Source organism: Diadema setosum, chromosome 2 (assembly GCF_964275005.1).
Source record: "Diadema setosum chromosome 2, eeDiaSeto1, whole genome shotgun sequence".
Lineage (NCBI taxonomy): Eukaryota > Metazoa > Echinodermata > Echinoidea > Diadematoida > Diadematidae > Diadema > Diadema setosum.
The window spans coordinates 14,839,808-14,981,109 of record NC_092686.1 but is presented as its reverse complement, the minus strand read 5'-3'; the positions used below and the strand labels follow the sequence as shown (position 1 = coordinate 14,981,109).

The 141,302-nt window shown below is 38.5% G+C and overlaps 3 protein-coding genes and 1 pseudogene across 3 annotated transcripts; all 4 read right to left on the bottom strand.

Annotated features, from left to right (window-relative positions):
• Window positions 1-2,815: 2,815 nt before the first annotated feature.
• Window positions 2,816-28,367, bottom strand: LOC140240105 (uncharacterized). The gene is made up of 10 exons (XM_072319917.1): window positions 28,251-28,367; window positions 22,962-23,016; window positions 20,556-20,693; window positions 18,792-18,913; window positions 12,688-12,817; window positions 11,999-12,034; window positions 11,372-11,550; window positions 10,032-10,085; window positions 7,896-7,959; window positions 2,816-4,472 (listed from the first exon to the last, which is right to left on the bottom strand). Exons 1-10 carry the CDS (start codon window positions 28,365-28,367, stop codon window positions 4,195-4,197), a joined length of 1,173 nt encoding a protein of 390 aa, XP_072176018.1. The 3' UTR covers window positions 2,816-4,194.
• A 24,277-nt stretch (window positions 28,368-52,644) lies between these two features.
• LOC140242764 (uncharacterized) lies at window positions 52,645-53,630 on the bottom strand (annotated as a pseudogene).
• A 4,215-nt stretch (window positions 53,631-57,845) lies between these two features.
• LOC140242754 (uncharacterized) lies at window positions 57,846-77,919 on the bottom strand. The gene is made up of 11 exons (XM_072322515.1): window positions 77,809-77,919; window positions 75,740-75,794; window positions 73,480-73,617; window positions 72,668-72,789; window positions 68,618-68,747; window positions 66,915-66,950; window positions 65,588-65,769; window positions 64,056-64,109; window positions 60,869-60,932; window positions 60,050-60,352; window positions 57,846-58,198 (listed from the first exon to the last, which is right to left on the bottom strand). Exons 1-11 carry the CDS (start codon window positions 77,917-77,919, stop codon window positions 57,846-57,848), a joined length of 1,548 nt encoding a protein of 515 aa, XP_072178616.1.
• Window positions 77,920-91,344: 13,425 nt separating this feature from the next.
• Window positions 91,345-136,642, bottom strand: LOC140242743 (nuclear protein MDM1-like). Its single transcript, XM_072322504.1, has 15 exons — window positions 136,625-136,642; window positions 124,451-124,562; window positions 122,108-122,345; window positions 121,100-121,319; window positions 120,109-120,243; window positions 119,257-119,439; window positions 117,947-118,089; window positions 116,947-117,124; window positions 113,740-113,921; window positions 111,505-111,651; window positions 105,522-105,682; window positions 103,256-103,390; window positions 99,635-99,768; window positions 98,789-99,002; window positions 91,345-91,936 (listed from the first exon to the last, which is right to left on the bottom strand). Exons 1-15 carry the CDS (start codon window positions 136,640-136,642, stop codon window positions 91,617-91,619), a joined length of 2,520 nt encoding a protein of 839 aa, XP_072178605.1. The 3' UTR covers window positions 91,345-91,616.
• Window positions 136,643-141,302: the final 4,660 nt, after the last annotated feature.

Here is a 141,302-nt window from a genome sequence, read left to right as displayed (position 1 = left end):
TATAGACAAGCTAGTAATCAAACCGGAGGGGGGGGGGGGGTGATTTGCAGTCCATAGAGGCGGTCATAATGTATGTTGAAACAACCACATACACACACACATACCCACTTACCCACTGACATACAGACTGACAGACAGACAGACACACACACACACACGAACAAACACACAGACCATACACTCTGACAAACGCGTATAGTTATCATCCAAACACAAGTACAAACGGGCGCACGTCACGAGTCCGATAACGATTCAACAGCACATACAGCTGAGTCATACAACTCACGAGTCATACAGCCCACGAGTCATACTGCCCACAAGTCCTACAGCCCTGGAGTTATACAGCTCACGAGTCATGTACAGCCCACGAACTAGACGCTACAGTGCTGAACAAGGTCCATTAGTTCGACCTCAAATAAAAATAATAGACCCGCTCACGGTCACACAAGTCCGACACTTAAATATAAGCAATAAAGACCCACGACACCGACATTTTTGTTTCATCATGGACTTAATGTGTCATAAGCGGTGTCGGATACGTGGGTCATTTCCCCCTCACGTGTCGAACTCGTGGGTCTTGTTTACCTATTAGTGTTTTTTTTTTTTTCTTTTTACTTTTGGCGTTTATATTTCTCCAATTCTCAAATTGTCATTCCTTTAATTACATAACCAAGTAAGAAATAATCTCACATACGCATCTGGGAATCTACACCCCACAAGCAATGCTTCTATGTAGATTCCTCATGTTTCACATGTTTTTATTGTCTTATAAGCTGTACTTGACAATTCAGCCAGGCGTTTGTATTGTGATGTTTATGTTTTATGTATTTGTTGAAATGTGAAATATGGAACAATAAAAAACAAACAAAAACAAAAGACTCATGAACCTTATTTTGCGCACTGTCGAGCTCGTGCGGGACTCTTTTTGCGTAGTGAATCGTGGGTTTCAGGCTCGTGGGATGACCCTGAAGAAACATCGGGATCCGTTTTCAGATGTGGGAGGGAGCCGAGCCAGCGGGGGGAGGGGGGGGGGGGAAGGGAGGGGTGTGGGAGGGGGTATTCCCCTCCACACGAGGGACATTTTGCAATTTCACAATGATATTGAGCGATCTTGTGCACACTTTATTGGTGAAATAATTTGAATATCTTTTTCCACCAAAAAAAGCAATAGAACCAAATATTCAGGGGAACGCGAGTATCTGTCACCTCCTCTAAAATGTGCCTCATCACTGTGACTACAGTCTATGGAGGTGGACAGAGTGGGATAGAACGTGGAAGGGGAACTTCCCTACCCGGATGACGGAGTATTGGCATATTTAGCATTAAAATATAACGTTCTGGTGAGCACTTTTCGCGAGATATTTTGAAAATTGCCCCTATAAGTGTCTAGGTCTATAGCAAGGAATTTCGATTTTTAAATTGAGATTTAACGCTCTTGTGCACACTTTCGATGGAATATCCGGAAATTTGTTCATCAAAACAGTGTAGGCCTACTAAGTCTAGTATACGGAGGGGAACCGAGCGGGGGAAGGGTGTGGTAGTGGTCTCCCCCTCCAACACAAGGGAAATTTTGCATTTTTATAACTGAAATTCAACATTCTGGTGTACACGTTTGGTGGAATGTTTGGATAATGATCAGTCCCTATATCAACACACAGGTCTGAGCACTCGAGTAGGGAGAGGTTCAGGTTGTACATATAGGATGAGGTGCGGTGTCTTCTCGAGGAAGCTTTTACAGGAAGTTTTTTGCTTGGAATTAAAATGAAATGATCTTGTTAACATTTTGACGAAATATTTTGGAAACTGTCTTTAAAAAAAAATGCAATTAACCTGTGAAGGGAGACGTAGCTGGGGAGGGTTTGGAAGAGGATATCCGCCCAGAGTTCGATATTAAAATCATTATTCTAAAATATATCCGTTCATTAGATTAATTCAATTTGCCTTGCATGCCATCATAATTTTCGTACATATGGGACTTCATGACACAGCTCTTGAAGAAAGAAGTGAAGGTAGGTGATCCACACAATCGATGAGGATTATCATCCATACAATTATCACCATGTTTAGAAAGTAGGCGGTCTGCACTGAAGCATGATTTTCCTGGCAACGTTTAATAAAATTAATAACCCATTACTTCACGTATGATAGGCCTATAAATACGCATTTCCCTTGCTGTGTGAGCGCGTGTTTGTATGTTTCTTTATACTTTCTTTTACTATACACTATATCTCACTTTTTTAACCTTGGTTGACGCGGATCATAAGTCATAAAGGCATAGCGAGAGCAATGGTGCAACATAATTGATCAACCTCTTATTCTTTAATGACTCTATTGTAGACAGGTTATCTTTTAAGCACTTCTCTTGAGGTTTCATGACATGAGAGACTGACTAGTAACAGGGAATCGGAACAAAAAGTATTTTGCAAAAAAATACCATAGACTCTACATAAAGCCTGTAGTTAGAAAAAGAAAAAGATTATTTGCGATAATGGGTAAATTTGGAATATCATATTAGGTGAGGAAAGTTCAAACTCTGATGAATATAGGATCTTACTGACAAAGAGAATATCTCAGAGTGACACAATCAAAGCAATACGTAAAGCCTCTGAAAATTGAAAACTCAGTCACATTTTATGAAGTGCTGTAGTCCCTGCATATACGTAGATAAACGAGAAGGCACGATATTTCAGACCAGGTATGAAACAATTCATTGACACACACAAATAAATAACAATAAGATGGATACTATTGCTATTACACAGCGGTATTTTATTTTCACAACTTTTTATTAGCAAGACAATACTAATATCGGTAAAACAAGTACATTTCTTTAAAATTAAAAAGGTATGAATTTCCTCTCATGTTGCAGAGAGTGATCAGGGGTGTAAAGTAATAAAGAATTTTTGTGGCCATTCATTTTGACCAGACATGAAAATCCTGTAAACGGATATGTTCCACGAAATATGTTCTTGTCGCATATCGGACGGGATCATTTTCCGAGTGGTACTTGCATCAATATCGGTCAAATTCTTGTTATCCGTATGAAGATTATACACTGGAACAACAACAACAACAACAACAACAACAACAGCAACAACATTACATAGCTTATCTATACATTTTAAAAATGAACAATGTATGTGCTTGTTGATAAAAGTAATGGACCTAAATTATGTAAACGTATTCCAATTTGCCAACAACTTCCATTCCCCACACCCATCACTTCCTAATTTCTCTCTCCACCAAACTTTGGAAAAAAATCCTCAGGTCATAAATAAAACACGGGAGCTGTTGCATAATACAAATAATGAATGCTTATTCTAATACTTGGTTATATACGTTATATATGAAATTCCGAAAATCGTTATTTTTGGCAAATACAAATAAAAGCATGATCCCATACCAAGACATGTCGGAGTTAACATTTTTTCTTTTTTCTTTTGGGAGCTTTTACGACAAGTTCTTTTTTTTTTAATCTATACAGCTGAAATATAAGTTTTTGTGTCATTTCTGTGTATGAAATGAATAAGAAATTGTGAGAGCATGACATGACTTGATGATTTGAACATTCATAAAGACTGGCCGAGAAATATTTCCGAAAAAAATGTGACATTTCAAAATGTCGTATCTTCCTTATTTCTTTTCCGATTTTTGTCATATTTGTAACGTTCTGAGGGAATGTTTTTCTCTTTCTTCTGATGTTCATTTATTTTAGGGTGGATTTCCTCTTTTATAAGACGCAAGAGTTTTACGTACGTAGTGTTCCGAACTCTCGGCATGCGTGCAATGAAGCAAATCGCGTGGATCCAAGATTGCACGGTTAAGGGAGCCACAATTGCACGAATAATGACGTAATATTAAAATGGGACAAATTATCAATATCAAACAATCAATCAAATGACAAGGATCTATTTAGGTATTAAATAACACCCAATATTTGTATAGCGCCTTTTCCATATAGGCTGAAAGCGTTTCGACAATTTTAACCAAAGATAAGAAATTAACAATATTTACTGAACAGAACAAACATATAACTAAAGAAACTTTGAAGTTTGTGTCAAATTGGCAGTCGATGGTAACCATCAGTAGTTTATGTGCCTTTGTAAAACCAAAAATAGTGTGAAGACTGATGAATCAAGAACTGGATGAACCGCTGCAACCATCACCCTGTCTGTAACTAAACGTTGCATCATTTTAAATGTTGTTGCTATCGACGAGGGATCTGGTCGAGAGGTTGATCTCTGGGTCATTTACACTCTTGTCTTTCACAACGCTACAGCATGCAGTCTTAAATTTATTTCTGCAGATCACAACCGAGATCACAAGCACTACTAGTATCAAAATCCCTCCAAGGCATCCGCCAACCACGTTCCGAATGAGACCAGATCTCGACGCCGTAGAATCTCGGCTCCCGCTATCCTCTGTAAGTGTTTGCGAGATGTAAGTTGTGGTAGTTGCAAGTGTTTGCAAGGTGTTACGGTAGGTTGTGGTAGTTGTAAGTGTTTGCAAGGTGTCGGTTGTGGTAGTATTGGGTGGCGGCAAAGAAGTGAGGGTGATTTCAGGAAGAGATGGTTCCGGAGCTGGGGGTAAGGCACAGAAGAATAGGAGACAGTGAGAGGTATTAAACCCACCACATGGTACGGTACATAACTTTTTTTTCCCCGACGTTATTTCATAAAGGATTGTTAGATAATTGCAACTGAAGAAATCTTATAGGAAGTTACAATTATGAAAACATGGCACAATGACAGAGCATTTTCTGATGAAGTGTTCCTTTCTTAGATTTTTACGTGTGTCACAGATAATTTCTTACATTTGTTATGCAAGAAAACTGCTATTGCACTTACGGAGGTTGTTTATTTGTTTGTTTGCTTGTTTCTTTTTGCTGGGAGATTTCTGGACAGGGAAGACGTAACAGGTAGAGATTGCATGAAGACACCTGTACATATATATATATATATATATATATATATATATATATATATATATATATATATATATATATATATATATATAATTATTAGAAGATGGATCCAACACGTGGAAAATTCCAAGATGAATATATATATATATATATATATATATATATATATATATATATATATATATATATATATATATATATGTGTATATTATATATAATCTGATACGAGACCTTTATTGCACATGCAAAATTGCTCCTGTTTCAGAATTTTAAAAAGCTTTCTTAAAGGTAACAGGAACACGTTTTAGGGAGACTAAAGCTGATGGAGATCTCTAAATTGTTACATATTTTGTACCATTTCTTCCCTGATTTTGTGCAGATTTAATAGATTCAACTCGTTCCATCCAATCTTTCTCCACTGTAGGATATGCCACAGAATTTCAGAGTTGCCCACTCAAATACTACCTCAGAACATGATGGGTAAATTGAAGAGTATACTTAGGCAAACTTGAGGGTAGATTCGTTGTGCAGCTGACATGGAATCTGTGTAGTTCTTTCATTCAAGACGAGCTGTTCAACTATTAATCACGAGATGCCCTGATGTACCGTAAACTGTCGACATACATTCATGGCAAGAGCTGTTCTTGAGTATACAAGAAAAGCTTCCACGTGGCTTGACCAATATATTTACAGCTAATACATACAAAAGAGATTCTAAAGTAAACTAAATAGCTCAATCAATCAATCGATCAAAGAAATCAGCTAAAGGCAGAGAATTTGGCAATAAAATCTGAACAGCCACCAGTGGCAAACTTAAGATATATGGTAGAGATTCATGGATCCTTACGAAATATATAACTCGTCGATGATGCAATCTCACTGGAGCATGTATCTTATGAGAACATACTATTTTTTGCTTTTCTTTGCTGAAATGTTTCAGCATCAAAGCAAAATTAGCTGGGTGCACATAACAAGATGGATACCCACGAGTTATACAGCCCATAATTTGGTTGGCATTATGGCCTTGAGGTATAGATGTGGAACACATAATTTTTGTGTTTGTCGGACAAAGCGTTGCCATGGTAAGCATAATTTTATTAAGATTTTGTGGATTGAATAACTCCCATAGTATTTAGGCAATTAGTTTTAAAATTGGTATTTATGATGATTTATAGGTGTAGTTATGCAAGACACTCTTTGTGTTTGTATTTGATAAAGTGTTGAAATGGTAACCGTATGTTGTTGTTGTTTTTTTTAATTTAGTGGAGTGAACAACTTCCACAGTTTTGAAGCAATTGAAATCAAATTTGGTAGGCATTATGGCCTTGAGGCATAGATGTGAAAACAAAATGTGGATTAGAAGTGAAAGATCTGCTGAAAGTTGAATTTTTGACAATAAATATAATGATTATAGAATTTATTTAAATGAATGAATTGAATGAGCTATAAATATATGTAATATGTATTATAAATGTAATGTTTATTATTTTCATTTTTCTGAAACAAGTATTGCAAAACATTAATGTTTCATATTATTCGTAATCTGTGACGTATATGTTGTTCAATGAACAATTGTTATCTGTTTGTATCTCTTGTATGTAACGCTGGTGGAAGGCGCATTTCCACATTCGCATTGTGGACAATAAAACAATCAATTCAATTCAATTCAATTCATAAGTCATGCAGTCTACGAGTCATACAGCTCACAAGTCATACAGCCCACTAGTTATACAGCCCACGAGTTCCACACTAAGTAAATAAATCCCACGAGTTCGCCATCAAGTAAAATAAGCCCACGAGTTATACAGCCCATTAGTTCGACTCTAAGCAGAGAAGGCTCACGAAACCGACACTAAGCAAAATAGGCTCATGAGACGGACACCAGTTAGGCAAAGAAGACAGACTAGACGTACAGGATGAAGAGCGCCATCTATAGACCAATTAATTGTATAGGGTATCCGGATTATAAGGAAGATGAAAGATGGAAGTTGAGAGATGAGAGTTGCTATGGTGTTACCCCGTCAGTTGCCCTCCCTCACCCCCTGAAACGTTCAAGATCTGTGTTTGCGTGGTTGAGTGTTTGTGAAAAAAGGCGAGAAAGAAAAAAGGGAACTTACATCCTTTATATCTTCTAGCTAGAAATCGGGAAAGCCTATTAAAAAACAGCTCGATGGCATTATCAAAGATCTAAAATTGAACCATGCATCGTTCTCGTCCTCTTATTTTTCTTTTTTTTTTTTGGGGGGGGGGGTGTGGGGGCCCATAAAGAGTACAATTATACTTTGAAAAAAAAGTGGTAACAATTTTGCTTCCCGAAGCGTAAAAGAACTGCCCCCTAAAAGGCACACGTGTAGAAATACATACTGGATACATACTCGTTGATATGTAGAATGGCGCTGTTCAATTAGTTACAATCCGTCGCTCGATAGCGTGACGAAATTGAACCCGCCAGCATAATATTTCCCCTTCATACAACACCCTATACAGGTACATACTTGTAATTGACATGTAGATGGCGCTGTTCATCATGTCGGTCTCGTGAGCCTTCTTTGCGTAGTGTCGGTCTCGCTGGCTTTTTTTTGCTTAGTGTAGGTCTCGTGAGCCTTCTTTGCCTAGTGTCGGTCTCGTGGGCTTTCTTTGCCTATTGTTCTCGTGAGCCTTTTTTTTGCGTACTGTCGGCCTCGTGAGCCATTATTGTGTAGTGTCGGTCTCGCGGGCTTTGCTTGTAGTGTCTGGTCTCGTGAGACTTTTCTGCCTATAGTGTCGAAGGTCATGCGGCTGCATGACTCGTGAGCCGTAAAACTCGTGGGCTGTTCCACTCATGAACCTATTTTTGATGTCGGTCTCGTGGATCGTATGACTCGTGGGTGTCGGTCTCGTGGGATGACCCCGAAATCACCTAGCGCCAGCTTTTCACTCACTGAAATCATTCTCATGAATGATTAAGCCTCGGAAAGGAAGTCGTTCTCACCTGGTATCTTGATCGCATTCGACGATTTAAATACTGTGCAGTCGTCGCATTCGCTCACCTTCATCTGTTCATGTGCGTGCGTGTGTGTGTGTGTGTGTGAGTATTGTGAGTGTACGAGTGCGTCAGAAATCGCATGTGAATGTGCGAAAAAGAGGAAAACAAGGAAACACATTGTCAGGAAAGTGGTGTGGGGAATAGCAGCACACACTGTCCCTATGATATTCATCAAAATGCATTAGCATAACTAGAGCACTCGCAATCGAGCACATGTATCACCCGATCGAACCCGTCCCATACCCCATCTGGATTACTTTTCAGGCCAGAATGTTGTATAAGACGGAACAAGTGAGGGCGCCACCACCAAAACAATATAGCCATCTTCATTTCACTATAATGCACCTTTTTGCAAAATTTGAAGAAAATCTGATGAGAAATGTGGCTGATAGAGCACACACAAGAAATGTGCACTGGCATCCAAGTCAAAACACTGAGGGCGCCGTCAACACAAACTGTTGTGTCCTTCATGTAGAATGACCACCCATACATCTCCTTAGCAAGTCTGAATAAAATCCATTGAGTAACAATCAAGTTATTGCATAAATAAGCACTTCTGCAAATTTTGACATGATCAGGGTGACCTTTCACCCTGTAAAAGGTAAAACAGTGAGGGCAGCATTATCAATAGGTATAGGTGTATGGATTAGACTACGATACATTAACATACCAAATTTGAAAAAAAAAAAAAAAAAAATCGGTCGAGAAACAAGGCCAGCATCGAACACACAAGCAGACCCTGTTAAGTTTACCCTTTCATGTATAAAGACGGAACAAGCGAGGGCGCCATCACCAAAAACAATAGGCTTCTTCGTCTTACCATAATACACCTTAATGCCAAATTTGAAGATGATCGAAGAACTGCAGCCAGTAGAGCGCTCACAAGAAAATCTCTGCGGCGGACGCGGCGGACGCGGCGCAACGAGGCCAAATCCATAGTATCCTCCGAACTCTGTTCGGGGGATACAATTATGTTCAGCGCATACCTGCTGAGAATAGACATTGTAAAGTGAAATGGTACTGGCACCGTGATGACTAGCAACTTGACTGAACAGCAAAAGAATGACATTATTGAGGTTTGAATTGTACGTCGTTAGTTAACGTCATGACAATTATAATATCTTATAATGCAGAACTTTTAAGTTATCGTATATTACGAAATCTATGAATTTACTCAACAGAAACTAGTAGGTCGAAACAATATGTGGTTAACATTTATATAAGTTCATTCTTCAACATTGTTGTTGTTTTTTTCCTGTGGTATTTCAGTTTGTCAAGACAATCACATCCGTTATCCTTAATTTTTACGCCCATGAATTTTTGAACCTGTAGTTTAAGAAGCTAGCGTTTATGCAGGCCCCATCATATAATTTGTTACTTCTTTAAGATATCTTTGTAGCATAACCAGACCGTTAACATTTTGTGTTCAGTACGTTCTCTATCTTGTAACGTGCAATCCAAAGACATGGTTATATCCATTAAGTTGTATTCTTATTTGTTGTACGATTGTCATGAGAATTTGCTATTCCTTTGAGAAGCATGGGAATATGAAAATAAATTGAAGTGAGCTAAACTGAACATTGTAACAAATGAGGAGAGAGAAACTGCCCAAACACTTATCAATACATATCATCTTTCTCATGTGGCGTGCCAGGATCTGGTCAGAAAATCTACCATATCATTAGCTCAGTCTCAGAGTCGAGTTCATAAATAATGAGTGTACCCGTATGGACAGACGCGGGAACTGCCTCGTACCTGTATTCATTTCTCCATTAACACACATGTTGAAAATAAAGAAAATCAAGAAATATACAATATCCATGTGTATAAAGTATACGATTTACTGTCTTTTGCATTCTAGGAAGACCAAAGTGTTTTATCCCACTCCTGAAATTTGGGTGTCAGCTTAAACTTGGCTCAAAGACCCTTATAAGAAATATGTGTCACCGCTCAAAAATATCCTCATTTTGAAGATTCAACGGAACAAAGTACATGTACATCAAAGTCCCCCCTGAATCAAAAGAAAGTACATCTATCCTCCCCTATACTTGCATCTCAAATCAAATGAACGATGTGAATTACCAAAGCAAAGTACGTGCCATCAGGAACATCATAGAATTTAGCCTCAGTATGAGTCTGAAATGAAAAAAAAAGACATATTGTGACTAGATGACGCATCATGACATGCACATAATAATATTATCTCATTCATCATCTCCGTTTAAAGGGGTCGAACCCCATATATGAGAACTGAGAGAATGCAGCTATTTTCCATATAGCGCACATCAGTGAAGTTGGAGGGAAATATAGGACAATACATTCAGAAGTTTTAATTTTTAAAGTTTCAGTGCCGTCTTTGCTAGATAAGAGACATGCAACAGTTTAGGATGAATATTAGTGTACGACGATTCCCATCATAACATAAAACGAGAATACCACAAAATGGCATTTTTTTTTTAATTAAAAGTCCACATTCCCTTGACTTGGTACTAACATATGGCAAGAATAATGTTATATTCCCCTGCTGTCTGTCAAAGGTTCAATCAAATGCTTTTCCATTAATGCTATTGGAAAACAGAAAATGTGCTTGAATTCTCTGTGTATTTTCTTCATAGCATTGTTCTGCACTGACGTCACGAACTGTTGTAGTTCTCATGAGGCAACGGCGGCACCGTAACTTTCAAAACTGATATCTTTTGAAAAGATTTTCCTATAAACTTCAGTGATGTATAATTCTACTATTTGCTGCAGTCACTCAATCCACATGTATATTTGGGTTTCATTCTCCTTTGAAAAAATACCGTATAAAATTATTGTACACAGTTAAAGTACAAACTTTAATGATATCAATTATTTTTTGTGCTGAGATAATTCCAGTAAATTGCGCTGGTTTATGATTCAATAGATGTGAGTATATTGGGGGTATCTCACTGAGTGGCGAATGTTTGCGAGCGTAAAGTCGTAAACAATTGCAGTCAAATTCGCAAACATTTGTAAGCATGTTGAAACATTTTTTTCTTGTCGCAAAGAAATGTTGAACATGTTCAACATTTCTTTGCGACAAGAAAAACTGTTTACGACAATTCAAACTGTTTGTGAATTAAATTTTGACTGCAATTGTTTACGAATTTGATTGCAACTGTTAACGAACCCTGAAATTCACTAAAATTCGCTCCGCACCCAAGTGATGATGTACGCTTCGTCGTCGTGCTGTAAAAGTAATAATTTCGCGCGAGTAACTCTCCGCACTCGGTCGGGTGAAATTCCATTGCTAGAATCAGGGCGCTTGGATTAAAACCACTCCCAAACACTTTCATACAGGTGAATTAATAATTATCCATCCCGCGCATGTCATTCTCGCAGAAGTGTTTCTGCATGGGCAGTTGTGACATTTGCAACTTGCAAAGAGGGTCAACACTCACAATGTTGGTGTACTCAGGGCCCATTATCTCATATGTGTGGTTATTCTCGAGGTACACCTTGTACTGCACGTCATGGTAGTTTCTGCCTTCCCTAGGACTCACGGAGACGGCTATGGTCCTTGTTCCTCTTGGGGAGACCAGCGGCCGCGGTTTCGGCACCCAGTGCTCCATGCTGGACACTGCGTATTTTACAGCAAAGGGTATAATGTGTAAACAAATCAAGATGTATTCTTATATGGGACTCTCAAAATAATCCTTTTCTGTGCGTACCAACATTTCAAAATAGAGGGGAAAATCAAACCTACTTTTGCTAGTATGTAGGCTCCTAGCACTTGTTTCTCCTGAGCATAAAAATGTACGTTCTATATGCCGTGTGCGGGACTGGCTATTCAGGATAATCATCGTCATCAACATGCCCACAAGAAGTATACGTATTTGTATACAGGGTGTTGCAATAATGACATAAGGAAAATAACTGATTAGAAGGGGCAGCATTGTCACGCTATCGAACGCGAGATTTACTGAAACTTCTACCATTCTATTTGTTTATTTTTAATCTATCTCGAATACCAAAGACAACTTAAACATGACGGCATTGCATTTTAAATGAGTTCTGCACCAACTCACCACGACACAGTGCAACTGTTCCTTCTTCTCTACAACCTGAAAGCGAGAAGAGAAACGTGATAGGGCATAAAAATGACAACAGTAGTACTGATTATCACCTGACGTCATAATCAAGATTTATCAATCATAAGTGATCATATTAATCGCACTGACAATGACTAATATAAACTACCTCCACAACTGCATGCTATATTCCTCTTACTTCACAATGCCAATGGTATTATAAGAAAAGTTTGCTACAGTGAACTACTTTGAATGCAACATAATTGCAAAATATTGCTCAGTGATTGGATGAAAGTTATCGTATGACCAGTCTCTTGGTTTGCATAAAACCCAAATTTTCTTTGAACTATTATAGACCGACCGCTCAACTTGCACTGCAGGTGTATTACAAATTAAGTTTGTATGTTGTTTTGTGTGGTTCACTTTGCTTGAGCGTGATGGGAGTCTTGCAGAAATGGCTGCTGCAAAATCTAAATCATGTCACCATTAAATTTTACAAAACAAATAATGCACATTACTTCGTCGAGCGTTCGTAAAGTAACAGCCCAAAGATATGGTGGTTAGTACTTACAAGTGCCCTGTGTCACGTGCATCATTTGCATACTTAGGCCTACGTATCATTATTTCTTCTCATTGTAATTACCTATACCTCAAAGTGGTGGCAAGACGTATGCATGCTAACTCACTTGGCAGAGTGATTCTCTCTTCAGCCCTGTTTGAATCTCTGTTGTTGTGAGGTAAACTCCGAACTCTTACCGAATACTCCATGTCAGGCATTGAGAAGTTGCCAAAGAGACAACTCACTGAAAATTTGCTCTGACATCGGGAGACAATGAAAAAAAGAAAGCAACAAACAAAAAACAATTGCATTTTCATACAGATTCATCCGTCATAAACGTGATAAAAGTAAAAATCATACATATAAATACATAATTGTATATAAATTTATATATAATTATATATATATATGTATAATCATATATATATAATCATATATATATAATTATATATCATATATATATATATATATATATATATAATGTATACAGTAAGTTGCTCAAATTTGATATCGCTTTTATCATCAGAATGTATAATTTACACAAATTTAACTGCAAATATAGAAATATTATGACATATTTTGACTATACAATCTGGTTTCATATAATTTGCCAAAGATTTTATCTACGTTACAGGAAGCGGGAACGATATTATACTGGTTCTATTGGTTCATATTATACTTTCCTAATATTCCTAATAATGTTTCGGGAAGTCATGTTATTATACAAAATGTTATTTGTATGTGATAGGTTTTTTCTTTTTTTTTCAATTCTACAATTTCACTGGTCTCTATAATAAATCCAGAGCCATCTATGACATCCTTCACGTATTCATTCTTATTCCTGAAACCCTTCTCCTCCATCAGATTACCAGATAAGGTGGCATACCCAAACATAAATCGGTGGGGGTGAGTAACTGAGACAGGAAAATTAAACGTTAAAGGGGAAATCCAGTCCAAATATAAGTTAGTCTGATAAGAAAGTGTAAAATATTACGATTTTGATTGAAATCGGGTGAAAAATAAGGAAGTTATGACATTCTGAATTTTCCATAATTTTTCAGGAAACAGTTCTTGAACGGTCAATATGAATACGCAAATGGCAAAGTGAGCATGTCATACCCTCACAACTTGCCATATATTTGTACATAAAATTTTGAAATTTCCAGTTTTTCATTCAAACGCAATTATGCCCGAGGCTCAAATCCTGATATATCTAACTGATCACTATTCTGAAGTTATTCAACCAGGAATAACATTGTGTTTTAGCCTTCAATGACAGAAACAATGAATTTTCGTCATTTTTTGTACACGATCAATGGAAAATTGTGAGGTTATGACATGGTCAGCTCACTCATTTGCATATTCATATCCACTGTGCAAGAACTGTTTTGCAGAAATACGCAAAACTTCAAAATTTCATAACTTCCTTATTTTTCATCTGATTCCAGTCAAGTTTTCACCATTGAATTCGAAAGATTTTACTCTTTTTTATCAGACTAACTTATTTTTGGAATGGATTTCCCCCTTTAAGGAGGAGATGCTCATGGAGAAAGAGGGTTAGGGACGATTAAGGAAAGGAGCTGCTGACTGTGACAAAGGGAGATACTTGCATAGTTAGTATCACTCGCATACAACAAACCATACTGCTCCCTATATTATGGTCACTAACCAGTTGGAAAACTTCGTAAACTGGGTATACATGAATATGTATGGTTTGTCAAACCATTGCCGTCATTTAGCGAATACCCCACAATTCCTTTAATTTCACGTCTATTGTGCACAGTTTGGTCTAAGATGGTTCACACGCATCATTTAAAGGGTTACATGAAGCCGCGGTTCCATGACATTTGCTCCGGCGACATATGCTCCGACGACAAATGCTCCGAAAAATGCGACAAATGCTCCGCGACATTTGCTCCGCGACAATTGCTCCGCCGAAATTTGCTCCGCCGACAAATGCTCCGGCGACATTTGCTCCGCCGACAAATGCTCCGGCGATATTTGCTCCAGCGACATTTGCTCCGGCGACGTTTGCTCCTATGACAAATGTTCCGGCGACATTTGCTCCAGCGACGTTTGCTCCGGCGACAGTTTGCTCCGACGTCATATGATGTAAAGGTCTGAAGGTACACACAGGTACAAAATTTGCTCCGGCGACATTTGCTCCGATGACAATTGCTCGAAGGACATTTGATGCAAATAAGGTCTGAAGGTACAGACAGGTACGACATTTGCTCCTCCGACATTTGCTCCGGAGACAAATGCTCCGGCGACAGTTGCTCCAGCGACAAATGAAAGTTAAGAACATCAAACACGACACCGTCAGCGTTGGAATAAAAATTAAATTAAAATTGAAATGCATTAACTTTAAGCGCCCCGTCCAGCAGGGGCGAAAAATTTTGCAATTTTCAGTTATATTATTGACAAGTTTTAGACGAGAAAAGTGCCTTATTGTTTAATTTTGTCTTTCATTGACTGATTTATCAATTATTTCTTAACCTTCCGGGGGCACATTCGTTCCCCCCGAAGAAAAATTCTTGGGGGGGGGGGGGGGAGGGCAAGGGCCCACTCTGTCTCCAGCTCCGGCGCCCATGTGTTCAATTCAATTCAATTCAATTCAATTCAATTCAATTTATTGATCTGATCCAAACAAAAAGGATTACAATACATTTTCGACAAATAGTATAATTTTTATGACTTTCATAATTGAGGAAATAACGAAATAATATGACTTTCACAATTTTCAAAATAACAAACTAATATGACTTTTACAATTGACAAAATAACAAATACATGAATAGCAAAATCAGGAAATACGTATCGATGAAACATTACCATTAACATAATTCAGCGAACTGTTACATTGCTAAATCAATTATAGTGTTATCAAAGTAATAAGTGGGGTATCATGATGATTAACTACCGAAATAAAATCGTAGATTTCTTCTGGCCATGTTTTAACACCTCCCCCCCCCCCCCAAAGAAACCCAATAACAAATCCATTATCCACGTATTCTTTTTCGCACTAGGAAATAATGTAAATTTTAGATCCACATATAGGTTTATAATCAGGGGGCAATCGTTTTTTTTTTTTTAATCCTCGCTTTTTCTCTTCTCCTTTCCCTTTTCTTTTTGTTTCTTTATTTTTTTTCTTTCTCTTTCTTTCTTTTTTTTTTATAGCAAAATCATAGGGGGCGCCTTGGCGCCTCCCTGCACCCATACATAAATAAAAAACAAACCAGTAAACAAACAAAACAAAAAGCCCGTTAGGGATGTTTTGGATTGCGTGTACGCTTTAAACAAATACCCTTGTCGCTGGCCATTTTTTTTTCAATGTACTCCTGCTCTTAGCATGAAAGAGAGATATCACAAAGGGTTGTTGTTTTTTAGGGTTAGCTCAATGAGGTTATTAGGTGATCTCTTTTAGTTGCAGGATCGTTGACCAGAACAATTTCTATCGACATGTTTTGTGTTGTCTCTAATTTAAATCAACTTCGGATCCTGAAAGAAATTTTGAAATGGTCTTGTAACTAACAAACAGTCAAACAACATCCCAATTTGAGGAGAATTTTTGCTTTGCATTCTTTGGACTGTGTTTCTCGCATATATTTTGCTTCTGCTGAACGCATTTTTGTAATTTGTTGACGACACCACGCTTCATTCCGAAAAAGAGTACTTATGGCAAAGAAGCGAAGGAGTAGTAATTGCAATGGAGCCATAGCCAGTCATGGACACCCAGCGTGCGGCAACCCTGATGGACGAGAAAAAAGGACTCTAGCTTTTTTTCTTTCCTCTTTCCTTTTATATTACATTTTCCTTGAAAAAAAATATTTTCCCTTTCTTCTTTCTCATTTCGTCCTTCTGTTTTCCTCTTCTTTCTTTTCCCTTTCCCTTTCCCTTTCTTGCTTCTTTCCTCTCCTTTCATTTTCCCTTGTGAATTTTTGCATTTCCTTTGTGAATTTTTGAAATTCATTAGGGGCAGTCTAGCCCCTGCCCCTTCCCCGCTGTGACGCCACATAGTAACTAGGTATGATCGAAAGCAAAAAGTCTATAGAATAAAACTGCACAAGTTCGGTCGAGATGAAAACAATTCAGGAAACAGAATAACATGATAGGGAACGAAAGTATGAGACGTCTTCAAATAATAATTATTAGATAGTCATTAAAAAACTACAGATTTCTCCTTATTTTGTTTATCAAGAGGGCCCACCGTAAGTCCGAAAAAAAGTTCTTTCTGTAGAAAGTCGCAGAGAAAGTGAGTCTGAATAAAAGAAAAATACCAGAAAGAAAGAAATCAAAGAAAATAAAGAAAAAAAATGAACACAAAGAAAGAAGGAATTAAAGAAAGAAAAAAGAAAAATAGAAAAAAAGAAAAGAAAGAATGAGTAAAAAGAAGAAGGAATTCAGAGAAAAGAAAGAAAGGAAGAAGAAACAAAGAAACAAAGAATGAACGAAAAAAATAAATAAATAAAAAAGAAAGAAAGAAAAAAAGAAAGTAAAAAACGAATGAAGAAAGAAGGGGAGGAGGGAAGGAAAGGAAAGAGAGAGAGAAAGAAAGAAAATGAATGAAGAAAGAAATGAAGAGGAAAGAAAGAGAGAAAAAGAAGATAAGAGAAAGAAAGAGAAAGAGAAAAAAGAAAGATAGAATGAACACTATCTTAACATGTATACAAGTTTGAGTTGGTGTGAATTACGTGTTATGCGTTGCGCTACGTCATCGTGCAGAACAAATTTGTTTTGTGTGTGTGTGGGGGGGGGGGGTGCGGGTGTGTGGGGGTGTGGGTGTGTGTCAAGGAGGGGATTATCTACAATAATTCGATATACGTGCGCTATATATCGTATAGTCTTTTCCAAACCGTTACGAATAATGTCCTGAAACAAAAGCTTGACAAGCACACAGTTTGAATATCCAACGACGAACAATAATGGGGGAAATGTGACAAGATTGAATTATCACGTTACGCAGCTTATAACAATGCAATATACATGATTATGAGTAAGGGAGTATACAAAATACGAAGATTACATTCCTGCAATACCAATTATTAATATCAAGAAAATGCGATCTAACATTTTTCTTGAAACATTGACCTTCAATCTATTGTGTCACTTTCAGGAAAGTTCCAGAGACTTGGATCAGTATGTGAAAGCGTAATTTGAGTTAATGATATTGTGAGAAGAAGAAAATATGGGTTTCCTTGTTTAATTGTGTATTTTTGTTATTTCGTTTCATTCTTTCGTTATCTTTATTAAGGATTCCTCATTTGATCTTTCAAAAGTAATTTAAAAAGAGTCAATATGCAATAACTATGAATAAAACAAACACAGAAACAAAAACATGTATCATTCTTAGGAGAAGTCCAGGAAGATTTTTTTTTTTCCGCCGGAGAAATTGTGAGGAGGGCATTTTTCACCCTTGAAATTGTCTCATCTTCTAAACAAATTTCGTCTGATATAATTTCACCAGATCAATTATCGAACCGTTGGAACGAATTATAGTCGGAGGACCGTCCGAGCAAATGTCTCTGGAGCATTCGTCGCCGGAGTAAATGTCTTACCTTTGTATAGCAAAGGTGGTACAAGAAGTTTTCGTAGGAGCAATATTGTCGTTGGAGTAAATGTCGCCAGAGCAAATGTCGTACCTGTCTTTACCTTCAGACTTTTGCATCATATGACGTCGGAGCAAATGTCGTAGGAGCAATTGTCAGCGGAGCAAATGTCGCACCTGTCTGAAGGTACAGACGTACCTTCAGACTTTTGCATTAGGCCTATATGACGTCGGAGCATTTGCGGTAGGAGCAATTGTCGCCGGAGCAAATGTCCCCGGAGCAATTGTCGTAGGAGCAATTATCGCCGGAGCAAATGTCGCCGGAGCATTTGACGCCAGAGCAATTGTCGCCGGAGCAAATGTCCCCGGAGCAATTGTCGCACATTAGGAGCAATTGTCGCCGGAGCAATTATCGCCGGAGCAAATGTCGCCGGAGCATTTGACGCCAGAGCAATTGTCGTAGGAGCAATTGTCGCCACAGCAAATATCGCCGGAGCATTTGTCGGCGGAGCAAATGTCGCCGGAGCATTTGTCGCCGGAGCAAATATCGCCGGAGTATTTGTCGCGGAGCAAATGTCGCGGAGCATTTGTCGCATTTTTCGGAGTAATTGTCGTCGGAGCATTTGTCGCAGGAGCATAATCCATCATGTCGTGTCACCCATGAAGCCACATACTATACTTACCCCTGCATCTGCCGCTGTCAGGGATCGGGTGAAATACACGTTGAAGCAAAATTGACTTGACACACAGGCCGAACTCGCACATAAGACTTTCACCTCAAAGCCGGTCAAATTATAAATGTTGACTGTTGGACAGAGGGTAAACGACAATAGGTGAGTTTAGCAGAAAAGTCATACCCAATTCTCTGCTTCATTGCACGTAATGACATAGCAAAATCAATCGAAAAGAATTGTAAAAGTTTCACTGAAATCTTACAAGATAACTGTAGAAGTTGTGGAATTACAGTGTTAGTCATAGTTTTGAATTTTTCAAAGGTGTATTTCAAACAGTGATGATATCATCACCGCACAAGTTTTCCACTAACTTACGCCTAAACACAACTCTTTGCTTGTTCATTTAACATGAGAATTGAATAAAAAATGATAAGAAGACATCATTATTACGTTGTGCATCAAACAACTCTGGTATTATGCCTATTGTCTTTACTAAAGATGACTACCCTCATGAGCGAAGGGGGTTATAGTTGCTATTTGAACAATATCGTTTTGCGTATTATACATTGTACAAACCAATGGGATATTGTCAGGCAAAAACAGCATCGTCTCATCTTCGTTGCAAAGGTGACTGTGATTAACATCATTATTTTGCAAACAGACAAAGTTTTCACATTCTATTATACAATTCAAAGCGTAGATCGGTTTTTGTTGAAGCTGCCTACATTACTCTATACGTTATGATGTCCTTTCACCGATCGTTATAGCACTGCAACATGTTGGTCTGTCCAAAAACCATAAAGACACAAAGTCATGTTGCACTCTTCTTCACTGATAATGCTGTAGGGCCTACTATACCGGAATTAAAGGGATGGTAAGGAGATAAGGATTTGGCTTTTAACTTTTTGCGAGATACCAAGAAACCACTTGTGAAATAATACAGAGCATACCATTCTAAGATGATTTCAAAGTTTCTTATATGGAAATCGGTTTGGAATGACTGAGAGATCCAAATACAAAGAAAAACAAAGCGATCCTAATAAAAGGTGAGTCATACCTAATATTAGGATTGCTATGTTTTGGACATCCTCAGCCATTTCAAAACCAATTTTCATCAAATAAACGTTGAATCCCTCTTGGAATTAGATGCTCTTTCATTTTTCATATGAAGTTTCTCATTATTTCACCAAAAAAAGTTAGAAACCTGAAGTTAGGTCTCAATCAAATAGTATTAACAATAAAAGAACAACGTAACTGCACATATACACTTGCTCCATAATTCATTGTTGCACTGATGCATTTTGTACGTACCCCACACCGTTATACAATTCAATATGTATTAAACGATTTTTAATGAAGTATAAGCCATATGCATTTCCAGAGGCCGTCATCGAATTCAAACTTCACCTTAAGATGGCGGTCTCCTGCATTTTGTTTGTAATAATTCAATTAAATAATCAATGTCTTCCAATTGTTGTTGTATGATTGCAAGTCACCTATATGTATAATATTTAGTTACTAGTACATCATTATATGAGTATATTTATATTCATTTTCTGTTGGATGTAATATGATTAGTATTGGAAAATTTTGCTTGTTTCGTTGTATATACTTTGTGAAAAATGCAGAAGTCAAATCAAGTCAAATAAGTTTAAATCAAATCAAATCAAACCAAAACCATACATACCATCCCTTTAAGCTTTGATTTAAACCAGGCATCTGCTACTTACTGGGTTACCAGCAAGGAGTCCGTTTTTCAATTTACCGACCTACCCTCTGAGGCATACCACGTAGCAGCAATGTTGAGGTAGATCAAGTTATCGGGGCCAGCCTCAGCTTCAGACTGCAGAGTAAAATTGACCGGTTTTCCCGGGGCTCTACGAGTGGCCACAGTCCTGCCAAATGCGCAAGCTGGAAAATTGGAAAATTTTTGTATTGAAAAAGATGTGTTGTTCATCAACAATCCATCATCTGTTCATTCATCAACTTTGTATTCAATTCTTATATGAAACTGGAAAGGGAGCTACGTCGAGTAAGTTTGGACAATTAAGGGACAGAGAAAGCATCTATAGTTGAGGATGGGTACAAGAAACCTTGGAACAGCTGGTGATCTGAAAACCATGATGGGATTTCCGATTCCGGGTAAAATGTCAGCGGTAAAAATGTCAAGGGTTAAGTACCAATGGTAAAAAGTCACTCGTACAATTTCGCAGGTAAAAATGTCACGGTGAAAATATCAGGGGTAAAAAGCTCAAGAGTAAAAAATATCAGCGGTATATATAGAAATGTCAAGGGTAGAATGCCAGACGTAAAAATTATTGTTCTTGGAAAAAATGTCAAAGGTAATGTCAGCTAGAAAGTAACGGGTAAAATGTGGAGGGTAAAACGTCAGATAAAACGGAGCTGTGAAATTGTCAGAGGTAATAGTCGACAATGAAATAATGACACCGGATGTTTCAGCAACTCTGAAGCTTCACTTGTGCAGAGTTCCACCCGCCCCGACCCGCCCCTCTTCGCCAAAGAAACTGACATTTTGTCTTCCACCATTAAATCTATATTTTCCAGTTGAAGAACCCCAATTGGGCTTAAGGAAAATGTAGGGATTAGGATAGGAGTTAATGGTCTAGTTCAAATAAGGGCTTATGATTAAGTTATTAGACGAAATGGGCTATGGAAGCAAGTTTAATGAAGTGAAGACCAAACGACAATAACCACTTCAACACAATGTAAGGCTACCGACTAGCTACATGAAAGCAATATTGTGTTTGGTTCGTCTAAACTATCGGCTTTAAGACTAGAATTATCGTTCCCAATGGCTATCGCACATTTTGCTGGACGACAAGAGGTTTCATGTTTTCATCTGCAATTCAGGAAATAACCTCCCCAACCCAGTCATTGACAGGCTATCCGTCTGGCTTTGATTTATATGTGAAGATCATGTTACTTTCTTTGTAATGGCTGATAAATCAAAGCCATTACTTATTATGTATAGTTCTTACAAGTCCCATACAAAGGCTTTGCGCATCCGACAACTATGCAAAAGTGTATTTCTCTTCCTGGTTTGAAGTACCTGTGTGGGTGTAAATGTAAACAGTGAAGCAATTTGTAATCTTGAAGGATTTTACATGATTAAAGGCCAATGTTCGTGTTTATAATGAAAATTATAGTAATCGTAATGATAGTATGAAATCATGACAACGGAAGAATAATGACAATTACAATAGTAATACACTGCATTGTAAAGATGATTAAGAAATATTTGTAATCTTGAGCGATCGGTACAGGCGGAATCGTTGACATTGTCAACCCGATTACCCGAAAACCTGACACATTCTGAGATTCTTTCTCCGGCATCATCGGGCGCAGTGGGCGAAAATGAAATAAGGTTTGTTTATCCCGAATGTTCTTTAATCCGAAAAAAAAAAAACCGGAAAAAGTGTGAACTAACAAACCTTTGAAATTACGAACTGTAACCGAGCATGGTTCAGGTCCGTTCTTTAAGATCAAACAGATTTAGATAACGAATGATTCCACAAATCAGAATGGGAGCCGACAAGAAGGAATTTCGGTATCACGACTAATCGCACCCCGAAAAAAGGGGGAAGAAATAGGGAAAAACCTATAATTGTCTCCATCATATTGTATACAACATGTATAAACGAGATAGCGGGTCGAGAAATGAAAATAAATACAAGGTCTCTACACGAGGCTCATCACCACGAAACAGAATGTTGAAAGCTGCTTAATAATTTTGTTACTGTGCTGTTCTGCAATTAGCATACGTTCAGTGCATCTTATGCATAAAATCATATATTTCCCCTTGACATCTTTGCTTGTGATATTTTTACTCCTAACATTTCAACCTCTGACGTTTTAATCCCTGAAATTTTTACCCCTGACTTAACCATTGACATTTTTACTTTTGACATCTTTAATGCTGACATTTTTAGCGACATTTTTACCACTAACATTTTTCCTCTGACATTTATCATACCCGTGACAATTTTACCGCTCACATTTTAACGCCTGACATTCTACCCTTGCCACTTTTATCCTCGACATATTGAACACTGATATTTCAACGCGTGACTTTTTTACCGCTGATAATTTTTACCGGCACCGACATTTTCATATGGAAGGGGATACCATGTCACAAATACTGACACATTTATAACTTACGTAGAGTAATGATACACGGAACTGTCCCTGAATTGGGTTGGTTGGCTGCTGGGTCCTGAAATGAATTTGATAATAAGAGCAAAATATCATATTGCAAATTCATCAGATATAAAAATATGTATAGCCCTTAAATCTCTTTCCAAGAGCAAAGTTAAGAATTTCCACCTTAAAAATGTAGCGGAGATATATAACCTACGGTACCTTTCAGGGAGACAATATCACTGGTGTTCTTAATTTTCCAAGGATGAGTCCACTTGTCAAATGAATGACAGTATTTGAAAGTAAAATGTAAATCAAATATTTTTCGTGTTTTAGAGTTCAAAAATCTTTAATATTACATTATAAGTCTTGAGATGTTTAATGATACACTACACCATCTGTTACAAACTATGACAACAGAATCATAATTCTTTACTCTACTTTTATCAACAAGCTAATTATCACAACTATTACTACAACTCAAAAGAGAAATTAAGGGGTAATGTTTTGATCAGCCTTGGTCATTTTGGGGGTAAATTTAAAAAAAGCCATGAAAGATTACATATGGTTGATGACAACAGTAAGATGAAACAGCTAGGTCCGTAGCTTACATTAGCAAGAAAATGCCTTTTTGAGTCTAAGCCTAGACGCATTATCTGACTTGAAATAGAGACGCTGGAGTATGTTTTTCGTACCGTGTTGTTGCCAAGGCGATGCCCCGAAGTCTCTTGACCTATGACATGCACACTCATCGTCAATTGAAATAAACAGCTCTGACGCAGGCATGAAGACGCATACCGTAAAACATGGTCTCAACATTTTTAATGACAGTCAGAGGTTTCATTGCCAAAATTCTTACATAACCTTTATATGTTGGCAGGAGAAGGTTTTAATAGCAGATTAATGTGCACTTTACAAGTGGACGAATCAGCAACGATTCCCGTCTGCTGTTGTCTTAGTTAGAAGCCCATGTATATGAACGTGCATGCTCATAAATTGTCACTTCGATCATTTCAAGTTCTTCAAATGTGTACATACATGTATGTCATTCTGCGCAGCAAATTACAGGACATGACAATTGTTTATACATTGTCATTGCTGAATGATTTATATTATGTGAGGAGGAAGGCACCATGGAAGCCGGAGATGAGCATAGAGATTGAAATAACAAACGCGCAGTAAACCAGTTTCCCCACCAGAAACAGCCGTAACTCGATCCGTTTGATTTCTGCGATTTGTTGAAGTCCACTTGTTCTCGTTACATGAGTATATCTGTGTGTATTCAGCAACGGCGTAAATCCATACTGAGGAGTGGGGGGGATGGTCACCATCACCACGATTACAAGCCCATAACCGGACCGGCGCAGCCTTTTTTTTTTTTTTTTTTTTTTTTTCGGGGGGGGGGGGGGGTGGGGGGGGGGGAAGAAGCTTTGTGCCCCCCTCCCCCCCCCCCCCCCCACACACACACACTTTACAGGGATCGGATGCCCCACTCTTTTGCATGAAATATAAAGTGGGAGAAAAGTGGCAGCAACAACATAAAGACTTTTTGTTCTTGTTGCTTTTTTTTTTGCTTGTCAGACGACTTTCGGCGGAAAATCAGACCTTAAAAGTATGAAAACATCTTTTTTTTTTCTTGAAATATCCGTGAGAGGGAGCGGAACGACCGAACGGGGGAAGGGTGTGTAGGGGGGGGGGGGTATCCCTCTCCCACACGAGGAAGATTTTGCATTTTCAGACCTGAAATTCAGCGATCTGGTGCTCACTTGTGGTGAAATTTTTTTTTTCTTTAAAAAAAAAACAAAAAGAAAATGAAATATTCACAATATATTATTGAATGACAAAATCGTGGTATTTCAGCTCTTGCTGTGCGACATCACTGTGAAGGCCTACTAAATAATGGGGCCTATCATCGGCGTAGACAGGATTTGATTTTAGGAGGAGCGGTTATGTGAGGGAACGAATCAAGCGAGGGGGGAGGGTATGGTAGGGGGGTTTCCCCCTCCTACGGTGAAATCTCTTTGCGTTGAAAATTTTGACATTTTTCAGTCCAAAAACTGCCGTTTGTAGCTATATTCTTCGCTTTGGAAATTAAGGGGGGCACACCAGGCGCAACTGCTCTCAATCACTGGCAGCAACATCAGGAGAATGGCATAGCAGTTAAATGCGAGCGAGCGGGGCGTGCGAGCTTGAAAATTTTGACATTTTACAGTCCAAAGACTGCCGTTTGTGGCTGTATTTTTTCGCTTTGGAAATTAAGGGGGGGCCGCATCAGACGCAACTGCTGGCAATTACTGAAAATTTTGATATTTTACAGGCTAAAAACTGCCGTTTGTAGCTATACTTTTTCGCTTTGGAAATTATGGGGGCACACCGGGCGCAACTGCCGGCAATCGGGCAGCAACATTAGAATGGCATAACGATTAAATGCGAGCGAGCGAAGCGAGCGAGCATGAAAATTTTAACATTTTACAGGCTAAAAAACTGCCGTTTGTAGCTATACTTTTTCGCTTTGGAAATTTAGGGGGGGGGGGCCGCATCAGACGCAACTGCTGGCAATTACTGGCAGCAACATCAGGAGAATGGCATAGCAGTTAAATGCGAGCGAGCGGGGCATGCGAGCTTGAAAATTTTGACATTTTACAGTCCAAAGACTGCCGTTTGTGGCTGTATTTTTTCGCTTTGGAAATTATGGGGGCACACCGGGCGCAACTGCCGGCAATCGGGCAGCAACATTAGAATGGCATAACGATTAAATGCGAGCGAGCGAATCGAGTGAGCTTGAAAATTTTGATATTTTACAGTCCCACATGTCCTTTGTGGCTGTACTAGTATTTTTTCGCTTTGGAAATTAAGGGGGGGGGGCGCACCGGGCGAAAACTGCTGGCAATTACTGGCAGCAACATCAGGAGAATGGCATAATGATTAAATGCGAGCGAGCGAAGCGAATGAGCTTGAAAATTTTGACATTTTCCAGTCCCCAACACTGTCGTTTGTGGCTGTATTTTTTCGCTTTGGAAATTAAGGGTGCGCACCGGGCAAAAACTGTTGGCAATTACTGGCAGCAACATCAGGAGAATGGCATAATGATTAAATGCGAGCGAGCGAAGCGAGCGAGCTTCAAAATTTTGACATTTGACAGTCCAAAAACTGCCGTTTGTAGCTATACTTTTTCGCTTTGGAAATTTAGGGGGCACACCGAGTGCAACTGCCGGCAATTACTGGCAGCAACATCAGGAGAATGGCATAGCGGTTAAATGCGAGCGAGCGGAGCGAGCGAGCTTGAAAATTTTGACATTTTACAGTCCAAAGACTGCCGTTTGTGGCTGTATTTTTTCGCTTTGGAAATTAAGGGGGCACACCGGGCGCAACTGCCGGCAATTACTGGCAGCAACATCAGGAGAATGGCATACTGATTAAAATCTAGCGAGCGAAGCGAGTGAGCTTGAAAATTTTGACATTTTCCAGTCCTAAAAACTGTCGTTTGTAGCTATATTTTTGCTTTGGAAATTAAGGGGGGCGCACCGGGTGCACCTGCTGTCAATCACTGGCAGCAACATCAGGAGAATGGCATAGCGGTTAAATGCGAGCGAGCGGAGCGAGCGAGCTTTAAAATTTTAAAATTTTACACTCCAAAAACTGCCGTTTGTAGCTATATTTTTCGCTTTTGTTTGTCCCACTTTTATTTGAGAACCATCCCCCCCCCCATCGACGCCTCTATACATATTAGGTTGCTTTTGTAAAGTGAAAGATCTGCTGCACACTCTTTGATAAATTAGGGAATATACGTCTATGTCAAAAGTGTACAAAGTTTATCCCTTATCCTGTATAGCGGACCTTTTGCATGTTCATGATTGCAATACAACGATCTGGTGCATAGTTCTGGCGATATTTGGACAATTTTCCATTAAGAAAGTTCGAGATTTGTCCTCATCTCGGGAATAGCTTGGGGGATAAATGATTTGTCTCTCTAAACACTTCCTTTGGGGCGGGGCAAATGCCCCTTTGCCCCCATAGATTCGACGTTCCTGATCTTCCCTTGGTATGCCCATAGATGTATCCTGACTGAGTCATCAGTCACTGTCGTTTCTCAGGAATGATTCAGGAAATGGAGGGGATTCAATTATGGCGATAAAGTTGTTGTTATTGTTTGTTTGTATGTTTTCGTACATATTTTGCAGATGGTCCCCAGTTACTCGCGTCATAGCATGTTTATATGTAGACCTATACTATTTGACGTTGTCAACGCCTGAGCCATACCTTACAGTGTATGTCGATGTTACTTTCTTCGCGAGCGAGCGAAGCGAGCGAGCGCTTGAGAAAATTATACATTTTCCTACAAGATAGAATACTGTTCAGCTCTGTTACCTGTCTGAAGGCCGGCGTACAAACGTCATGCAATATGCCAAAATTGATACAATCACATTTCTGCTTCCTCCATTTTTCCCCCTCAAAATTCATGGGGGGATGATTGTACAGGCCATCCCCCCCTCCTCCATTTCAGGGGGGGGGGGGGATATATCCCCCCCATCCCCCCCGGGATTTACGCCCATGGTATTCAGGGAGGTGAGACACTTCTCACCTCCCTGGTGTATTAGACGATGTTCAATGTGTGTAGTACATCTTTCTTGCTGTGCAACGATGAATACGCGGTACACGTATATCATCGGACAAGAGGAGATTCTAATATTAAACGCAATGCATGCTTGACATTACGATCGATCGATGAAACTCAGATTTTTTTTTTCTTTTCGCTCCTCTAAAAGTATAATTATCAAAAAGTCGATATGGCTACTCAAAAAAGGTATATGGGTGAGGATGAGAAGCACAATATTTGATATTCATCCGCAATTTGAAAATTGTAAATAATAATAATAATAATGATAATAATAATAATAATAATAATAATAATAACAATAATAAAAAATTATGATAATAATGATAATAATAATAATAATAATAATAATAATAATAATAATAATAATATAAACCTCTTCTTGCCCTTAACTCAACTCAGACACTCTTGTTCCCTTCATTGCAATGCATATTTCCTTCTTATTTTAAAATAACTCATTAATGACTGACAAACAATTCCTACAGATGAATGCATTCCCAGCAATTGATACTGATGGTGACTTTTGATGTTTTTCATTATACATACAACGTCAACTGTAACAGTAGGCTGAAAGTCATGCTCAATCAACGATCGAGCAGCCAACGCAAATAAGGTTGTAGCTAGATCTAACTTGGCCAATGTCGAACCATGCAAACAATCATAATCTCTCGAACAGCTGTTTTTTGGAAACTTACCTCGCACAAACTGGTACAGATAGGAAAGACGTCGCTGCTGTATACAGCTAAACGCGCCGTAGCCAACAGCAGCAGTGAAAACATCGAACCAGCAGCGTATCTTCTTCTTGCTGGCATCTTTCCTGACAATGACCCGACACACAAAAACAAAACAAAAAAATCTCAAAAAGGGTTTGATGAAAGGCCCAAAACATTTACGGCTACAATCTAGTCCCTGTAGTTTCTCGTGTGGCCATCTTTTGAAGTGGACAATTCCGTAGACGAGATTAGGTGGCTGTTACTTTTCTCCAATGAGGTATAAAGTGAAATCTTGATATCACGTTACTCACGCAATGCCACCGGCCATAAATGAAAGTCCATACAGCCGAGTTGTCACCTGACTTTAACGCTGGCTGTTAAAAAAAAAATCAATCAATCTCTGTTTTTTTTTTTTTTTTTTTTATCCGGATCCGTTGATGACATTTTTCCACACTCTCTTGACTTTTCTATAAACCACACATGATACAATGTTTAGCTGGTCTGTTTTTGGTTTGATCTTTTGATCTTTTAGCGCTTCCACAGCGAATGATTTTTCCTCAGAGAATAGGAAATGCTTCCTTTTGCATGTGCTGGATTTAAAGAGTCAACCAATTTCTAAAATATTTCATGCAAAACCTGCGGAAGCAACCTCGAGGAAATAATCAATGCCCATTGTCGGTTTCTAGACACATGACGTTAAATACGTTCATTGAACTGATAACGCTTCCTCAGACCTCTCGGATCCCTTCCCATGATCCTTTGCTATCTCTTTCTAATTGTTAATCACTCCCCTGAGAATCCAGTTGCCTGTCATGTAAGATGAAGACGTGAAAACTGCTACCGTAATGTGTTGAATAATAATTCCATAAAAAAACATATAATACCTAGTACCACATGTGTAGACCTACATGGGTAATTTGATCTGTATTATTAGACCTATACTGCCCCCCCAAGGAAAAACGCAGTATCTAACATTTTTGGCGATTTTCACTTTTTTGCATAAATATAGTCAGTGGGCAATCCTTCTTCATATGACATATTCAGATTTTTGAAAAAATGTTTGGAAAGCTACTTTTCCGTAACTGCCAAACGCAGTATCTACACTTAACTTGCACTTTCCCCAAGGAAAAACGCAGTATCTACATGATGAATATTTCCCCAAGGAAAAACGCAGTATCTACAAAGCTAGTCTTAATTACCAGACACTGTTATTTATATATGTGAATACTTTGCCGGTTGTTCTGTAATTTGAACGTAAATTACTTTCTTTAGATATACTTGCTCAATAATAAAACATAATGTTAAAAATATCTAACCGAAACAATACTGATTAGTAAATATTTTGATGAAATCGTGTTCCTAATATAAAACACAGTGTGAGATTAAGACTAACCGAGTGCACATTAAACAATACAGCACAACACTGACAGCTGCGCTTGCATATTAGCTGCACTGAGCATGCAGTCAGCACAGGGCCCGGCCGGCTAGTCAGCAATCAGTGTGAGTGTGTACTTGTCTTGGATTAAAACAAAATGTTGTCGCGGGGAAAATTACTCGTGAGCCTAGCCCTCAAGAAAAATTTATCTGCAGATAATGAGTAAGTAATTCAAAACTATTTCAGTATTGAAAGAATAAAGCCGATCGTTTGTCACACGAAGCGAGGTAAACACAAATGCATGTTTGTCACACGAAGCGAGGTAACGTTAGAGTTCTAAACAGAAACGCATGTTTACCTCGCTTCGTGTGATTAACGATCAGCTTTTCTTTCATATTCTACCTCGATGATGAACATCTTCCGTACTATTTCAATATTAACTTGTTGTGAAGTAACTTTGATAGGCCTAGACCCATGTCAAAATTCCTAAGGCTCCAAATCTGAAAGTTTCGTCGAAAGGCAATAGACCTATCTATTTGTGTTGTATCGGATAAACGTCGCGCTATACAAACATGTTATTGTTAGACCTTATAGGGCCTAGACTCTATTTATATCTAAGTCCAAGTCTAAGACTTGTCTACACAGTAACGTTTGAGTCTTGTGTCTCTTTTCTAACGTTAGACCTAACGTTAATCAGAACTTTCAGGGTCCGTATTCCGAAAGTCTAAAGAAAGATGTAGTGTAGGACTAGAATAGGCCTACTCTAGGGCAGGCCTGTTTATAAAACTAAGAAAGAAGTCTAAGACTAAAACTTAACCACTCAGAATCCTGTTCCTATTCTCTAACACCGCTAGTGAAGTGTCAATGTTCAATTATCTACTCCATACCATACTGTATTATAATTACATAGACAGCGATCTAGTTGAAAATAGATTAGGCCTAGGCCTAGGCCTATGTGAAAAATAGGTAGTGGCCTACCCACGGTAAATGGACAAAATAGAGACAGTTAAGAATAAGTTGTATTTTAATTCTTATCGGATCTAGACAGTGTCTAGACCCTAGTGAGACTGGGTTGCGTAAAATGCATGCATGATTCCATGCTGCATTCTACAATTTAGCGTTACAAGTAAAAAAGTTACATTACAAATTTACATGACATAACAAACTTAGGTTCAATCCAGAAGGAATAGGCCTAGAGAGCGGATGTCACTTCCATCTAGACCGGTTCTAGATTTATTTTTTTTTTCTAATTAAAGAGTCCTGTCTCGTGTAGGGCTTAGACTAAACCTTCTGCAGTTCTAACGTTAGGCTATTTTTTTTTTTTTCTGTGAGTATCGTGCATAGCCTGAGGCTGTAGACTCGTGTAGCCTGCTACGTAGCCAGCCTAGAATAAACGATATAAAAACTAGAGCTAGTCTAGATCAATCTAGGTCCAGACATCCGATTTAGATTTATTTTGGTCTAGACAGACTCTGGCCTAGACGGTACAGATCTAGATCTAGTATTCTAGATGCTAGTTAGCGGCTAGGCCATGTACCATCACATTACAGCCCTAGTCATTCCGCTGTAGATACTGCGTTTTTCCTTGGGGAAATTCGTTCCATTGTAGATACTGCGTTTTTCCTTGGGGAAATCAGTCAGTTGCATGGGGTTTCCCCAAAGTATCTACATTTTCATTGATAACTTAAAAACGAAACAAAAACACAAAATGATATTTTCCAGGAAAATTGGTAGCTAGATAGACTAAAATTCCACAATGAAGGAATTTTTCAAAAGAGTATATTTTCCAGGGGCTTTGGCAAAAACATAAAATGGTGAATATCTCGGTTGTTGAGAAATGGAGCTGGATGTAGATACTGCGTTTTTCCTTGGGGGGGCAGTATATGTGTGTATTACGTCATACAATGTCATATATTTGTATGTTATGTATGCATATGAGATATTACAGTATAGGGAGCCTAAGTTACAAAGGGTATCTTTTGTTAGAAAATGGCTCTATAATTCTCATTAATGAGATATCAAATATTTCCACATCAGATGATTTCCAATGCAGTTTTTTTTTTTCTACTCTGTTCCTAAGTCAATGATAGTCATTCCACGAGCTATACGGTCCACGAGTTAGACATTATTGGGGGGGGGGGGGGGGAGGGGGAGTCCAAGAGCTCGTGGGATTTCTTTTTTTTTTTTTTTTTTTGCCTATATAGTGTGGAGAACCAGTGGGCCTTAATTATTTGCTTAGTTTCTAGTTTGTGAATATTAGTAAATGCCTAATGCCTATTTTACATTTTGTCAAATGTATGTAGAGCTCCTTGACCTAATTGTTCACTTATATAGTGTCTATATAGTTATAGTGAACTGTGTGACTCGTGAGCTGTATAACTCGTTGGTTGTATCATTCGTGGACATGATTCGCGTGCTGTATGACTTGTGGGTGTCGAAACCGTGACGAGCGCCCAATAACTTTCTTTAACGTCTTGTTCAGAATACACATGTAAACACTTTCACTGTTCCTATTCATGCATCGTGTTTTATAATGTGGTATCGGGAATAACTTGGAACTGATCTGAAATCTCTTTCTTCCACTGAAGGAGAAGGAACTTCATCGATCGCTATACCATATAGGCCATTCCCAAACAAACGAACACTGACATCAATCATCAGAATTTCAGTTTATGTATCAGATTATAATAACAATACTCCATTGCAGAAGCAGTCGTGCTTGTATCATTAAACAATTTCAGGGTTAACTTTCAAATTATATCTCTACTTGAATCTACATTTTTCTTGAATATCGTAAGAATCATTTTATACTCCATTTAATAAATGTTATTTTACTCGTTATCGCAGTATTTGTACTAAATCCAAATGATTATCCAAGTTACATCATTTTACCAAATAGACAGTTTGATTTATACGAACACGGTGTCAAGAGTACGTGTAAGGTGATCAACAGTGAGCCGAAATCTAGGAAAGACACTGACCCTCCTAAACGCAATTTGAGTATTATGACGATATCCAAATTAACGACCCTTAAAAGATTGCAGAAGAATTTCATAGTCTTCTTGGTGATATTGGACAAATCTGGCAGACAACGATTCTGATTCAGACACTTAATTTTATATTACTCGACAGATTCAAACCCTCAGTTATGATTGTAACAGAATAAGATTTCAAGAATATTATCCTAAATTTGAAATCTGAAAGAGGTAGATGTATGACGGTATCACATTTATAAATAAATGTAGTCAATGAATATTGTATCTCCCTTAACACACATGTTTAGTTTATCCCTATTGCATGGAATTCTTATCGAAAATCAAGAAAAACAATCTTCAATGCATGTCCTCTTTTAAATTAAAGGGTCTGAAAGAGTACTTATAGTATATGGTCCAATTTCTCTTTTGTCATATTTTTCAAAACTTCTTGAAAGATTGGTTTCACACAAGTGCTTGATTTGTTGAGTAAACGTGATTATTTAATCTGATTCTCAATTATCATTCATCTCCAAAAATTCGTTGTATTTTTTTATTCAAATAATGCAATGAACACTGAGTTAACTGAGTTTAAGAATGTGCAAGCTTGGATCAATGCAATTCGAAAGCGAAAAAAAGAAGGTTTGTTCGTCCGAAGGTTCGTTAATCCGAATATGAAAACACGGTACCTGCTGATGAACTTTAGGAATTACGAACCTTATTTCATTTTCGGATTAACGAACCTTTGGAATAACGAATACACTGCGAAACATCTGCGGAAGTATTGTTGAAATATTGACTAATGTTCGTTACGCCAAAGGTCTTTTAATCCATAAATGATATAAGTTTCGTTATTCCGAAACACATGCACTTCCCTACGCCTAGATGTTCGTTAATCCGAAATGAAATTAGGGTAACTTGTTAATCCGTTAAAAAAAAGAAGAAAAAAAAAAAGAATGTGCGTATCTTACTACACCAACGCCTTTGTATTATATAGACCCTAATTCTTTTTCGGAATAATCAACAGTCAAACAAGGAAAAGTAGAAATTACGCGGTGCGTAATATATGTCCCCGCCGGAAGTAGCATTTTGTAGCAAAATGTACAATATAGGTCAAAAATCAAGGTCAAAGGTCAAAGAAGTCAATGGTCAAAATTCTGTGTAGAAGTTTTGAAGCCCTCACCCAGTGCCATCACATAAAGCAAACGGAATCGAAATCGGGTTAGAAATGTCGAAGGAGTAGCATTTTGTAGCAAAATGTACAATACAGGTAAAAAATCAAGGTCAAAGGTCAAAATTCTGTGTAGAAGTTTTAAAGCCCTCACCTAGTGCCATCACATAAAGCAAACGGAATCAAAATCGGGTTAGAAATGGCGAAGGAGTAGCATTTTGTCTCCAATGTACAATATAGGTCAAAAATCAAGGTCAAAGGTCAAAAATAAAGGTCAAAGGTCAAAATTCTGTGTAGAAGTTTTGAAGCCCTCACCCAGTGCCATCACATAAAGCAAACGGAATCGAAATCGGGTTAGAAATGGCGAAGGAGTAGCATTTTGTAGCAAATTGTACAATATAGGTAAAAAACCAAGGTCAAAGGTCAAAGAAGTCAAAGGTCAAAATTCTGTGTAGAAGTTTTGAAGCCCTCACCTAGTGCCATCACATAAAGCAAACGGAATCGAAATCGGGTTAGAAATGGCGAAGGAGTAGCATTTTGAAGCAAAATGTACAATATAGGTCAAAAATCAAGGTCAAAGGTCACAACTGAAATTCTGTGTAGAAGTTTCAAAGCTCCCATGTAGTGCTATCATATAAAGGAAACAGAATCAAAATTGGCTCATAAATGACAGAGAAGTAGCAAATTGAACATTTTGATCACACACGGACGCACACACGGACGCACACACGGACAGACGGACACACACACGTACGGAGCCCGTTTCATAGTCCCCTGCTCGAACTCGTTCGGCGGGGACAAAAAGCGAACCTTCCTGAATTTTCGGATTAACAAACCTTCGAAATAACGAATCTTATTTTATTTTCAGATAGATTAAACTTCAGAATAACAAACCTCATTTCCTTTTCGGATTAACGAATCTTCGGAATAACGAATTGTAAACTTTAAAAGAGGTAGGACCTATGTCACGACAGATTATAGACGTCGACTTATGATCGTAATTTAGGCCCTATGCATCTCTCTTCAGCACTCAGCAGTACATCGAAACATACATGTGCAGACGTGAAATCTAGGGAAGTTATAAACATCAACTATAGAGGTGCACTCCGAGAGAGCAGACCTCCGCCAATCAGTCATGATTAAAACATCACCATTTCGTAGGCGGTATCTTCAACACAGACATAGAGGTGAAGGGACATCTACACAATACATTTAGTGAAAATCAGATCATCCATTGTTGAGTAATTGGGAGATTAAGCTTATTTTATGTCCTTTATGATCCCCTACGACCTTTGATCTTTGACATCATAAATAACCCTTAAATTGTACTGTTTCTTTCTAACTTCATTTTGAACAAGCCCTGTAATTCTGAAGAAAATCTGATCATCCGTTCTTTAAGTTAATGGGAAATTAAGCTTTTAATATGTCTTTTATAAACCCTATACCCTATGGCCCCTGATCAAATTTAAATATTTCCTTCTTATTTCATTATGAACACACTTCCTGCAAGTTTGCTCAAAATCAAATCATCTGTTCTTGAGTTGTTGGGAGATTAAGCTTATTTCTCGTCCTTAATGACACTATGACCTTTGACTTTTGACCTCATGACCCTCACATTGAATTGTTTCTTTCCTGCGTCATTTGGAATACAGTCTGCGAGTTTGTTTAACCGTTCTTGAGATATTGGGAGATTAAAGTTATATTATTTTTATTTTTCTGTTCAGTATCCATGACATTTATATTTGACGAAGGCAGCTGTACATCATCCTTCAAAAGAAAAGACAGATGTTTACAAAAGAAAAGCAGTATTTTTCTACCCTAGGATAAGTGATGATAACTACGAACAAACAAACGAGTGAGAAAGTTAAATCCAGGTTTCTTGAATAATAACCTTCAAATCTAGGCACGAAACGACAAGAAAACAACAACAAACAACAACAACAGTACTTTCATTCTCTATTTCCAAGATGTAGAATAAACAATTATATACAATTTAAAAAAAGGATATGTGCCTGTATATAAAATTGAAACACAAATAAATCAGTTTGCAAGTTGTACTATGTATATATATATATATATATATATATATATATGTGTGTGTGTGTGTGTGTGTGTGTGTGTGTATAAATAATGAATATATACAGACGCTTATTATATATATTGTAACGAGATTCGGTGGAACCGATTCGATTTAAACGTTTCGACTATACTTTGCTATGATCGATTGTGCCTGTAGCATAGGAAAAGGACACTATTGTAACGTTGGGCAAATGCTGTAATGTGGTAGTGCATTATTATGAGTTTTAACATTTATTATCAAATTGTGGTTACTTGTTTGTCATGGGCAAGTTTGGATTATTTTAATACCAACTCCGGTTTAGACCGATGATACATGTCGAATTATAGTAACCATGTACAAGAGATACTGCTAAAATATATAATCGTTGTACGAATTTGATAACCACGCCAACATTGTAAATAATTTGAATTACTTTTGCGGGAATTTCTCACGTCGCTTCTAGCCGCGCGGGACTGCCTCCTCATTCCGCGATAGGAGAAGAATATACAGTGGCCGTTGTGTGACATAGGCTGCGTTTATCAACTCCTTTTCTCGGCAGAAACAGGTTATCCAAACAGCTTTCAAGGAAATTTTACGAGTTGACAAACGCAAAACTGTTTCGAAAGCCCTTTAGGAAAGCCTTTTACGAAAGGGTGCGTTTATCAACTCTCCTTTCTCGGCAGAAACAGGTTATCCAAACAGCTTTCCAGGAATTTTCGCGAGTTGATAAACGCAAAGCAGTTTTGAAAGCCCTTTAGGAAAGCCTTTTCGAAAGCCCCAAATTTGTAACGATCCAAACAGGTTTCCTAAACAGGTTATCAGAAACCTGTTTGTAAAAGCCTTTCGAAGTTGATAAACGCAAAGCTGTTTTGAAAGCCATTTAGGTCGCCCTACTGCGGTTACGCAACCATGCGTTTCCGGTTTCTGAAAAGACGCTCGCCACGTAAAGTGGACACGAGTACGTGTAAACAGGTGTATACAGCTGTGTGTAATGCACGCATACGCTTGGAACAAGGTTTGAGAAATAGAGTAACAATAACAGTCTCATTACCTTTGATCCCATGTCTCATGCCGCCACTCAGAAATATTTGAAGTATGTGCTAAACTGGAGCTGCCTCACAGATAGGCCTAGTCTAGCGGGCGACGTATTTTTAGCCTAAATCAGTGATTGGCAAGTCAATAGAGGGCGCGACGACGTGGAAGTCAAGTTGACTAAAAATACGTCTAGTAAGAAACCTCCGAATAGAGGCGTGGAACCAGGTGTGGCAAGACAGTTGTCAGTCGCCAACTCTCGAAGTTTTATTGGCTGAGCATCGGATGTCAATCAAAACACGTCGCAGAGCCCGAAGAAATGCTAGTCTACTCTCCTAGGTATACTACAGATAATCTTTCAATAAAAATAGAGTTTGCCTGTCTCTTTCAGCTTACTACAGTATTTTTTCACTCTTCTCCATTCTTTTTGAGGTGTATTACATCTTACCTTACTTCAAATAGAAAAGAATGATGGCAATCAGTGCAACTGACTTCAGTTGTAAATCTATGAGGGTTTTGCACGTGGAAACTACGCCCAAATTACTGCCGAATGCAAACGTTCAATTATTGGAGTAAAGTCTATTTGATATTTACTTTAATTGTACGTTTCGGAAATGTATTTGATATCATTACTCCCCTTTATTATTTTAACCATGAGTTACTATATATTTTGTGTTAAACTTTGCATGATATTTGCTTAACATCAATAAAGCTGTCGTCAAGACATCAATCTCTATATCGGAGCACCGTAGACTTTAAACAGGCATTTTCTGTCGTGTTCCGCGTGATCACGCTGTCACGGAAGAACCCGTCCGCAGTAACATGGGCGTCCAAGGGGAAAACAAAGAGGAGCTGCGACACAAAAAGATTCCTGCAAAGCCAAAGGCACCGGTGAAATATGGTGCATTCTTTGCAATCATGAAATTACGAGATGCCATCTATGTGATCCTGGCAACAAGTAATGATAAACCGATTCAATCTGATTCACATTTCTTTACAAATGCAAATGAGGACATCTTTCTCACCATTCCGAATGCATGCCAATGCAGAAAATTAAGCTAACCAATGAGGCTTATGCATACACACACACGCAAAGGAAGAAAAAAAAAAAGCACGACCTACTTACGAAACTGAAGCATAACACGCACAATATGTGACCATGGCCAAAGCGCCGGAAAAGACAAGTGATGATCATTTTTTATCCAATTTCACGGTTGTCAAATCAAACATCCACGAATAATTTGTGTACATGCTTATATAGTTGGTAGCTCATGGTAATTCCTATATCTTATTTTCCTGGTTTCCATATATCAGAAAGTGCTTCGAGGGACGTTATACATTGGTTGAAAAGTTAAAGTTATATTTCCAGGTTAAAATTTGAGTTATGTAGATTTTCAACTAATTTCAAACGTAGGAGTTTACAGTACAGGCAACGGCGTAAATCCGTACTGAGGAGTGGGGGGGATGGTCACCATCACCACGCTTACAAGCCCATAACCGGACCGGCGCAGCCTTGGGGGGGGGGGGGGGGGGGGGGGGGGGGAGAAGCTTCTCTCCCCTCACACGCACACTTTACAGGGATCGGATGTCCCACTCTTTTGCATGAAATATAAAGTGGGAGGAAAGTGGCAGCAAAAATATGAAGACTTTTTGTTCTTGTTGTTGCTTTTTTTTTTGCTTGTCAGATGACTTGCGGCGGAAAATCAGACCTTAAAAGTATGAAGACATTTTTTGTTTTTGAAATATCTGTGAGAGAGAGCGGAGCGACCGGGTTAACGGGGGGAGGGTGTGTATGGGGGGGGGGAGTGTCCCTCTCCCACACGAGGAAGATTTTGCATTTTCAGACCTGAAATTCAGCGATCTGGTGCACACTTTTAGTGAAATTTTTGTTTGTTTTTTCTTTAAAAAAACCAATAGAAAATGAAATATTCACAATATATTATTGAATGACTAAATCGTGGTATTTCAGCTCTTGCTCCGCCTGTGCGACATCACTGCGAAGGCCTACTAAATAGTGGGGCCTATCACCAGCGTAGACAAGATTTGATCTTGGGGGAGCGGTTATGAGATCGTGAGGGAGCGAAGCAAGCGAGGGGGGGGGGGGAGGGTATGGTAGGGGGGTTTCTCCCTCCCACGGTGAAATCTTTTTACATTGAAAATTTTGACATTTTACAGTCCAAAAACTGCCGTTTGTAGCTATATTCTTCGCTTTGGAAATTAAGGGGGGGCACACCGTGCGCAACTGCTGTCAATCACTGCATGGCAGCAGCATCAGGAGAATGGCATAGCGATTAAATGCGAGCGAGCGGAGCGAGCGAGCTTGAAAATTTTGACATAATGCTTTTACATGCTAAAAACTGCCGTTTGTAACTATACTTCTTCGCTTTGGAAATCAAGGGGGCCGCACCGGGCGCAACTGTTGTCAATCACTGCCAGCAACATCAGGAGAATGGTATAGCGATTAAAAGCGAGCGAGCGAAGCGAGCGAGCTTGAAAATTTTGACATTTTACAGTCCAAAAACTGCCGTTTGTGGCTGTATTTTTTTGCTTTGGAAATTAAGGGGGGCGCACCGTGTGCAACTGCTGGCAATTACTGGCAGCAACATCAGGAGAATGGCATATAACAATTAAATGCGAGCGAGTGAAGCGAGCGAGCTTGAAAATTTTGACATTTTACAGTCCCAAAACTGCCGCTTTTGGCTGTATTTTTTCGCTTTGGAAATTAAGGGGGGTGCACCGGGTGCAACTACTGGCAGTTACTGGCAGCAACATCAGGGGAATGGCATAACGATTGAATACGAGCGGGCGAAGCGAGTGAGCTTGAAAATGTTGACTTTTTACAGTCCCAAAACTGTCGTTTGTAGCTATATTTTTCGCTTTGGAAATTAAAGGGGGGGGGGGGGAATGCACCGGGCACAACTGCTGGCAATTACTGGCAGCATGCAACATCGGGAGAATGGCATAACGATTAAATGAAAGCGAGCGAGTTTGAAAATTTTGACATTTTACAGTCCCCAAACTGTCGTTTGTGGCTGTATTTTTTCTCTTTGGAAATCAAGGGGGGGGGGGGGGGGACACACCGGGCGCAACTGCCGGCAATTACTGGCAGTAACATCAGGAGAATGGCATAACGATTAAATGCGAGCGAGCGAAGCGAGTGAGCTTGAAAATTTTGATATTTTACAGTCCCAAAAAAAGCCTTTGTGGCTGTATTTTTTCGCTTTGGAAATTAAGGGGGGCGCACCGGGCGAAAACTACTGGCAATTACTAGCAGCAACATCAGGAGAATGGCATAATGATTAAATGCGAGCGAGCGAAGCGAGCGAGCTTGAAAATTTTGACATTTTACAGTCCCCCAAACTGTCGTTTGTGGCTGGTATTTTTTCGCTTTGGAAATTAAGGAGGCGCACCGGGCGAAAACTATTCGCAATTACTAGCAGCAACATCAGGAGAATGGCATAATGATTAAATGCGAGCGAGCGAAGGGAGCGAGCTTGAAAATTTTGACATTTTACAGTCCCCAAACTGCCGTTTGTAGCTATATTTTTCGCTTTGGAAATTAAGGGGGGCGCATCGGGCGAAAGCTGCTGGCAATTACTAGCTGCAACATCAGGAGAATGGCATAATGATTAAATGCGAGCGAGCGAAGCGAGCGAGCTTCAAAATTTTGACATTTTACAGTCCAAAAACTGCTGTTTGTAGTTCGTAGCTATATTTTTCGCTTTGGAAATTAAGGGGCAGGGGCGCACCGGGCGCAACTGCTGCCATTCACAGGCAGCAGCATCAGGAGAATGGCATAGCGATTAAATGCGAGCGAGCGGAGCGAGCGAGCTTTAAAATTTTGAAATTTTACACTCCAAACACTGCCGTTTGTAGCTATATTTTTCGCTTTTGTTTGTCCCACTTTTACGGGGGAACCATCCCCCCCCCCCCCATCGACGCCTCTGCATAATTATGAGGGTGCTTTTGTTAAGTGAAAGATCTGCTGCACACTCTTTGATAAATTAGGGAAATATACGTCAATCTCAAAAGTGTACATGCAAAGTCTATCGAAAGGGATCCTGTATAGCGGAGCTTTTGCATGTTTATGATTGCAATACAACGATCTGGTGCATAGTTCTGGCAATATTTGGACAATTTTCCATTAAGAGAGTTCGAGATTTGTCCTCATCTCGGGAATTGCTTGGGGGATAAACCATGATTTGTCTGCCTAAACACTCAGGCCGTAGGGGCGGGGCAAATGCCCCTTTGGGTATGCTCATAGATGTATTCTGACTGAGTCACCAGTCACTGTCGTTTCTCAGGAATGATTCAGGAAATGGAGGGGGTTCAATTATGGCGATATAGTTTTTGTTATTGTTTGTTTGTTTGTTTTCCTACATATCTTGCAGATGGTCCCCAGTTACTCGCGTCATAGCATGTTTACATTATAGGCCTATACTATTCGACGTTGTCAACGTCTGAGCCATACCTTGCAGCCTTGGAGAAGCTTCTCTCCCCTCACACGCACACTTTACAGGGATCGGATGTCCCACTCTTTTGCATGAAATATAAAGTGGGAGGAAAGTGGCAGCAAAAATATGAAGACTTTTTGTTCTTGTTGTTGCTTTTTTTTTTGCTTGTCAGATGACTTGCGGCGGAAAATCAGACCTTAAAAGTATGAAGACATTTTTTGTTTTTGAAATATCTGTGAGAGAGAGCGGAGCGACCGGGTTAACGGGGGGAGGGTGTGTATGGGGGGGGGGAGTGTCCCTCTCCCACACGAGGAAGATTTTGCATTTTCAGACCTGAAATTCAGCGATCTGGTGCACACTTTTAGTGAAATTTTTGTTTGTTTTTTCTTTAAAAAAACCAATAGAAAATGAAATATTCACAATATATTATTGAATGACTAAATCGTGGTATTTCAGCTCTTGCTCCGCCTGTGCGACATCACTGCGAAGGCCTACTAAATAGTGGGGCCTATCACCAGCGTAGACAAGATTTGATCTTGGGGGAGCGGTTATGAGATCGTGAGGGAGCGAAGCAAGCGAGGGGGGGGGGGGAGGGTATGGTAGGGGGGTTTCTCCCTCCCACGGTGAAATCTTTTTACATTGAAAATTTTGACATTTTACAGTCCAAAAACTGCCGTTTGTAGCTATATTCTTCGCTTTGGAAATTAAGGGGGGGCACACCGTGCGCAACTGCTGTCAATCACTGCATGGCAGCAGCATCAGGAGAATGGCATAGCGATTAAATGCGAGCGAGCGGAGCGAGCGAGCTTGAAAATTTTGACATAATGCTTTTACATGCTAAAAACTGCCGTTTGTAACTATACTTCTTCGCTTTGGAAATCAAGGGGGCCGCACCGGGCGCAACTGTTGTCAATCACTGCCAGCAACATCAGGAGAATGGTATAGCGATTAAAAGCGAGCGAGCGAAGCGAGCGAGCTTGAAAATTTTGACATTTTACAGTCCAAAAACTGCCGTTTGTGGCTGTATTTTTTTGCTTTGGAAATTAAGGGGGGCGCACCGTGTGCAACTGCTGGCAATTACTGGCAGCAACATCAGGAGAATGGCATATAACAATTAAATGCGAGCGAGTGAAGCGAGCGAGCTTGAAAATTTTGACATTTTACAGTCCCAAAACTGCCGCTTTTGGCTGTATTTTTTCGCTTTGGAAATTAAGGGGGGTGCACCGGGTGCAACTACTGGCAGTTACTGGCAGCAACATCAGGGGAATGGCATAACGATTGAATACGAGCGGGCGAAGCGAGTGAGCTTGAAAATGTTGACTTTTTACAGTCCCAAAACTGTCGTTTGTAGCTATATTTTTCGCTTTGGAAATTAAAGGGGGGGGGGGGGGAATGCACCGGGCACAACTGCTGGCAATTACTGGCAGCATGCAACATCGGGAGAATGGCATAACGATTAAATGAAAGCGAGCGAGTTTGAAAATTTTGACATTTTACAGTCCCCAAACTGTCGTTTGTGGCTGTATTTTTTCTCTTTGGAAATCAAGGGGGGGGGGGGGGGGACACACCGGGCGCAACTGCCGGCAATTACTGGCAGTAACATCAGGAGAATGGCATAACGATTAAATGCGAGCGAGCGAAGCGAGTGAGCTTGAAAATTTTGATATTTTACAGTCCCAAAAAAAGCCTTTGTGGCTGTATTTTTTCGCTTTGGAAATTAAGGGGGGCGCACCGGGCGAAAACTACTGGCAATTACTAGCAGCAACATCAGGAGAATGGCATAATGATTAAATGCGAGCGAGCGAAGCGAGCGAGCTTGAAAATTTTGACATTTTACAGTCCCCCAAACTGTCGTTTGTGGCTGGTATTTTTTCGCTTTGGAAATTAAGGAGGCGCACCGGGCGAAAACTATTCGCAATTACTAGCAGCAACATCAGGAGAATGGCATAATGATTAAATGCGAGCGAGCGAAGGGAGCGAGCTTGAAAATTTTGACATTTTACAGTCCCCAAACTGCCGTTTGTAGCTATATTTTTCGCTTTGGAAATTAAGGGGGGCGCATCGGGCGAAAGCTGCTGGCAATTACTAGCTGCAACATCAGGAGAATGGCATAATGATTAAATGCGAGCGAGCGAAGCGAGCGAGCTTCAAAATTTTGACATTTTACAGTCCAAAAACTGCTGTTTGTAGTTCGTAGCTATATTTTTCGCTTTGGAAATTAAGGGGCAGGGGCGCACCGGGCGCAACTGCTGCCATTCACAGGCAGCAGCATCAGGAGAATGGCATAGCGATTAAATGCGAGCGAGCGGAGCGAGCGAGCTTTAAAATTTTGAAATTTTACACTCCAAACACTGCCGTTTGTAGCTATATTTTTCGCTTTTGTTTGTCCCACTTTTACGGGGGAACCATCCCCCCCCCCCCCATCGACGCCTCTGCATAATTATGAGGGTGCTTTTGTTAAGTGAAAGATCTGCTGCACACTCTTTGATAAATTAGGGAAATATACGTCAATCTCAAAAGTGTACATGCAAAGTCTATCGAAAGGGATCCTGTATAGCGGAGCTTTTGCATGTTTATGATTGCAATACAACGATCTGGTGCATAGTTCTGGCAATATTTGGACAATTTTCCATTAAGAGAGTTCGAGATTTGTCCTCATCTCGGGAATTGCTTGGGGGATAAACCATGATTTGTCTGCCTAAACACTCAGGCCGTAGGGGCGGGGCAAATGCCCCTTTGGGTATGCTCATAGATGTATTCTGACTGAGTCACCAGTCACTGTCGTTTCTCAGGAATGATTCAGGAAATGGAGGGGGTTCAATTATGGCGATATAGTTTTTGTTATTGTTTGTTTGTTTGTTTTCCTACATATCTTGCAGATGGTCCCCAGTTACTCGCGTCATAGCATGTTTACATTATAGGCCTATACTATTCGACGTTGTCAACGTCTGAGCCATACCTTACAGTGTATGTCGATGTTACTTTCTTCGCGAGCGAGCGAAGCGAGCGAGCGCTTGAGAAAATTATGTATACATTTTCCTACAAGATAGAATACTGTTCAGCTCTGTTACCTGTCTGAAGGCCGGCGTACAAACGTCATGCAATATGCCAAAATTGATACAATCACATTTCTACTTCCTCCATTTTTTTCCCAAAATTCAGGGGGGGATGATTGTACAGGCCATCCCCCCCCCCTCCTCCATTTCAGGGGGGGATATATCCCCCCCATCCCCCCCGGGATTTTAAAGTGTGGAATGATCTCCCAGATAATATCAAGATTATGAGTTTCAATAATTTCAGGTCTTATTTGAAACAGCAGCAGTTCTAGTTTGATATCCACTGCGTTATATATCATATTACATCATATCAATTATCATAACGTTTCCTATTATGTTACGCGATGAGTACTATTGGCATTTGTTTTATATCAATCTCTTGTCAATGTCTGTATTTTTTTTTATTCATATGCTGTTATATGTAGATATACTTTTCCTTTTCTTCGTGATTTTTTTTCCTCTTTTTTCTTATTTCAATCATTGCTATATATTACGCTGTTACTGAATCTATGTTTCGTTCTGTTATAATGTATACATGCACGGACTTGCAGAATAACAGCCGATGGCTGAGCAAGTTTCCTTTTTATTACCGTGTTGAAATAAAATGAAAATGAATGGAATGAAAATGAGGTGTACAGCAGGTCAACGTGGCATCACAAAGTATAGACATTAGGTAAATGTTTGGAAATGCGCGAGCGCCAGCAGTATTTCTTTTTTTTTATATTTTTGTTGAAAGTGTGAAATATGACTAGGAAGTATAGGCGTAAATGGGTAAAACATACTCTTTAAATATGGATGCACCTCAAGTGAGCATGAGGACATCTGAATTGAAATTTTCAAAATTGTTGCTCTGAATGCAGTGACGAACGATTTGACATAGAAGCTTCGCTTGCATGTGGAGATTCACCATTCTCACTCCATAGAAGATGTTAAACACGATACCGCTTTTACGCTTCGCGAAAGACCCTGTTCTCTTTTATCAGCACACTGTAATACTTTTCTTATCAAGCTTTATCCATCATGATTTTCTGCATCTATTCAACCAAATATCTGTATAAATAACTTGCGTTAGTGGCTAGCGCACGAAAGCCAGAATTTTCATTGCTTTGATAGACGTTTGCCTGAAAAAAAGACACTTTTCACAATGTCCAATTCAGCTGACAAAGAAAGTGACTTTGTTCGAATGGCGAAACATGGACATGTGATCCTCTATAAAGCTATAGATTCTGTCCAGCGACACATACATCGCCAGTCATGATGGAAGTGCCACAATAGAGTAATAACTTATCGAATAATATCGAATGATAGGATATGAAGTGAAACCTTGCGTTCTATATGTGTGCAAATAGGCCGAAAACTAAACCATTATTTCAACGACTACTAGTAGGCCCTACTGTAAAACATGCTGTCATCCATTGTTTACAACTGCCTGTCTGATGCATTTGAGTTATGAGAGTTGGAAGGGGCTGATCTATGATTTGGGCCGTATTTCAAAGGGGATTATCAGCACATACACGAATGCTTTATTTTTGACGTTTTTAGTTTGTGTATGTTTGTCATTATACTTGTCCTTGTGTGTGTCAATGCGTGTGTGTGCACGTGTGTAGGCATGAATACGTGTGCGTGTTTTCATTCAATTTTTACTGCATAATATTTAACCTTTTTATTATTGCTGTCACATCAACGTATTTTGTAACTAAAACATTTCAACTAAGCTACTCATTTGGAAATGCTATCATAGCTTGATAAACAAAATGACACCAAAAAGGTATTGCCACCTCAGGTGGTACCATTATCTGGCCTGGCCCATGGACTATATTGTACATGCAAACAGAATGGTCACAAAGATGTCCTCATATATGCATTTGTAATGAAATGTGAATCAGATTGAATCGGTTTATCATTACAGTGCACTCCCGTTGCAACGAACACGGTTATAACGAAATTTCGTTATAACGAAGTAAATCTTCTGGTCCCAAAATTATCACCATTAAAGGGCGGGTCTTTTAATTTTATAATGCATGATCATATGAAAATACTGTGTCAATACTATTAGAAATCACATATACTTTTCTTCAAAGAGATCTGTGAACTTCAAAAAACTCAGTTGAAATCGCCTAAATCGCTCATTTTTCGGGTAGTCGGGAACGCCCCCAGAAAAAGCAAGGACCGGTCACGTGCCTTGTCAGGTGACACTGTGACGCACCAACAGGAACTCATAGTGCGACTGTCTCGCCTAAACTGTACTTCACAGTGCAGAGATCTTGTGTACCGGGGTATTTGTAGGAAAGTTGGAGAAAGTATTTCAAGAAAATGCCGAGGAAGTGTGCCGTCATCACCGCAGCAAAGACACAAAAGATGGGGTGTAAGTCTGCACAACTTCCCTAAAGATGACGCTACTCGAAAAAATTGGGTTCGTTGAGAATCATTTGCTGACGCGAGCCCAGTGGGATAGATGGTCCCTTCTACTACGATGTACATTACTACGCACTAGGTTGTACAGCCTCGTATGGAGTGATCGCTTGTAGTGGAGCTAAGTAGTGCTGTATACTCGGCTAGGATTTGCGCCCAAAAAGAGGATCCTGGAGCCCATAGCTATCCCTGTTATCAAGCTGGGAAATGGAAGCCAAACTCATCGTCAGAGAGCTGAAAAACAAAGCGGATCAGCAGTTCTGAAGCTGGATCAGAGAAAGCGGGTATGTTTTGCCACTGTGTAGACGACTCTTATTATACAGTAGCTATCGTACATGTACCGTAACTATACACAGCCCAGTCGCTGCAATAATCGCGACAGGGTTCGCACGGCGTCTGGTCGGCCTATAATTGCTGTATCACTACTAACAGTTTCACGGTTTCGATAGGTTGATAAGCTCCGTCTGTAGCGTTTTGAGTGGAACATCACTCAATGTCAGTAAAATTAAGATCATGGAGGGATTTTAATGTACTAGTAGTCAAGTTGTGTGCTCATTAAATCGTACTATACTATGAAGTGAACACCTCTAACGTTACATTACTAGACCTAAAATTTATCGAAGATTAGTAAGACATTCACTACAACACAGTTACATCGGTACCTGCGTGTAGCTATCGATTCTAGATACCACGTAGTACTTGTATGGGCATATGGGGTCAACAGTTACCAACTGAGACCGCACGTACCAGCCAGCCAGCCGGGCTGGCTGGCTCTGTATATTTTCATCGCTGCTACATTAGAAGGCTTATCAATCATACATATTCAGTAACAGTTAATTCTATGACTCTGACTTCTGCTATGACAGCCTCCTTGCTTGCTTCCCCATTGAGCTCTAAAACTTGTAGCCGAATGGTTGGATGGTGTGTTCCAAAACATATTATTAGATTGTAATTGATCCAGGACTGGCCATTATTGTTTGTCTTCACTTGCCCATTAGGCAAGTGAAATCTTCAATGTCCATTTTTTTTTTCTTGCCCCAAAATGTTGCCTATATTAGTTGACTAATGTAATGCGATTTCATATTTTACATGTGGAAAAAAAAAAAGTCACTTTCCTATCAGACAAGGAACTTTCTGCAGTCAGTTATTTTCAGTTGTCATCATTACAATTTCACTTGCCCTGGTTATGTGGGGAGGTACCGGTACTAATGGCAGTCATTATTTGTGATTACCGGTATTTGTTTTTCCCAAGAGTTCCTACATGCATCTAGTTAACCACATTCTTGCGGGCCTACATAAACAATTTAAAAAAAAAAATTCAATTCCTCTCTGTGCCATTATTACATGTACTTACAGGGTTCATCTGGCAGCATTGCACTACAGTGTACTACACAAATTCTGACAGACAGTGAGCTCGATAAGAGGTGCAACAGGAGATCTGCTCTACCGGATTGTGAAGACGAACAATCCTGGCTCTTCTAGCGTGAAGGTTTGTAAAGAACAGCGTAGATATTTTATGCAATATTGGAAGAAAATGAATTCACATTACTCAGAGGAAAATATTAGAATGGCACAATTTGTGAACTACACATCTTGTTATTTGTTTGTCTCTGTAGAAGCATGGCTTTCTTGACCACTGAGTACACATAAAATGATCAATTTTAAAAGGTCTAGACATACGTTTTCTCTTTTTTGGGGGTGGGGGGGGGGCAGGTCTTATGCCTGTTCCACTAATCAGAAATCATAGAAGGGAGGCAGTCAGTTGTCCATTCTGAAGACCAACACTCCACCTGCCATGCTATATGACCAATGGCTACTTGTGCATTCTCAAGTCAAGTCTTTGCATTGAGGAGGGCAAACCCCAATTTTTATATGAATTTGCAAAGATTTTTGATGTCATTATCAAAGTGGTGGTGTCTGTTCATGACACCTCAAGAAATGTGTTGCTAAAAACCAGTGCTATCAACTTAATTCCATCTATTTTGTGTGTCTCTTTGTTTCTTTCTGTTGAATTTTCTACAGCACAGGTTATGATGTCCTTTCTGCTGTTGTGGAGTACAATGACAAAACTCCTGCACCCTGCCAGCCTTCAACGCCTCCCCTTGTGAATGCCTTTGAGTATCATCCAAGGGAGGAAGTTATTGAACATCAAAGGAGACAATTTGCACAGTCTGACAAATGATCTGATGGGTTCAGGAATCCTTGCAATTGAGATTGAAGTTCATACAATGTATTCAATACTTGATACTGTGCAAATAGTGTTTAATTGTTGCGGAATGATGTTTCAGAAGACTATTTTCATCTGTTCTTATGTCAGATGGTAGATACAAACACTCAAAATTTTGTTACACATACCCTGCATTCTTATACCTTCTATTCATGAGTGATCACTGTTGTATTGTGTCTGTATAACGTGTATGTTGCATTTCATCACAAACAATATGATGCCAATTTGATATAGTGTTTCAAAGATCATTTATTTGCCAGTTGAATATTGTCCTTTTAATAGCAAAATCACAATTCATTTACAATACAACAGTCATGTGGATACAAAAGGAAAACTGTATTTTTTTTTGTTGATGTTTGAAGCATACATGGCCATTTTTATGGACAGATGAGCTTGCATGCTAACACAATTCTCTAGAGATATTCAGTGTTGTAATGGTAAGTTTAGAAGATTTCTACATGAATGCTGTCCCACACTATGATTTTACCATTGAATGTTTGCTGTTAAGATTAGAGCTCACTCATATGATCAAATATTAATATCTTTGACAAGGTAATTTAGAATAAAATGTGTATGCATTATAGAACACAACACACTCAAAAAGAGATGGAGAAAAATATTGTAGTTTTGGGAAGGAATGCAATAATTTACTCTTGGTATATGATTCACAAATTTATGAAAAAGGAGCACAAGATGTGTGTCTGTAAGGCATTAGCATTTTATATAATCTTCATCTGACATGTTGAAGCAGACTGGGGCCCTGTTACTCAAGTTCTGAGACTTGGAATGCCTCCACAAGGGGGGGGGGGACCAAATTCATAATGCAATGCTAAGTCTAGTTGGGGAATTATTCTGTTGATTTCTATAATGGTTCTCCATACATAATCATTGAAGTCAAGCATTAAAAGTTAAATAAGCATTGTTTTTTTATGAATATGGTGTCAGGTCTCTTTATGAAAGAACAGTTTCAAGGTCACTCAGTTTAAGAAAATTTGGTATGAATTGATCTTGCTATGACTGGGACTCAGACATTCATAATCATTCATATCACATCTGCATGCAGAGGTACTTTTGAAAACGTGCACACAAGCAAACACCCACATGCACATATGCTCACATATACATTCACACATTTTTACACATTTTAAAATATTGTGTGAAAGATTGAATAACATCACTCACCTGTACTGTTTTGTATATTTACACGTGCAACACATGTATTATGTTATCCTGAATTTGAGTTCTGTAATGTCACTGATAAGATTTATGTATGAGGAAAAAAATCACAAAGCTTTTGATTTAATGTTACATGAGAATGTCTCATAGTATTGATATGAAATATACAGTATGTACATATATGTGCAAAAGATAACTCTTCTGGGCTGATTTGATTTCAAATGTGGATGTCACTCATGCATGCTTGACTGATCAGCTGTCATTGTTCCAGTGGAATAAATCCCATTTTGTTCCAACATTAGGATATGGAGATAACACACTGGTAGGGTTTTACAATCTCATTCCTGTAAGTACACTCCCCCATCTTTTCCTCATTCCCTGTGACTAATTTTCTTTAGTCTCCTATCTATACACACATCAACACACACACACACACACACACACCCTTTGCCATACTACATACATACCCACAAATACTTTCAATCAGGCATCATTGGAACACTCCCACCAATATCAAATTGCATACAGCTAGATGTACAATTCCATAGAAATCTTACTTAAATACATTGTATGTGCATACTAGTATCTATGAGGGGATATATCTATCCATTCTATGAAGGGGGCATCAGACAAACATAGGGCAAATATATCAATGATATATTAGTCCTATGTGTGTCTGATGTTGGTGTGTGTTTGTGCATGTTTGTATCTGATATGCCAGGCCTGGATATGCATCAGTGTACTGAGGGTGTGTGTATATGTGTATGTTTTTGCATTTCCATGGGTCTGTATGAAGCTAATCCATTTCTTTTTGTATATAAGGATAACCAATTTACACTACCGGTACATGTACTGTATTACTACAACTACAAATGTATGTATAGAAAACACAACACACTTTTTTTTTCCATTTGCTCACAAAATATAATTAGTGTAATCAGCTGGAAGGAATGTTTGACAAATGTATACTGGTTCATGACAGAACATTACTATATGAGCCAGTTACATTCCAGTTCAATGAGTTCGTAACTAGACTTGGTCCTGTTCTCTAAATAGAGGCTGTGAAGCTATTGCCGGAAAGGCCACAGTATCTTAATTGTATCAGATCATTATCTATTTCTTCTGACCATGACTGACAACATAGCTGTTCAACGTGTCAATTCTACACAATCAAAATTATCTTCACTTGTATGGTTGTGAAAGTGTGATTTTCCAATTGCTAAAACATGCAGTAGGCCTACATTACAAAAGAGAGAGGGAGAGCATAGCAAGAGTAAGAATTGAGACAAGAGTGCATTTGACATGCAGCCGAACCTTGTTATAATGAGGGTCAATGGGACCAGAGATATCACCCCTATATATAAGATCTTGTTATTACTACAGTTTGTCATATCAGTGCTTATAATATTGAGGTTCCACTGAACATGCATCAATAAATTACAACAAAATAATACATGATCATTTGTACAGAGAGGCTGAAGTCCAACAGCATGTTTCCCAGTTGTGTGCCTTGATGAGTGGGTGTTGGAAGCTGCATATCATCAGTATGACCACATAATGGACAAGGTGTCTGACAAAGTATGCATGTGACTTTCGCAATGTACAAACTTATCTGATGCATTTCTACAACCATGTTCCCGTTAAGCAGATCGCAATGTGACAAGTCACATTCTACACCCAATATCAGTGCTGCATATACAGTCTTATTACAGCCTATGCAAAATGAAAACGTGTCACTCTTTCTGATGGATAAGTTTATCACATTTTCCTCACAGCAGACGATGGCAGTAGGACTCTCACATTTTGGCCCACAAATTTCCAGCATCATCTCACCAGTTGCCAGTGTATGCAACATGTCTTGATCACCTGATATAGAAACAAAAGTGAAACGAAATCATGGAATGCAAAAGGAGTAAAATTTGATAATCCTTTTATATGACATCATGTGTTCATCTAGAAATTTATCTTGAGAATAGGATTTAAATTAGACAATGTGAATGGGACCCATGGAGTATGGTAGTCATTATTTTGGGTACCTGGTACAACTGTATAATGGCAGCATAAAATAATAATAATAATAATAATAATAATAATAATAATAATAATAACAATAATAATAGTGTAATAATTGACAGTGCTTATACAGCGCATAACACAAAGTGATAATGTCCCTATGCACTCAAGAAATAAAAAATGAAAAGATTATACAAATATATCCTACAAGGCTACATGTACTTTTGCATTATCTACGAAGACAGGTCCGATATATTTGAATAAATTACTGGAGTGCAGGACTGAAATCACACATGGTGAATTAGATATTGCATTCTTTTGATGGGTGCAATTGCAAATTGGCAGTATAAACAGCATATTGTCAAGGGAATAAAAAATGGCAAATTTGCATTATTTCAGAAGAAAAATTGAAAAATTTGACAAACAAACTCACTCATTATCTGTGGCATCCGTTTTGGTTCTGGCACCTTCTCCATACTGTTGAGCATATTGGTGATAAGCAGCTTCCAACACCCATTCACCAAGGCAAACGGTGGAAAATCCTGGGTGTGCTGTTATACAGTTTATTTGAGCATCTGCATGTCGGCCGGTCGTTGTACTGCTCGACCTCCTCTAAGACCGGGTCAGCCTTGTGACAGCACAATGACTCCCGTGTTGTAGGCATTGGCACACAGTTCCCACATTGGCACCTGAAGAAAGAAATACAGGTAAATTCAGGTTTACTTGTTGTGTAACTTAATTAGTTTTAGTCATGTAGTACTGAGCTGCCACACAATGATAAATTGAGACCAATCCTTCAAGTTCAACATGCCAACTATTGCCACAGAGATTTACATCTACACCAGCCTCTTCAGTACTTTAGTCTTTAGTGACTTTACTGTCTTATCCACACATTCCAAATAGCAGTAGGCCTAAGTCAATAAGCAGTAACTAACTGTGGCATTGGTAAAAACCTGTACATTGTAGAGAGTCTAGAGTATTATTACAACTTACAAGCAGCAGTTTTGTACTTCCAACATTTGTGACTTATACTTTTTTCTGGCCTATACAGATATACTACTGTTATTACTACTACTACTGTTACTAAGGTTATATAGAATATAGACTCTCAAGTAGATAATTACCAATTGTTATTCCCCAATCTTGCGGGCTCGTTGTCATCACCCCGTCCCCTGAGCTTCCTCACCGCCGACTGCTCCGGGGGCGGGAGGTGCAGCGTCTGGTTCATACTATACGGGAGTAAACCCAATCGCTGTTGAGGCCGACCAACGCCAACGGCTGCTTCTCCTGCTTGATCGGGGATCTTCGTCCTCACCATCTCGCTCGACATCCGACTCTGACTCCCTCTCTGACTCACTCGAAACGGTAGCGGGGCATGAAATGGGCGACTCGATCTCGTCGTCTGAATCCATCATTTATTCACACGTATTTTAGAACTAAAGCTACACAGGTCAGCGACAGAGCTGCTAGCTAGAGCTAAGCTGAGGCGAGCGCTAGCGCTATAAGATACTCACGATCGATATAACATTCTAACATCTACCTACCTTGGATCGAGATATCGATATAAATTTAGACTGTTAACCAGTGTCCCGTAACAATATGTCGTTACGACCTGCACACGCACTCACCAGTTGCAATGTACATTCAGCAGTTAAGACGCTGTCACACACGCCTACTTGTCTTGTTTCCTGAAGGAAATGTTTAGTTTTTTCCAAAATGTAAACATGATCCGAAATGACAAATTATTATAGGTAAAATACTTGAAAAATGTCCGAGTCGCCATTAAGTCGCTTCTGGAATATATAAACAACATATTTAAATCCTTTCTTGGGATGTGCTACTTGCAAAAATTGTGTATTTTGTGATTCAAAAGTAGAAAATCTATCTATCATTGACACGCTAGGGCAATGGTGAGAACTTCTTGCCTTCGCGGGGGGCTTCCTGTTGGTACGTCAAATCGCACTAGCCAATCAGCGGACAATTTTAGGGGGCGTTCCCACATTTGGGTGGTTTTAGAGCGATTTCTGACTACTGGTTACTTTTTAAAATCTAAAAATGTCGAAATCGTGTTAGTGGACCTGTATAGAGTCTTTGTAGCCCCAATGTTCACCCTAAAAGACCCGCCCTTTAAAGTCTATGGTACAAAATTCGCTTATAACGAACACGGTTATAGCGAAATTTCCGTTATAACGAAGTCTTTTCCGAGCACCACAGACAAAGAAAAACAAAAGAAATGTGCTCCGTTATAACGAAATGCGAATTGCTTTCGAAAATACGTAGCGGAACAAGCATTTATAGCGTCTCTGCATGGGTGAACGCTTCACACCACTGTGTGTAATTGTTCGATCCTTGTGTCACACACAGTTTCTGAGGGGAACTTGCGTTTATTATTGTAATACAGTTATCCCATCACATTTCATATAGCTTTGCAGTGTATAATGAGTATTCAGCAAACGTAATATACGTGGTTCCTTGTTTTCGTTATATATTGTATCTGTTCGGTTATAACGAAATTTCGTTATAACGAAAGAAAACTGCCGGTCCCGAGCATTTCGTTATAACGGGAGTGCACTGTACTTGTTGCCAGGACCACATAGATGGCATCTCGTAATTTCATGATTGCAAAGAATGCACCATATTTCCCCTGGGCTTTTGGCTTTGCAGGAATCTTTTTGTGTCACAGCTCCTCTTTGTTTTCCCCTTGGACGCCCATGTTACCGCGGACGAGTTCTTCCGTGACAGTGTGATGACAATTGAACACCACAGAAAATGCCTGTTTAAAGTCTACGGTGCTCCGATATAGAGATTGACGTCTTGACGGTAGCTTTATTCATGCTAAACACATATCATACAAAGTTTGATACAAAATATATGGTAACTCAAGGTTAAAAAATACAAAGGGGAGTGTCGATATCAAATACATTTCCGAAACGTACAATTGAAGTAAATATCAAGTAGACTTTACTCCAATAATTGAAGGTTTGCACTCGGCTGTAATTTGGGCGTAGTTTCCACGTGCAAAACCCTCATAGATTTACAACTGAAGTCAGTTGCACTGATTGCCATCATTCGTTTCTATTTGAAGTAAGGTAAGATGTGACACCTCAAAAAGAATGGAGAAGAGTGAAAAAAATACTGTAGTAAGCTGAAAGAGACAGGCAAACTGTATTTTTATTGAAAGATTATCTGTAGTATACCTAGGAGAGTAGACTAGCATTTCTTCGGGCTCTGCGACGTGTTTTGATTGACATCCGATGCTCAGCCAATAAAACTTCGAGAGTTGACGACTGACAACTGCCTTGCCACACCCGGTTCCACGCCTCTATTCGGAGGTTTCTTACTAGACGTGTTTTTAGTCAACTTGACTTCCACATCGTCGCGCCCTCTATTGACTGCCAATCACTGATTTAGGCTAAAAATACGTCGCCCGCTAGACTAAGATAGGCCAGGCAATTGATTCATGTGGCATTGTATCATGATGTCTTTATGATGGTAATTGCTTTTCGCCGTCCCTTCTTAGAAAACAAGCGGCACATTAATAGTACAGGCAGTCAGGGCTTTCGGGCTCTCTGAAGGGCTATGGAAAGGGCTTTCGAAAGGGCTATCGAAAGCCGTTTAAACAGGGGAAAGTTGATAAACGCAGCAGACGAAAACAAGCGGCACATTAATAGTACAGGGGAGTGGCCAGGGCTTTCGAAAGGGCTATCGAAAGGGCTTTCGAAAGTCATTTAAACAGGGGAAAACTGTACATGTGTTCCTGAATTGCTGATTTCACTGTGTCTACTTGAGAGTTCTAACACAATACAACAGCATGGAGAGTGGTGGTACATGTTCCTGAGGTGGAAGCACCGTTCCTGAGAAGACCAACTAGCAAGCCGTTGGATTTCGGGTATATTGGTAATGTAACTTGTCGCATAGTCCGTGCCCAATCCAAGTTCCAGTCATCGCCGTTGGATTTCGGGAAAAGTGGTAATGTGACTTGTCGCATATGCCCTGTGCCCAATCCAAGTTCCAGTCGTCGCCTGAGGAAGTTGGTAACGGTGCGATACAGCACTTTACCCCGTGCCATCAACGATACCTGTGCCACCATATGGTTGTGAAAGGTGTTCCACGTTAGCGTGACTGGGTTGGTAGCAAGAGTTGGTAACAAAACTTGGTAACAAAACTTGGTAGCAGAACTTGGTAGCAAGAGTTGGTAGTAAAAGTTGGTAACAAAATAAGTGTACCAATTTAACATCCTCTACAAGTGACACTCCTACCTGTTGGGAGTGTCATACTTTAAGTGATGCTGAACTTGGTATGTGTGCTGCTTGTGTTGGTGAGCTGCTTCTGACACAACATAATACATGGTAGCGTACAGACTAGTAGTTTTAATAATTTAAAAGGATCGTTGTAAACTGCAACAAAACGAACCCCGCCTAGTTACTCGGCCTCCTGACACGGCTCGCGGAGGCATTTGTACAAACAGTCAAATACACTCTCTTAATTCACGACGAGAACGCGAGTTCGTCACAATATGCATATATTGGCATTTAACTAGACCCTTTTGTATAAGATTTCGGAACTTTACAATTAATGTTAAGTCTTCAACTAATAATAACCATCAGTCATTTCTTGGCTTTGATATGCTATGGAAAGTGTTACGGTAGCTACCTTTCATTGCAGACTTACCGTACGTTATTTGTAAAATTTGCATTTCATGATTAGTTGAAACAATATATTACAAACTATGTGCAGATGTACGAAGTGAAAAAAGGAGTGTTCAGATGCAAACCGACTACTGAAGGGCCATGAAATTTTCTCATGGTCACCCCTCCCCCCCCCCCCCCTTTAAAAAAAATAGCACTGCTGAATCCATACATCCACATATATGTGTGTGAAGTTCTTAGCATATACATCCTACAGAAAGATCACACAACATCGGTCAATTATACTATTTTTTCAACCTGTTAACAGGGGGGGGGGGGGGCACATAAGTGATCTTTGAGCCTAACTGACTGCAATTACGATAAACCAGAACTATATTCTGAAAATGTCAGCACTTTTTATCTCCTGAATTCCCAAATTAACAGCCGAATTCTTCTGAGATTTGACTGGACACAAGGAAGCTCTTAATTTATTATCATACAGTCCCAGAGTCTATCTCATTACAGTATCGCTAAGTCATGACATCACGCCATATCAAGAAAAAACAATAAACATAACGTTGTGGCAGATGATGATAATTATAATGATGTAGGCATATCATCAGACGGCCGGTTATCACTCCTCTTTAGAAAATCAGAGTATTTTGAAAATATCTATTGTGCTATCAATAGAGGGTGTATAGCCCAGCATTGCTTCGCCAGGCACACATTCTTAAATCCAGGATTAGAAACAGCATCTTTGGTAAATGCGTCTTTGTCCACGGACGTTGATCACTAACCGTCTTGCAAAGATTCGGAACATTATCCGTACCTCCGTTTGAAGCCGAGATGCATGTAGACAAAGAGGCTAACACCATAATCGCACAGTCTCTGAACACCATGTTTCGAATTCACCTGAATAAAAGCCACTCTGCCGCACAAATAAGATAGCCTCACAGCGTACTTGGTTGTGCTCAGACCCATGCGACGGACCCCATCGAACGGCTATACACTCTCACCGATGTCGGTCAGGGCTAATGACAATACCCTTTCTCCGTCCTCTTCCGCAATGTCCGAGCATGTCCTGAAACCAGAGTCCATCTGGACGGAGGATGGTACGGTGACGGTGGACTGGATATCCAAGGCCGTGGTACTGATGCTGTCTCCCCTGCCCTGGCCGATCATCTCAGCGTAGCGATTGCTCTCTCTGAGAAGATTTTTTTCATTGTGCTTCCAGTCTTCGTGTGCTGTCTGTGGGATCATGGATGGGTTGTCCACTACCGAGGAGTCCAGATAGTAGTCATGGTGACTGTTGGAAAGCCTTCCAATATACATAGTATCAGTGTCGGTTGCTAACTCTATAATGCAAGAAAATTAGAAACATATTGGCCACGAACAAGTTACAATTAAAATACCTGCATTTACATCAGCCTTGGCAGTGACAGTCAGTCAGCCAGACTTCTATTTAAAAAGGACCTCCAACAGAAGAAATGACATAGAAACTGACAAAAAATATACAATACTATACTTTGCAATCACAAATGACAATTTGGAAAGCGATAGGATTCAGCGCATCATACCAGAAGAATCAAGCTGATATGATAATATGGTGATGGACATGATTCTCACATACACTTTTCATTTTAATCCCATAATTCAATCCATTGTCAATCTTTTTGTGAAAAACCACAGGCCTCTAACGGAAACAGGCTTTTGAACAATGTTCACTCTTTCCTGCGATCTGAAATGACTTTCTAAGGGTTCTCATGAGTTAAAAACATGAAACTTGGTATTTTCGGCAATCCGATCCAAATCTTAAATAATGGCAAAACCAACAATCATTAAAATGCATCCTAACCTCACTAAAATCCGTTTAATATTTTGACATATTTACCAAATATGTTGAACTTTCATAATAAGACCATAAACTTTGTCCAGATGGACACAAAGCAGTTTAGTCAATTGAAGACCTGAATATAAAAATGACCCCAAAGTCCAATTTTTGGTCAAATTTAGTTTGACATGGGAAATTGTATCTAATGCGTGGACTTATCTTGTGTATAATCCTATAATTACCCCCGGAAGTGCCTGAAATGAATGAGTTAAATCTTATATGAATGTAAGAATGAAGGACTTGGGTCATTCTTACATTCATATTATAGCGCCCTCTCTCATCCTTCCGTCTATCATCTCTATAGCAGAATATCATGTATATGATTCAAAGAATGACCCAAGTCCATATGATTCAAAGAACGACCCAAGTCCATCACACAAAATGACCTCTCCACAATTAATGTAAATGTTAATTTTCATAATAATATATGTTCTAATTTGTATACACAATGTTGCCTTCCTATCACAGTTAAATAGAATATTATTGGACAAATAAAAAAGATATGAAGGTTTTTTAAGTTTACTCGAAATGGTGTTCCATGGACTTGGGTCGTTCTTATATTCAGATACTCAATTGTCCATGCATATCAAATGAATAAATTAGCGGGAGAGAGGGCGTAATTAAGGAATCTTCTCAAAGGATTCGTGAAAAAATCTAGGAAGTGTGCAATTTGATCACAAATTCAGAAGATTTAGCTTTGTTAAGGAGTGCATTATTGCTATTGCTGTTATTGTCTTTTGTTTTATTGTTACAGTATTTTCAAGAAAGGCTGATCGCAGAGAAGGATTTGCATAAACTTTATGATTACGAGTCATCACCCACGTATCACCCTCCTCTTTGAGTGTCTGTATAAAACTGAACAGCGTGTGAAAATCAATTAAAGGGATGGCATAGTATCGGTTGAGATGATGATTCAGCTTTTAACGCTTTATACTTAAAAATGACTTTACGAAATATGAAAGAGCATACAATTCTACCATAGGAGACATTCAAAATTTGCTTGATGAAAATCGATTTTGAAATGGCTGAGTTATTCCAAAACAAAGTAAAACAAGGCGATCCTTTAGGTGGGTCCCATCTTTTATTAGAATCGCTTTGTTTTGGATATCTCAGCCATTTCAAAACCAACTTTCTGCAAAGAAACTTCGAATTGCTTTCAGAATTATATACTCTTTCATATTACATGAGAGGTTTCTCATTATCTCAAAAAGTCATCATCAAAAATCGTTGGAAACCTGAAGTCCCATCTCAACAGAAACTGTACCAACCCTTCAGGAACCGGATGCACAGCTACAACCATCAGTTTGACACTTACCGTAGCGTCCGTTGTTGCTGTGGATGCTTGATCTAAACGAGGGCTCGATTACTGGACCGTTACGTCTGCCTATCACAACGCCGCAGCATGCATCATGCAATTTCTTACTGCAGGCCATGGCTGTCACTATCAGGACCAGCAAAATCCCACCGAGGCATCCGCTAATCACGTACAGAATGGGTGCAAACCCTGGCGGCGAAGGAATGTTGTAGCTGCTGTCCTCTCTAGGTGTTTGTGAGGTGTGAGTTGTGGCAGTACTAGGCGGCGGAGAGGATGATTCACGAAGAGGTGGCTCGTACAGAGCTGGCCGGGTTAAGGCAGAGAAAAGGAGGAAGACAGCCGAGAAACAAACTCACTAGTCAATAGCTATTTTTTCCCCTACTTCTTTGAGAAAGTAGAGTAAAAGGAACACATTCTGGGTGATTAAAGGTTGGTTTATCTCAAATCGCCACACATTAGCCATGCCATGACTGTCAGAATTGCAGTATTGTTCGAAATTTGATAATAAAGTCTCAATCATCACCAGTTGCACACTTTCATGGAACGCAATAGCTGATGGAAAAACTGATTAGATGGTGCAATATCACTGAAAGAAATATCTTATGAAAGGAAACTTTGTGTTTGACTCAAAACTTCAGCATCAAAGATAACTATCCATCAAAAATAGCTTTCGAGATTAAGGTCTTATACAGGCCTTTCTGGGATGTGTGTGTGCGGGGGGGGGGGGCGGTAGCTCTGTTGTTGCCAATTGTGTGTAAATAACGTGATTTTGATTTGATTTGATTTAATAAAATATATAAATAGAAAAAAAAATCTCACCTGGTATCGTGATGGTTCTCGATGACGTATATAATCTGCAATCATCGCATTCGCTCACCTTCATCTGCCCGCGTGTGTGAGTGTGCGTGTATGTGTGTTGTGAGTGTTTGAGTGTGTAAGAGAGTGTATGTGAATGTATGAAAAAGAGGGAGACAAGGAAACACAGTGTCAGGAATTTCAAATCCCCATGAAATATTGCAGCCATGATCATCATCTCGACAATGCTCACTATTTAAAAAGAAAATGGAAAGGGGGGGGGGGGGGGGGGTGAGGGGACAAGATGTCCTCATGATATACTTCAAAACGTGAGAGGTCGATTTTATGTTCAGTGCAAACCTTTTTGGTAAAGACATTCAAAAGTGAAGTGTTACTGGATATGGATGATTAATGACAGAACAGGAAAATAATGTAAATTTCACTGTTTAACGTAAACATCGCACCAACGGAAAGAGAAAAAAATACCCCATTGTAAGATATAGTGCATCTCTTTCTCATATAGCATACCAGGGCGAGGTATCAAGAAAAGAGACCCGCAAGTCTCACCTGATCGAGTACCGAAAGTTAACCTTCAAGGCATTCTTGCAGACAGTTACCTAAGAACATAGCAAATTTGGGAGGAAGGAGCTTTGAGGGTCTCCATGGGGCATTGCGTCCAAAACACACTGACAAAAATACCTGCCTAGTACTGTATGTAAAAAGCTGGTCCCACACCCAACTCAGTGCAGGCCAGACCACTGGATCTACCATAGATAACCTTGAAAGAACACTCGCTAATGTATTTACCCAAATGAAATGAAATGAAATGAAATGAAATGAAATGAAATGAAATGAAATGAAATGAAATGAAATGAAATGAAATGAAATGAAATGAAATGAAATGAAATGAAATGAAATGAAATGAAATGAAATGAAATGAAATGAAATGAAATATATTATTTCTGGTTATAAAGTGATTTTTTAAAAGATTTTCAAAGATTTTCAAATATGGGGGTTCTTGGTTTCCCTGGAGACCCCATCAGGGTGGTGGCATGGTGCCCATTTGCATTTTATAAGTATATACTGTTACCCTAGTAGTAATGCTTGTCAGGTTTGGTGACAAACTTCAGCATCTGTTTTCAAGAAGAAGATGAAACTGTGAAAGTTAGGCTCCAAGTTGTCCCCTCCCCCTCTCCCCCACCCCCACCCCCCCCCCCCCCCCACTGTCTCGAATCTGCCATGAACAAACTTGAAACTAAAGTCACTCTAGCATTATCTTTCAGGTTATCAAGTCTGGTTGTAGAGAAAGTATTTGTAAAGACTCTTTAATTTGATGGCTTTGTCCGTCTCCTTCCCCCCGAAAAAAAAAGGCATTGTGCATGTGGGGCCCCAAACGGGAAATTGTGCCCATTCATACTGATACCGTATATTCTACTCTCTATAAATAAAATATCTGTCAATTTTGGTGTAAATGAGACCTCGCACTTTGTTTATAAAATTGAGAATGTGAAAATTGGGCACCATCTTGATTACCCCGGCCCATATCCTTATCATCTGCCTTGAAAAAAAAAAAAACACCTTAAAGGGGATGGCTAGTAACTGATCAGTGGGAATCAGTGGTAATGCTGAAGGATGATTGTTCCATCCTTGTGGGATTCATTTAAGAGTACATTATATATCTATTGTTGAGTGAAAATCATTTGCTTCAGAATGGTCTCATTATTTACCTAATGTGCAGTTTAATGTTTCCAGGTTAGCGTGCCTGGTCAGTGACGGGGCATTAATCTTCACATTACTTGATTATGAGACCGTTCTGAAGCAAATCATTTTCACACAACAGTAGAATGTACTCTTCAATGAATCCCACAAGGATTGGAACAATCATCCCTCAGCATTCCCACTGATTCCCACTGATCGGTTACAAGCCTTCCCATTTAAAACCACAGCCACCTATCTTATAATTATTCATAGCACTCGCTGATCATCCTTCTGGTTCTATAGAGAAGAAGATTTGTAAACATTCCTTGATTTGACGGGCTTTGCCTCCCCCTACCAACAATTAGGATATTAACTCAATTCTGATCCTGATAAGTATCAAGTGATACCTGAAAAACTGAATTGATGAATTTACTTCAGTGGACAAGAGCTTATGAACTGTCAATAAATTTGGAAAAATATATATATATATATATATGTTTTTCAGTATTAAACTCGCTGGAAAATCTACGAAGAAATATTTTCCGCGACGACACAATCAAAGAGGAAATTCCTTCAATCAAGTTCTTATACGTTTGATTCTTGACAATAAACTCACCTGGAATTTACACATTGATTCTATACGTCACGTTATCTCCCCTCCCCTTCCTCCTCCCCCCCCCCCCCTCCACCACACACGCACACACTACGCAAATACTGCATGTTGCATGCTTCTGAGTCCGACAACCTAAAGAGGCTCAGAGGCTCAGTACCCCTAAAAAAAGAAGAAGAATACTTCCCATAGATATATGGACAAGTGCATGAATATACAGGTTTAAATCTGTGAATTTCTCAGTAGACACACATAATATCTAAAAAGAAATAAAAATCACAAAGAATACACAGGCGTACATGACAGATTCAATGTCTGTAGCTTACTTAGGTACAAGAATCAACTCAGAGGTCCTTGAAGGAAAGCCAAACCCAGAGAGCAATGTGGACTGAGTGAAAGCTACATTATTAGAACACATCATTGAAAGTTTGAGAAAAAGTGGACAATCGATGCAAAAGTTATGAATTTTTAAAGTTTTGGTGTTGTAATACCTATATATTAAGGAAACTACTTCAGTTTATGACATCATGTGTGGACAACAATATAAAGAAAGTGTAAAGAAAATTCAACATACTTTCACTTTTCTACCTTAATGAAGGAGCACTGGACTTAAACCTCTTTCAAAAAGCAGAGGGAATGATAATGCCCTTAACATTTATGTGAATAACAAGATGAAGGAATGTGTAATTTTCATTCAAAAAATGATTTTTTTGGGGGGGGGGGAGGGAAATTGCTCTTTGGGTTTTGGTTTCCTTTAAGGTAAGTGGTTTCGCAGCTCAGAAATATAATCTTTTTAAATTTACACCGAAACAAACATATAAAACAATTTCCAACTAAATCTAACAGGAAGCACATCCAGCCTACAGGATTTGCTTTTCAATTCAAATGAACGACAGATATTACCAAAGCACGGTAGGTGCCATCAGGAACGTCATCGAATTCCGCCTCATAATGACTCTGAAATGAAGTAGAGTTGTGTTTTGATTAGATGTCGCATCATGACATCCACATTGAATTATCTCCCAAATCATCTTCATTTAAGGGGGAAAAAATCCACAGATATACATGATGATTGAATGATTGAGTGAATGCAGCAATATTATTAGAGGACATCAGCGAAGTGTAAGGAACATTTCACGTTCCATTCATATTCCCTTGACTTGTTATCGACAAGGGTGATATGTCCCAGCTTTCTGACAGAAAATTGCATAAATTCTTCCCAATTACTGTAAAAGCACAAACTACATTGCCGTTATTTTTGTCACTTGTAGTGCTGAGCTACTTCCAGTGAATTTCGCAAGAATTCATTCAAAATCTTCAACATGGTGACGTTATTATTTTTGTGATAGCTTTAATAGTGGAGCGTGGAATATATGAATACACTATTTTCACACGCTGTAATATGCTATATGTGATATGTACTATGTAAAAACTATGGCAAGCCATATTTCAGAAGCAACAGGGATCATTAAAACAAACATGCAAGATTTTTCCAACTCCCATAAATGCCCAATTATCATTGTGAAGTTACATGTTGATCTGTGTCAAACAAGGTTAGTAGAGGGAGGTCGAAGTGTGTCTGTTGCGATCCTTCCCCTTGTGTGGCAGTGCCACTGCATTTAATTATGGGCCAATAAAGAAAAAAAAAAAGAAAAATGACACTCGATATTCTGAAGATTTGCTTATCTGAAATTGAAATAACGTTTGTCTGATTAACAAACCTTCAGAATAACAAACCTTCGGAAAAACTAACAATATTTCATTTCTGTTTATCAAAAAAACCTCGAAAAAAAAAAGATCATTACATCATTTTTTTGAATCAACGAGCCTTCGGAATAACGAACTGTAACCCCCCCCCCCCCCCAAAAAAAAAAATGATATTCTGTTCCTTTAATCATTTTTGTTCCCTTATATATTCCCTATGTCATTTGCGGTTTGAGTTGACTGAAAATGTTTATTTTTTCCCCTGAACAAGTTGAACAATCTGCTTTTGTTTGAGGTTATAAAGAGATAAAGAGAACGAAAGTTTATTTTCGCTATGTAATTCATGTCTCTCATTATGTTAAACTGGTCTTGTGCTATTGTAATCTTGAAGGGAATTTGGATATGAAAGACAATATGTCAATCTTTGCAATTTTTACTTTTGTGCCTTGGAGGACCAAAACAAATGTGTTCACTCATGCGTAAAGTTTCCCCTTGTATATTGACCTACTGGGTTGATAGTCAATTAAATAACCTTTGATATGGTATGATTACGATACGTTGATTTCTATCAAAATGTTCTATGAAAAAAAAGTGTTTACTTTCTTTCTTTCTTCTCTTTTTTTGCTGAGTGTATTAGTGACACTCCATTGTTTGAATTGTCTGTAACACTCTCACCAACTTCATTGATGAACAAACATCCTTTTCATTACTTTACATTACATCGCACTCACAATGTCGGTGTACTCAGGGCCAATTGGCTCATCATATAATGTGTAGCTATTCTGGAGGTACACCTCGTATCGCACATCAAGATAATCCCGGTCTTCAGCGGCTGCCCGCGTATTGACGACTACAGTTCGTGGTCCTAGCAGGGAGATCTCCGGCTTTTTCAGCTCCCAATCTACCATGGACACTGCAGATTACAACAAAGTAGTACGTGTAATTATCCTAACAATAAGTCAAAACATCGTATTTTGCGCGTTACAAAATTTCCGAATGTAGTTGGAATTATACTTTTGACAGTATGTGGCATGCGCTTCCTCATGAACATCAAAATGAACATTTTACTTATCAAACTACGATTTGAATTTACGACTGTCATTCAACGATTTCAAATCTGTAGACGACTATGTATGTAGCCAAAGCTTTATGCCTAAATCTCATACCCTTGCACATGGAAGCCCTATTAGTTTTTCATAGATTCAATGCTTGTTTATCTTAATTTCATAGATCGTTGATTCTTAATTTGACTAGACCAAACTTTTATTAGCAAAGCAACGATCTGGACAACATCCTGCAGAGAGAGAGAGAAAAAAAAAAAAACCTGCATGCGTGATTCGGTGCTGAAAGGGCGTTAAATAGTATAATTTCACTCCAGAACAATGGTGGCTCAGATAGATAGATAGAGCAATGACTAAAACAAACAAACAAACGGAAGTTTCATAAAAAATTGGTTACAAAACTAGATACCCACAGAATTTCTAAGGTTCAGATGTTGTCATCTAACAGAGCAATTAATTGGTCACACCCAAATACGCAATCTAGAAAAAAAACATGAAATTATGATTGTCGTCACAGCTTCCTCATTGGTTTTTGTGTACAAAGAAAGATATAGGTATGTTTTCGGTCTCCGATTTGACATCATGCAATCCCTTTCTTCCGAAGAGTCATTCTCGTAAAGCGATTTCAATACAATGAAATTTGATGCAATAGAAGCTTGATTTTTCGGTTTGCCAGCAATAAAAATAGAAAGAGGATACTAGTTTTAAGATTTAAGTTATCGGGAGTCAATAGGAGATTCGTGAGGATATGACATCATGATTTCTCTCATTCATTTGCATAGATGCAGTTGTGATTATACTTGCTCTTATAGATCGCATGAAACATAATTTGTTTATTTATATCATAAATACCAATGTTTTCTGATTTCAGGTCTAATATTAGTAAAACTTCGCCAATTTGTTTGTGTAATCTTATTCTACCGTTATCTACCAAAGCCAACTTAAACATGTCAAGACATTGAACTTTTTAATATCATTACTAAAATCATCAACTCACCACGACACAATGCAACTCTACCATCTTCGCTACAACCTGATGGACAGAAGGAAAGGATGAGAGAGTAAGCATGGATACTGACAAACCGATTAATAAAGAGATCATATTGGGGTGAATATATAGGGCATAATATGTATGACATGACATACACTCATCAACAGCCCTCACATTTGTGATCAGCCAAGACGCATATCTGCGTAACCCGAGGATTGAAAGTTCTTGTGTCCCTTTTTCAGTGCAAAAAAAAAAAAAAAAAAAAAAAAAAAATCAAATTCCTCTTCATAGGAGCTGATATTGTAGAGTTAGGTAGTTCAGACTTTTCATCGGAATAATAACATCGGAAATTTCTTTGTGATGGAGGGGAAACAATAAAAAAGAATTCCATTGAATTTATGCGGACCCCGTAAAAATCAAAAAGTTATTCTCGGTTTAAAAGAGGAGCGTATTCTCGAGTAGCATAGGGTTAGTTTTTTTTTTCTTCTTCTTCTTCTTTGTAAACCCTGAAGCGTGTTATTGTGACATTTCATACACATTTTTTTTAGAGACACTCTTCTTCTGCCGTTCAAAAATTCATGACGTTTACAAAATGTGTGGGTTTTTTTTAAAGGGTGTGTATTCAGTTCTGGTCGAGGTGAGAATTTAGCTTTTCACATTTTGCGAGATATTCAGAAACCACTATATGAGATGTCAAAGAGCATGCAATTCTAAGGGATATCAAAAGTTTATTTGATGAAAATCGGTTTTGAAGTCGCCGAGATATCCCAAAACAAGGTGAAACAAAGAGATCCTAATAAATTGTGGCCTGTAGTCTTTTATCATCATCACTTTTTTTGGATATCTCAGCCATTTGAGAACCAATTTTCATCAAATAAACGTTCAATCCTTCTTAAAAGTACATGCTCTTTCATATTTTATAAGAGGTTTCTCATTATCTCACTTAGGAATGTAAAAAACATGAATCCCCATCTCAACCAGTACTGTACAGCCCCTTTAAGAGAAGAGCTGAGAAAAGGCAGGGTAACACATGCCACTGGACCAGACTATGTGTGTTGAATCAGAGAAATAACAGTTAATCCGAGTGATTACTGGACGTAGAAAATTCTCACTATATCTAGCTAAACATAACTCACAACTACTGTCAACAACACATTGACACAACGATGACACCATTCTAACCACGAAAACTATAGCAGAAGTAGTAATAACAATAATGATTGACTACTACTACTACTACTACTACTACTATTTCTAATAAAAGAAATGTGAAGGTAATGACAATGACAATAATTTACAATCACAATCATCTGTATTCACGACAGTAATCATGGTCAAGAATTTCCCTCTAAACCAATGATACTATACTAGTGCTTTCAACCATTTTCACAGTAGCATAACGGAAGTCTGTTCCGGTAAAATTCTAGAGATCTAACAAGATTTTAGAATGATATTGATTTTAATCAATTGATTGGCTGAAAAGTATCGTGTGAACAGTATCATTTTTTTTTTTCATTTTACACAACAAATAACGCATACAGGGCGTTAGTAAAATCATTTAATCTCCTGAACTTTTTAACAGTCTAATCTTACTAGCGGACTCTGTCATGTGCATGCATTATTATTATACTTATGTACAGTATCACTATCTTCTTATTGCAATCACTTATGCCTAAAAGTGGTTGCTAGATGTACTGTCGCTTACTCACTTGGCAAACTGATTCTCTCTTCCACCCTGTTTGAATCTTTGATGTTTCGCGGTAAACTCCGAGCTATTACCGAGTACTCCTTCTCAGGAATTGAAAAGTTGCCAAAGAGACATCTCACTGAGAATTTAATCTAAACATAGTGATACAATGAAAAAGAAACCAAAACGAAACAAGAGGATTTACTATGATTGTATATATCAAGTAAATCTTCACACAGAACTCATGCGGCATATAAATGAGTTGTTCCTTGCTCTTGAAACAAGTAAATATGGACATTGGGAAGTATATGAAAAGATGAAGTTTCGCTTGTTTTCACAACACAGTTCTTCAACTGTCAATGTGAATATGTAAATGAGTGAGTTGCTGATGTCATCACCTTACAACTTTCGGTAAAGTTTGGACACGAACACGAAATTTCAAGTTTTTGTTTTTGTTTTTGAACAAACCCAATTGTGCCCCATCTGCAGTCTGATATATCCGACTGATCATTAATCTAAAGTTGTTCGGCAAGGAAAACATTATGTTTTACACTAAATAGCCTCGCCCACAAATTTTTCGTCATTTTTTTATTTTTAATTGTTTATACGGAATCATTGGGAAAAACGTGGGTTGATAACATCCTTAGTTTATACACTCAGCGGAATGTCTATATCAATTTCTTGGCAACTGTTCTGCAAAAATACAACGAAACTTCACAATTTTATGGGGGTGGGTGGGTCCAATTTGGATCACGTTTTCACTGTTGTGTACATAAAATTCACTGGTCGGGCATTCCTCTTTGACACTATAGTACACTATCACGAGGCTTGGGATATATAAATTAAGAGAGAAAATGAAAAAGAGAGAAAGCTTGTTTCCCTCTGACTCGTTCTTCATCATATTCCCATCTTCTTCTATTTTCTTCTAAAACACAACCTCCTACATTCATTTTCTACTCATTTTTTTTTTTTTTTTACCAACATGAATCGAAAAACATAAGGAGAGTAAACTTGCCCAGTGAGGACCTATAGCAGAATAAAATGTATTGACACGCAAAGTATGATTTGATGGAAATACACAAACACTAGTGACAGAAACTGATGAGACTGTAAAAAAAGAAAATTAGACTTCAGCTATGTTGCATTTAGTCTTTTATAACAACACATATGTTATGGTGATTGGTATGAGGTATTTTTGTCTCGATGTGGAATTATCCTAACACTTTGAAATATCAAAGCTTATGGGTTTCTAAGATTAAAGAGGGGCTTTAATATACCTCGGACAAAATAATTTCACCACAAGGCACTCCAGAATATGAAATTTTATCAGATTGTACATCTGTATAAAGAGCACTTAGGGAAGTTGAAATCTGAATCCAAAACGTATCAAGTGGAAAGTGGAAAAATGTGGTGGAAAGTTTTGATGAGAAGATACGTGTAAGTACTTCTGGCTGTTCTTGTTACAGATATCTGTAACATGGAACCATGGCTCACTGAAGTGTTCCTTTTTCGGTATAAAGATGTTCAACCAAGCAACTGCAAAGCCATCAAACCTGTATTTGTATATGAAGAGATTGCTTCCAAAAGGCGCTAAATCCATCATTTTCAGCAAGCTCTATATATACAGTGTGTATAAAAAAAAAGGCAACCCCAAATTTAGGATGCTACTATTTCGTAATTGTCAACTATATTAAGAACACACTGTTGGTTGTGAGGAAAAGTGCACTCTTCTTCTTTCCACCAGTAGGCCTACCTAATTGTGTTGACAAATGCCATGCATTTTCCAGGTTTGAGTGTCATCATGAAGGAACTGTCATTGCTTCGAGTGTAACAGTGTAACATTAAAAAAAGTTTCAGTCCAAAACATACTGTACTCTGAGACAGAATGTATATACACTCAGCAAAAAAAAAAAGAAGAAAGTAAACACTTTTTCGAGATCATATTTTTCATAGAAGATTTGGGTGAAAATCAATGTATTATATAGGATATTAAAGGTAATTTCATTGGCTATCAGGTTAGTAGGTTAATACAAAAGTAAACTTTACGCATGAATGAACACATTCATTTTTGCCCGCCAAGGCACAAAAGTAAAAATTGCAAAATTTGATAGGTTGTCTTTCATTTGGCAATGCCTTTCAAGATAACAATGACAACAAAAAGCCAGTTTCACACAATGAGAGACATGAATAAAATAGCAAAAACAAGTTTTTGTTCTCTTTATCTCTTTATAACTTCAAACAAAAGGAAAATGGGATACTAAAGGGGGAAATAAGAATTTTCTGTCAGCTTAAATTTCAAACAACATAGGAAGTAATGGCATAAAGATGATTAAATAAACATAATTTCTTTATTCTACTCTTCTTATTTAGTAATTTAAGGATTCATGAGATAAATTCAAGAACCTAATATTATTTACAATTTTCCTAATTTGAAAACAAATTGAAATTTCTACCATTTTTGTTAATATTGCTTCTTCTCTTATTTCATTGGATTATGGGTTTGACCTAAGATTCTTCATTTTTCTCCCTTATTTTTTGGCCTGTATTGATATTTTGGGCTTCAAATATATTATAGAGATCAAAGGTTTATTTTTGCAACTTAATTCATGTATCTAATTGTGTTAAATTTGTCTTTTGTTCTTATTTTTCTATGGAAGAGCACTTGCTCATGAATAACAACTTGTTCAATTTTGCAATTTTTGCTTTTGTGCATTGGAAGAGAAAAACAAAGATGTTCACTCATGCGTTTCCCTTTTTATTGACCTACTAGGCTGATAGCCAATTAAATTACCTTCAATATGGTATACAATTCATTAACTTTTAGCCAAATATTGTATGAGAAATATAAATTTGAAAAAGTGTTTACTTTCTTTTTTTGCTGAGTGTATTTTTCTTTTTTCTTTTCCTTTTTTTTTCTATTCGATATTTCTTGTGTCATATGCATAATATGGGCATGAGCACCTCCAATTCATATGCCGGTAGATTGAAAAAAAAAAAGAAGACTTGCAGTCTCTTCATTTGCTTTAAACGAACAATTGTTTTTTTTTTTTTTTTTTGTTGTTGTTGTTGTTAAATGATACACATGCAACAAAATCACATAATACAATTCATCGAAATTTCATATCACTTGTTTCATTAGAATATGCATCCTATACGGATAAGTTTCACTGCAAACATAAAAATATATCTCGACTATATAACTATGCAATCTGGTTTAAGACAATAATATTACCAAATATTACCAAAGAGTTCATCTAAGTTGCAGAAAGCGAGAACGATATTAAGCTCAGGTTCTTTATATTATATTTTTATTATACATGTTTCGGGATGTCACATACAAACTGCCATTTGTTTATATACATTCACTCCTACAATAACATTTTGGCTGGTCTTTGAAAAATCCAGGGTCGCGTGTACTCTTTTTACATTTTCAGCCAAATCAAAATTAATAGGTATTTTTGTCTTTTTAAATAAAACACAGACATTCACACTCCACTGGCATGTGCAATGCAAATGATGTCAACCTACCGGCATGGTGTAAGATTAGGCCTACGTGAACAAAGAAAAAAAAATACTACGATGCATTCATAATACAACAATACATTTAAAAATTAGCATATTATTTGTTGAATTTTCATATATTCATTCTTATTCCAAATACACCTCTCCCACCATATGGAGAAAGAGAGGCGGGAACAAGGAAAGGGGCAGCTGACTTCGAAAACGGGAGGTATACTTGCACAGTATTCACTCGCATAAAGCAATCTACACGGTTACTTACCAGCTAGAAACCTGATAAGTTGGCTACATGTGCATATAGTTTCTCTCACCATTACGCCGTAATTAAGTAAAAAGAAAAATCCACATTGATAGATAGATAGATCGATAGATAGATACGTAGATAGATGAATAGGTAAATAAATATATAGATAATTAAATAAATAAATTGATGAATAAATGAATATCCACTACTCGTGCAATTTGATGTCCGTTCACAGTTTAGCACGAATTTGTGAGAATGGTTCACGCGCGTCAAGAATGGTCACATGATGTGGCCACATGATATACTTACCCCTGCATCCGCCGGTGTCAAAGTCCGGTTGAAACTCATGGTGAAGCACGACTCACTCGACGAGCAGCCCGAATCCAGACATAGGACATTCACCTCGAAGCCGGTCAACTCGCTAATGCGATCTGCTGGACAGAGAGTGGACAACAATCACCGAGTTTTAGCAGTGGGAAACGTCCTTAGAAAAGTCATACCCCATTCTCTATTTCAGTTGCACAGAATAACATATAGGGCTACAAGCAAATTAAATGAAAAGAATTGTACAAGTTTCATTTAAATCCAATAAAATACAATGAAAGCCAGAGAATCACAACTTTTTCCTCGCTTTGGAATGTTTCAAAAGTTTTTACAAAGTGATAATGTTATTACCTCACAAGTCTTATACTAACCTAAACAGTATTCATCATAAGAATCGATGAAATCGATTAATGAAAGAACGAATACTATGAAGAAATTAAACTTTGTGTGTTAAATTACATTGGTACTGCGTTAATGATTTTTACAAAGAGTGACTCTTTCAGGAGAAAATGGGGTTATAATGGTATTTATGATAAACTTTTTTTTTTCTATAGGCGTAAACAATATTGCTTTACATGATTATTTCGTATTGTACAAACCAATGGGATATTAAATCATGGAAAGACAGAATTGCCTCAACTACATCGTAAATGTGACTGTCATTAACATCACTGTTTTGAAAATAGACAGCATTTGCACATAGATAATTTAAAGTACACCAGTTTGTTGTTGAAGCTGCCTGCACTTTTGTTGTATTGACCAATCAACAAGGAGCCCGTTTTCGATAGCCGACCTACCCTCTGAGGTATACCACTGAGAAGTAATGCTGAGGTAGTAGCGGTTATCAGGCCCGGGTGTAGCATCGGACTGAAGAGTGACATTTCTCGGGCTTCCCGGAGCTCCAGCAAGAGGCACAGGATTGCCAGATGCGCAAGCTGAAGGAATTAAGAATTGAAAAAAAAAAAAAGAAGAAGATGTGTTCTTTATCAACAAGCCATTCATTCGTCAACTTTATGTTCAATTCTCACAATGAAACTGGAAAAGGGGTCGCACCAAGAACGATTGGACAAGGGACAGCGATGAAAAAGCATTCATGGTTTAAAATAGTAAGAAACCATGAATTGATACCAATAAGATGAATTGACAGGTTCGGATTTTAAAAAAAAAAAATCAGTATGAAGAAAAAATGCCAGGGGTAATTACAACAAGGGTGAATTTTGTATTGTTTAAATGCCAGGAGAGAAAAAAAAATTGTCGAGAGAAAAAAAAAATGTCAAGAGTAAATCATGCCAAGGGTAAAAATGTCACAACGAAAATGTCGGGGGGGGGGGGATGCCATGGGTAAAAATGTAAGGGGAGAACGACGTGGGGGATGTCAGCGGTAAAAACGTCAGGGATAATATTATCAAAGGTAAAAATGTCATATGTACATTGTCGCGGGGGAGGTGGTAAAAAGCCAGTGTTAAAGGTTAGAATATCTGGGGTAAAAATAACGAGGGGATGGAAAGGTCACGATTAAAAAAAGAAGTACTAGGTTAGAATGTATGTTAAAATGTAGTGGTATGAATGTCAGAGGTATTAATATCTTATGTGAAAGGTCAGTTATAAAGAACCAAAAAGCAACTGCACGTTAGAGGTAACAGTGAGTTCTAATGTATGAGGTTCTTACACTCAACATAAACGGATAAAATTGGACGGCATGTGAAAGTGATCTTGATCAAGATTTCTGGTTGGAATTCACGTCTCATTATCATCAAGTGATAATACAAGACACTTCGAGCAATTCTTAAAACTTACGCAAGAGTCCCTCTATGCTTCCAACATGTAAAAGTATTCTTCGTTAAGCAGGGATACAACTGTTGAAATTGTTGAAAACTGTTGAAAATATATGTCGATTGTGAAGAAATGGTATACGCTGTTTTCAGCCATTCTTAAACTTCACCAGAATCCCCGTTTCTCCCGAGATTTTCCACATTACAAGTCTACTTCCTGTTTCGTTTGAAAAGCAGAACCCTGTTTGGGGTAAGGACAAGAGGTAGGCCTTAAAGAGTGCAGGGTTTAGATGAATTGGGGCTGATGATTGAGACTACGATTGAATTTTGTTTCGAAATTGAATATTTCAGGTTCAAGTAATTAACCGTAGACAAATGGAATGAAGAGAAATATAATAACTTCTTCCACATAAAACAGGAGTGCCCACCAGCTTCTTGAAAGAGATACCCTAAATTTCGTCCAGAATGATCGCTGTGCGATCCGAATTATCGTTTCCCAATAGCAATCGCACGTTTTGATAGACGGCAAGATCTTCACTTTCACCTGTAATGTGAGAATCTTGACCTTCCCACCGCAATTTCTGACATGCTGCCCTCCCGGCATTATGTGATTGTGATAAAAAACAAGAAGATGTTCTATTTGTTTGTTTGTTTGTTTTCACAGTGGCTGATAGGACCAAAGCTCATAATTCATGTAACTATATGTTGTAGCTTCTTTGAATATTATACAAGGGTTTGCCTATACTCCAACGAATACAAAAAGGTGTATTTCTCTTCCCGTTCTGAAGCGCTTGTGTTTAGTTCTAACTTAAATAGTGAAGCGATCTGCAGACTTGATGGATTTTAGTTGATTATTATGTTCGTGGTTATGATGTAAATTGAAGCAATCTTATAATGATAGTAATAATGATGACAATGGAAGAATTACAATGATAACAATAGTCATGGTAATAACGATTCCACTTAGGCCCTTTAATAGTTATGATAATGAAATATTTATAATACTTTTTACCCATGACATTTAACCCTTGACACTTCACTCCCTCACATTTTTAACCGCGGTATTGGAGATTTCCAAGTGGTACGGGGTCTACAGTGACAGTAGTGGGTGCCTACCGTGGTCACATTGATAAAAGATCGAGAAGTTAAAGATCGCGATCTTTAAGATCTCGATCTTTAAGATCTCGAAGTTTTGCCAGTGTGACCGCGCCTAATGTGACTATTATAGGTCTACACTTAAAAAAAAAAAAAAAAAAAAAAAAAAAAAAAAAAAAAAAAAACTTACTCGGAGTGATGCTACACGGAACTGTGCCTGAATTGAGTTCATTGGCGGCCGGGTCCTGAAATGAATGTAATAATCAGAACAAAAATAGGTAATTACAAATTCATTACATATAACTGTACATAGGTCTTATCTATATCACACAAAATGATGTGAGTAATCTCATGCTGTGCATGCCATATTCGTAAGCATAATGGCGACTTGTACGATATTTCTTTCCCCATGTGATAGAATAAGCCATCAAAACCCACGGAGTCGGCAAAACAAAGTTGGCAATTTCCACCTCAGATTTATGTCATGGAGATAAAGTCCTGCCCTTCCCTCTCTTTTTTTTTTAACGGAGGCAACATTGTTTAGTTCAGGTATAAATTTTCCGAAGATCAGTCCACTTTTGAGATAAAATAAAACGACGCCTACAGTACACTTGTATTTGAAATTATCAATACAAATGTGGAACATACCTTCCGCTCCATGCTGTGTGATACGACACTTCACCTAAACATATAAATGCTAATTATCACAGTTACGCCGGACACAAAATAGCAATTTGGTTGTAATATTTTGATCGACCTTTATGGGCCTCTTTGGTGTATTTTCTTTCAAAGAAAATGCCATAAAAATCTGCACTTGGAGGATGATTAGACCAGTGATAACATTAAAATGAAACTTTATTGCTCTCACTGGCAAATATCCTTTGAGTCTAAACCTACTCGTTATCTGACTTGAAATAGGGACATTGGAGTATGTTTTTCGTACCGTGTTGTTACCAAGGAGATGCCCTGAAGTCTCTTGACCTATGACATGTACACTCATTCGTCGAGTGATCGAGACAGCTCTTATAGTTATCAGCCCATGTATGGAACACGTTCATTTTTCGTTCGTTTTAAGTTCTTGAAATGTGTGGGCCTAAATCCGTTATTCTGCTTGCAGCAAGAATGACAGAACATGGTACTATTACATTGTCACTGTTGGATGGCTTAAATGCGCAGAGGAAAGCACCATGAATATTTCGTGTGAGTATTTGGAGAAACAGCAATAGCAGAAAATCATTTTCTCATCTTGAACAGCCATAACTCCATATTCAATATGTTTGATTCCTGCAATTTGTTAAAGTTCACTTGCTCTCAAAGAAAGGAGAACCGCATTTCTTAAAAAGAAGGCAGATCATAAAATCAACTCGAAATGTAAAATAGATACCCATAAGAAAAACGACGCATTTCGTAAAACAGGGGTTTCGCAATACGAAAATGGCTAATCGTAACTCGTAATTATTCTTCTTTTTTTTTTCAATGTAAAGGCCCCGCCGAACCAGATGAATATCGTTATTATCTAAGGTATATACGGTAGTGCTTTCTTTTTCTATATCATGAGTGCCAATCCCCCCAACTGATGTCTGTTTTCACTTTAATTCTAATTGAATATTATTTTCATAATTTATCACAGAAATCTTATTATTTCCTCTCCATTTGCCCTTGTATCCTTTGAAAAGCATCTCTGCTTACATCTCATGGGCAAGTATACGTACCAAATAGATTTCTTGTGTACATTATCCAATGTTGTTCTTTGTTTTTTGCCGCCAAAGAGTAGTGACTATGAGAATGTCAACGTGACATTCCAAACAGGGTGCGGACGGGTGTGAGGAACATAATTTCTTTAATAGGGCCTATTTTTGTCCGCATTTTGAAAAAATGATATATATAGCAACAAAAAGAAAACAAGAATTAACAAACCATGCAAAAACAACAACAAACAAACTATCAAAACTTTACTTGGCCTTAGATCAACTCATTTCCCTTCCTTACAATATGATATCCTTCAATATTGTTTTAATATAACTCTCTAATGATTGTCATTGCTGGATGAACGCATATCCAGGAAATTATACTGGTGCTTTTAGACATTATACATCGTATAACTACACGTAACGTCAACTTTAACAGTAGGTTTGTTAATAATGAAAGGCATGTTCCAAGATCCAGTAGCCAACGCAGGTTTCGTATATAGCTACTGATAATGTCGTAAAGTCAAACTACGCAAACACGACTGCAAGCAGCTGCTTTGTGAAAACTTACCTCGCACGTACTGGTACAGATAGGAGAGACGTTGCCGCTGGTTACAGCCAAACGCGCTGTAGCCAACAGCACCAGCATTGAAGTAGCAAAGTATCCTCTTGTTACAGCCATTTTTCCTGACAATGACTCGCTCGGCCACTAAAATCCGTAAAAAAAAAGGTTTGGTTAAAGGTTAAAAAAGAGTGAATAATATATGTATAGGCCTTATGTATCCACTCCCTTAAAATGTATTCCGAACGATATTGAAGTGGGCAGTTACTGCGGGATCAGTAGTGTCTTTCGCTCCCTTCCATTGACTATGTTTGAGGTCCACGTCATGCGCACAATTATCTAGTCGTATATGGTTAAAAATCCCTCAAGGAAGTCGTAACAGCGCAGCGTGGGTATAGCTGAATATGAGTTCAGCACTGGCTATTGAAAAAAAAAATGTTGTTTGTTTGTTTGTCTGTTTGTTTTAATCAGGCTCTGTTTTTTCACACTCTCTTGACTGTACCATAGTAAAACTATTATAAAACCATGTATAAGACACCATTTCGTTGGTTTATTTTGGTTCGCAGTTTTCGATCTGTTCATTGCTCCGAAAGTGAACCCATTTTGCTATTCGAGAATCAATTTCCAGAATATTTCTTGCAATACATGGAAAACCAGGGTATCTGTATGTATGAGATATCACTTTACATAGCTGGATTGGGTTACCACTCAGGAAGGCCCAAATAATGTTAACATGAAATATTATATCATATGTTTATAGACGCAGTATATTGCGATAAGTTTCGTTCTGATGATGACAGCTGTTACATTCCTGAGTTCCTCCCCCTTCCTATTACTCTTTCTCAGGCTTCAGCACGCACACGTGAGAAAGCTTCACCTACATATATTTTTATCATGTAGATTTAGACCTTATACATCCAACTGGAACCCATGGAAGACCAGCTATTGCAGCTGCAGAATGATGGGCTATCCAGACATCTTCTCAGATGGAAACGAAACAAACAAACAAACAAACAAACCTGAAATCATAAGTATTCTAAAATATCAAATCTTTTGTTGCATTTGGATCTCTTGAAAGTTGTTTTTACTTTTTTAAGCGCAGGCGGTGGGGTGTTCGAACACCCTGCCCCCCCCCCCTCCTCCTCTTTACTGGCATGTCTACCGTTAGCTCTAATGATACAGTAGGATATCTATATTTTTTGCAATACAAGTATAAATTTTCTTTAGAGTAGAAACTCATCTCTATTGGAAGTAATTTTCTTGTATTAGAAATCAGCGTTTTAACATGACACGATTTCCAATACAGTCCCCCTCCCTCCCCCCACCCCATCAGTCCATTAGCCTATCCCTTCTGTAGACAACCATCTTGGTAATCCATAAAACAACTTTACATCTTTCACTCTCTTGTTCGGAATAACATTATTGTAGACATGTCCATTACTTACGGTTGGCGAGATGAGACGGAATTGATGATTGCTGTACATTTGAAGTATGTCTCTTGGTGGTTACAATCGTGTAGTTTGATTGGGGAATACCTTGGAACTGTACAGCTCTTTCTTCCTGTTACACTGAATGACACGGAACTCCATTGATGGATATACCTGCACAAGGAAGTTAGGTGTCACACCTTGTAGAGAATTAATTAGAGTGCTTGTTTGTTTGCTTGTTTGTTTGAAGTTGTAATCGATATTGGGGAGTCACTCTAACCATAATCGGAAACCTAATCCCGTTTGTTCCGTTTCTGTGTATGCAGGATGTTCATGATATCAAAATACAATCTGAGAGAGGTCTTAATTTCATAGTTTTTCTCATTCTAGTTCCCGTTCCCGCTTCCGAGAGGCTTATTTGTTTGTACGTCATCCAATCACTGCTGTGTAAGCTCTTGCAATGCACTCCTATACAAACTAACACTAACGCCATCGCAATTTGAAGTTTACATCTATCTAATATGATCATCTGTGTGTATGTGTGATATATTATCATGTATATATAAATGCATGTATATATAAATACATACATATACATATACACACACGCTCACACACACACACACATATGTATATACACATAGGATATAGGCCTATGTGAATCACACACTCAGCCCTAGCTAGCATATCACTCACTGAGCAAGTCAATCATTAATAAAAAAGGATCGAATATATATATAGCTACTGATGATCAGTTATGGGACTTATGCTGCATTACGGGGCCTACAATGCTACTGTACTTTCCTTTTTTATCCCATTTCCTTTTATTCTGATCAGGGATTCCCCATCACAGCCTTCCCTACCAAAGGTTTCTGGCACTATAGGGCCTACTACCAGCGCAAATGCGTGAGTGTATGTGCGGTGTCTTTTTCTTTCATTTCCGCTGTGGTCAGATAAGAAAATTCTTCCTTCAGAATGGTGGAAGCGAGAATTCCTTATAATGCTGTGGGTGATCAAACACGTTAATTGATACTTCATAACGTTATACCGGTGCGACCACTGCTATTTATACCTAAATCTGATTTTACGATCATTATGTTATACATTTAAACACCCCACCCCCCACACTCAGGCAGTCAACCATACACATATTTTATGCTTGTTCCAGATTCCTAGAAATACCCCCTATTCGGAGGGAGATGGGATTAGGATTTTGACCCCTATCACAAGCTTTTGGAAGGGTAGCCATAAAAAACCAGAAATGTCGCTATGGCGACTGATGCCTCCACCATAATGCATGATTCTCCCAATAGTTGTATAGTACAATGTCTTCACAATGTGTGATGACAGTTTCACATAACTGGCAAAATACTGATAGGACAGGTTTGTCAGAAATGTCTTGAATGTTCACTTTCCTCAAACTGGGTTTGCTATAATTGTCTAAGAGTGCAGGTACACAGTGTCATATTTGGGGAATTGAGGATTTTTACTTGACTTCTGACCAACCCTGTTATATGTTTATGCATTGAGTAATTTTCAAGGTATGAAGAAAGAGTGTAATTACAGCACAAAATAGATTTTTTTTTTCATTTAAACCTGACCTTTGACCCTTCACCTTCTGGCTGGAAATTTCCCAGAGAATCTCCATTAGGTAATACATGTATATACATATGTATTAAGTTTTAAAATTAATAATGCAAGCATTGCATATACTACGGTAGCATATGAGGGAAAATTTTTGAGGAGTTGACCATGACCTTTGACCCCTGACTATTGGCCCATGACCCCTAAATTCCTTATGATAATCCCTGCCAGTCAGTACATGCATGTACCAAGTTCCATGAAGATACATTGAACCATTTGCGAGAAAAGTGAAATTGTAACATTTTCACCTAACCTTTGACCTTTTGACCTTTGACCTTATGACATGAAACTCTCTCTGGAGAATCTTTACGCAGTAGTAGGACCTACATGTCTACAATAAGTTTCAATAAAATACCTTTGGGCATTGCATAGATATGGGGGAAATAGCAACATTTTTTGCATTTGACCTTGACCTTTTGACCTTTGACCTCATACCAATGTCACTAAAATCTACTCAACTAATTGCCCCATCATACATCATCCTTGGACCAAGCTTGGTGAAAGCTGCTTCATCCAGTTTTGAGTTATCACGTGACGTAAACAGCTAAATTTTAGGATTTGACCTTGATCTTTGACCTTTGACCTCTGTCCGATTTCACTAAAGAACTAATCATGTAATTGTCCCATCATACATCATCCTCGGACAAAGTTTGGTGAAATTTACTCGATCCAGTCTTGAGTTATGGCGTAAACGGATACAATTTCATGATTTGACCTTGACCTTTGACCTTTGGTCGATTTCACCCATAATCTTACCAAATAATTGCTCCATCATATTTTATACTTGGACCAAGTTTGGTAAAATTCCAGTCAATATTTCTCAAGTTATTGCGTAAACGAATGCGGACGTACAGACGGACGTACGGACGGACAACCCGAAAACATAATGCCTCCGGCACCACTTCGTGGCGGAGGCATAATAACCCCCTTTTTTAGGGTTTTGGAAGGAAGGCCAGCAGAATTGCCCCCTATCACATGTTTTTGGAAGGGAACTAACAGAATTACCCTCTAATAAATGTAGTAAGAGTGCTGAGGTAAAGAGTGACAACAATTTCAGCACTTATTGCATGGACAGGAATATATTTAGAGACGTTCTCATGCGGAATGTATCACAAAAGATGTACTTCCTCCACCACTTCGCCTTCAGTCAGGGTCCAGGCTGGGATTTCTACAGATGGACATATCAGAAAGAAGTACCCCTAGTTAGAAATATTTCGGGGGAAATAATGAAAGACCCCCTATTTTAAGGAATTTGGGGGATTTTCCACCCGAGCTGAGCCCCGAAAATATACCCCTTTCCCGGAAAATCGGGAACGCGCATGCGGTACGGATGACCACCTGAGTTGGGGGGGGGGGGGGGGGCCGCAGGGACATTTACATCATACTGCTGTCAGTATTTTTCGAACACATTGTGATGATTAAGCTAACTATGACAATTTCATGTAATTTTTATGAAAATTCGGGAACGCGCATGCGGTACGGATGACCACTAGTGAGTGGGAGGGGCGCAGGGACAATTCTTGCTAATGCCCCCACATTAATGTGTACTGTTAATTTGCAAGCTCACCGGCTGAACATGACCATTACTATTAATCTTCTGTACCTTCATCGTCACATCGGTCGTACGATATCTATGAAATGGTTAAAAAAAAATACAGTCGTAGGACTTCACGAAGTTGTAGTTTGAATAATATCAGGACATGTTCGTATATCAAACATCATTACTAAATGACAAAACATGCAGTTGCAACAAATTACTTGATGTTTTCATCACCGATTTTTCCTTCTTTATCAATGCATATTATGCTGTTACATAAGAAGAACAAATCCTCCATACCAATTGACGTATGCGATGTCTCCCTTGATAGCTAGAACACCATAGGTACTGCTGGGAATCATGATACAATGCCCATCAGTGGGAAATTTACCCAAATATGATTTATTATCATAACGTGAATTAAATGAACGCACAGGAGTAAGAATATAACATCAGTGCCAGGAAGGTCGAGGAAATTTGAAAGAATTTGGCAAAATTTCTCTGTATTATTTTGAAAAGCACATTTTCTCTCGACTTGTCGTTGACAATGCATTGTTACAACATGGAAGAGAGGACCCTATACCGCCGTGTTGTTGAAATACTCACGCCCACATAAGGCGAGTTCTTCCTTTCTTCAGTTCATTATAGGTCAATTTCTGCTTTCATTTTCGACACACGTTCCGCATTATCTCATGCTTTTCGAATACAGGATCTATAGGACGGGGAACAGTCTACACAATGTACCAGCAAAAATATGAAGCAGAGAAATCGAAAGCGTGTATCTGCACTTTGGGCATCCGGTTCATATTCGGCTTGCAGGGAGATAATCATCACAAAATTCAACGCGTTTCAAAACAAGCTCTGGTTTTTCTTCGCTTCGTAATTGTAACACATCTTTTACTTTCTTAATTCTACCATTAACCTATAGGGCCATGCTTCTTTGTAATTCGTTCTAATCTTCCGAACCTCTCCGATAAAAGCAGGCCTACACACAGAACTATCTCCTCCGACTTTGACTAAAACACACAAAAATTTTCTGTGAAACCTAAACAACTATACGGCTTCTATTCTCAGAAACGTAGTGTCCCGTCATCCTTCCATGGATATCCCCTTCATTTTCTCTTTTTAAGTTGCAACACGTGCTGACCCGTTCTGGATCAATACTTAAAAAACAACGAAACAAAAAGAAGTTAAATTCACTGAAATCATTACTGAGTTCAGTAGACCGATATCACCACGACATGCCCTTACACATTCCCAAAGCATTAGAGTATTCCATAATTTAAGCCTGGGCATCAAGGGAAATGGTGTACTTCAAAAATAATCGCACATGGCTGCCAAAGAATAAGACCAGGCGAGCTCGGCTCTCATGTGCAAAAATTGGAACAGATGTTAAATATTTGATAATTTTGGGAAATTTTCTAATCCACGGTTGGTTAGGAGCATGAGTAGAATTTAGTGGATCTCTTGTTCATTTTCTTTAACCCCCGCCCCCTTTTTTTAGATCTTTTGTCAAGGTTTTTTTTTTTTTTTCTCTCTCTCTCTCCTTTATGAACAGATGATATTTCCTTTTCTTTTTAAACAATGGTGATGATTTCACCTTTCTATTTAAGTTACGTATGGGAATACTTAAAACCATGGTTCGTTGGAGTTTGTGTGTGTGTATGTGTGTGTAGGGGATATGGACAGTTCAGTCGATTAATGCAGCGAACACATTGTACTAGTAAATGATATTATTCTGTACGTGTATTTTTTATTTCACAAATAAAACAGAGATAAAAATGAAGTCAGTTAGGTGATATGTTAAAGAAACGAATTTTCATTTCATCAACTGAATAATCTTGTAAAAGTTGAATACAGTGTCCTGCACATCTTTTTATCATTTTTTTTTTTTTTTTTTTGGGGGGGGGGGGGAGTGTTTTTCACTGCAACTATTCCATGTACTCATGCAGCAAATATGAATTTGATCCAGTGGCTAATGTTAATTGTTGTAATATACGTATATGTGTCCATTGTTGTGAGTCTTTTATAATTCCTTTATTGTAGAAAAAAAAAATTATAGAGCAGCATTAGTGAGTTTGTGCATTTGACATCTACAAGTATATAATTTAACGGAATTTGAAATACTACCAGAAATGTAAATTTGTGTGAGTGTATTAAACGCATGTGTATTTGTACTCCATTATCATACACTTGTATCATGATACACTGTATCAAGGAACGGTGGGAGCTACATGTATTTTTTTTTTTTTTTTTTTTATTGGAGATGAGACCAAATTGAAATATATCGTCGCTGGGGCGACAAGACCTTGTATCTGAAATTTTGGTGAAAATGACTTTTTAGGATTAATCACTAAAGTGATGTCCTGTCCAAATATATATCTCAAATTTACATGTACTGTACACAGTGTATGTGATCATGGTTGGACAAGCAAAATGAAAATTAGTATCAAATTAATGAAACGCACTCATTGCTATACTTACCATCTGCTTCTGTTGGATGTGTGACCTTGTTACAATGATTAGTTTGCCATGCCATTGAAATAAGACTGAATAAGACCAAAGAGTGTATATGTGTGCAATGGTGTGCATTGGATATTCATGTACATGTGCAGTGTATGTTGATAACTGACGGTCAGGGTTGTGATGCAGTCATTAGGGGTGGATCCAGGAATTCTGTACAGGGGGGGGGGGGAGGAGGGGCGCAAGTAATATTTCTGGTGCCACTTCCGTGTTTCATTTTGTTTTTTTCTTTTTCTTTCTTTTGTTTTTAACGAAAAATAAAGGGGGGGGGGGGTGGGTGTGTGCACCGGTTGCACCCCCCTCTGGATCCGCCACTGGTCATGCATGCCATGTTCCATTTACAAAACAGATGTTTTCTACACATAATAGCAGACAGAATGACATGTATACAGACAAATAACTAGACACACAAAAAGACTGAACATGAATTTTCTTCAATCACTCATCTTTATTTGAGAATGAGACTGATTTTTGTTGTTGTTGTTGTTGTTGTTGTTGCTGAAAACAAAACAAAAGAGGCAAGTCCACACACTCTTTGAAGTTGTCTTAAAATAGCAACCACCAAAGGAATGAATTCTGCTTCTTAGGATGTACATACATACATTTACGATTCATCTTTGTTTGCCGTTTGCTCCATTACAGCTTGAGTGACCAATTTAAAACGTGTTCGACAAAATATCAGTACAGTTATCTGCGTGGAAATTGTTCCGATGAATCTCAAGCATGAAGGATCAGATGTATTAGACTAACATCTTTCTCCATACGCTCCTAGCTTTAGAAATCAATAAATCTCAAAATAAATTTCTGCTTGGATTGAGTGATTACACTGATAAAAGAAAAAGAAAAATCTAACAGTGACTGTTGGAAAGATCAGAATGTGCATGAACATTTCAGTTTCAGTAGAAAAATGGCAGTGATTTGATCATAAATCTGACAAGCCCCCAGTTACACATCTGCTTTCTGTTCAACGTTAGAAAGCCAAGACCAAAACGAAAAACAAGTACTAGTATATCATTTACTTGCCAGCAACAATAACTTCAGGAAGCCTAACAGACAGTTTTCTTTCCATCTCGGAAGCAAGGTTCGAAAGCAAAGACACAGCCCTAATTTTAGTATCAAATGTTTAAATGACTCCTTCCTAGAAAAAGAAAAAATAATGTACTGCAGAGATGCCAACCTTTTACACAGAATTGCAATATTCTGCAGGCTGAAAGGCATTTTTTTTTTTTTTTTTTTTTTTTTGGTGCACAAACAGTATCTTTACCCTTCATGCAATAGAAAAATGCAGGAATACAAATTGTAAAAAATAGTATTTTTCATGAAACCTGCTGTATTGAGGGCAAAAAGCAGTACGAAGTATTGCCAAAAACAAAAACAAAAACAAAACTAATACAATGTAGTTGGCATCTCTGTACAGGAACACAGTTATAAGTAGCTTCCTGATGACAATGCAATGTGTATATCACAACATAGTCCAGCTGGAAAAGATGAACAGTTGCCACATACAAAAGAGGTCAGCTGAGCAATAACCTTTCTTGCAGAGGGCACTGACAAATTGACAAAATGTGCAGCATGATGCCAAAACCAGGGATAAATCCATTCTTTTTAACATCTGCTGTTGCTTTTCTTTTAACTCTTTTAAAACTAAGCAGGAGAGTTCCCATTACTGTCCATAATTCCAGGTAAACAATGATCCCAGGAAAAACAGTTACAATTTCCCATTGTGGATTGTGGTAGAGTTCTCACAAGAAATTACATATCCATGCATGCAAAATCAAAGAAAAAAATTACATCATAAAACACATTACAAACTGAAGAACAAGTTGATGAAAGATACTTATCTGCACTAGCTGATGGGGAGATTTTCACAAATATATCTGCTACATTTCATATTTGACACCACTCTTTGCTTTAAATGTCTGCACTCTCCTAAAAGCTGAAAAAGAACTGATCTGCAATTAAGATCTACTACGATGATCAACACCTTAAAAATTGGGCATAAAAACGGGAATCCTCACCTGAACAATTGCAACTTTACCCACAAATACCATAAAAATTGCATTGCTTTAAATGTCAAAGTTCATAACTTTGCCAATCATTAATTCTGGCGCTTATCTGGTGATCAAATATGTGCTAAAAATTCATTGTTACGATTGATTAAACTTCTTGAAAACAAGCTTGGTAAAGTCAATTGCATTGGTAATGAAGATTTCACAGTAAAGATCTCTTAACTGACAACACTAGTGATGAATTTCAGAAAGACATCATTTCTCAGTTTCGCCTCACAGGACATCCAAACACACAAACACAAACCCTACAGGACTAACTTTAAGCTTCGAGCACAAAGTAACAATACTGTTAACAGATGACTGCCTGTAACTACCATTGCTACAATCCATTAAATCCATGTTAATGTCAATTTATTTGTTTGTTCTTTTCAGGAGGGGGATATATTTGTGGAAAAATTTCTCAAAGTGCATTCATTCAGGTTGTGCAAGTAATTCCTGGGTTGAAGCGGCAACAAGATAGAAATGAAGCTATCGTAGTAATGGGAGCTAGTTCCCCTCTATCATGAGGTAAGTTCCCCTCTATCATGAGGTAGTTCCCCTCTATCATTCATTTTTGGTTCAGTGAATATTTAAAGCTGTCTTGTTGGTGAAATATCAGCACATGTCTTTTTTTCTTCTTGCTAGACAACTTTCAATCCACACAATATGCTAAGTTGCTCTCCACATCCAGGAAAACAACACATCCTATTTCCTTGTGAATTTCACTTTCAGAGGCAACATTCCCTGAATTTCCTAGCTGACGCATTTCCCAAGCACGCACACAAACTCTTTCCATATACTATTTTTCCCCCGAGTAGGGAAAATTACGTTGTGTGCATGTGTCTGGCTCTGTTTTGTTTGCACAGAATAAACGCTTTCATGGTAAAGATATCAAATCCACATGTAGCCAACACAATACACACCAACAACATCTATTTCTCGCGAGAGGAGTGCCAAGCTACAGAGAGAGAGTTCACTAGGTAAGGAGCAAAAATATTTCCCCAGGAGAATAAGAACAAAAATGTTAACTTGAACTGAAGGGTAACAGTATAATAAACAACTATAGGGATCTCAAAATAGCTACAACTTTTGAAAGAAAGAAAACAAACACATCTCCAACTTTGTGTCACTCTCCAAGAGTTGTTGATGTTGGCACAGCTGCTACACAAACCAGATACCCCACATGAAGTCCCGATTTCAACAGATATCTTATCAATATATGCCTTCCTCTCGTCGCATCATGAAATGTGCTAATTCATAACTGCAGACATAGCCTGCAAGTTTAAGTGTATCTGCACAAGTCGTGCAATTTAAACAAAATAAACTTTCTAGACAGTATAAAAAAAGCCTTTGACGACAATCTCCAAAATGTGGAAAACCCTTGGGTGAAAAAAAAGAAAAGAATGGAAGTCTGAAGATGATAACATGGAAATCGACATACCAGGAAGCAGTTTCATTGTTTGTTCCCATTTTATATCTCTGTTCTGTTATCAGCTATTATTAGGACAAACATACTTCCCGCACTCATTGGTCCAACGTTGAAACGATACCATTTCTCCTGGAGAAAGTCCGGTGTGGAATGTCTGTTATTTAGCTGCAAGATGATGATGACAATGAGGACAATGACAACAACAACAACTATTACTCCTACTACTAATAATAATGAAAATGATGATGATGATGATGGTGATGTTGATAATAATAATAAAAAATAACAACAGTCACAATAATACAAATCTTATAATAATTATCACCACCATCATCATCATCATCGTCATCATCATTGTTGTCTTCGTTGTCTTGAAGGAAAAGATGCTTTCCTTTACCAACAGTACCCTTTCTTTATAAGTGCTGGTCCCTCTGGTGGTCCTGCCATTACAATCAGATGACTGAAATGTTTCATGCAAAGTGGTAACTGGAATCATTGGACTCAAAAGATCAGATACAAGCACTGGTTACGCTATGCATAGGACAAAATTTTCCAGCTGGCCAAAAGCAAATCAATTCAAAACCATTTGTGAGCTCAGTCTACAAAATGCACATGGTTCTTCATTCCAGGGGTATTTCATCAGAATACACATACAGCAAAAAGTCAAAGAAGCCTTTTTCTCCATCTCTATCTCTCTTTCGCTCCAGGGGAAGTAACATACTTGTTACTTCTCCTGTTACAGTCTGGTTACGATGTTATATGTATTTTTGTCGCAGAAGTTGTTCCTTACAACACCAGTTCAAAATGTGCTCAAAGTGTATCTGATATAGCAACAACTATTGGTATGCAACATGGATTTTATAGCAGTCTGGTTGCACACTGGAACCAGACTGCTTTAGACAGCTTAGCACACTGTTGCAGACTACAGCTGCTGCAGGAACTTGCTACAACAGCAGCACAGATGGCTAAGAACCACATAGTATAGTTTTGGCTGAGACCTAATTTCAGGTTTCTAACATCTTTTAACAGATAATGAGAAAACTCCTGTGAAATATGAAAGAGCGTGTAATTCCATGAGGAATTTGTTTATTTTATGAAAATTGGTTTTGAAATGGCTGAGATATCCAAAACAGAGCAATTCTAGTAAAGTGTGGGACCCACACTTTATTACAATCGCTTTATTTTACTTTGTTTTTGGATGTTTCAGTCATTCCAAACCCGATTTTCATCGAATAAACTTTGAATTCCTCCTAAAATGGTATGCACTGTACTATTTCGTAAGTGTTTTCTTGGTATCTTGTAAAAAGTTAAAAGCCCAATTCTCATCACCACCAATACTGTACCATCCCTTTAATGTATCTCTTACAACAGAGCCAGCAGCTGCTTGAAAATGACTATTTCACCACACAGGATATGAGATGACAGATCAGAAAGACCGCAAACAAGAAGAAGAAGGAAGTTTTATCATTAGTCACCATGTCATAACATAGCAAAGTCATCTATGGAACTGACAAAGACCCTTATATTCAGTCGAATATGAAAGGAAGAGATTACACATAGCTCACACCTAGCTAGGGGTCCACAGACCTCGCTTCATAAAGACCTTTGCTACAGACCCAGGACACTAGCTTATTCAGACGTCATGCCTATCTTTGTCGCAGAAGTTGCTCCTGACAACCAGTTCAAAATTTGTTCGAGGTGTGTCTGATATAAGAACAACTAATGAATGCAACATGGATTTTATGCACTGAATGCACTTAGGAACATATCAGCATTGATAGGCCAACATGCGAAAATATAAATTTAAATTTGAATACATAAAAAAACTGGCCTGTTACTGTAAGTTGCTACAATTGGACTCTCTGACATGACACAGCCAATTAATCTTTTGACATTTAGTTTGTTGCTATAGTGACCAACTATCATCCTCATTAAATCTACCCCAAGACTACATTGTGTCTTTATTTGCTATTAATGCTAAAGCTTTACTGAAGATATTGTACACAAGCACTAGAAAATTCATACAACATTTACAAAATATATACAAGATTTGAAAAATAAAAATTCAAAGGCTATCTATAAATAATATAACTGCACAAGTGATATGTACATATCTGCAGACACATGGTGTACACTTCAAACAAATACTGTACACTTTGTACACACATTTATACTGGAAAATAATCTCACTTAATTATCTAGAAGAAAAGAGACATCTAACTTGGCCCCAAAGGGAAATTAATGAGGTAAATTGTTATAAGGAATGTATTTCAATATCTCAACTGCTTGAAAGTTAACTGTTTATATGATAGTCATCCAAATGCCACATGAATTAGAAATATCATTCATGCTGAAACCTGGCAAGTCATATTCCATCCTCATGCAGTGGCAAATGTTCACATTCTTCTAGACACAATGTGAGCGAGTGTTCCCTAGAACCTATTTTTTTAGAAGCCTTTTCATGATGTACATCATTTGAGGCACCTGATTAAGAAAAGACAACAAATGACTGTGCTTTTTGTATTGCTTCTCTATCTACCACATCTGAGGACAAGCTACCTTCAACCCTGTCTTCTGAGCAAGAACAAAAAGCCTACAAGAGCATGTACATGTAACACCATGAACTACCTACATGTACCTACAGAAAAAGACCAGATATTATCCTGGTACGTGTATGATTACAAAGGTGCCATACTGTATACACCGTTATTTTCGCGTACAGATATTTTCGCGAATGACGAGGTCATAGACATTTTCGCGAGATGTTGTTCTCGTGAATCGACGCTGATGCTTACGTTAATGCTCTATTAAAACGGCACATGGAGTCATTTTCGCGTGTTGTTAAATTCGCGATCCAGCTGTGATTCGCGAAATTCGCGAAAATTAAACCCTCGCGAAAATAACAGCTTATACAGTATCTCAAGCTTTGACACCCCATCCTCCACTTCTTATTTTTCAGTCCATCATATGTTCTGCATCCTTTTCAATGCTCCGTCTGACTTTGATTAGCTTTCCTAACGCGCAGGATGGTTGCTTATGACTGAATCTAACATTCATATGGACCATAAGTGCCCACATGAAGACGTAAGGAACAATTTTATAATTTTACTGAACTTTTTTTCCCCCCTTTGGTAATACACTACTAGATAGCATTCATTTTGGGCACAAGCACAGCTGTGACACAAGAGACAGTGGCACCACCTGGCACCTCATTCTCTCTTCTCCTTGCCCCAAAACTCATCTCGCCTTTTCTTAGCCCTCTCCAGGACCTCCGATGCCAGCGAGATGCTGGAGGCGTTGGAGAGTGTGGAGGTAGAGAGCTCATCGCTGTCTCTACGGCCCCGAAGTGGAGCCACGCCCAGGTCCGAGTAATCATCTTCGTCGGCTGGGGTCGACGTCGTTCCATCGGCTCGGGGGGACATGAAGGAGTTTGTGCGGTGCTCCCGCAGGGTGGCCTGCCGCCTGGACTCGGGGATGGCCGTCTGAGGGCGCCCTGCAATGCTTCCTGAGTGGGGTCTCTCCAGTGGTCCTATGGGAAAACAAAAATCAACATATTTCTCTCTGTCTCCATAGTGACATCGTACTTTGGCATCCTGGCATTTGTCTTTTGTCTCTAAAGCGTAGTGCCAGTCTAAGTTCAAATTGACTTCAATAAAAAGAGTGATATCAAACAGAACAGAAGAAGTTCATCAATACTGTTAATAAATGTATCACAAGTATAATACAAAATGATGACATTAGTTGAAATACATAAGCAAATAAGACCACATATCATCACTCAAGAACTCTCTCATATAAAAAAAAAGGCAAAAAAAAAATATAATATCAGGTCTTGTTCCATAACTTAGTGTCTACAACACCTTCATTCCACAAAAGTCACTAATGGTGGTATCACAACAGAAAAATGTTTTGATGTGTATTAGAAAGTTGTGTCAAAATCTCATATATTGTCATAATTAGTGGGTAAGTTAAGTCTATCATTTTCTGTTTTTTATGATTTAAGCTAAAATGTTGATGCTCATTTCTTTACTTTTCTGGGTTTTTTTAAAAATCTTGAGTAAAACTACATATCATTACCATTTCATATTCAGTATGGAGGACATATGCACATCAGTACCTTCTCACATTCAGCTAGTCAAAAATTCTACTGTTCTATGCGCTATATATTTCATGGAGTTTTGATTTTCGTGAGCTTGGCGAGTAAGGCGTTATTTGCAAATTAAACAACACACAAAAATCTTTCTATAAACTCTGATTCCAACATGAAACGATGTACAAAGTGTGCACTTGTACATGCGCTGGTACGCAATTCACAGCACATGAACAGGGTGCGTGATAATATAGCTACGTAGACCAAAGTCTTGGCACGCCTACCGCTACTGTGAAAATGGATGTTACACTTCTTCATATGAATGAGTAATGATAACAATTTATTCGAAGTCCATGGCCATACTCTAAAATCGCCTAATCTAACCACTCACAAAATTGTTGGGAAGTCAGGATTCAAGATAAATCAGACTTGCTAAATATATGGCATATATACATACATGTACAGTATTTGTTTTATGCGTGTGAGGACTCCACAGAAACTCTTTCTTGGATTTCCGTCACCAAACATTGCAAAAGAATTAATGAAAAAAAAAATGATGCTCATATTACTAACATCACTAGCTGACAGAGAAGACAGGGTACCTGGATAATTAACCCTGACTCATTTACATGTAGGTCTGTATAACTGATCATGCAAATCACTCAGGTAATCACTGTGCATGCTCAGCTACAACCAGTGTGAGTCTGCTGCAATTTGTACATCATTGATCATGTGGACCTTCAAATTCAAACCTTTTCAGTTTCATGTGTGATGTGTTTCGTGGATTTAAGAATGAACCTAACTGCTTGGAACTAGCCTTGCCTACTTGGAAAATGTTAGCCCTGCCTACTTGTTTCAGGGAAAGCACACTTTTGTTATGATAATTTCTAGAATGTCGTCTGGATGCGCCTTTAAGTCTCTTTCTGTGGTAACATTTATCACGATTTATACGGAAATCATAACTTGATTTTTGTTTGAATACAAGTGTAAGTGGAATCATTTGCCTGGAAAATGAATTGAATGGACACAAACCTAAAAAGGAAAACAGGGACATCGAAACACGGTTTGTAACAAGCATGAAGCAGCTTTTGAGGTTATATTTTTTCCTGAAAGTGAAATTCCTAGAGTGTGCATGTGGGATGCTATAATGTAAGCAGCACTTCAGTTTTTGGCAGCTAGAAGAGAAGAGCAGGGTAGATTGTACTTATAATTTTGTCAACTATGAAAAGTATTCGAAAAGTTTCACTCTTGAGGTTCAACGTTCCCGAATGTGTGAGCATTCCTAAAGTGTGCATGGGGGATGCTAAGTGTGAGAGGCTATTCAGTTTTTGACTGTCATAAGATCAGACCAGAGTAGCTTGTACTTATATGGACTACGAAAAGTACTGAAGTAGTTTCAGTCTCTGCTTATCAAAGAGTTGCCAGCTCAGAGGAAGTGTCTGGGCAGCCAGTTGTCTATAGAGAAGCCACTAACTTTATGCAACCACTCAAGCAATGTCTAACAAATATGTTATGTGGGGGAGACATTTCACTGCGTACTGCATCCACATATTATACTCGGGGATGTGTATTACATACCAATTTGTTATTAATGCTTTTGTCAGAGTTTTTGTATCCCTTAATACAGCATGTTCTAAAATGACAACATAAACAAAGAGTAAGAGGAACCGTAAACAAAATGCCACATTTTGAACTCATCTGTTTTAAGAGACAAGATTCATGACATCTTGCACCCTCTTTCATCCACACAGCACCTGGTAGGTGTGATGTGTTAGGCAAACATGCCTTTGATGTCTATTACTGATATACCGTATGTCCCCCCAAAAAATTACAACGGGACCCTCCGCAACGATGTCTTTAAAAATATTGAATCAATCCAAATACAAATTCAGGGTATGAAACTATAACTCATTGCCCACATCTTACAGAAAACCCCATTCAAATTGCTTCAGTGGTCAAAGAGAAATGAGGAATTTTGTAGAGGATGCCGGGGAATCTCTTCCCTCTAAGTTCTGTCTATTGTATTCACCAACAAGATTATCGAAGTGCTAAACTTAGAAGAATCAGACTCATAACATGCTTTACAACAATCCACATTTCTCTGTGACCGCTTAACCAAATCGAATGGGGTTTTCTGCAAGATAGAGCTAAAATGTTACATTTTAAGACCCTTAAGTAGCATTTAGACAGTTTAATCATATTGGGTGTTATCAATGTGAAAATTTGATTGTAATTTTTTTTTTTTTTGGACATACTGTATGTGCAAGAATGGTAGTGGTCACTAACTTAGCTAACTGGGGGGACCTAAGATCTTGGCCATTGATAGCGCCATAGTGGCGAAAATCGGCACGCAATTTGCCCATCATGTAATCTGAAAGAATGAATCATTAAATTTTCCAATAACAAAGATGTTTTCTCTAAATTATGCTAATTATGCTAATTTATGCATGTTTTTGTGCATTGGATTTTAAGCTTTGTAAAGCTTTACATGGGCTATTTTTTCTCTAAATATTTTCTGCAATATAACAAAGTAACGCGAACAAAATGATGGTATCTAAAGGAGTTTCTTGCATATTTTATTGCTTTCTAAATTTCTTATGCATTTCTTCATTTTTAATTTGTAATGTATTTCTTTTTTATTTTAGTTTTTCATTGTTTATCTTTACCTAGAATAGTTGATAACCAAAAAAGGATGTTATCTGAGAAAACCAAAGAAAAGCTTTGATTCTACACTTCTTGCAAAACCTGTATATTGTACACACAAAAATTATAGGAAACTGCTATTTTCAGTGACATTGGTCATGGTAATGTGCTATATCTCAGCAAGCATAAAACCGATTTTCATGGATAGGGTCTCAAAATGTGCGCAAGATGTGAAAAAAAAGTCATGAAATTAAAAAAAAAAAAAATCCACATTAAAAAATCATCGTAGAAGGTGTCGAAGGGAGGGGGGTGGGTGTTGAAGCCAGGAAGTTATGACATTTTGAAGTTTGTTAATTTCTGCAAAACAGTTCTTGAAGAGTGGATATGAATATGTAGATGAGTGAACTAACCATGTTATAGCCTCACAATTTTCCATTGATCGTGTTAAAAAATATGATGAAAATTCAATATTTCTGTCATTTAAAGTCTGAATACTGATGTTATTCTTGGTTGAATAACTTTGGAATAGTGATCAAGTAGATATACCAGGATTTGAGCCTCGGGCATAATTGCATTTGAGTGAAAAACGGGAAAATTTCAAAATTTTATGTACAAACTATATGGCAAGCTGTGAGGGGATGACATGCTCACTTTGCCATTTGCATGTTCATAGTGACCGTTCAAGAACTGTTTCCTGAAAAATTAACGAAACTTCAAAATGTCATAACTTCCTTATTTTCCACCCAATTTCAATCAAAATTCTACTGTTGTACTTGTAATATTTTACTCTTTTTTTAATCAGACAAACTTATATCTGGACTGGATTTCCCCTTTAAAATGCTCATGCCGTACCCCTACAATGGCATCAAAGGCAGAGCATGCATGTGCAGCTCAGTAGCAGTACTCTGCAGTAAACAGCACCAGTACCACTGCACTGGGCAATATTGAAAAATCAGTCCACAGACTAAAATACATAATCTCGGGCCAAGTTTGCGGATTATAATGACCTCTTTCTGAATTCTTGACCACAATTAGGATAACATCTTAAAAAAAATATCATTTAAAAAAAATATTACAATTTCTGTAATTATGTCCATCACGTCATAACAGGGATGAATAATTTGCATTGGAATATATATCTCCGAATGCTAACATTTGGCTACCATGATAGCAAGAGATGGCACTACACAATGTCATATCCTGAATTTAGGCTTGCTGAATTATATACTGTATATGCAGGCTTCCTGTATTCTGTGTGTTAGCTGTTCACTGTATCTCATCTGCATCAAAGGAAATCTCCAAAGCTCAGATGACTACAGTGAATCTGAACCTGAATCTGAATGAGATTCTGAAATGAAACCAACTGAGGAGGCTCCAAATAGCCCCACAAGTAGCTCCAACAATACCAAAAGCAATCTAGACTTCTTCCACTGCCCGGATCGTTTTACCCACAGATAGGAAATGACCAAAACTTCCTTGTTGGGAAAAACCCCTGTAGCGACCACACTAATGAACACAAAAGCAGAGCAAGCACACACACACACACACACACACACACAATTATTTTTATAATAATAATAGCAAATATAAATAAAAAACAAAAATCACAAATGCAAAGGTTGTTTAATGAGGAATATGGATTCTGGCCATCCCCTCTGGCCTTCACTGACCACAAGCATGTGGCCTGCAAGAAAGGTCCTGTCTTAACCAGCACTGAATAGGATGAAACGTTTGAAGCATACATCAGCTCACACAACATTTCTATTCCTGACAAAAATCACATAGTTTCCATTCTATCATACTAGTATATTAAAGCCTCAATGATTCTACTTGATATTAAAAGTAATTCTCCCTATGATATCATGGCCTTAGCTTAGTTTGGAAGCATAAAGATGATGAAAAGAAGTGTTTTCTTTACAGTTTATGCAGACCTCACTTCTTGTCTCAAATTGGCTTTCTCCCTCGTTCAATCTCTGCGGTAAGTGAAAGAGTGCATGGAAACCCTACGGAAGCTTTGAAAACAGTTGGCAGTAACTTGACACTGAACTCTAAATTTCGTGAATACAGACTTCAATTTAAGGGTAATTCTGGGAATCTGTGATGTTTCTTTGTTGTTTTTGTTCCTTGATGTATATTTGATGGAAATTGCGTACTATTTATTGTTTGAAAGGGAATCGGCCTCGATAGGCTTCATACGGCCTTTACTGATCCCTCACGTGCTATGTTGATTGTACATTTTTCTCTTCTGTTTGATTGTGAACGTGATGTTTTCTTTTTAGCATGTGAAATAAATTTGAATTTGAATTTGAACATTTGAATTTGAATCAATTGAAGTTTCTCATATGTTTTTATAACAAAACATCCAAAAATTGATTTTTCTTCATTTGAGAGTGCAAATCTGCCACATTTAGTATTGATATACAGAAGAAACTTCCAAATTGGCTTCCGTCCAACTACCTTTTGCATGTAACAATGGATACGACCATTATCCATTTGGTTTAGGTCCAGCAAAACCTACTGTACAGTACATTCCCCAAAAAAATTACAATCGGATTTTCCGCATTGATAACTTTCAAAATGATTGAACAATCTGAATGCTACTTAAGGGTATGAAACTATAAATTCTTACCTACATTTTGCAGAAAACCCCATTTGATTTGGTTAAGTGGTCACAGAGAAATGTGGATCGTTGTAAAATATGCCATGGATGCATTCTTTGAAGTTTAGCACTTGGACCCCGTTTACAGTGCGAGGCTCGGCCGCGGCTCGGCCCAGCCCCGCTTCAGTGTAAACGCGCAAAAGGCCAAATGCGAGGCCAAAAGTGGCCTCGCATTTGGCCTCGCTCTGGAGGTGGTCTCGGCCGCGGCTCGGCTGCAGCCGAGCCCAGCCTTTTCTCAGTGTAAACGTAAACTGGGCCAAATGCGTGGCCAATTTTAGTCTGGCTTCCAAACCCTCTGCCCGTACTATTTCGCTATTCAGGATATTAACCCCCTCAACGTCGAAAACTAGTATAGTTTAAGGTGGTTTTGTTATGCAAAGGATATTTTTTCCTTCGGCAAAGGCCTTTGCCCGAACCGCGACTTCGTCACCACGGAATTCATTTGGCAAAGGGTCTGAAAACCAGACAATACCAAATTGCATTTGTTTACAAGCAGAGCGCCACTATGACAACATATTGAAAGGTTTGAATCAAAAGCGCGGCCGAGCCCGGCAGTGTAAACGGACAAAATTGCGGGGCCCGGCCTCGCAATTGAGGCTGGGCTCGGCCCAGCCCCGCACTGTAAACGGGGTCTTGGATGCTCTTAGCATTTTGTGAGGTGTGAGCACAATGGAGGAGGGAAGGGATTCCTAACATGCTCTACAAAGACCCCAATCTATCTGTGACCACTGAAGCAAATTGAATGGGTTTTTTTGCGAGATGTACGTAATAAGTTATAGTTTCACACCTTGAAATTGCATTTTTATTGATTCACTAAGTACTTTTAATGTTACTATTGCAGAAAGTCTGATTATAATTATTATTATTATTTTTTTTTTTTTTGGGGGGGGGGGACATACAGTACTACAGACCACAGCTCTGGTACAAAAAACCAAACAAACAAACAAACAAACAAACAACAACGATATGGCAATTGGGTTTTCACTCACCCCTGCCCGGTGGTGCTGTCTTCAAGGCCTGCCTAGGGGCCGCCCACCGCTCTGGGGGCTCAATCTTGTTGGGGAGGCTGGGCATGGCCGGGCTGGTCTCGAAGAAGTGCTCAGAGTGACGCTGGAACCCCATGGGAGAGAGTGACTCGTCGAGGAGGTGGGGGTCACTGGTCCTGACCCCAGCTGATGGCGACAGCTGAGTGCGCTTTGAGATCTGAAACACATAGACAGCATTGGGTTAATTATATGGGTGACTTGTCATCAACAAGTACCTGACATACCCCCACTTAACACACTTTAATACTACATGATTGTTACAGTGTAGGTGTCTAACCCTTGAAACGAAACAAATGTTTAGAGTAACCAGTGACACATCAAAAATTCCATTTTCAACTTTTGAACACAGTAGTGATGATTCCCATAAATGTAGAGGGCAAGAGATTACGAGAATAAATGAGTATATAATGTATATACTGCATAACTTTATCCTTAAAATGAATGAACTCTGAAATGATCAATGTAAAAGAATCTCAATGGGTCGTGAGGATGGACATGGCAGTAGAAGAATATGAAAGAAAATAATAAGGGGGGTATAGTTGTATATTAGTACCAGTATGTCATCTGTGTATCCCCCTTAATTCAACTGTTTTCATGATTCAGTTATTCCTTATGAGCCTAACGCAACAGCTTAGACAGGAATTCTAAGACCAGAGACAAGAAGAAAACCCTTTCTTTCAGCTTTTAGTACTAATCTTAGAATCTATTTGTGCATTCCTCATGTGAAGTACAAGTCTGCGTGACTCCTCCGACAGAATCCCGATAGCTCACAACTTAATAGCATTTTACCTGATTCTGCTGTGCAGCACTACGAGGGGGAGTCATCCGCCCATCCGTTAATGTTCTGTCAAGATCGCCATCGTCATCATCCTCATCATCGCTGTCATACTCAAAGCCATTTGTGATGCCACCAGGAATTATTGCTACATTGGATGTCAAAACACACAGAAATGATGACTACAGATTCCTTTGCTGTAAAACAGTTTAATTATAAGAAAACAGGGTATCATAACATTAACTGTTCACCGTATTCTAAGGAATTATATGATATGCATATATACACATATATACAATGAGAAGTAGGAAGGAGTGGTAGGTGCTGCTAGATTTCTTCAGGTTTAATGAGCAAGCTTTCAGTCCATTAGTGGATCTTCATCGGGGCTGCTTTAACAGACAAAATAAATTAAATGACTCCTAACAGCATCACTCTGCTTATGGGATGTAGGATTACTATGTGTGTGGAATGCACTTGAAATCATGAACTTGAGTTGACTTTAAATGATGCAAGGGGTCATTTAATTTATCTTGTCTGTTAACGCAGCCGTGATGAAAGTCTACTAACAGACCGAAAGTTCGGCCATTAAACCTGCTGGAATCTAGCAACCCCTACTGCTCCTTCCTACTTCTCATTATATATGGCTCTCATGAAGAACCAACACTGCATCTGTACATGGTACATGCCCTTAATCTCACTATGTATACTCACACACATATATACGTATGTATTTGCATTAACACTCAAAATCAAGACATGATCTCTTTTCTCTCTCATGACAGCGACTTAGTGTAGGGATTTGTCCAGGGTGTTTGTTTCGGGTTAGTTAGGTTAGTTATAGGTCTCAATGTCTTAGTTTCTTTTGTTTTTTCCACTTTTTATGTATATCAGTCAATCAATCATTTAATTTGTCGTATTACGTGTGGGGAGAATGCATTCCTCCCCATTTCCAGCATTTCCGTATACTTACAATATTTGGTAAACTTATACTTTATTTTGTATATTATGATGAAATTTATGTATTCAATTTCTGTAAAATATTTATATGTTTCTGTTGGAAATGGAAAATAAATGAATGAATGAATGAATGAAATGAAAATGCTCGTAAAATAGGGGGAAAGAATTATTTATTTTGCTTTCAACGTACATCCGGGTATTAAATATATTATAATGCCATCAATATGAATTTTATCTGCAGAGGAAATGGGCATTTTGTCCTTGGAAGCTGCTTATCAGATTAAATCACATCAGGATGGGATACATGGGGGGAAGGAAGTTGTAACACCTTTATGAGCTGGGCTACAGATGTGGTAAGTGCCTTACTGCTGCAATACACAGCATTAAAGTGGTGGTACAATGTAACAAGAAAAACTGGCTTAAAACGACAAAAAGGCACACTATATTTCCTGGGAAAGCTTAGCCCTGTAGGAGTATGACGTCATGTTTCAAGATATGAAAATTTCTCTAAAAAGTAGGAGACGGTACTTTGACTCCTCTTACTGAACGCCAAAACCCAATCCGAGGGCAACATTTGTGTCAGAGAAATTAGGATGTCATTCTAGCTGATCACGCTAGTTTCTGGGTTTTTGTGTCCACAAGACATGCAAAAATCTCGAGATTTGTATCCCGCTAACTTGTGGTGCACATGTGAATCCTCTTTTTGTCACTGTCCTCACCAAGAGAATTCTAGACATCAAACTCAAGTCTAAGTGTACATAAACATTTATTGGACATTTTGATGGCTCAACAGAGAAGAAAGGCATGTCAGAATTTACACCGACTATGCTCCGATTCAAAATGACAGCCAATGACATAGACAGCAGCACAGTAATCAATTTGTGATCCTTACACAACACAATGACCATTAATTTGACCATTTTGCGCCAAAAATGTGAAAACAATGTTATCATAAATAGGTTACGCCCAAAGAGTATAGAAGCGCATGCAGTGCGCTGAGAGGGAACACTCTCCCGATTTTGCGTAGTACGCTCATGGGCGGGATCGGTCGCCATTTTGGGATGCAAACCGCCGTGTGATCGATAGAGGGCGTATTTTTGCCTCTGTTTCATTTCATGGGGCATACAGGATAAAAGATTAATTCAGAACCTCGTAATGGCATATAGAAGTAGAATTCCAGGCTAATCATGAAATATAATTGAAGAATAATGTTTTTACTTTCCAATCTATGTGTATAGTCCATCAATGTTCACAGGCTAGTTTATGACCTCATGCAAGCCTACTTGTGTCTTAAGCCAAATAGTGTTTATGTACAGAATGACATGAATGCTCCTGATTATCAAGGGCACTTTCTCTCCCTCCCCCTCTCTCTCTGGCCTCCCTTCTCTTTCTTCTTCTCATTCTTCTTCTTCTTTTCCTCCTCCTCCTTCTTCTCTTCTCTTCAGTTTTGCCCGTGGAGAGAATTTCAGTTCCATCACATGCTTTCAAATCACCCGTGTTTTTGTTTTTGTTTTTTGTTTTTTGTTTTTTTTCACGTACCGGTATAATATCCACATGATGAAATACTAAATTCCGTGGACAAAATGAAACAGATCCGTAATAACATTTTTATGCCTGGTTCAAAACTGGTGAGGGCAGACTTTTTTCACTTTTGTATTTTTACCAAGTTGACGTATCAATTAAGGAAAACATAATCTTTTATATTAGGAAATTGCGTTCCTTAAATAGATTCTCTTGGGAGAATTACGGTACCGTGTATACCAATGGTATAATGGTATAATCATCTACATTATCAATAGAAGAGAAAGACCTAAAATATGAATAATGGAATAGATATTCATATCATTCGAATAATATTACATAAGGGGTCTACAACCAACAGGGCCCGGTTACGGTAAGAGAGAGAGAGAGAGAGAGAGGGGGGGGGGGGGGGAGAGGGAGGGAGGGAACAGATAGTGGGGGATGGAGGGATGGAGGGAGAAGGAGACTTAAAAAGTGCTTTGTGAGTATGTTCTAGTTAGGCCAGCACATACTTTCATTAGTTTAGCTCGAACTTTGAGAGACAACAATCTGGAACCAAAAAGGCATTTCTTCAATTTTATATCATAATTCCCTAGAAATAATATTTCTGACGATAAAACAAGGTCCTATATACATCTGAAACCTTGGATGCCCTGTAAAAAGAAGAAAATGAAAGGGAGGCAGAATTTTCTCTATACGGTCACGTAATATACGCTCTGGACGATCCAGCGGCTTGCATCCTAAAATGGCCGCCATTGGGCTCCATTGCGTACTACACCTGTTTACGTGTAAAATCAGGAGAGTGTTCCCTCTTAGCGAACTGCGTGCGCTTCTATACTCTTTGGTTACGCCTGAATGCAAATGTTCTAGTCATCTTGTGTAGTTGATAAACTCGTACATACTTTGTGCTGAATTATGACGAAAAGCTCTACTCGTACCAAATGCTGTCTCCAGTTTGGCACTTGGTGGAGATCTACAAGGACATACAGGGTCTGCTCCTTTTCAATACAATGCACTCCCATTATCAATGACATTCACATTTCCTCTTTGATACTGATTTTTAAAAATAAGTAATAAAATTAATTATTCTTGCAAACCTCAATCTTTCCATTAAACTACAAAAATAAAGGTGCAATTCTATTAAAAGCAACACTTACCCTTGGTTGTGGCTGGCCTGGATAGATAGGTCTTGCTGTTGGGGTTTGAATCCCCAGCCTGCCTTTGTGTTTGGGGGGATGTACCGGCATGCCACGCCTTCCTGACTGCTGCTGGGGAAGTTAACAGGGCTCCCCCTACATTGGATGGATGTGACAAGGACAGAACTCACATGAAGGTTGGTCCGTTACACCAACTAGTTTTGGCAGCAGTCAGTGGTATTGGTGCTCTATGGTGTGAAGTGGCTCCTATCTTTAGATTTTGTGTTCTCACTTCATGATATTTGCAGGTTAACTACTGCTGTGTTTTACATACACTGGAGCTTACAATTCAACCTCATATATATAGAGTCATGAAACTGAAATACTTTCAGCAGTTAATCTGTTCATCTATAAGTTAAACAATTGAACATCACAATGATAGGGGTTTCTTTCCCAGAAAGTGTTAGGAAAACTGTAAACAGCAGAATGATAGTAAATATGGCCTTTATTTCCTTTGTATACAGGAAATGCATGATGGAACAAATGCTCTCAGAAAAAGAATCAACTCTGAAATTCATTTACTAGGAAAAAAAAAGTCAGTGTAAGCCTCTATCCTGTTAAAAGTGTGCTTTTAGAAAATTGCTGTTAAAAGTGTGCTTTTAGAAAATTCTATGCTCTAATTTTCATCACAAGATGACAGTAAACATGGCTAAAAACTCTGATACAATATATGAAGCTGGCAGGTCATTGCAGGAGCAGAAAAGGTGATTAGGACCCCGACATCCTGACTTCTAAACTCAGCTATAATATCACAAGATGAAGCACTGTTTCATACTCTCAAAACTGTTGTACCACTTCTGTAACATGCTACAAACAAGAAAATTAAAAACTACAAATGTCTGTTCAAAAAAACTGATTACAGACGGACAGACGGATAGCCTGAAAACAATGCCTAAGCAATACTTTGTGGCACAGGCATAAAAAAGGTTTCTTTCACTTGAGCCTGTGAACAAAACTTTTTGAACCAACGTATTCACAGAAATACTTTGAATGGCTGGCTGGACAAACAAGCGATGGATTTTCAAACATTTAATGCTCTGGCATACTTAGCCCGCAAAGTAAGCAAAAAAATAAAAAATAAAATCAGCTTATTGAAAGAAAAATGCTCAAATGCTCAAATGCACAGAGTGTTTAGTGAGATGACTCACTTCCATCCATGAAGTCAATGACCTCACTTCTAATCCCTGCATGTAGGTAGGTCTTGGGGGAAGTGGGGCTTTTGCGCATGCTGGGCTTTCACTTCAGACTTCATTGCCATCTTACTTAACCCTAAAAAGACTGGGCTATTTTGGTAGCTCGAAAGACTGGGGGGGGGGGGGGGGGGGGCCTAAAGGGCCCCCCCCCCTTAAGATCTCGGCCGTGGATTGCGCGATCGCCGCGGAAATTTGCACAATGGTAGTGTGCGATGTAATCTACAAGATCGTATATTCAAATTTTCCAAAATGGTCTTATTTTATTTTATTTTGATTAATTATGCTAATTCATGCGAGAAATCAGACTCTTTGATCTAAATCAGTAAATAAAGCTCCAAAAGTGCTCATTTTTGGTCTAATTATTCTTTGTGGCATTCTTCGTCAATGTACTTGAAAAAAAAATCGGTATCAAAATTAATTTCTTATTTATTTTATTGTGTTATGAATTTCTTATCTATTTCTTTGTTTTTTCGACCTTTTGTTTTTGCTGTTTTTTTAAACAAAATTTGTGGCAGACACTTTTTGAAGCATAATACTACTAAAACAAATTAATTTTAGCCATTGAGAGTAAAAATGAGCATATTTATATGAACCATGTGAAAAAACTCCATTTGCATCGACTTTGTACACAAAATCACATTTTTGAGCCATTTTTGGTCTCACATGCATGTATAAAAAGTTATGTAACTTCAGAACCGTACCCCCGGGCGTCACAAATTTGGCATCAAAATGTGTGGGAAACTCGAAAGAAAAAAGTCATAGAGCATCGCGGCGAGAGCATTGCGTGTTGCAGAGTAATCGCGCGAAATGTCGAGGGGGGGGCCTTTTAGGCCCCCCCAGTCTTTTTAGGGTTAAGGAATGACACACTTGTCTAAAAATGAGTTGAAAACTTACTTGTTTCAAGATTTTTGTACTTTTCCTGTTTCTTTATTTTATTTTTATCCTTTCATCTTTGAGTGTGCCTTGAGCATTTCACTTAGTGGATTTGGCAAAATGTAAATTACAACTACTATCATTGTTCTGATTTGTTTTACCTCTGGCCGGGGTGGTCCTGTCCAAGTGATGTCTTGGTTTTGATGTCTCTGCCTTCAGCGTGGGCGTAGGGGGACGCCCCGTCCCATCACTACTCTCTATACCAGAGCTCAGGGAGGATGACAAGCTGCGAGTAGACTCCTGAGTCGTGATGCTGCTGTTACTGCAAGTACAGAATCAATAAATAAGAGATGACAGTTCTCGACACAAGTACTGGCAATCACTCTTCACATGGTGATTATGCAACAAATAATGGCTGGGAAAATTTTAAATAGCAAACCGACAATAGATAAATGAATAAAGCATTACACAATTACCATTAACATGAAATTATGGAGCAAGATAAGAACTAAAGGTAGATATTTCATGACAAAGATACCCACAAACAGACACATTAGTAGCATGTGAGTATAAAATCAAAAGCTGCAATTATCACAGCACATGTGAAGAAACAAAAGGAAAAACAACTTAAAAAAGCATTTTAAACTACTCTGTGATGCTTCATTTCATTACCTAAATTTAAGTGATGGCACTGTTTTCCTAAGACAGATCTACCAGTATATATTGTCATCATTCCAATGCAAGTTCAGAACCTAGTAACTATGGCTTGTGAGCAGTTTTATGAGATGATGACCCAAACTTTACAATGAAATTCTTTTCTTTTTCTGTTTACTTTAAAAATAAAAACTTTTTATACTGTTTACATAAAACATGTCAACATTATCAACTGTGGTTAAGATTCAACAGCAGCTCCTTAGTGTGAAAACAGAAAAAAAAAAAACCAGATGTTGGCAAAATTTGAAAGCTGGTTTTAGAAGCTGTCCGTGCATCCGTTCCTATGTGTTTTTGTAAGAGTACATTTTGAACAAATTATCCATTGCATCAACAGGTAATATGTATGTGTATCTCTCCCATGACAAAATCACAGTCACTAGTTGAAATAAATCGATAAGACTTCAACTGTTTGACTGCAGTTAATTGATAATTGCTAAAACACTACTCCCTCCCCCCCCCCCCCCCCCTCTGTCAATGGCTCAACAACTTATACAGATATGTACAGGGTGTTCATTACCTGTCATAAATATTATCATAGCACACTTTCTAGAAGTAGAAGTTTTGGATTTAAGCAGGATCTGGTATCAAAAGCACTTCAAAATACTTCTTCAAGATATATCAAACAGTGCTTGTCCAATCAAAGGACACATTGAAACTGAAACTGAAACCAGGTGCTCCTACATGTAGCACCAGAACAAATAAACAGGTCCCCCAACATCATCCAACATATCCCATTCCATAAGAGACAGTGATGACATTTATTCAGTGTACAGACATTGCCAGCATATTTATATATTTTGGCAGGCTCACTGTCATATCTAAAAGCATTATTCATAGAGATCAAGGATGCTTGAAAGTTGAGAAATCTTGGCACAGAATATGCCTGCCATACTCAATGACAAAGAAGTAATAGTTATATGGCTATACTGCAGGCCAATAATGAAGACAACTCAAGGTTAATTTTACTTTTGCTCAATTGTTTGTTTGTTTCTTTGTTGTTTGTTTTTTTGTTGGTATGTTTGATTTGTAAATCTATTTTTTGACACATGTGTCATTTATTATGATATGACAACCTTTGTTCACAGTGTATGTTCCAATTCTGCTACAAGAAAAACTAAAGTGCTATGAACTCTGCCTATCACTGTTGGTGCTGGATTCTAAACTTTAAAGAAAATTATCAGAACTGCATCTAATCAAACCTTTGATGCAAATAATAAGGGCAATCTCATAAAGTAACCCCTTCACTCCCGCCTCCCAAAAAGAGGGTCACAGGAATTAAAGTTCTTGTTTATCAAGCAACAAAGACATCGGATATGACCATGGAAAATACTAAACTTCAACCCCTTTGACTGTCTTTCTGACAAAGATATACACATGTATACTTAATGCATCATAATATACAAGTATGTGCAATCATCCTTCTGTTGACTAATGCTTGACGTTGAGCTTTTTCTTTGCAAACCAGATCTCAAGGATAAAACAGGAATAATAGATTCCTCACTGACGAAAGCTTTACATCATATACTAGCAAAGAAAACTATTTCTTTGAATTGCTCTTCCCCCTCACAAAAAAGCGCACGATCTCGCCAGTTTCCTTACTCCAAGTCACATCTACTGTATACGCCATATAATCTGCAAGTCTAAATTATCGCAAATCGGGAATTCCCGACGATTTCGCGAGTGGTTAAATTCGCCATCGTGGAGTACTTGTACTGAACGGAGAAATGTACACGCGTATGCCACATCTGCAGTGGGATCAGAGTCAATATTTTCGCATGTCTTTAATTTTGCGAATAGCACCTGACTCGCGAAATTCGTGAAAATAAAAACCTCGCGAAATATTCAGCGTATAGAGTAACTGATATTCCCTACAACTACACACTGTGATGTAGTTATAGGTTATACATGAACCGATGCTTCCATACAGCTACATCAAAAGACAGAACGAGACAAAAAAAAAAACACAAAAAAATCATATTGATGCAAAAGGACTCTTACCTATACTAAGTACTGCTCAAGTGTTATTCAAATGTCACATAGAATCTTGTCACGACCTTACAATTCATGTCACAAGCATAGCTGATTTTAGGAGAATGTCTTAATAGAATGCTTTATATAGCACACAATTGCAATATGAGTGGTTTGGACATTTGATGCACCACGCGCTACCCCGGGGTATCGTAGTAACCCGGGGTACCACGTTGTGTAGCGCCATCTCACGTTCACTCGAGTACAACCGCAGAGTTACTGCGTTACGTATGCGCACTGTACTGACCCGTGGTACGGTGCGATACTCAGTATAGCGCTTCATGCACTGACTACATGCACTATCATAATAGCCCGCTAGCTGTGCCAAAGTTACGATCTCGTAGACGTAGTTTCGATCCCGTAATTTTGTAAGCTTTGTGCACTTTATGCCGAACAAAATATCCTTTCGCAATTAGGATCAAGCTGCAAAAATGCCAGCAGGTGATGGGGGCTATGCCGCACTGAAAGGAAAGGGCCGGAAAAGAAGGAAAATTTCCAGAGAGGAGAGGCTGGAAAACGCGAGGCTTCGCGCCACTCGGAAGTTTGGGGAAGGAAGGGGCCGCCGATGTTCTGGAGGTGTTTCAGAAGGCCAGTGACGCCGGGGATAAGGCGGAGGCAGATGGCATTATTATGACCCTGCTGGCTCAGGGATTAATTGAGAAAACTACAGGATGAAGAGGGTTTTTTTACAAGAACAATGGCCATAATTGAATGTTGAAGAATTAATCACACACAAAAAAATTAATTTCCCACTTTTTGGTGACCCAGGGTACAGCCCTAAAAAAAAAAAATAAATAATTCAACAAAATGGCCGATTTTTTTCTGGTACCCCAGGGTACCATTTATGTCATCATTTGTATGTAAGCAAAAGCTAGTAGTCATGCATGAAACACACTCACATATGACTGGTAATCTGGTCCCATGCTCAGCATGCATGCAGAAAAGTGACCTTTAGACTTGCATTGTGGAATGTTTACCTGCTCCAGTCATAAAACATATGTTTGTTTTATTCTCAAAAAAAGTCTGCATCCTTTCAGCAATGCCATTGTGCAAATGCCACAGACCCACCCACATTCATGTCCATGGATGCATGTTGCCTAACTCACATTAAAGTGAGGCAGTCCTCACGAATTTGAAAAAAAATGAACTACTTTCACCAAAAACAAACTTTCAAATCACCAAATAAGCTCGTAAATTTTGGTTGAAAAAGTGTGAATCTGCATGGTGAATATGCTAATGAGCAAGTCTTGGCAGAGAGTCGGACGTCACCGAGGCACAACTCTTCCCAGCCGTGTTCTGCTCGTTATGCGTACGCTCCCTAGTTACCCGGATGCATGAAGAAGTTGATGGCTACTAGTATTTGACATTGTTTTTACGTACTGTGCGTATGTGTGTGTGTGTGTATTGTGTATTGTATATCGTATTCTTTTTTTTTTTTAGTTAAAAAGAAATTGACCGGATTATTCATTCTATTTTTTTTCTCCTGCTTGATTTCTGCCTTAAAATGAATTGAATGATTATTCTTGTTTTCACAGAATATGTTTCATACATGCATGAATAGTCATGACAAAAGTTATGTATAACATATGTATTTTTTGAAACTGTTATATTTTCAAAGGAAATGGAATTAATAAAAACATCACTAAAAACAAAACAAAAAAATATTCGCTCAGTACACGTGTGGACGGTACTACTAGATCTACGGTAGATATCCCGGTTTGCCCTTCGCGCGTTTCCAGTCTATCACGGCGCAGCTGCAGCCCTGTCGCCGCGCATGCAGTTAGCTGTTTATGTTCTAGTATAGTACGTACATAGAAACGACTCTACACATTTATTTACACTAGAGGGGCAACCGTCGTCTGGTCTGGCTATCTTTCATCATGCTGATGTGTCAAGCAGTATTTCGCTCGAATCGTAGAGAAAATTGCCCAGGAAAATCAGTTTTTCCATCCCAGACCCACAAAAGGATCGTGAAAGGTGCGCTGTATGGCTGAGAAATATCGATACAACGAAGCAAACATAAAAACTTAAAGCATTCTTGATATCATGTTGTAGGCATATGCGAGGACCATTTGAGAAGCATGTTTTGACATGGACAGGCAGGCTGTAGCCCTCGGTTATAAACCGAGAAAACTCCTGAAGCCAGATGCAATCCCGACCATATTTGCTCATATGAATGATAAAACAGAAACACCTCGAGCATCGATTTCGAAAAGAACGGAGGAAAGGAAGTGTAGAGAGGTAAGGAAAGTGGCTAGCTATGTTCCATTTACGGTGGGGCTGCAGCCGGGGTTAGATTGCAGTACAGTGCCACTGCCAGTGCCGACTGGACCTGCACGGCAAAGTGGAGCAAAATCATATTCCTGCAGCCCCGTTTTTACCCTGCCCGGTAGAAGTCATATTCGTTTGATATCTGAGTACTTACAGAAATATTGAGACGGAAACAATATTCTCTTTGAAGAATTCGAGTCTCTTATGCCCAGGTAATCTTCTGTTTGAACGTCAAACTCACTTACGACGGAGTATGATAAGAATGCGCGCGAGAGTGGTTTGTACGCAAAGTAGTATGCAACATGGACAGAAGCTCGAAAAGGACAGTGCCTATTTGATGGCATATTTGATTTTAAAATATTTATAAATTCACATTTACAATTTTATTCTACATTAATTATATATGTAAATAAGCTTGAAATATTTTGTTTAAAATAATAAAACCACATATTGTCACATTTTATGACAAATCAGATATGATCATTTTGAACACTTAAATTGGTTTTCTGAGGCACGGCTGTCAACTTGGCAAGTTGGGCATCACTGACGTTGCACCTTTTTGCAGGCTCTTACACAATCGCTTGCAGGAATTATTTTTCAAAAATCGCGTACAAGACAGTGTTTGATTTCCACGTGTATAAACTGGTAAAAGGTTATATTTTTTACTCTTCTTAATTATCAGTACAGTGAAAGTTCTCAGGACTGCCTCCCTTTAAGTAATGAAGAACACCCTTCAAAAGTACAGGAATACTCTCATAGACACGACAACATAAATCTATAACTGGGAGCAAAATTAAGATCATTTTGTTTGAAGAATTCATATTATTTCAATTCTCCTTCCACATCAGCTGTCTAATAAAAAGCATTCATGGCTACATCTTTCCACATTTGACTTGAGCCAACTGCAATCACATTTTTCATACTGCAATTTCTGTGCAACTTTGCAGTGGTGTGAAAATAACTCTGGCGTTCAGGACTGACTATCAGTACTGTTTTCGTTAGTGAGACTGTTGGTGTTAAGTTTGATTGAAGGCAGTTGGTTGGGATATACATAATGTAACACCAGCACTCAGGCACTAGCTCTAAACTTGAAATCACCTCTTGCATGACAAGCATGTCATATATTCTTACCTTGACCTCCTATTCTGTGGGGCTGAAATCTGATTGCGGTTGTTGCCCTCCGGTGAGCTATGGTCACTGGGCTTGTAGAGGAGCTTCCTGACCAGTGGTGCTTTCTGTTCAGCTGGGACATCCTTCTCGGGTTTTTCTTTTTGTTCACTAGATATTCATGTGTGTCGTAGTGTGAAGAAATAAGACAATGAGAGAAATGAACATTTCATGACTGTAGCTAAACTACTTCAATGCAAAGTATATGTTCACAGAGAGTACATTTACAAGCACAGTGACATTCCATCACTGGAATGTTTCTAATCAAAGCAGCAACCCAGCAGCAAAAAATTGACCATATCCTATCTTCAAGAAGCTATAGCGGTTTTAATGTAGGTGAGTATCTAAATTTGGTTTATTATCCGCGCCTCAAGATAGCAATCATTTTTCTCAGTAATAACTGCATGTCCGTGTGTATTTTTGTATGATATCAAATATACAAGTACAGGTATATCAAATAATTTCTTCATAAGTTGATAGGTATATTTTTTCTGTAAATCAAATTACAGATATTATATGAATAAAGTAAATATCGTCTACTGAGAATGAGAAGGGCGTTAAGTGGTCTTGAACACTATGGGTTTAGTGGCAACTTAACGCCCTTATCATTCTCAACCGACGATATTTGGGAATAACTTGTGAAAGCTGGTCTTTTTCTAACCTGGAATCTTGGAAATGTTGCTGTGAATTAGCTGAGTTACAAAATATATTCTGACCCTGATCAAACATCTGTAAACATTGAAGTGGTCATTCTTGCTAATCCCAACCCTAATCTTTACTCTAACCTTATCACTAACCAGTATTAAGCCAAGGGTGGGGTGGGGGGGGGGGGGGAAATAATTGTTCTTGGTGGGTAACTGCCCTGATATGGCCATATCATAGTCTTGGTGTTCATACAATGAACAAAAGATATATCGCTACGGCGACTGATATGCCTCCGCCATAATGCATGGTTCTCCTAATAGGTCTATAGTACAATGTCTTGACAATGTGTGATGACAGTTTCAAACAATTGGCAAAATATTAAAATGACAGGTTTGACACAAATGTGCTGAATGTTCACTTTCCTAGAACTAGGTTCAATTGGATGAATGATTAAAATGTCAGAGTGCAGGTATTTGGGGAACTGATGATTTTTACTTGACTTTTGACCCTTTTATAAGTTTATGCATTGAGTAATTTTTCAAGGTATTGAGAAAAAGTATAATTTCAGTATCAAATGGGAAAATAGCATTATCGAAACCTGGCCTTTGACCTTTGACCCCACAGTTCCAAAGAGAATCACTGTTAGGTAGAACATGCATAAATATGTAAGTTTCATGACAATACCTTGAGTTATTTTTGAGATATGGAGGAAAAAGTGCAATTCAGCACTTTCACTTGATCTTTGACCTTTTGACCTTTGACCTTTTGGCAAGAAACCTCCCAAAGAATATATATTGGGTAATACATGTATACATCAAGTTTAAAAAAACACCTTCATTCATTGCATAAATATAAGGAAAGTAGTGATATTTTGAGAAGTTGACCTTGACCTTTGACCCCCCTGACCTTTGACCCATGACCCCCAACTTCTCTAGATAATCACTGCCCATCGGTACAAGCATATATACTAAGTTCCATGAAGATACTTTGAACCATTTGCGAGATATGGAGAAAAACATGAAATTTCAATTTTTTTTTCACAAAATAACCTGTGACCTTTGACCTTTGACCCTGTGACCCTAAAATCCACACAAAGTATTATTCCCCAAGGATATACCCTCATACCAAGTTTGATGTAAAACCACCACACGGTTCTTGAGATATCGACAAAAACAAAACGGGACGGACAGATGTACGGACGGACGGACAGACGGACGGACGGACGACCCAAAAACATAATGCCTCCGGCCACTTTGTTGCGGAGGCATAAAAAAGGGGGGAGAAAAAAGGAGAACATAAGTTTGATTCCAGTCCCATTAATACATCCTTGAAGAGAGTGATTGACTCACTCTGTTCCTCTTGTCCTTGTTTCAAATATGGGTACCTGGCAGTGCTTTGGCAACAACGGCAAAGCTCTCTTGAAGAGTTTGACTGGCACTAAAAAGTTTACGCTACTAGGTATATGTGATTGTGTTGGCACTATGAGAAATCAAACAGATTGACATAGGCTACACATATCATTTCCCAGATTTTGACTATCCTCGTAAAACTCACTCTTTCTTCTCAGATCCTGATGTCCGACCGGACACTGAGCTGGACGCGCTCTGCTGACCCTTGCCCGTTTCCTCCCACAACTTGGCCTGCGCCGCTATGAGCTGGGCCAGATGCTCCCTGGAGAAGTGGGTGCCACGGGACCGTTTCTGGTATTCCTTGGCCCTCTCACGGAGCTCCATAACCTGGGGTGGGAGAAGGTATGGGGAAGGGCGGGGAGGTTCCAAGTGAATTGTTTTCTTTTTTCTACATAATATTATATATATATCTACCTCTTTTCTCATCCAGTCGTCTGTTCCAATACTGCTTATTCATGATGAATGTGTGTTGCCAGAAGGGTTTAGTCTTGATTTCTAGACCATTTCAATGGGTTTTTATACTTTTTTTGTTTGTTTGTTTGTTTGTTTGTTTGTTTGTTTGTTTGTTTTTTTTTTTTTTGGGGGGGGGGGGGGTTTGTTATTGTTTTTAATGACTGGAAACCGAGCCTTTGAGGCATGTGGGACTACCCTGTTTTTTATTTTGTTTTTTGTGGGTTTTTTTTTTCCCCTGGGGGAAGAAAGTTTGCCATTTTGAAATGGGAAAAGGTACACACACATATAACACGACTATTAGGCATCAGCAGGGAATGGTGATCAAACCAATAAACTGAAGCACCTGCTATTGCCTCTTGCCTTTAACCCATTGAGGACGAGTCCTAATTATACTTGGGCAAGTGTCTATGGGAAATGTGTGTTAGAAATCACTACCAACAAGGAAAAGTAGAAATTACGCGGTGCGTAATATATGTCCCCGCCGGAAGTAGCATTTTGTAACAAAATGTGCAATACAGGTAAAAAATCAAGGTCAAAGGTCAAAGAAGTCAAAGGTCAAAATTCTGTGTAGAAGTTTTGAAGCCCTCACCTAGTGCCATCACATAAAGCAAATGGAATCGAAATTGGGTCAGAAATGGCGAAGGAGTAGCATTTTGTAGCCAATGTACAATATAGGTCAAAAATCAAGGTCAAAGGTCAAAGAAGACAAAGGTCAAAATTCTGTGTAGAAGTTTTGAAGCCCTCACCTAGTGCTATCACATAAAGCAAACGGAATCAAAATCGGGTTAGAAATGGCGAAGGAGTAGCATTTTGTAGCAAAATGCAAAATATAGGTCAAAAATCAAGGTCAAAGGTCAAAGAAGTCAAAGGTCAAAATTCTGTGTAGAAGTTTTGAAGCCCTCAACTAGTGCCATCATATAAAGCAAACGGAATCGAAATCGGGTTAGAAATGGCGAAGGAGTAGCATTTTGTAGCAAAATGTACAATATAGGTCAAAAATCAAGGTCAAAGGTCACAACTGAAATTCTGTGTAGAAGTTTTAAAGCTCCCATGTAGTGTTATCATATAAAGCAAACAGAATCAAAATTGGGTCATAAATGACAGAGAAGTAGCAAATTGAACATTTTGATCACACACGGACGCACACACGGACGGACGCACGGACGGACAGACGGACGCACGGACGCACGGACACACACACGTACGGAGCCCGTTTCATAGTCCCCTGCTCGAACTCGTTCGGCGGGGACAAAAACAGGGTGTTAACCACTGGAGTGATAACAATGAAGGGATTATCAGATTAGGCTTAAATTAGACATACTTTATTAACACATTTTGTCCATGATCAATGACAACTTTCAAAGCAGTAGCATTATCCTGTCAAAAGTTATTTGAGTTGAAAGTGAAGAGTGTGTACAGGATTTTTAAGAAATGAAAAGTGAACTCTGTTAGAAACATCTGATCACACTGTTCTACAATAAAGTGTTTGAGAAAAACTGCTAAAAACGCAGTTTCCTGTTTGTTTTATGATCCCAAACTTTAACATAATGTAGAAGAAGATTTGCTCTTTCAGAAAATATGAAAAACTCAATATTGACTCGGTTGACCCATTTCACCTTCTTTGAGTCCTCACACAAATTCACTGCATGCGACTTTTTGTTCGTTTTGTGATGCACGGTCACATATACCATGCAAAAGAGACAGAGATAATTCACATGTATTTCTTGATTTGATGTATCAGAGACATATTTGCATGATTTTATGGCTTCCCCCAGTTTATAATGTACACAAACTATTGATGTTCAACTCTGAAATCAATTTACCCATCAACATATTACGTTGATGGGTAAAGTAAAATAATCAAAGTACCCCGTTCTGAACGCGAGCAAAATGCCAGTGGCACAGTCCCTGCCCCCTAAAGAAGGTTTACTTGATACTCAAGTGCAGAAGTATTGACAACAAAACAAGTCTTCTCATGATCAATTTGATTAATTCACAATCAAATGTCACATTGCTGTCTGATGTCTGGTACCTAAACGGTTAACTTGATGAAAAAGGAAAATCCAAACATTTGGCATCATTAAAATGTAGATTGTCAACTTTTAGTTCTTAGTTACTTGGCTAACGACACAATTAGTCCAGTGCCAAGTGATACAACGCTAGCCATGCACTCATGGGAGAGGAAACTGATGCACTACATAAACATTCTTTTGAAGTCAACTACTTCTAAAAAGGACTATATCACATCATTCACTGGTAAAGAAATATAATGTCTCGATCAAGTAAAAACTCCTGGATTAATCTCAGTCAAGATCGAGTCACATAAATCTGAGTCAAGTTAATCAGATTCTAGTACTTGGATGAGTACTGTTTCTGAGCTTAGTGGATTCTAGTCTTTATCAAAGGCCCTCTCACTGCAGTAATTAGAAGGAAAGTGAGCAAGGGCTGTTACGTTAGATGAGTCAAGCCACCAAAGAGAGGTAAGCCCAAGGACCAATGGAGACTTGTTTGAATATTTGACTTACACATTTGAATTACTGGATTTCGCTACAAGTGTTTGGTGGTAAAAATTACAACCAATCAACAAAGCTCCATTTGAAGAGGCTTATGTATAATACTTTCTGCACTGATGGCAAATGTAACTGGGCAAATCTTACTTGCAATTTCATTGGTTTACCTGACTAAATGAATTATTTGGCAGAAGTAGTGTGCTATCTTAATCTTATTCCAGGCTTCTGAATGATTCACATTTGCTGATCTCAAAAGGCCCTCATTTCAAAGTTCCACAACTTGTTATAATGTACAGATCACCACTGACACATTTGATTAGGAGTGGTCAAAGGAAAGTACACGTAAAACCTTGTAGAAAAGCTAAGAATATACCATGATTGTTCCTCACCTCTGCAAACCACGATGGTATGTCTCCAACAGACTTTGACCTCTGTAGCGGCTTGCCTGTATCCGATGCGTCATCCCTGGGCTGGACATGTGGGGGGTCCGCTCCTTTCCATACCCCATTCTCGTAGCTGAACAGCTGTGGAGTCTTGAAGTTTGACTTGTATTCAGTCCTCCACTTCCTGCACATATTTAAAACATAGCCAGAACTCATAAACACTTTGCCAATTCATCGATATTCTAATAAATACACACAGGATATATTCAGAGCAAGTTTACAACTTTTTCGAGGTTCTTGTACAGTTGTACACAGTACAAATATCGCAGCATTGGTACTGGTGATGCAAGTATCAAAATGACTGGAATGTCAACAATGTAATGATGACATACGACATAGTACAGCTATGGTATCCCACGGAAATACAGCAATAATGTGCATGTGATGTACTGGTAGACATACATGGCAGAATCTGAAGTACGCACCTCAATACTCACATCTGGTATATCACCATGGTAACAGAGTAGTTACCAATGGAACCAGAGAAGTTCCACGGCAGCTGATTTGAATCAATATTGATCATTTTGAGAAACAGTGCCCTACACACATGTAAGAGTGATTTTGTGATATATTTTCTTTTCTTAAAATCAATTTTTCACATCATTTTTGGAACCCTTTACACCTTTCAACTAATCCTGTCTGAGAAGCAATGCTGAGATGCAAGGAAATGATGCTGGTACGACATTCACATACCTGCCAACATTTCAAGACGAAATATCTTACTTGTGGATTGCAAAAATCTTATTTTATATGCAAACTGAAGTTAAAAATCTTACTTTCGGTCAAATCTTCAGAAAATACACATGAAAGGTATATCTAAATATTTTTTTAAAATCTGATTTCTCTGACAGAAAATCTTATTTTGCTATTATTAACGTAAAAAATCTTACTGAATCTGATAAAATCTTACTAGTTGGCAAGTATGCATTCAGAGAGCGCTACTGACCTGGTCGTTGCATGTGGAAAGAATGGTCTTTGAGGATTCTGGGACTGTTTCAGGAGCCTTGGGTCATCATGGGATATGACGGACACCACACCAGCTGGGGGCATTCTGTCTGGGGTTATTCCTACTCTCTTACTTTTCTTATTCTGCAATATAAAACAAAAACAAAAATAAACAAATCAAATGACCATGTTTTCATTTCTTGCACTACAAATCAAAAGTAGTCACCAATCTTGCCTACCTTTTAATATTACATGCAAATACATGTAAATCGAGAGATACTGCAAGATCATGATCAATTTGATTATCTATTTTGATAATGACAGCATGCTGTTATAACTCGACATAAATCATACTCTAAGTCAGTTAGATATCTAAACTTATTAAAAACGTGACAAGGGTACATAATGTCATGAATGATCAAGACACTACTCTGAAATCATTGCTGGTACATTTGAATACAAACAAGAATGTTACAAATCAAAGGGACTATTTGAAGTTTTTGTCACTTTTATATGGTTAGGGTGCTGTCTACGACTATAAATGATTTTATCAGATTTACTGCCAAATGTCTGACCATTAAGGTCAATTGTCCTGCGATACTTCACAAAAATGGATAGCATCGTGCTCTTGAATGAACAGTCAAAATGCATCACTCAGATTGCACCCTCTGATACTGATCTTTCTTCATTCATTCAGAATCCAATCTAATATTTCAATAATGTGCCTTATATCTATATGCAATTCAACTAATTAAAAAGTTTGATTGTAATCAATATTTCCATTGATTACAATCAACATGCATTCTGAATCTATGGACATAATAATCTGGGCTATATCAAGAATTTCTGCACAAAGGTTTTGCATAAAAACTAAATTTCTGACTGAGCTGTTGACCTTTGATGTTGACTGATAAAAGGGTAACTCCATCTTCTGGGAATAATTTTCCTGGTATCACATCACAATTTACTATGCATTTTTACACCACTGCTACACAAACTAACTTGTGTTAGTTTTCTTCCATAGAAGTGTACAGTATACCATTTGAAATATTGTTCATCAGCTGAAATTGCTAATCAAATTTGAGTAAGACAATTATTCCCTGATCTTACGTTATCTTGAATTCAAGTTTCTTAAAATCTGATTGACCATTTTGTTAAACTGATATAGAGATGTGGAGACAGATCAACTGACTGACAAACTCCAAACATACAGCTTTGGGCAGATTCGAGTGCAGAGACACGAAAGGACTGATGGCTCTGAAATTTGATATACCATGGGCTGTTACTGAGTCGTACATCACATACACACACCTTTGTTTTGACTCTGTATTTGGCCTTGATTTCCTGCTGGGCATTTTGCATCAGCTGGTCTTGGACAGACGAATGCCCCGGCTGCTGCTGCTGCTGCTGCTTGAACTGCCGCTGGTACTCGCTGTGCCGTGGAATCTTGTCAGGGACATAGGGAGCCAAGTTGGCATTGGAGTTATGAACCATCTGCCAAGATAAAAACAACAAATTTGATCTTACTGATGCCAGTTTTAAACATAATCTGACGACTGAAGAAATGCATAATCCCACCAGCCATCACTTACTTTGTGTTCATAAAAGAATTCATGACACATTGAGATTAAGGCATGGTAACATTAAAGGTGTCTGTAACAAAACAATAGATATTCTGTGTTTACATACCCATTCTCAGCACATTCAATCTCTGCTCAGTACGCATCGAGCCTTTAAAGGTTCTAAAAGTTTTACTAGGTATTTTACCTTCATCTAACTTATAGTTCTGATTATTTTGTTTTAATGAATGGAAAAATCAATGCACAAAAATCTGCCTAATCATCTTCTTTAACCAATGAAGTTGTGATATAGCAGCCCTTCTGTTCTGAGCTGTTACAGTTACCGTTCTTCTTACAGTCTCTGCAGTATTAAAGAAACATTCACATGTAAACAAAATCATCTCACAGCATTTTAGTTTTGTTTTGCACTGCTCTGTTTTGCTTTTTTGAGCAAACATACATGAACTTGCAAACAAGCTCATGAAACTGTCTGTCTGTTAACACTTGATAAAATGGGTAACGTGGAATACTGTATGTCATTAATTATTTTGCTACATGTACATAATAAAGAACACAGGCATTTGCTCCTTGGCCTGAGACTAACCTGTTCGGCAGCCATGAGCGGGGATTCTTTGGCTGATGGCTGCTTCCATGCAAACTGCCTCTGGTACTCAGATGAGTACCTTGGTCCCCCTGGTCGGGCCCTTATGCCAGCCCTATACTGCAGGGCCTCATCGGTCTTCAATCACACGAAAAGGAGAAAGACAAAGTTTTGGTAAATCTCACTTTCAAGACAAGAGAATTTTTATGACCACGTGAAAAAAAAACCACATTTACACATGTTTGTTTTTTAAGCCTCTACCCGAAGGGTTCTGGAGGCAAAGGGACAAATTCACAAAGGTGGTTTAAATCTTGACCATGGTTTATGCAAAATGTCCTGCATAAATACCCATGACAGTGCGTGTACACCGACAGACATTCACTAACAAACATGTATTGACAGCGCATGTATAAGGTACGCCTATTTCATGCTTATTTTAGTCCATGGACTACAAATTGTAAATCTGAACCATCTTCGTGAATTTGAGCCACAGTGTTTTGGGTTGTCTGTCTGTCTGTTAGTCCTTCCCAGATCTTGTTGCATTGAGAACCAATGTGAAAATTTCCACACTGTAAAATCATCCATTGTATGATTCTAGAAACATGTATGCAATTCTTTTCTTAATGCTGCCAGTGCATATGCTTGACTTGAGTCCTGATGTCAGGTAGCACTATATTAATCTTATAATAATACTTCTTATGCTAAGATGGAAAAAATACCCAGGAAATAAGCTATTGTGAGTAAAACCACCTCTCTACCCCCCCCCCCCCTAAAAAAATAATAATAAATAAAATTCAAAACATACAGATATCATTCTAATGGAATAACTTTGTCAATAAATCTAATGTGGCATCCTGTTGCAAACCCAAAGTAGAATAAGATTGTCCTGAAAGACACGTGCCCTACATCACCTATTGTTAATAAATTGAAATTGAAATCCAGCAGCATGAACAAATGGTGTTTGCCATTCAAAGAAAAAAAAAATCCCATTCACCTCTGGTGGTGCCTTGCCATTGGCTTTATGAGCATCACCACCTGCCTTGCTAGGCCTTTCTGTCTTTGTAGTCACAGGGCCCTTGGCTGTTTTCACAGGCGTGGGCGGGTCCTTTCTCTTTGTGGCTGGAGGGGGCGGTGCCCTGGCATTACTGATGACGCGAGTTTTGGCTGCTATGGCATTATTCTTCTGGGTCTTCACTTCCTTCTCTGTGGCCTCTCTGAGTGGTTATGACAAAAATGAAACACGTAAAAAAAAATACCTAAAATGAAAGAAAATCTGTTGAACTCCACATGCTGTAGTCAGGACTCGTATGATATTGAAAGGACTTTCTGCCAATTCATGATTGTGTTACATCTAACTACAGTATGGTGTACACATGTTCAGTGAACCTCAAAGAAGTCAACCGTTTAATCATAGACAAAAATTAACAGAAAAGCTATCAACTATCTAAAATGCACATGGTGCACACTGCACCTTATCACTATATCTATTTTGATCTAACACACATAAGCACTCACATAGAATGACACGCGTTGTACAAACAGCTACTAACATGTATAACCACCGACTCAGGTAAATTTTGTTTTTTCCCCTTAATTTTGTCTCCTTCCCCTCCTCCACTTAACTGAACCTACCACTATATCTTTGAGACAAGTTCAACTAACAGCTATGAAACACTGTAGTAACACTCACCTGTTTCTGCATGAAAGACTTGTTTATTTTAATGCCCTAAATCACTTAGGTATATATGCATTACTGCATCAAATGATCAAATCAGTGGATATGTTCTTCCTTGGTATCAGACTATGCAGGCAATAGAGCTGGGACTGAAATTACTTGAGCACCCAACCATACTATTTACACACCACAATTTCTGAGAGAGGGAGACACCTCAATTCACACATAATAAAGAAGCAGTACACAGAAAAAGAACAAAATAATTCTGAAATTTTATTTTTGTGCTTTTGAATGATATAATATCATTCATGTGTGGCTTAATCTAACCTGCTTTTCGTAGTGCCGCTATCTCGTTTCGAGACGCTGCTGTCTCTTTTCACGTAGGTTTTGGCGAGGGACGTCCCTGGCTTTCTGCTTGGCTTCCCAATATCATCGCTCTCAAGAGATGCATCAGATTCTATGGCTGCCATATACTGCTTTGTCGTATACGTCATCTTGTTGTCAACGGGGATGGGCTTTCTGCGTCTCTGCAGGGCTGGCTCCCTGGTTATAGCATAGGACTCCGCTGAAAAGACATTTTTTTTTTTTTTAATAAAGAAAGAAGACAATAAAAGACAAACGTCACTGAACTCTGCTCATCCTCTGGAAAAAAATGAAGTCAAACACTAAGGAAATCATGTCAAAATATGTTTGTCAAACCATGGACCTAATACACATGGACATTCATCGTATCGTTAATTAATTCATGCACCCGTACATCTCAAAAGCGCCACAAAGACATTTTTAGCATGCTTCACTGCTTTGATCCCATGATCGTCACCGCCAGCAAGCCGGGAAAAGAACAAGGCGGGGATTCGAGAAATCTAAAACTATATGCGCAGAAGAAAATAACTCACAAAAATCAAGTAAAGTGAATGTGCAGTTGTGTATGTTAGGAAATCATACCTCAAACAATCTAGCTTGGGAGAAGCAGGCGGTTTTTAAAAGAAAGCTAACATTATGGCAGAATGATTGTCATTTTGTGATCTCAATATTTCACTTTTCCGCAGCTTATACGAGAGCAAAAAGGGACGGTAATGGTAGAGAACAGGTATATCTTGCCATTAGGCAAGGTCTTATGCGTGTGCGAAAATGTGCGAATCAGCAATTACCAATCTTTTGACACAAAATTTGTCATGATCTCAGGTTTGCTGCTCCTCATCATCTGTATTTATTTAAAGACGTTTCCGTCTGAAAAAGGCACATCAGCGAAACAAGACTGAAATGAGGGAAAATATTCTTTTGTTAGTGACGATACATGATCACACAATCGTTATTGTCCAGACACCTGAATTTACTCATTAAGATGCACATAATCAGGTGTCGGCGACGATCATCACATCAAAGAAAGACTGCAGTGAACAGTCCATGTATATGTGACCCGCTACAACAAAATGATCCTAAAGTCGGGCGAGGTCGATTATTTGAAAATTGCATGACACAATTCCCTAATCTTTTTGCTTTAAATTGATATATAACACGTCTTATAAAAATAATCGGCTGCGGAGATATCGATGTTTAAAAGAGAGCATGTCAAGACGTCTAGGAAATCACTGTTTCGAGAAAAGCGCCCTAAAAGTTCTCCTTGCGACGCAATCGCAATCAAGAGACACGCAAGTCAGTATTCACCTCCGGACAATAGAAGTTAAGCTGTAGCAACCTCCGAAATGCTCAGGCATAGCGCAACCCGCCCGCACGCACCAGTCGACTGGGCAGTGTGCGAGCTTCACGCTTTGGTTAGCGGCAAGCAGCAAACTGACCAATGAGATCACTCTGGTCGTTGTTAGGGGCTGAGCCTATGTGTGGCGCTCAATCCAAATGTTCGAACCAGTTTCTGCTTCGTTGAAACGCCAAAAAAACATGGCCCAGAAAAACGCTATTTTTTGGTCTTTCCTTTCATCATTTTGCTTCAAAATTTCGACAGATGATAGAAAACATGTCAGACTCTAATAATATGTCAAATTCAGAAAATCGTAAGTTTTGACCAATTTTGATGCTCTAACTTCAAACTCGATTTTCACGGCTTCGACCGTGCACGACTTTAGGACCATTTTGTTGTACCGGGTCACATATTAGGTTCATGGTCAAACTTTCTTTTTCTTTCACAATCCTATGAACAGATATAGCATATTACACATCATGTACAGTGTAAGTGTGCCACTTCGAGCAAGGTAAAAGATTACTGAATGAGCAAAGCTTTGAGTTTTGTAACACTGAAGACAATATTTTGCTTTGATGTGTATAAATGGTATGAAGGTTTAGAAGAGTCCCAACCAAGTCATACAATGCTTCCTTGCTTTGGGGTTGCATGAAACAATTGGCTTTGAATGGGCAGAGTCAGTATACTTTCAGTGATCAGGAATAGGTGACACGGGCATGACAAAGAGGGTTGAAATGTAGGCAAGGAAACACTGTACACACATGTGTACATGTATGTGTATGCACATTGTATGTAAAATCCAGGTCTAGAGAATGATAGCAGGTTCAGCACAGTCATGTAGTGTATGATAATGACACAGATTTTCTGGTTGATGTTGATCTGTATATAGTGGACAAACTGGTCCATCAGTTGTATAGAAACTATTTTAACTGGCTTCAAGCTCATGTGAATGATGGAAGTACAGTACTTACCAAAGTCCACAGACGAGAGCCCAGCTTTGGGGGCCTGCTGCTCCTTGGTTGGAGTGAATGATGAGGACTTGATGGAGTCATTCCACCGGAACTTTTTATGATACTCTGAATGCTGTAGGTAATACAAATGTGATGGCAATGTTATGTAGTTTAAGAGGAAGTACAAACAATTTTCATAACTTCATATCATGTAGTATAAAAATCGACAGCTCCATGTATAGATATGTGGAATTTATTGTGGTCCTTAAGTAGACAAACCAATACTCAGAAAAATCCCAAATGAATCACACTGAAGAAGGATGATGATATAGGAGGCTCACATACTTCAGAAATGCAGCAGTGTAATCCATTATGATACTGCTTGCTTAACAAGTTTGACTGTATAGAATTTGTGCATGCTTTCATCTTTTGTTCTGCTTCCTCAAGCACCCCATTCAAGCCTGCCATGTCATCATCCTTGTTCATTGTGATCTTTTATAAATTTTGAAAACACTCTTATTCCTTCCCGATCGCTATAAATTTTGACACTTTGTACTCAGTATATAAAACAAATTTATAGTTATTCAAATGTAAAAGTCTGAAAACCATTCAGAAGTCTCCTTTAACTTGTACATAGAATGCTCACTGTCAGTGCACTTATTACAATAAGAATAAGATGCAAGTTTGTACTCTTATTCCTTATCTCATGTTGACAGCAGGGGACATGGTACATGTGTATTAATTTTCCTCCTTTTATCATGCCAGGATATTGCACATTTCAACTATTTTATGAAAGGAGCAAATTCACAGATATTATATATTTAGAAATGACACCCGCGACTTCAACTCCCTGTAATCTGAAATACACAGTTTGTACTGTCATTATATCAAAAGTTAGATTCACACTTATGAGGATATCAAGAATGCACATTGTACCCATGTATGTGAATATGAGGCCATTGATGATGATGATGATGGCAAGCCAACTTGAAATTTGATACCAGTACTCGTTTGTCTTGCACGATCCATCAACTACATATGGGAACTGATCTATAAAACAACTTTAAAGGTCCTATTTACCTTGAGGAGCAGTGATTTAAAAGATGTTCAAGATATCACATTTTATGCATTATGTGTGGGTCTGTTGTATCACAAAACATCTTACCATATAAATTTTTTGAAATAAAGCCTAAAATATAAGGAGATATCACTATTTTTCTCATTAAACTGTAACCATAGATGGTTTAGTCTGAAAATATTTTTATTATAACTATTGTTCACATTTTATCTAACAATACTAAACATCGATTATACTGGTTCAAATTTCTAGATTTTGTTTCTATCCCTTACTCACATTTTAGAACTATTTCAAAGCACTAATGCTGGGTGTTTGTTTCATCTGCAAATGGTAAATTATGCCTTTAAGTGCTGTACATTATAACACTTTCGTAATGGTTCTGGGGAATTCCAGAGTACAGTACTTCAACTAGTGTAAATATCACAAAGCTAAAGCACTTTCAGGTATACTGTAAAATATGTATGATTTCCCAGTATCTTGTGCTACAAGTACAATTACCGGTACATTATCTGGGTGAATTTGCAATACAATGTACACATGTATGTGCTATCAAGGACACACAATGACTGCATACTGTATACAGCGAATATTTCGCGAGGTTTCTATTTTCGTGAATTTTGCGCGTCAGGTGCTATTTGCGAAATTAAAGACACGCGAAAATATTGACTCTGACCCCTATGTGAATGTGACGTACGCATGTACACTTCTCCGTTCAGTACAGGACTTCACGATCGCGAATTTAACCACTCGCGAAATTGTCGGGAGTTTCCGATTCGCGAAAATTTAGACTCGCGAAATATATGGCGTATACAGTAATCTGCAAGTTCCAGTACAACTTTGCATGGAATATTGTACACAAATGCCATACAAAAAGATAAGGAATGGGTATCACGTATGCCATAATTTGGGGTGGGGTTGGTAGTATGAGGGATGCATGCATGTATTTATACGTATGCAAACTATGTTCAATATCTATACCGTGTGGTATTTATACGTGTACATTGTACATGCTTCCCAGCCATGCAGATAAGCATGAATGATTGTAAAATGCCAGAACATAAGACTAGCATACTCAGCATCATCTAAATTCTATGTTGATAAAACAAACATGCCATGAGAGCTCCCCTCAGACTTCAAGTGTTAGATCTACGAAAGAGTCTGTCAGGCTAAAAGATAAGCTAGACTTTTACCTTAGTACACATCAATTCTGTTTGCTCATGTTCTCTCATATACATAAAACTGCCTATAAAGATCCACGGATTGTAGAGTTCAACAACATTACAATTACTTATCCTGCCATCAGTGGGACTATTTTTGGCATGGATGCATGCTGACGTGTACACTTGCATGTTATTCTTTTCATTTACATATACACTTGTATGTACTTGTATGTACAACTGACACTCTGTTGATGAATGTATACAATTCTAAAGGGGGTTTCAGCACCATTCCTTGTTTTTAAGAAAGTTGCTATGAACAAGTGTGAAATATCATACACACGGTATAATTCAATGTGTTAAAGGGAGGGTACAGTTTCGGGTTTGATGTAGCCTTTTGTCAAGGCCCTCTCGCTGTAATGGGCGAGCAAAGCGAGCCCAGCCGAGCGCGCCAGCGCGAGGGCCTTTTGAGATCTGCTTTACACATTATTATTCATGAACGTGAACCCTTCTGAATACTCATTTTAACGGGTTCCGGTCAACCAATGGAGTGGCGCGCTCCCCGCATCCTCAGCCTCGGTGTTGTCATGCCTGTTCGCATGCATCACTGACCGCCCGCGGAGGTCTGCCAGAGAACTCTACACACTCTGTGTGTATAGAGTTCTGTGAGGTCTGCGGCGTGCATTCGCTCTATTCAAATCGGGTTCGAGCAGACAGACATGCTGATTGGTCGTCGACTTTTGCTCCCAAAATCGGGGAGCAAAAGTCGGTAATTCAAAGGGCTAACAAAAGGATGCGAAGCAGATCTCAAAAGGCCCTCGCGCAACCCCACTCAGCTGGGCTCTCTTTACCATACAGCGAGAGGGCCTTGACAAAAGGCTAGGTTTGATGGGGCTTGAAGTTACCAATGTTTTTGATATTGATTTTTTTGAGATAATGAGAAACCTCTTGTAAAATATGAAAGAGTTGTTCTAAGAGGAATTCAAAGTTTATTTGATGAAAATCAGTTTTGAAATGGATGAGATATCCAAAACGAAGCTATCCTAATAAAGGGTGGGACCCACATTTTATTAGGATTGCTTTGTTTTACTTTGTTTTTGGATATCCAAGCCTTTTCAAAACCGATTTTCATCAAATAAATTTTGAATTCCTGTTGGAATTGTATGCTTTTTAACATTTCATAAAGCAGTTTCTAAGTATCTTGCAAAAAGTTAAAAGCTAAACAATTCTCAGTTCAGCCAATACTACGTGTATACCATCCCTTTGAATTAATTTTGGCAAATTTAGTTATCAGCTGGCATTCATGAATTTAAAAATTCCTTGCCTCCTGTAACACAAGGTTATGTACACGTATTGTCTCCAAAGTGGGAAAGCAATTTAAAGGACAAGTTCACCTTCAATAACATAAGGGTTGAGGGAATGCAGCAAAGTGTTGTAGAACACGTCAGTGAAAGTTTGAGGAAAATTGGACAATTGATGCAAAAGTTACAAATTTTTAAAACTTTTGTGTTGGAACCGCTGGATGAGGAGACTACTAAGGCTCGTGATGTGAAATGAGTACAACAGTATAAAGAAAATGTAAAGAAAATTCAACATATTTTCACTTTTTTCGCATAATAAAAGAGCACTTGACTTGCCTCTTTCTAAAGGCAATGGGAATAATAATACCCATAACATATATGTCAGTAACGAGTCAAGGGAATGTGTACTTTTTTAAAAAGATGAAATTTTGTGAAATTCTCTTTATATTTTCCTTATATTTATTGTTGTACGCATGTGACATCACACACTGCAGTACAGTAGCTTTCTCATCCAGCGGTGACTGCACAAAAACTTCAAAAATTCATAACTTTTGAACGGATTGTCCAATTTTCCTCAAACTTTCAACGATGTGTTCTACTAGTATTGCTGCATTCTCTCAATCCTTATGTTAATGAAGGTGAACTTGTCCTTTAAGTTTTCTCAAGGAAATGGATGATACACACTACAGGTACATGTCGTACTTACAAAAGTGTATACTGTTTCTTTTTCCATTGTTGCAATTCCTTTGTGATTCAACCACTGCCTACATGTATATTGTCTTACATTAGTTTCAAGTCCCAAATTGCAAAACTACAAAGTATGTGACATACACTGTATAAACAGTTGGATCTGTGAGCATTTGAGAGCAATGCCTAGACCTACAGAAAAATCAGGGTTCTTCTGAAGAATTGCTAACGAGTACATCAGCATCTACAGTAAATGTCATTCTCCATTGTACAGAGACCTTGGCACCACTGACTAGCACTGGGTTGTACAACTTCAGGGCAAGTCCAAGATAAGGTCCCCTCAGAAGGCAAAATTTCATCTTTGCTCAATATTGACATGTTCGGTATCATTTTGAAGCTTATGAGTTGAAATTTTGATTTCCATGGAGGAAAAATGATATTATGTAAATTTATGCAAATTTCAAGGGCTTCATTTGTATAAATGTGAAATACAGCGTTACGTATGGGACATTTACAAAAATTCATATTTATTCAAAGGAAAGCAAATTATATTTGATTAAAATATATGTGGACATAAGAAGTTCCTCAAATAGTTGAACTTAGTATTAAAATTTACATATGTAGGGATTATGCAAATAATTATGCAAATTAGCTCGTGTCCTATCATGAGATGTCCCATACATAACAAATTGAGGTCATTTTTTTAAGGGTTTTTTTTTTTCTGAAATTTCTAAAGTTATTTGAGTGCCCTTCTGGAAAGTTCTAATTTATTGTTCAAAGAAGTTAATTACCATAGAAAGAAGAAAAAATAGTAAAAGAAATATTTTTATTAGGCAATTAAATAATGTTATGTATGGGACAAATGCGTTAGTTCCGTTACGTATGGGACATCCTCATACATATTGCATGTGAATGCATGTAGCTAGCTAGGAAGGTCTCTCTGTACACAAATGGTCAACCATTCTGCAGAATGCATCCCACTTTTGCAGCTACTTTTGAGTTCTAGACACTTGAAACAATACATGTACTTGACTGAACAATTTTCAGAAAGGAGGAGGGGGAGATGGCAAAATACACAATGAAAATCAGCATTAAAGGGATGTATAGTTTTTGTAGAAATGGGGATTCCATTTTCAACATTTTACAAGATGATTAGAAACCACTTAATGAATTATTAAAGAGCATACATGTGTGTACAATTCTAGGAGGAATTCGAAGTTTATTTGATGAAGATCCAATCTGAAATGGCCGAGATATTAAAAAAAAAACACACACAAAACAAAACAAAACAAAGGAAAATGAAGTGGTCCTGATAAAAAAATGGAACCCACCTTTTATCAGGACACCACGTTTCTGGATATCTCAGCCATTTCAAAATGGATTTTTGTCATGTTAACTTTGAATTCCTCTTAGAATTGTATGCTCTTTAATATTTCATAAAAGAAGTATTAATCATCTTGTAAAAGTTGAAATCAGAATCCCAATCTGAACCAGAACTACAACATACAGTACCTCTGATTTAAAGGGCACTGAAACCCAATATACATATTATATACAAGCAGATTGAATTACTGCAGTTCAACTATAATGGGTACTGTTCACCACACAATGTAGAGCTCTAGCTACATTGTAGCTTATAACACATGTATAAAAGTGATGACAATGAAGACGTTACTTAAAATTAGTGTTTCTTGCATCATTTTTTTTTATTGCAAAATGTGATAAACAAATTGTCCTTATTCTGTTTTTAGTAGTAGCCAAGACAAAAATCATGGGCATACATACTGAGGTGTGACTCGAATAAACAACCTGATTGCTAGACAGACATCATATATTATCTACTTGATTGTTTATACATGTAAGTCATGGCTAAATCAAGTTCGATAGATCCTGTATTGTTGGGGGATAGACTTCAAAGAAATCCTAAAAAAAGTGCTAATGCAGTATCATATTCCCAAAATACTATCTCATATGTCGACTGTATAATGCCTAAATAGATGTTCAGGGTACAGTAAATCTCTACTCACTCTTTCTTTAAAACTACAGTGACAAAAGAAAAGTATTTTGGCCCAAAAAAAAAGGGGGAAAAAAAAGAAAAGGCAATTTCTGAAGAATCTCTGCTGTTTTTGCCCACTATGAACTGCATGTTGACAAATTCACTCATGCTCTGGTGACAGGACAAGGTCAGACAAGACATTCAACAATCACCTCCCTGGTTGAAGTCAGTTTCATTAGTTGCATTCGCACAGACAGACAGAATAGTGGGATAATGATCGCAATCCAAATCTCGAGATTCTTGGCACCAGTTCAGACAGACAGAAATATCCCGCTAATTGCAGTTTGTGATGATTTATTGATCACAGTGCACATGCCCTAAATCTACCGAAATGGTGACCTTTGCCCTTGTGCTCATGCGCTGTTCAATCGTGCATGTTTTTAATGACGGGACAAAAAATCTTGAGATTTTTTGATCCAGCGTTTATACACACCCCGCTGGGTGCATTATCACACTATTTCTCACATCATCACAATAATTCTAAAATAATCACAAAATTTCTTGGCATTTGGATTGTAGAGTAATGCTGATCACAATGTTCAGTGGGATTTTCCTGGTATCACGTTGCAATCTGCTACGCATTTTTACATCACTGCTACACAAACTAACTTTTGATATGTAAGTGTTGACAGTTGATGTACAAGACGACATTTGAACTCAGGACTTCTAAAAAGCTACAAAATGTAGTTCACTAGTTCAGCATTTATTATGCATTATGTGGAATGCGCTGGATGCCACGGGACGCTTGCACAAAAGGCACCCAAAGGCTGGTGGATGGTGGAATTCCTTAAGACTCCGTTTACAGTGCGAGGCTCGGCCCGCGGCTGCGGCTCGGCCCAGCCCCGCACTGTAAACGGGGTCTAAGAAATAAAACCTGTAACACCTTCAAAGTGATTACTCTGCTGAGTAGGAGTACCCAACTACTCTGACAGTGTGGAATGTAATTTGGAATATATGCACAAGATCAGGTTAGTTCTGATTTTATTTTTGTAAAATGATGTCAGACTTCAGTTTCATGGGGCTGATTCGTGTGTGTAAGGTGTGAGCCACACAAAAAAAGCACCAAAAGTTTTGAGTCGGATCAGGCCAATATGTGTGGCATCCCTGCATTGAGCAAACCATAGTGGCCGTGTTTTGGTGGGTCGCTGCACATTGGTTGATTAAAACTCGATTTTTGTCAAAAAGCGTAGACAGAATTTTTTTCTTCTTTTCCATCATGGAAGAGTGGACATGTATGTGTAACAAAAAATCACTGTGTGAACTTGTGACAATTTATACATTGTATGTCAGATGTGGAATGGATGATAAGTGAACAGGGGACCTCAAGAGCATCTCGCCCAGAGGGCCTCATGAGCATGGCCGCGATGATCATGAGGAGGGATCCTCATGAGCAGTAGCGCGACCAGACGTTGTTAGTACGCTGTGCGAATCGTTACGTACTTACGTACAGCAACTGGCCTGTGTATAGTTACATGAGCAGGAGCCTCCCTCATGAGCAGGTTTCCTGGACTGTTACTGTTGGTCAGGACTACTATCTTGTCGACCAAATGCTCGAGATACCTCTACTTCTGTAGCAGTAGTCAGTCCTCAACCTAGATCTGTTATAATATGCCTAGCTACAAACAGATACAGGGCTATTTGGATTGAGTATGATAGTTGAAAAAAAGTATTTATTATTATCACTTTTTATCTTATTCTTTGCCAACAGAGTGATCGATATGTGGAATTCTTCTTATTCTTCTTCACTATAAATACAGGCCACTGTCGGGTGTATTGACATTGTTATACTCTTCCAGAAAATGTGGTCTCAGCGTGCTCTGTGAATGCCTTTTTAGAATAGGCACCTTAAAGGACAAGTCCACCTTCATATACATGTGGATTGAGTGAACGCAACAATATTAGCAGAACACATCAGTGAAAGTTTGGGGAAAATCGGACAATCCGTTCAAAAGTTTTGAATGTTTAAAGTGTCTGCACAGTCATTGCTGGATGAGAAGACTACTACAGTATATGATGTCACATGCGTACAACGATATAAGGAAAATAAAATGAGAATTTCACAAAACTTTACTTTGTGAATAAAGTGCACATTTCTTCAACTTGTTACTGATGTATAATGTTAAGGGTAATATTATTCCCCCTGCCTTCTGAAAGAGAGAAGTCGGGTATTCTTTTGTAATGCGAGAAAAGTGAAAATATGTTGAATTTTCTTTATTCTTTCTTTATATCGTTGTACACACGGTGACATCACCAGCTATAGTAATCTTCTCATAAAGCCCTGACTGTACAGAAACTTTAAAAATTCATAACTTTTGAACGGATTGTCCGATTTTCCTCAAACTCTCACTGATGTGTTCTACTAATATTGCTGCATTCACTCAAACCACATGTCTATGAAGGTGAACTTGTCCAAGAATACAAAAGGTTGTAAGTTGGACGAGCATTGGAAAAAAAAATCTGTGTATTTGACTACAAGTATAACTACCACATTAAGTCCTTGGTCTCACACAGTTTTCATCCCTCCCTGCCATGTGTATTATGTCCCATAGATTTTTAGAATATAACTTTTAAGTTTTATATCTGAATGAGATTAGCCAAGGCTAAAATTGAATCAAGAGCAGCTGAGGATACAATGACAATGCTGATCGATGAACAGGCCCTGACCTACATGTACACCATTACTCTGGAAAAGTAAAAGGAAAGTAAGCTTACAGTATACATTTGCTAATTAAACTATAGAACACAGCCCTGTCGCTGGACAAAAGTTAAAAAATCTGTCTGTCCAGAAGAGGTTTTTTTTTGTTAATCATTCTTCTTCTTTTTTTTTAATTTCATATATTTACGGCTCTCTTCTGTAACCTGTTAAAACACATAGACATGCAGAAGTGTGCTTCACATGGCATCTGGTCGGGCTGTGTATAGTTAAGTCTACTAGAGTAGCAGACCCAGTATGCGGCAGGTTAAGACCTTTTCAAGGGTATCTAGTAGTATTCTGGTAAAACAGGCAACAGAAATCAAATTTTTTTTTTTTTCATTGGAAGAGGTACCAAAGGCCTCTTGACACTGCATCACAATTTTGTATGGTGGACAATTACCCTAGTCATAATAATCAATTCTATGCAGAAAATTTGCAACCACCAAGAGGACTCGGTTTGTGGCAGGGGAGTCCAGTTTGCAGCACCCCACACAAAAATGTCCCCTGATTTCTTCAAACATTAAAAATTTTGCAAAAACCAAATATTTTTTGATGGTCCAACTAGTTTTCAGCTTGTTAGAACACTTTATTTGGATTCATTGTCTTGATCCTTCACAACTTCATAGTTTTTCAAGATTGCATGTATTTCATCAATTTCCACCCATTTTGACACGTAAAATAGCGCTATGTGTGTAAATCCCATAGGGGTACCGCAAACCGGACATTTTGGTCACTGCTGTAATCCTCAAAACTGACAAAGAAAATAAATTTTAGAATATTTAATACAGTTACATGAGGAATCCTTACCATGCCAGGCCTCTTTTCATCTATAAGATTTTGTAAAAAACAAGGGATGATGGTGATTGCCTAGCAACAGAACAAAATCTTAACGTTTTGTTAGGAAAGTCATACTTTTTTAAAAACAGCGTGACACAGACGGTTAAATAAATTAGAATTATGAAGGCCATCATCCCAGTTACTGTACGAGCTGAAATTTTCGCGAATTGCTACTTGGAGGACATTTTCGCGTGTTGTTAATTTCGCGGTTGCGAGGGTCTAACTGAACTTACTTATTTGCGCGTTGTTATTTTCGCGTGTTTTTATTTTCGCGGTTCAAAGGCGATTCGCGAAATTCGCGAAAATAAAACCACCGCGAAAATTTCAGCTCGTACAGTATTTCATGATTCTGGTATCAAAAGAAAGCTCTTCAGGTCAGTTGCTCTTCAAATAAAACAATTTAGAAAAAAAAAAAATACCCTTCTACTTTTGAAGATACGGTTAGATATTCCTAGGGGTGCCGCAAACTGGACCACTGCAGCAAACTGGTGCCTCGACTCTTCTCATCGACCACCTACCAACGTATTTCTAGATCAACCACCCTCATGCAGTGGCTTTCTCACATCATATGTTAAATCAAAAGTATGCGTGGGACGGGGTGTAATATTAATATGCTACAATATTCAAACCCTATATTACAAATCAAGAGAAATGAGGTCCAGGATCAGGAGGAAACAGGTAAATAACCTGAGGAAACAAGAGGAAAAGGAATTGAAGAAAATCCCTTTTGCTGAGTAATGCACATGATTGATTAGCCCGACCAGACGCTGTTACGCTATGCGAAAACAGCGTCTGACGTGCGCGGCATGCAGCCTCGAAGTGAGGAACCTCAACACAACTACAAAACTTAGGAAAATGTATACTTTTCTCCTTTAAACAGAATACTTTACTCACGTTAAATGCATGTTTCTATTACAGAAGAATAGTCCGTCACACTGGGTCCATGGAGACCACTTGCGATAAGTCCGTGGAACAAATAAAATTACACTTTCTGGCGCAATTCCTGACCGTCGGGCTTCGTCGTTGCAGGATTCAAAATGGCGCCTTGACTTATGCGCATGCGTGACCGGATGTGCTCCAGAGCGAGCGCGTGTGCGTTGAAAGTGTCGAACAAACCTTGGCGTCTGCTACACAATAACCGTGGTATGGAGCTCAATGCTCGTCGCCCGACCAGACGCCAGCCGCCGCCAAGCCCAGTACAGTTTATAGCTGTATACTAGTAACCGTGCGTACGCTGCTTGAGTGTAACAGCACGGTCGACAGCGCGACCTTTTGAAAGGGCATTCACATCACATGACCACCCGATATCTAAACTTGGCCTGGCGTGAAAGATTGTGTACGGTGTGGACATGCTGGATATGATGATCAATTTCGGTAAGTTTCATTTTGTATTTGAATACTGATAGCATCAGATGTAGAGTAAATATTGAAGAGTATACTCGATGGGTTTGAGGTGACAAAAATGAACGTAAGTATCAAAAGTCAGAGCTATCGTGATACGATTACGTCGCTCTCCTAGTGGTTGGTGGTCGCGCGCGTACAGCCCTGTCGCGACGTACCATGTACAGCGACTGGGCTGTGTATAGTTAATGATTGATGAACATGTCTTTGCCATTCTTTTGGGCTGTTCTAGATTTACTTGCAAGTTGCATTATCAATGGAGAACAGGCGGTTGATTAAAATGAGTTTGCACCGGCGCACCGTAAAAAATGTCACCAGAGAACTGTCGCCAAGAATTCCGCCCATACGGTTAAAGTCAACAATCAGACTCCCGTGATATGAATCTGCGATATTTTCTTCCTTGAGTGAAATGAAATTAAGGTGAAACTGAGTTAACAGTTGGAGGGATATTTTCTAACGTTAGGATAAAATTAAGGTAGGGTCTAACTGCTTAGATCTATGGATTCTACAAAAGTGGTCGATGACTGTTAGGCCAACTAGGTAAAAGTAAACATGATTTGCATGCTTTGGTTTGAAATTTGACTGAACTGACTCATCATTCATACTCATAAAAATTTATGTGTCGTGACCCTGACGTGGATCCGAATCTGCAAAATAAGACACAAAGCACACAGAACACGTTATACTAGATCAAAGCTATAGTATAGTGTTATGGTAGGGCTCTCTAAACACCTTACTATAACGTTAGATGTCCACGCTGTTTGCGAGTCGCATTCCAAAATTTAAAGCTCTTCGAAAAAGGGGAACTCGATTATCTACTACTCTAGCTTCACAATACACAGCATTGCAAATCACACACACATTCCATCCATCCGCCGCACGTCAAACTACGAATACCCTCTGCTGCTCTGAGTCTTTTGCGAGTTTTGTCGTTCTGATTTATGCCAACCCAGGAAAATCTAAATCATTGTACAGTTTCTTACCTTGGCTCTGACAGGCATCGTTACAGCTTTCTAGAAACCCATATTATGGGAGGAATTGCAGACTTCAAAAAGTGTTTGGCAGACAAAGCATACAATCGATCTGCCGACACACACACACAGGCTAGCTAGCTGGTGCAAGCGGAGCCGATCCAGGCAACAAGTTGATCTACGACTTTGAAAAAACGAGATCGCAGCACCTCGACCCCAGCCTCTCTGCGTGCGAGCATCGGGCATTTACGGTTTGTGTTTGGCGTCCTAGATCATTGCGCATGCGTAATCAACGGTTTACAATATCCTAATCCAAACAGGACCCTAGAAAATAATATTAGGGGTGTGTTTAGGGTCGGTCAGGATCGCTGGGTAAGGGGGTGGGGGAGCAGGGCCCTGAATGTTGCATAAAACACTATAGCGCTCCTTTTCTTTTCTTTTTCTTTTTTTAGCGGTAAGTCCTCAAATTAGCGGTAACTTTTTAGAATCCTTGATGCCGATTGGCTGTGATGCTTAATTTCTATGGCAGTTACCATTAGAAATTAATGGTAAGTTTTATGCAACGGGGCCCAGTTCTTGCTGAGGGCAACACGGCTGGCGCTAGCCGACAGTTTGCTGAGGGGGTGGCCTGTACAAACATGATGGAGGAGGAAGAAGAAGAAGAAGAAGAAATGTTATTGTATTAATTTCGGCATATTACATGACGTTCGCACTCCCGCCATCCGCGCCAGTGAGAGCGATGCGAAGCTTAACAGTATTCTATCTTTTAGGATTTGTATTCATAGCCTACCAGTAATTTTCTCAAGCCCGGTCACTCCCTTCACTCGCTCTAAAATAGAAATATCGACTCAGAGGTATGGTTCAGATGTTGAAAATGTAAAATATATATCATGCAATTAAAATTGCATGACGCGCGCCACTCGGGAACATCTACAAATTACAAATAGGCCCTACGCACGAGAGAGAGAGAGAGAGAGAGAAAAAAAAACGCCCCCCCCCCCCCCCCCATTTGACATGAACAAGGGTATCTCACTGAGCGGCGAACGTTTGCGAATGTAGCGAATTTGGGAATTCGCCATGGTTCGTAAACGGTTGCAAAAGGTTCGTTAACATTCGCAAGAAAGTTCGCAAACGGTTTTTATTGTCGCAAACAGTTTTTCTTGTCGCAAAGAAATTTTGAACATGTTCAAAATTTGTTTGCGAACCTTTGCGAATTTGTATTTTCGCTAACGGTTGCAAACATTCGCAAACATTCGCAAAACACTCGTAAGAATTCGCAAACGGTCGTAATACGGTGTCGCTAACATTTTTATATGATTCGCCACTGCTTGCGAACAAGTAACCACATGGTTCCTATATAAAAGCTTCTGAAACAGACAAGGTTCCACTCTAAGAAAGTTCTTGAAGCTCTTGACATCTCCATCATGATTGTAATTGCTTCAAAAGCCTTTCATATTGACTAAAGTCTGTCCTCTGCAACAAGCACTCTCTGAATCTCTTTCTTTTCTTCTTCCTTTCTTGTTTTTCTTTATTTTATTTCTCTTATGCTGCACAACTCTCTAAAAAAGAAAGAGTGAAAATGTTCACTCTTGAAGGAGTGAATTACAGAAAAGAGTGAGTTTTGAGTGAAATTGGAGTGAATTTTGAGTGAAAATATCTATTTTCACTCATTTTGGAGTGACCTCAGGGATCACTCGAAAATCTTGGAGTGATCCCTTAGGTCACTCAAAAATGGGGGAAAATGAACATTTTCACTCCAAAATCACTCTAATTTCACTTGAAACTCACTCTTTTCTGTTATTCACTTCTTCAAGAGTGAACATTTTCACTCTTTCTTTTTTAGAGAGAATAGCTGTAGCAGCAGCCTGACAAAGCAGCTCTTCAAGGATAGCAACACCTTGAGCCTCTTCTTGGCAGAAATTTATTTCCATATCCTGGAAATCCATCTTGAACGGTTGTCACAAGAGATCTGAATTCAGTGGAAGGTTTTATGTCGTTTTATGGGTCTTACTATACACAATCGCCTGGTACTTTTCTAGGTCCAAGAACATTCGCAAAATTGTCGCAAATGATTTGCAAACAGTTGCTAATATTTGCAAAACTGTCGCTAACATTTGCAAAATTGTCGCTAACATTTGCAAAATTGTCGCTAACATTTGCTAACATTCGCTAATAGTCGCCACCTGTGTTCGCAAACACTTTCGCAAACATTCGCTAAAGTGTTGCTAATTGTCGCTAAACATCGCTAAAAGTCGCTAACTGTCGCTAATGGCAGAAGCGAACTTTGATTTTTCGCAAACATTCGTCAGAAAGGTCGGCGAATCTCAAATTCGCTACGTTCGCAAACGTTCGCCGCTCAGTGAGATACCAGCTTTAGGGCACATTGTGCCCCTACCAATATTTTCATTTGCCACTCCTTACACCCTTTACCCGATTTTAACCAAATTTGCTGACTTTTCCTAGAATTTTATTGCAAAAATTTTGATACATAATTTAGCTATGTCCAATATTGCTGGGTTGCCATGGCAACCGTAAACTGACAACCATGTCTACCAGTCTATAAGATTTTGCGTTTTTTTCTACTCCAATTTCAGTTAAAAATAAAATAATGGACGAAGTGGGGGTTTTCCTGGCTCTAATATATTTACCGAAGGACCAAAATGTGAAGTAATCAGTTGCAAATTATGGCCATGATTGCCCTAAAATAGTCTTATTATTTCCTTTTTTTCTATATGACATATAGGGATTGAACAATAGATATAATAGAAATAATCGAAAATACAGCATTTTCCAAAGACTACCTTTTATTTGGTGTGCACACAAGCTATACCCCGTAATGTCATGTATTTATCATATTATCAATCTGCAAACTCAAAATTCCGATATCATGGAACTATGAATTGTGATACCAATATGTATCCCAAGCAATACATCATACATCTATACATCTCGTGTGGGAGCGATACCCACACCCTCTCCTCTCACATTTTCCTGAATATTAGTGTATATTTCCTTGCTCTTTTGATAGAAACAAAAAATCCAATATTTCACCACAGGGGTGCAAGCGATTTTTGAATTTCCAGTTTGAAAATGAAAAAAAAAAAATCTCTCGTGTGAGTATCCCCCCTCCAACATCAGCCCCGCCCACATTTCCCTGAGTACATATTTCTCTTACTTTTTTTTTGACAGAAACAAAAATCAAATTTTCATCGAAGGGGTGCACCAGATCTCTGAATTTCCTGTCTGAAAATGCGAAATCTCCCACGTAGACGGTGGGAAGGGGCTGTCACCCTCCAAACACTTTTTCCTGCACATTTCTCTGGAAAAAAAAATCGTCCTTGCTTTCTATGATAGAAACAATGTTCGAGTCGAACATTTCATCAAAAGGGGTGCACCAGATCTTTGAATTTCAAGTCCAAAAATGCAAAAATCTCTCTCATGTGGGCACCCCCCTCCAACTCCCCCCCCCCCCCCGCACAAAGTGTTGAAAAAAAACACATAAAATGATTCTTGCGTCGAGTATACACTATACAATTATTTGATGCAAAGTATCAAAGTTTTATTTCATGCTTACATTAGGGAAAGAAACAATTCAGTGAAAATCAATTTATATAAATCGTTGGTAGCCTCATGAGACCATGACATTTTATCTCATCTGAATATGGATATAGTTTATTTTGATACTAACATCACTTTCGTAAAATCACAGGGGCTGATCCAAGAATTCTGTAAGGGGCAAGGGGCATAAAGCAGTTTATTTATCACTTTCGGACATCAGACTTAGCCAGCTGACAACAACAACAACAATAACAAAAGGACACAACAGGTATTTTCTCGTGCCGTTTCAGGATTTGTTTCTTTTTATTTCTTTTATTTTAAAAAAAAAATTGGGGGGGGGGGGAGGGCGCCCCTCTTGAATCCGTCACTGAAAGCATGTGAATTTTTGAAATTATGTAAGGTTCTTAACCTAAACTGGTATATGTCTGGTTTTGATAATTACCGGGTATAGTGATTTAACATTTACATTTCTGTTTGTTTGAGTTTTACTCTCATACTATCCGCGAGAATAGACATCTCGAACATTGTGTGAAATTATTACTTTTTCAGGATACTTTTATCTATTAGTGACCAGAGAGGTGGAAACCCCCCCCCCCCCCCCCGATGCGGAATTAATTCAATTCCTTTTATTTTCCCCAGAATGACGGTTTTTGTTACAATTTTCCATACGACCTATACCAGGTATAATTTTTGTTGGCCTAGCACTTTGCGAGGTGCGAGATGACACGGCCACGTTTGCCCAAGTTATTGTAACGATAAAATTACAGCGTCGTGAAGAGAGGACCAGGGTCTATGCATGGAGGTATGGGGAGATCAGCTGTTGGTCTCTCCCTCCCTATGATTTACGCACGATGGTTGGGGATGACCCTTGCTCACCATTCATGTATTAACTCTTGCAAATTTGTGTATCTGTATTATTTCATGCAATTTATGTAATTTTGATATTTGTTTGGTTTTAAATAAAGTTGAAACTGAAGTTGAACCAGGGAGGTTGTGGGAGTGTGCCACTTCCTAGGCCCGTAACTAGGTTTTTTTTTTTTTTTTTTTTTTTTTTTTTGGGGGGGGGGGTTCAGAATTAGAACAAGTGGACCACTTCCGCGTTCAATCAGCTGACAAGCAAAAACAAAACAAA

Coding starts and splice junctions, on each gene's coding strand:
- LOC140240105 (XM_072319917.1), bottom strand. CDS start 28,367: ATGCCAGCAAGAAGAAGATACGCTGCTGGTTCGATGTTTTCACTGCTG. Junction 18,914..20,555: donor TACGTGGTATGCCTCAGAGG/GTAGGTCGGTAA, acceptor TCTGTCCAACAG/TCAACATTTATAATTTGACC. Junction 12,818..18,791: donor TGACAGCGGCAGATGCAGGG/GTAAGTATAGTA, acceptor TCCCGATGTCAG/AGCAAATTTTCAGTGAGTTG.
- LOC140242754 (XM_072322515.1), bottom strand. CDS start 77,919: ATGGCTGTAACAAGAGGATACTTTGCTACTTCAATGCTGGTGCTGTTG. Junction 72,790..73,479: donor TCAGTGGTATACCTCAGAGG/GTAGGTCGGCTA, acceptor TCTGTCCAGCAG/ATCGCATTAGCGAGTTGACC. Junction 66,951..68,617: donor AGAGAGAATCAGTTTGCCAA/GTGAGTAAGCGA, acceptor TCTGTCCATCAG/GTTGTAGCGAAGATGGTAGA.
- LOC140242743 (XM_072322504.1), bottom strand. Junction 119,440..120,108: donor CGCTCATGGCTGCCGAACAG/GTTAGTCTCAGG, acceptor TTATCTTGGCAG/ATGGTTCATAACTCCAATGC. Junction 103,391..105,521: donor CAGGACCACCCCGGCCAGAG/GTAAAACAAATC, acceptor CATCCAATGTAG/GGGGAGCCCTGTTAACTTCC.